Consider the following 144,179-nt stretch of genomic DNA (forward strand, 5'->3'; position numbering starts at 1 on the left):
TTGCAATCTAGGGGTCTAAACTGATTAGGTAAAAAATAATTATTCTGACCCTAAATTCAATATTTATACTTTTTGTGTAATCTTCATTGCAGGGCAGTAAGCTTTGTGCACACCTTTCACATCTTTTCTACACAGCATACTGATCACATTTATTTGCAAGGAAAGAACCACTCATATCACTACCAAGAGTAGCCAAACTAATTTCAGCATTAAGTCAGTATTTAGCAGTCGTTGTCACCAACTAATCACCAGTCATATAGTAACCTACTATTTCACACATAAACATTTGATATACGAATTGCTTTATCAACACGTGACGTGTTGTGTTGCAGAACATGCAGCCCTGTCGTTGATGTGACAGGGTGCAATGGATTCACTCGCCAACTGAGTGGGGCGTGGTGGTACTCTCACGCAAATGTAGTACCCGGATGTAACGATCTTGGGCTGCAGTGGTAACTCAAGGTCTGTCTGTACGGGGACGGCCATGTGTTATACCTGTTTGGTCGCAATGAGCTGCAAGCCATGACATCTTGCTTAGACCTACATTCGGACGTCTGGCAACAGAAGATTGGTAATTTCAAGCAAGCATTCTAACAATGGCGATGTTCGGTGTCGCATCGTCAAGGGGTGAAGTAGTGATTAGACCTTGAAACGCCTTCAAAACGAATGCCAATTTCTGAAAATAATCTGGCTTTTTATTGCCAGACAGTGAATGACGTTGCTGCACAACTTTAACCGGAAGGTGATTTCTGTTGCGTCGTGGAGATGCCTTTCTAATCCTTGTAAGAAATCTGATCAAAATCAACATTTTCAGGAAAATCGGTTTCCCACATGTACAGCTGTGCAAAACCATGTTATCAACATTTTTGTTACATATTTTGACGATTGTTTGAACACAACTGGTAATTAATAGATTTTTAAACAATACAAATCGCCCATGTCTTTCTTCTCTGTGGTAGTACATAATACTAAAGGCAATGTTCATTAAAGGCGGAATTCATCGCTAACAACGGAGGAATTCATCAATAACACCTGTGTATGTATAATTCACATACTTATTTGCATCCTACTACTGGTACCTATTCTTCTTTGGATTTGCTGCTAACTGATGCTAACCTTCTAAACGACGTCAAAACTGTGGTCAGTTCACAATGATCCATGACCATTGTGGAAGTGACCATTTCCCAACCATACTTTCAGCAGCAAATCCATCTGATACTCTGCCTCGTACAAATCGGAATTTCGCAAAGGCAAACTGGTCGATGTTTCAAACTGAAACTGGGGGTATTGTCATCTATAGTTAAACTTTTGAAGATCTAATTACTACTGGGGGGTATTGTCATCTATAGTTAAACTTTTGTAGATCTAATTACTACTGGGGGTATTGTCATCTGTAGTTAAACTTTTGTAGATCTAATTACTACTGGGGGTATTGTCATCTATAGTTAAACTTTTGTAGGTCTAATTACTACTGGGGGGTATTGTCATCTGTAGTTAAACTTTTGTAGATCTAATTACTACTGGGGGTATTGTCATCTATAGTTAAACTTTTGTAGGTCTAATTACTACTGGGGGGTATTGTCATCTGTAGTTAAACTTTTGTAGATCTAACTATTACTGGGGGTATTGTCATCTATAGTTAAACTTTTGAAGATCTAATTACTACTGGGGGGTATTGTCATCTGTAGTTAAACTTTTGTAGATCTAACTATTACTGGGGGTATTGTCATCTGTAGTTGAACTTATGTAGATCTAATTCCTACTGGGGGGTATTGTCATCGATAGTTAAACTTTTGAAGATCTAATTACTACTGGGGGGTATTGTCATCTGTAGTTAAACTTTTGTAGATCTAATTCCTACTGGGGGTATTGTCATCTATAGTTAAACTTTTGTAGATCTAATTCCTACTGGGGGTATTGTCATCTATAGTTAAACTTTTGTAGATCTAATTACTACTGGGGGTATTGTCATCTATAGTTAAACTTTTGTAGATCTAATTACTACTGGGGGTATTGTCATCTGTAGTTGAACTTATGTAGATCTAATTCCTACTGGGGGTATTGTCATCTATAGTTAAACTTTTGTAGGTCTAATTACTACTGGGGGTATTGTCATCTATAGTTAAACTTTTGTAGATCTAATTCCTACTGGGGGTATTGTCATCTATAGTTAAACTTTTGTAGATCTAATTACTACTGGGGGTATTGTCATCTATAGTTAAACTTTTGTAGATCTAATTACTACTGGGGGTATTGTCATCTGTAGTTGAACTTATGTAGATCTAATTCCTACTGGGGGTATTGTCATCTATAGTTAAACTTTTGTAGGTCTAATTACTACTGGGGGTATTGTCATCTATAGTTAAACTTTTGTAGATCTAATTACTACTGGGGGTATTGTCATCTGTAGTTGAACTTATGTAGATCTCATAACTAGTGTTAAATCGCCAGCAGCTGTAGTGTTAATATAAATCCAGCTGGGGTCCATGCAGGTAGCAAAAGCACTGTAAGTCTCTGTGTTACCTTTTTTCTTTATTTTTTGTGTTTTTGTTTGCTTGTTTTTGAGGGGTTTTTTGTTTGTTGTTGCTGTTGTTTTTGGCTTTGGGTTTGTTTGTTTTTTTGTGATATTTTTTATTGTTCCCAGGAGTACATCATTGAGACACCAGTTCACATTTTACAGTTTGGTACGTAGGGTTGTCAGTACACACAAAAGAACATTTTCACATACGGAATTGACCGAGTATAGTGACAAATTTCCTTGTCAGGAATATAGATCCCCACTTTCTGTAATGTATTTGGAGGCTATTTTTTTTATCGCAATGAATTTTCTACACTGAAAATTTCTCTCAAAATAAACACGAACTTTCGAAGTTTTGGAGTGTACTGATTAATCCAACTTGAATGAATACACTTTTTGGCAGTAAGGGTAATGTGGTTTAGTAATCTGTCTGCGTATAATGTTCCAAACCTAACAAGACATTTTGTTATTTTAAGTGTATTTTCAGTATGATCATTCATCCAGGCTTCAAGTTCATTCCAGAATGTTTGTGTTACTCTACATTCCCAATAAACAAATAAACATGACAAATATTCTCATTCAGCTCATTACAAAAACAGCTATAGCCAGTTTTTATATTGTATTGTTCAAAAAGAGCTATTATTTTAACTTTCCATACTAGCTTAAGATCTAATTGTGATATCCCAGTTGTTCTACTGTCCCTTGAAGATAGGTTATATATTATATTTAACTTATATTATATTATACACTTATACATTTCAATGTCAGGTATGGTCTCGTCACGATATAGCTTTAGATGCCGATGTGACGTTAACTATTAACTCGCTCACTCACTAGTTTTAAATTCGAATATGTGATAATCTAGTTATGTTACCGTGCAACGTTGACAGTTTTTTTTTACCATTTACCCTACCATTCATTATTACATGTAAAATTACTTGTTCTCGTTGTTACGGTTAAGAATTTGCCGTGACAAACAATGTAAGAAACCTCCTGTGAACCAGCAAAACAGGACAAAGACAAATTTAAAACATTCAAATATTATTATTAGCAAAGAGAGTAAGTTATACAAGATCACAACTCATTATCACAAAACTGATTTCAAATACAATACAAATGAGAAAATCTAAGGCAATGGGTCACAAAATAAAATATAGCAAACTCACCAAAGTCTTAGCGCGAGAGAGAAACAGTCATGCAGAATCTAACACGACTAGCGGTCTGACAGCAGTTTCACTCTAGCAGTCTCCCGGAAGTATCAAATAGAAAACCAAGGGCAGATAATTTCCGGACAGCTTGCTACCAAAATCTTAAAAATGCTGACCATCTATTATACGAAATGTCACCCATCATAATTATTATTCAAAACACTAAACGTTGTGACCAAATAATAATTATTAATTAATAACAAAATATACAGAAAATACACGTAACATCGTAAAGATATGGCTGGGTGTGAGTGAGTATATGTTTGTGTGTGTGCTTGTACACACATTATTGTGTAAGTATTGTAAATGTTTTAACCAAACTTCTAAGAGAGGTTTACAAGACATATAAATAGCATGCTTAAAGTATTGCGTGACAAACCATAAAACTACAGCGCGCCCTAATAGCATTATATAATTTTCCAAGATAATTTAAAGGTCTAGGAAAGACGGATTTCTCACAGATGCTTGCGTAAAGAGAAACTTCACGAATTAAGTAGGACTAGCACGGATACTCGAATCCTGGTCGGGTACAGCTGGGATTGATTTCTATTCCTGGGAATCGAGTACCCGGTAAGAGATATCTGAAATGACAAAGGCAGATAGTAATTTGTCTTTTTCAGTGTTAACGTAATGCACGTGCTTGCACTTTTCATAGGTTTTGTCCGATTAATGGAGGTTGTGATTAACGACTGTAATCTATCTGCGCAAGAGCAGTTAGTAGGCAAGTTACACTAACAAAAGAGCGACAAGTTCTGTGTTTTAACGAGGAATGTAAGTAATGGCGTTACTGTCTATGTTGTACAGATGTACATCAGTTTCAGTGTCTTTTCACCATCCTTTCAAGTTTCCTATGATAATCTCTGTCAAATCGCTACTCAGTATTCAGAAAGTTGCCGGAAGCGCTGTATTTCTTACATTTTCGAGTACTCGATTCCGATTCGGGTAAGTACATCACATCATATCGTATCATCATCATCATCATCATCATCATCATCATCATCACCGCCATCGTCGTCGTCTACACGTACGATACTTATTTACACACTATACAGTGTATACAACGAATGTTAACAAGTCAGGGTTGGTGTCTGGAACCGTGTTCCCTCAAAGATGCAGCAGCATGACGTTTCACACTTGACACACACATACCACTATCTGTACTGGAATAATGTCCTCTTTTGTACACCCGCAATAAATACAAGTTAAACCTTCTCAGCCTCCGTTCATCATCATTATAGCAGTAGTTTGGCGGTTCTTCGACCCAGATTACACGTGTTGTTCGATCTCACATAGTATCATAACGCTCTTCAACCCGAGACATGCAGCCTCACTATAGTGTCACAGAAACTCTTCAGCCCTGAAAACACGTGGTATAACGTCTCTCATCTCCAACTTGGGCATAACATTCATCCAGTATCAACACGGCATTATAATGGCTCTTCAGCCAAGATTCCACAGGTATTTAACTCCCTCTCAACATGTAATAACAGCTCTCAGTTCTTACCAGGCATAAAAACTGCACACAGTATTATAACCACTCTTCAGCACCAATACACACCACCGTTGATATGCCCTTGTCAAGAAACTATTTACACATACATAGCTGACACCGAGTATTCTCATGGCTCTTCATCCAGCGCGACACACACACCCGAAACAGAGGAAATTATGTTATACACACGTATGTGTAAATGTCACAAATTTATAAACGTTGTAAGTTAGGAAAATCAATTCACGGTAGCTTAACGTGATGCGAGAAAGACGTACTCGGCTTACACTATCAACGTGCACAACTGCCCTGTCCAGAGTTACATACCCTAGCGAAAGCAATTGCGTTCTCATTCATTCTTCAGCCGAAGGAACATAATATTTCTCCAGCCTCACATTCCACTCTAACAGAAGACACAACACATCATATAAACACAGGGCTCGCTGTGCGCTACACCGCCGAGAAAAACAATGAAAGTCAGAGCCCGAGAGAGGTGGAAACTCCGTTTTCTAAACTATCCTTGATGTATCCATATTTAGTTTTCTCACTTCGCCAGCGTCTTGAACATCCGATCTGGAATTCCACAGGTAGATGCATCAGTAGCTCCACCACTACACAGACTGTTCACTCCATATTTCTTAATGTCATCAACAAAAGGACTAAAGCTTTTAAAATATTTCCCTCAGCCTACTATGTGACATAGGCGCATTGACCTTTCTTAGTCTATAGGCACTGGCGTATTTATATATATCTCTGAAGAGAAAACAGTCAGAATTTTAGAATCAATATTGACTCAAAATAAATACCTTTCTACACAACGTACGTATCAGCTTGAGTGGTATTTAATCATTCGGTAGACGTAAGAAATCCCACATAGCTAAGCAAACAAATTGGTAATATTCCCAAATCCATTAGAGAATCACTAAGACATTTTGCAACATATAACTGCTCTAGAACAGACACTGTAACTGGTTCTTACTGTGTCTGCTTTTCGAGCTACCTTTCTCCATGCAACTTCTACAACGTTTTTAACTAAACCATTCTCTGTATGACTAACCAAGCCGTGAGCATGTCTCACGTTATGATAAACATTTAACACAGGCGACACTGAATCACTTTCATGCACAACATACAAAAAATAGATTGCACAATACAAAGAAGGTACTGGCAGCGGATCAGACATGTTATTACTCTTTGCTCACCTTTTCTATGCTGCATAACCCATACTGTACTTCTTTGTTGTGGGAGATATCAAATCAGGCACTTCACATACGAGGTCCCGGGTGTGAAGGAAGGCAACCAATTTCATGTTGATAAACGTCATGAAAAACACCTGTAATAGGATATCAACATTTACGATATTAAGATCAAGCAACAGTGCTAACATGCTGGAGTGCAAATCATGTTCATCAAACAGACCTCGGAAAGAATTCCGCCCGTAACCCCCAGCTTGTTTCCTATGTTTGTGACTAGATAGTATATTTTTAATTGACATATCAAATTCTTAATGATTATTGGGTAAGAATTCCTCTCGTTCCCCTATCCCAAATAATATTTGTAAACTGATCTATACTGGAATTATTAACAAAACCTAACACTAGAGGACTCACATTTTGGATGTTTAGGACTGTGTCTAACAAGAGAACAAACGACGGATCACGCGACCTGTTCGACACTGACAGTTAGTCCCCAATCTCATGTGGTAAAAGCAAGTATCGAGAGACTTTACATCCTCGGGCAGAGAGCATTTATTTCTCTATCCTACACGTGGATGATTTGGAAATATTAAGTCCCGTTGCAAAGCACCTCCTGGCTCCCTGATACATTATATCTAGTGGATAACCTGGCTCCCTGATACATTATATCTAGTGGATAACCTGGCTCCCTGATACATTATATCTAGTGGATAACCTGGCTCCCTGATACATTATATCTAGTGGATAACCTGGCTCCCTGATACATTATATCTAGTGGATAACCTGGCTCCCTGATACAGTATATCTAGTGGATAACCTGGCTCCCTGATACATTATATCTAGTGGATAACCATCGGCAAAAAAGTGGACGCAATCGTGCCCCTTTATGGAAAGGTACGTGGTTCGAGGCCAATAATTTGATTATCCGCAAGATTCTACTGATATTATATTGCTTTGCTAGGACATTTCAGTATACACTGTGTGCGGAGGAAACAATTATTTCATCAGAGGGTAAGGGAACTAGTCGTGAGACAATCTCGGATTATTGCAATTGTTGCCGAGAAGTGTGCAGGTGAATCCGGTGTGTCACAGATAAGAGTTGTAAACTGTACCATCGACATTGACCAGGTAAATTTTGGACTACGAACGTACAATCGAGAACGATTAGTGGAGGGGACGTGAGAGTTCTGCTTAGTTCCCGTAGAGCGCCGTGTTGCACAGACTTGTCTGCCACTATCTGAGGCACACATCGTGAAATTGATGAAAGGGAGGATTATTATATCTGATGTTGGGCGGCATGCCGAGGTGTGTAAAACGTCAGCTTCCATCTACAAATTCCACTCGCACAAACTTCGAGCATCACGTACCCGAGTACATCGGACGATTTTGCATCGAAAAGAATGATGAGTTCAATCAGTCTTCCTATTAGTATCATGGATTTTGCGTGTAGCTCTTCTCAGCACCAATTGCTTGTTTACATCATAGAACTCTGATGAGAAGCTTCGTTCTTCCACTCTACAACTTCCGGCGAGCAAACACGGGTTTTCATTCTGCTGTGGGCATTTAGCCATTTATCCAATAACTCTGGTTATCAAACACACAGGGGGAACAACCCAGTTCACGACTCCTCTCCAGCTAACAGTGAAACAATATACAGTCAAACACCCCGAATTGCTTTAGCGGGAATTAAAAGTAGTCAGTTTAGTATGGTAGTAGGAAACACATCAATGAACCTGTTGTGGTCCCCATTTCTTGTCAACACTCTGAAATACACCTTTACCAATCCCCCAATTGTCATCTTTCACTTATCGACTGAGATAATCAGCCTCTTTATTCCCATTGGGGATCCACTGGATTTGCAAACCTACAGTGTACTCAAAACAAATATCGAATACCTTGTAACGCAATAAATTGCAGATGTCTTTCCATGCTGCCTTTTCAACGACGGTACCTACGTTTTGATTATGAGAGAACCACTTCGCTCGTTCCTGTCTCAAGCCTGGTGCTAAGCTCTTCAAAACGTATTCAGTGTTTGATGCTCACACCAGGCTGAACTATCTACGGTCTTCATCATGTGGCCGATATTTGATATTGTATTTTTACAATTATGTACATATTAGTTTTAACTCATTTAGCAATTTTATGAATGTTTGTATATTAACAGTTTATTGCAATTGCAGAGATATTACTTCACATTTGTATAGTTATTCATAATTGTATAACAATCACTTTGCATTCCAGGTATAATATTCCGTATTTATAGCAATGAATGCTTTACTGTCAACAGGTATAACATTTTGAAACAGACTATACCCAGTATTGTCAGTCAGAAACATATCTATTAATAGCCATGAGGTCAGTGTTATTCTAGTTTCATTAAGGGTGGTTAGGTAGGGTCATTACATTATTATGTGCCCTTAATTGATCCAATCTGATTGGATCATTCAAACTCTTGTCCTCTTTCACTAACCCAAGTGTTCACTCCACTCTCTTTGCCTGCACTGACAAGACATTTATACCGTGCTGGAGTATAACATCCTAGAACATCACCAAAGGTCAGTTTAATCTTTATATCAATTAATTAGTGTGTATACCTTTAAATGCTATATTGTTGATGTTTATGTGTTAATAAAAGCTGTAATCTATGTGTAAATATAAACTGCAACTTGTATGTATTTGTACAAGTTAGTATCGGCGTGTTAGGGTTACAAAGCTTACTAATAATTCAATAATGTTTTAGTGTGTAATATTTAATATGAATTCAAATAAAAGTTATCCATTTCATTGAAGGGTTTTCAGTCTTCCATGAGTAAAGGTTGCACTTTTGGATGGTTGATTGATTGATTTTACATACGAGAGAAAGTATGGTGTGTGTGTTCGCATGTATGTATGAATGTGATAGAAATTTGAACTAGTTATATTATGTCCTAGGCGTTGAAATGGTAGAGTGTATATGTTTAGTTTACGTTATCCTAACTTTAACGTTGATCATTGTTTATACAGATTATACGTGCGATTGACTGGCTTGGCGGCTTGACAGGGCTGTACTATGTACCCTAGTGCCATACACCTGGTAGGAATGTATATTTATGTTGTATTGCGTACTGTATATACTTTATCGGGGCATGTTTACTGTATTTATATGTCTCACTAACTTAATATTCATGGCAATTACGATCGCCCTTGTAGTCTATATGTAATGATAGTATTTCACCTATATGTTGTGATAGCGGATTTTAAAACTCCTGTATATATTATGACTTATGTATTTCTTGAATCATGTGTTGTTTCAGGGTGACGTTATTAGAACGGGAATAAATATTCTCACACCCGTAACCAGTGTCCTGGAGTCTCACTCACAAACCCGGTTACAATCAGACCACCGACCATCTGACACCACCTCGCTCACATCCACTCAATAACCACCATACCCAGTGTTACTCGAGTCTGAATACAATATCTTCCTCATACCTGCTGACTGAATCAAACGTCTTAACACATGGCGCCAAATGTTATATCCAGCTGAAACTGGAACTGGAACATACTACTGTCAACAAGTCTTATTTTACTGCTCCAAGGCCTAGCAGTAATAATATTCATACTCAAAGATCTAGTCACTAACTGAGGAAGGTCATCAAGCACTAATTTCAAAGAAATGATCTGCCCGACAACAGAGGTTACACCCTTCACTGAATTCGAATTCTATGTCTGTACATGACGTATCGTACTGACAAGCATGTCAGTATTCCTGCTAGGCACTCTCAATGACATTGTTGTGGCGTCAATGCTAAAACGTAACCACTCCAAAGATTTTGGACTTCCCCACTTTTGGCACAAAACCAAGAGCAATAATATCATCTTTGACTACAAAACCTATGGTAAGTGTATGCAGATTTGAATCTCCTGATAAAAACATAACAATCCTATAGTCTTGGAATCTTAATGAATGCATATGGTGCCGAAGTCAAACCAAATGGCAAAAACAAAAAATTGTAGAAATGTATCCTTCCTTTACTATCTGGCCAAACAAAGCCAGGGAAACTTGTATGAGATGGACAAATGTCAATGTGGTCATATTCTGAATGTGTATCAAATTTGACCAAATGGTCATTTTGACGTATACACCAAATCCGTTTTCCAGTCCTCATGTAACACTATGGTTGTACAGACTGTGTAGACGGGGAGGCTTGTTTTCTATGGGAGACAAGAATTGGTCAGTGCTGGACAAGAGCTTGCGATGACAAGGGCAAACTGACCAGAAAAAATATGATTGTACGGGTCACCACTAATGACTAGCTAATTGAACAGACAAAGATTTAACTGAGTTGTGATATTTTGGCCAATTGTCCGGAAATGCTTACTGGTCGCCACTTTTTGCTGACTGGTCGCTACGTCAGCAGGCTGTACAGAGAGATCCTGACTGGTTTCCACGTATTGCTGATGTGTTCCTGGGGAGCAGTCCCCATATAAGCAGCACCGTCAATGAAATCAACAAGAGGCAACTTGAGGTCCAGAAGGGCGCTGAACACCGACCAACGGACAACACGTCCAGTCAAGGCTAGCTGAACAGCGAAGTCTGAAGAACAACATTGGTTACACTTGGTCAGCGCCTGAGAAGTGTCTAGCCTGTCTCATAGTATCCACCACATTCTGTTGTTACTGTAGACTGTTTCAGTTATATATACGTCGTAAAAGAACACTGTTGAAACGTTTCATTCATTGTTGTGTTATCGTGCTACACTCACACTTCACACTAGATTTTGAAACATAATTATTCACCTTCGACAGATCGAGAATCCACCGATTTTTGCTTGAGGACTGCACTGATACCGAAGACGGGTTGACAACAGGGAACGTATCACATTCACAAATCATTTTCTTCTTCTTCAGCTCATCAATAGTTTTTGTCACAAAACTTGGATGTTGTATTGCCGACTGGTTATTTGTGGAAAACATATCAGGTCTGGTGTGAAAAAGAAACTTTATACCCTTTTTCAATGACATGTCACAAATTGTGAGGCACCGATAGATTTCCAAAATGGTAAAAAGCGTTTAAGCCGACCCTTGACCAATATCTTCAACATTACTTGTTCATATTCAGCACCGTTTTCAGTAAGGTTATCAGGTTATCCTAGACAGCATTTGAACATTTGTGAAAAGTATACGTATACTTAACTGACAAATTCTGCCTTTGCTCACTGGACCGACTGGCCTGCACTATCTCCGACTGACGTACCCTGAAACTGGAAACATGCTGCGGTACGCTGACCTCGGGTACAAAAAGGCTGGTTAACAAACTGGATATGCGCGGGACGACTAACCGTAGAATTCATGCGAGCTGTTCTGCTTGCATACGGCGCGTATCTTCTAATTGCTGACAGCTCTGCTGTTTGCACTGAAAATAGTGCGATCATCGTCTGAATTGTCAGCGAGTTCATTGGTCACATATTGCCTCACCGTCACCTCACCGTCACCTCACCGTCACCTCACCGTCACCTCACCGTCTTCAGAGGAGTCTGCGATCCTGATGTGTTTGTTCCTCAGTTTCAGTTGTTCACATTCTGATATGATTATGGCCTCTGTCTCTTCCAGCATCTCCTTACGAATAGATGACATCACGTGTTGTAAGCACTGAATAGTCTCTCCATTAATTTTGTACTGAATGTTGTTACCCTCCTTCGACCATGGTCCTTGTCGGCCTTTAGCGTCTTGACGTCAGTTGTGGTTTGCCTGAACTCCTCTCTGAGGGCCATAACTTGGCATCCAAAGCATCAATAAGCTCACGCAGACTTGTCTTCAAGTGTTTCAAAATGGCGTCGATCTTAGCCTCCGTTATAAGCTCGAAAAATCAACCGCAGCTGGGCGTGATGCGAGAATGACGTACTCGGCTAACACTACCTTATGTACCCTTATTGCAACACCACCTATCAGCGAGGAACATGAAGTTAGAAACGGATTCGGGATTCGGGATTCGGGATTCGGGATTCGAATCGGATTCTAGATTTAAATCCTATGTATGTATGTATGTATGTATGTATGTATGTATGTATGTATGTATGTATGTATGTATGTATGTATGTATGTTTGTATGTATGTATGTATGTATGTATGTATGTAGCATGTAGCATGTATGTATGTATCATGTATGTATCATCTAGCATGTATGTATCAAGTATCATGTATGTATCATGTATGTATCATGCATCATGTATGTATCATATAGCATGTACATATCATGTATCATGTATGTATCATCTAGCATGTACGCATCATGTATGATGTATGTATCATGCATGTACCATGTATCTACGTATCTATGCATGTATCATGTATCTACGTACCTATGTATGTATCATGTATCTACGTATCTATGCATCTCGTATCTATGTATGCATCTCTGTATCTACGTATCTGTCTATGTATGCATCTCTGTGTCTACATATCTGTCTATGTATGCATCTCTGTATCTACATATCTGTCTATGTATGCATCTCTGTATCTACGTATCTGTCTATGTATCTATCTATGTACGTATCTATGAATGTATCTATGTAGGTATCTATGAACGTATCTATGTAGGTATCTATGAACGTATCTATGTAGGTATCTATGAACGTATCTATGTAGGTATCTATGAATGTATCTATGTAGGTATCTATGAATGTATCTATGTAGGTATCTATGAATGTATCTATGTAGGTATCTATGAACGTATCTATGTAGGTATCTATGTATCTATCTATGTACGTATCTATGAATGTATCTATGTAGGTATCTATGAACGTATCTATGTAGGTATCTATGAACGTATCTATGTAGGTATCTATGAACGTATCTATGTAGGTATCTATGAATGTATCTATGTAGGTATCTATGAATGTATCTATGTAGGTATCTATGTATCATAAATGCATCTGTGTATCTGTGTATGTCTCTATGTATCTGTGTATCTATCTATGCATCTGTGTATCTATCTATGTATCTGTCTGTTTATGTATGTATCTATCTGTTTATCTGTGTATCTATGTATCTATGTATCTGTATATCTATCTATGTATCTATCAATATTTTATTTACACATTCGGGATTAAACTCTTACAAATATGAACACCCAAACCTACATTTTTCCATATTTCATCCTCAACTTTGGTTTTTCTTCATATTCGGGTTTCGGCATTTGAATCCCGAATCTGAATATTTTGTTCAGATTCGGGATTCAAATGCCGAAACCCGAATATAAAGAAAAGTCAGAGTTGAGGCTGAAATGTGGGAAAATGTAGGTTTGGGTGTTCATGTGTTTAAGAAACCCAGGTTTACTAGCGGCCCCTAGTACTTTAGAAGGGGTGAGATAATGTATATTGACACTGTTGTTCATAACTCCGAATCCGAACAAAATATTCAGATTGGGGATTCGAATGCCCAATCCCGAATCCCGAATCCCGAATCCCGAATCCGTTTCTAACTTCATGTTCCTCTATCAGCGTGCATACCTACCCTGTCCAGAGTTATATACTCTGGAGGTATTATTTTCCTACCCATCCCAACCTTGTAACTAAGGTGATGCCGATTCGTGAGCGCTCACAGCTGAAAGACTTGAAATCGTACAAAGTACATCATAATGCAAACACCTTCGTAGGTAAATGTTTATGTGTATGTCTGTGTTGAACAGCGTTATATGCTTGGGGGTGGGACGTGGGGTGGGGGTGGAATTAGGAAATACGAGTGTGTCGGGAAAACACCTCTTACTTATTATTTCTAATTATTTTTAAACGTCGGAGTCCATATGCTAGGTGGTATTGGCTGATGTGGTCGTCTCCCCACTTTGATCAGTTCACATATTTGTTATTTAAGTAAATGGTTAGAAATATTCTTGATGCCTTAACACCATTTACCTAGAAAAGCTTGTAATATGGCGTTATATATGGATAATACTTACTATGTAAAATTGGCCTCTTACTTTTACTCATGGTTTTGTCAGGCTGTCACAGTGTTGAGAACCGTGTATGCTGTATAGATGTTCTAAAATGCCGTTTAGTTGAAATTATTAAACAAGGATTGAGATCAACACTTGATTATGACATATACGGGCCTTATATAGTCGTCTGACTTTGAAAAAAGTCTATTTCCGTAAATTCATTTGAAAATCTTGTAAACTGCACTTGGCTAAAAACAGATTTCAGGCAACTTCTGTTTTTGGGGGGCCAATATTTAAGTTGCACCATTCCAAGATGATTCTTTTTTCACTCATGATTTCTTCTTTTTCATGTTCCGTCTGACATGTAATGGAAGGTGCGTCAACTTATAAATTGACGAAAACTTCCAAGAAGACAATATCGGAAGTTATTCCTGAATGTGTGACTGATTATATATTTATGGACGTCCGCAAGGTTGTATTGGTTGTGTATTATTTTATACTTTGCCTGTAGGACGGTGGCCGGTAATACTAAGTGAATGACTTTGTTACCAATGGACTTATTGTAGCCACGAATCTATGAGACTCTCATGAAGGTAAATGCAGGGCAGCACCATACAATTGACAACGAATCACACCGCCGACTGACATGATATCACTACGAGTGAGTGAGTTTAGTTTTAATCGAGTCTGAACCAGACACATTGTGTTGGAAAATGGTGTAACGTTGATGCGTCGATGTCAGTCATATGAATATGTGGTCCGATCTCCCGAACCTGCATCAAGAGGATTCGAATCCGCAGTCTGGCGCACAAAGCTCCTCTCTTCACATCCTCTGGGCTGGTTCTTCTACGAACCTGTGTGCAAAGGATGCACAAAGCACTACACACATATTTTCTGTTGATAGTGAGTCCAAAGTGCAGAGTTACATCAGACCTGGCCATTACATCCCTCGAATGTCATGCAAGCTGACTGACTGAGGTAGGTCCAAGTTATTTTGGGCTAAGAATTTGTGAATCTTTGTCTATGGGTAGTGGATTCGAGAAACACACAATAGTTCGTACAGCTGTACAAAATCCCCAGGCCAATTTTTATAGCCTGACAACATTAAGGCTAATACCATGTTTTTAAAAGTCGACATTCAGCATGTTCTCTGATCCACCTCAGTGAAACAATGGAAACAGTACCGATGGATACATCGTATGTGTCTGTTGAAGTTAGTGCTCACTTGATCTATCATAACCGGTACGTACCAAATCTGAGAAAATACACCTAAATCACCATTTTTGTTCTACATCAGAATGATCCAATAGCGAACTTTCGATATGGTAATTAGTGGGCGTCACGCACAACTATGTCATGAGATCGATACGTTGCATAGGGTTTATAGCTGCACATACGTCATGACCATGTGACATCCACCTGGGCGAGACTGTCAGCCACAAAACGATCAAACGTAGCTGAAAAATAGCTTGACTACGTACAAAGTCCCAGTAATCAAACTATGAGCCTAAGAAAGTAAGTATAAGCGTCCGATGATGTGATACTTCTGCCACTTCATGATGTGGGTGGACAGATGGAAGCCCAAAAAACGCAATGCCATTCTTTTCAAACAAAGGTTTACTCATGAATTCGAGAAAATTGTGTTGGTGTTCATATCCTCTCGATATACTCTTGGTGTGTGCTTCTTACCTCTTCGGTTTCTATGTCAATTCTGAGAAAGCGAGAGGCACAGAGAGACAGGGTGTCATCTAAAGTTTTATGCAGCTCAAAACTCTATTGATGAGTTATACGTCTAGCGACATTATGTTTTAATGAGTTGGGACTTCGTTCATTGCTGAACAACAAAGGTTGGTTTTGTAGTAGATAATGTTTGGCTTTGAAAATAGATAACATGTGTATGTTGTGTCTGGTTTGTCGTTTTGTAGGAGACATGGCGACCTGTCAGAAGTTGACAGAACACTTCCTGACATGCACAATATATGTACAGAGGTATTTGACAATCCCTGTACACTTGTGTGTAATCACACCTTCTGTCGGAAATATGTCGTCAACTACACCAAAACCAGACCAAAACCAGACCAGAAGCCATCAGTGCCAAGTCCCTCTTGTGTCCTTTCTGCAGCAAGATGACGAAAGTGTCTGACCCTGAGAGACCAGTGGAGGAGTGGGCGGATGACGTCAAGCCTATCTTTGTCACCCAGGGACTGTTGGGCTCGTTTGGCCCAGGATCTAAAAGTGAGCGTTTGTAGGTTCCATCAACACACGGGTTGTTAATGATGAGATAATACGATACTTGATTGGATAAAATGATGATTAGAGGAATCATGTGTCATGTGGCCTCTGTGATATGTGAACAACTATTGATGTAGTTTGTAGGACTACATGCGCAATGAACTCCAGTTGTGTATGACCAGTAACGGACATGTTGTCAGGGGTGATATGACCTGACCTCTACTTCATTTCGGTCATACATGCTGTGATTTGGAAAACAATATGTTCATCAGTCATGAACACTATTTCATAGGTTGTTGTGAATCTTCAGTTTTTGATGAAACAAGTTTAGAGACATCCTTCATCCTGACCGTATACAGTTTTGAGCGAAGTTATTCGGTCACTACATCGGACATGGAATGTCAGCCCACATGCGAAACTAAAAAAACATTTGACAGGTATCCGTCGAAATAAATACTGCTGAAACAATGTAAGCGTCAGTTATTGATACTGATATTGTTACAAAATGCATGAAATAAATACAACATTGTAAAACAATAGCAAACGACGTGACACGCGGCCTTGACGTGACATTACGCAATAGTATTGTGTCGAAGTCATTGTGTGGTTTTGGTCGGGTAAAAAGGTTTAAATAGATACTTATTACAAATATCTTGGTGTTGTAATTTCATCAAGACTAGTTTGATGTCTTTCAGTGGCACTTAGAAGTTGTTATATATGAGAATTGTTTGGTCAAGGACTTTCGAAACTCTTTCAGTTCAAGCTAGGAAGGCTTTGTCCCAGTTTATAACTTAATCAAACTATATCTGTCACTCCCATTTAGTGTAGTTCAGAAAACATGTGATACCCAAATAGCGCCAATATTATTTTATGGTTCGGGAAAGTGGGGTGTCACTTATAGAGGGGGCAGTAGGTAAGTTCAAAGTTTATTTTTCGAACCGGGTTCGGTTATTTTAAATGCAAATATTTATTCTCGTTTTTTTTATTATTTCCTGTTACTTCAACAACAGATGATGGTCTAGAATTCATTAATATTCGGATGCAATGTACGCCCAGTTTCGACACCCTCCAACAACTATCCAGTTCGAGATTCAGTAATATTGTCTAACACGACTAACAGTCCTAAAGCAAAATGCAGCTATTCGTATGGATGGAAATGATTCGCTAAGTTGTTATGTTGTTTTAATTACCATTTAAGTAACGGTGGACGCGTCTATCGCTTTCTCAGTGCCATGCGTTTTTGGATATGAAACAAAACAATTGTTGCATCACCTTCATAAGTTAACAGATCCCAACCAATATCAAAATGGACGTTCTACACAGCATACGGCCTCCAGAATGAACATGTGCAAACACGGTAGGGCCTTTCAGAACCATAAAGGACGTCTTTGTCTGAAATATGAATAATTCATACTGTCACCTGAAGAGTATTTTGGGAACATGAGTTTTGACTTAAGGTTTTTTAACCAGTGAAAGAAATTAAACTATTTCGAATGTTAATGGAGAGAGACTCCCCAAGTGACAATGGAGACACTCGGCATGTGTACACACGTGTAGTCGCCCTGAAATCTTGACTATAACCTACACTGAAAGCAGAAGTTCATGTGCTGAATACCGGTGTAGTACACTGTGCGTGTTCATTCTCCCCGGAGCGGGGTCTTCACACTCCATTGAGCAGGGATATTTACGCATAACCTCACATCGAGATCGGGCAAATCAGAGTGTAGATACCTCTCCAGTGTGAACCTTTCCACACTTGTGTGTGATATATGCATTATGTCGGAAAGAGCCCGTTAAATCTCTAAGTCATCATCATCATTCGAGTTTGGGTATGGTGTTATCGAATGCCTGACTTTCATGCCGAATCTGTCAGAATATTGTTCGAAATAAAGCGAAAGTGGACTGTTCGAGGTTGAAGTCCACCCTTTCTCTTTCACTGAGAGTCTACACTTCTGTCAGTCTTCGTCCTTATGCTCAATTTGAATACGAATCAGATGCGACTGGTTCAGGTGTGTAAATCAGTAGAAGAGAATTTACTTATCTGACCTTTATTTATTGATATCATGTCCCCGACATTCGTGAAACCCAATGGTACTGCGGGATAGCCGAATGGTTAAAGCGTTTTCTATCCACGCCGAAGACCCGCGTTCGATTACCTACTTCGGTGCGATGCGTTATGTGTATTTCTGGTGTTCCCAGCCGTGATATTGCTGGAATGTTGCTGAAAGCGGGATCCAAACTCACCCACTCACTCACTCACTCACTCACTCACTCACTCACAGGCCTTATATGTGGCGTTATTTGTGTCACTGGTGTCAAATTCTTTGATCAAACAATTCTGTAGTCCCGATTACATGTATTGCCGTTATGTCAACAACCAAGATTTGAGGCAGGACTTGTTGACTGTGGATGACAACTACCTGGAACACAATAGGTACTTCACGTCTCCATCCTCTCTTTCAGCTTACTCCGATGTTTCTTTCAAAGGGTGGTTGCAGATAGTAATGTTGATTACTGATAGTAATGTTGGATACAGACAATAATGTTGGTTACAGACAGTAATGTTGATTACGGAATGTAATGCTGGTTACAGGTAGTAATGCTGGTTACAGGCAGTAATGTTGGTTACAGACAGTAATGCTGGTTACAGACAGTAATGCTGGTTACAGACAGTAATGTTGGTTACAGACAGTAATGCTGGTTACAGACAGTAATGTTGGTTACAGAATGTAATACTGATTACAGACAGTAATGCTGGTTACAGACAGTAATGTTGGTTACAGACAGTAATGTTGATTACAGCATGTAATACTGATTACAGACAGTAATGCTGGTTACAGACAGTAATGTTGGTTATAGACAGTAATGTTGATATGATAATGTCCATGACATTTATGGGTACAGAACTACATTTCAAATCTGCATTTGTTTTTCAGCCTCCAAGACATTCAACGGGTGCATGATCTCTACTGATAGTGTTTTAAACATTTTTTGTTTGATACTTTTTTGTAACAGTGCATTCAAGATCCTCGGAACAACTAAAAATTATATAACCAGCGGGTTGCTTGCGTTTGACTGAATCTACACCATGAACTGCACCTACCCAGTGCCTGGGAAGTCAATTAGATCATTACAGGCTTCTACCAACATCTGCTAATCACTTGTATAAACTCTTCCTTTGTGTTAACAATATACCCAATGTCTGTACATTCACCATTTCATGACATGTTTCCTATTTAATATGTTGTATATACATGCAACACTGGCATTTTGTCGACCTTTTCTCGCCGCGATTAGCTGCAACATTCACTCACCCACTGGCCTCTTGTACAACTTAGTGTATATATACTCATTGATGTAACTTGACTGTATCAGTTCACCTGGTGAGGGGACAAGGAATAGACAAGACATGTTACATACAACAAAAAAGAAGTTGTCATCTATATTATTACACTTAAACAAATATATCGAAAATGCAGAAAGTCTGTGGATGGAGTAGACTGTGGAGGTTGATGCTTTAATTGTGTACTTGTGACACAGGCTGGAACAACAGAGGTCCTTGTCATACGCTGGTATTCCGCCACATACGCCAGTCCGATGCCGTGAGCCAGATTGGGCTTCCAGGTGCACTTGACATGGTATTTTCTGCACACTTTTCAAAACTACATAGCAACGTGTTATGTGGTCCAAGTTCTGCTTCCTTCCCCAGAAACCCATCAACCTTATATTCAATCCTTCTTGTAAGCATGCACTCTGCAGACACTACGACTAAAACGGAGAGCTCGTCCATAACTTTCACCTTTGGTTTACCCACAGACAGGCTTCATGGCAACCATGTTCTCTGCGCATGTCAGGGGCAGTTGGATGACCTTGAGTAGAGCATCACATATTCCTTTACAAGGGTCAATGCAGGCGCCGAATGGAAGGAAGAGGATGTACCAGCCAGCCAGGAAGCCAGCGATGGGCCAGGCGAGGAACCAGAGGATGAGAAGCCATAGAATGGCCCAACAGATACCAGGACACAGTCCACCCCCACCGCTTCCTTCTCCACTACCATAACCACTGCCGTCTCCCTTTCCCATTATTTCGGCTGAAATATACGGCGAATAAAGTTAATATACCACTGCTAATACATTTCATTTAAGATTAAGGCAAACGTTTGGTTCATCGGTTTCACGCTAAAATGATGTCTGAAACAAATAATACTGAACTTTCAACACACGTCCCCGTCCGGATAAAAACTGACAAGCTGTTTATTTAAGCAAGCAACAGAGCAGGACACACCTACCGTATCGCGAACACCATTTGACAGGGATTTCATCTCATCACTGACTGCCTGGAATAATGCCGAGATGACGTAAAGCCCAACGCAACGCATCATAAACACATGCTCACTGCATAGTGGGAATTGCACCCGAGCTTCATTTTGCCAGAGACTCGTCATCCGCAGTTAGGGATGTCATTGGTGGCATGGAACCTTTCTGATGTCTAGAGCCAGTAATCTTTTGGCCCTCCTCACGGGGTGTCAGAAGGGCTTAACGGTACCCAAGCCTGGTTTAGATTGTTTTGATGTAGCTGCTTTTTTGGACATTTATTGTCGATTCAAATGATTTCCAGCGTTGGTAATGCACCGGAAGAAAAATATATCTATGTGTGGAAACGTTATTTCTTCCTTCTGTTTACGTTAGTTGCAGCCTGCAGTTTAGCCTCTTCAAAAACACCACCCAGCTTTCTCTGGAAGCTGGTGGAGTGGAACGCACTTGGTTTATAGCTACATGGCCCCTGGATAGCCGGTTCTACGACAGAGCAGGTCACGTTCACCTTGTGTTATTAGCAATTTTCCGATACAAATCCGGTGAGACACTTAAGTTCCTGAAACAGTACCACTGTTACTTTACCCTCGTTAAACTCATTTCACTCGGAAAACCAAACAAGAGTATGATAAATTGTTAAGTTTCTTAAGTAACTTTTACATTTTTTAGGCAAAATAGTCTTTTTCCCAGTGTTGGTCTGATGTTTGTACTACTTTCCACGTTGAAATGAATCATCAACCGATTTGGAAACTGTAATTCATCGGTATCATTTTGATCCAGGAAGTACTGTGTATCTGTTACATGTATTGTGGCAATGTGCACTTTTGTTCTCGTGTTCCCTTTAGTTAAACAAAGTGTAGTCCACACAGGAAGTGTTGTTGTTTGAGGGTGTATCTGGGCGTCCCTGCTGACATGGAGCCTCGGGAGAGATCATGAGTGAGTGAGCAAGTATTTTTAACGCCGTTCTTAACGGCACGTCAGGGCAATGCGTATGTAGACCCGGAAGTGATGCATGTCTCAAACACCTGCAAAAATCATCAGGGCAAATGAACCCAGGATCAAGGGGATACAAAGGAAACGTCTCTTCATTTAGACAAGCAGCTCCCTTCCCATACCAGTGCCCTCAAAATTCTGCCAATACAGCTTTTTGATTTTCTGCCACACGAGATCCAGCTGCGGTCTCACGACGCCATACTGGTCACGTGTACTGAGGTTACGCGAATCTAGTAATCGCTATGATATAAATGATTAGTATATTAACACTATTTGACTGCTTGACTCAGGGGAGTTTCTAGGACTTCTCTCCTGCTCAACATCGAATCACACCGGACACATGGGACCTCACCTTAGGCAAATGGTTTGTTTAGTATTGCCGCCGTTCAGTCAGCAGAAAATGGGTACCCGGCGGGAGACGTGATAGTGTGTTTGGTGTTTTTGTTCTTTCACAAACCACTGATGTGATCGTAAGTTACTAAGGTAACCTTAGTGCAATATTAAAGAATGGGAGTTACGGTTGTTTCCTGAAAGGGGCCTCTGCGCTATATGTGTAGCTTAATTATAAGAGAATAACTAACCTGTTTTAATTACATTTTTACACATACCACGGTTTTAAGTTCCTAGTCATACATATCTGTGATGTGCCTTGACTTGGACAAATGAACACATTCAGTTTCGCGTCAATACATGAACACAATAATATTCAACAGTGGACAAATAGACGTGTCTGACCCCTCAAGTGTACAGCTAACACTTGTATGAAAGGAAGTATTGAAGTATTGTTGTCATGTGCATGCTTCACTGAACCGACAGTGTACCCGTACCTTCTGCAAGTCATCTCGACAAGCACAAACCCGAGCAGCACAAATCTGCGGCGTTCAACAATGTTCCTTATATTTTCCTTCTTAAAACGTATATCACAGCCAGGCAATAATATATCATCATATTAGATGAAGAATAAAGGCGTTATTTCTAAATTTGGGAGTTACGGCATTAGATTTTAAAACAAATTGCTGGGCAAGTGAAAAACTTAAAATCTGGGTTTACGTAACAACTATAACATTACTGAAATGTTAGACGGTAAATCATAGGTAAAAAACCCCCATAATTATGACCTTAGATACGTCGATATCGAATAAAGATACTGGTGCTGTTTATTTTTGCCGCCATGAACCAAGTGTGTATACTTTCTTTAGCACATAAGTATACTACCCTCTGATAAATAACAATTGTTCTGTGCACCCATTACTCATCTGGATATTGAGTTCTTCCAGAATTGGTCAATAAAGTACACGAGTAAATTTGTTCATGGACTAAGTTCGGGTTGTAGATTTTGCCGTTTAGTTTGCAATGATACGTTATATGTGGTAAGTACGAATATGAAACAGCTGATATAAGTATTAATCTATATCACACGTTATGTCATCATTGCGACACAGTTAACAGAACTGTATGTAACACTGTACAACAACGGTACAACAACGGTAACAACTGCAAAAAGAGAGATGGAGTGGAACTTACAGTACTAGGGCAGATCTTATCAGACTGTCGATGTGCGTCTTCTCTCCGGGAAGTGTCAGTCGCGCTGCAGTCGACAACACTCGCCACAAAGGTATGTGTCTGTGTATATCGCCATAGCACCACCTTTGTTCTGTATTACCCTCCCTTGAACCATTCTCCTTTGTGCACTCTACCCTAACTGTGAATACTAATATATTCTACACAAGGTACGTAAATAATGAAGGGGAGGTAACTGCTGGCGGTAGAAATCCCGATCAAGCAATACTACTATGCAAGTAGGAAAGTGAATGAATTTGAAGGATTTTACGTCGCATCAAAGCCTGAAAACTTTTTTAGTTGTATTGCGTATTGTTATGATTAGGAGGTAATACCTGTGTCATAGACGCTGTAAACGTCAGGAAAGTAAGATGATCAAGGAATTAGACCAGGTTCTCAAGGCAGGTGGAGCTAACTGCCGTCATAAGCTACCTGCGGACCCCATAAGATCCGGGTTAGAATTGATCTTCAGTTACCCTTACTTCTTGTAAGAGGCGAGTAACGGGATCGGGTGGTCAGGCTAGCTGACTTGGTTGACACATGTCATGGTATCCCAATTGCACAGATCTATCCTTCTGATGTTGATCACCGGATTGTTTGGTCCAGACTCGATAATTTTAATGACCGCTGCCACATACCTGAGATATTGCTGAGAGCGGAGTTTCTCAAAATACAAAGGAACAAACTTGTTATTGAAGTCAGGTGGAATATCGCTGTAAGTGTGAAGGCTGGACGTGTTTGTTAGTTATCTCCCTTTATGTGGAAAGATGGTAAGATTGAGTGAGTTTAGTTTCACGCCACACTCAGCAATATTCCAGATATATGGCGGCGGGCTGTAAATAATTGAGTCTGGACCAGACAATCCTGATTAACAACGTAAGTGTGCGACTGGGAAGTGATGGGATACTGAAGGCCAGTATTCTAATCCGGACTTTCACGGGTAAGATGGTATTAGAAAGCCTTGATACTTGATCTGATAGTGGGTCTGGTCACCTTTTCATAAAGCGAGTGTCTTGTGATCTTAACCCAGGACTGGTCGTGCTCGTTCGTTTGATAACTACTACGTTTGCCCTGACTGGTAAGTTCGTGAATCTTTGACTTTCTCATTGTCAGATACGAACATGAAAACGGGCCACCCACACACTCTCCCTACAGTTTCAACCCGTGATTGATGAAATATTTAGCTTGTGTCATTACAAAACAAATTACACAACAGCGTGGACACTGTAAAGTGTTTAAATAATGTTTTTCCAGATCTTTGATCCAACTTGAAAAAAATATACTCAGTAATATATACAGTATATATACATCATGGGCAATATCTGCTTGCCGTTTACTCCATGATGGGGCAGCGATGACAAGCGGACTCCCTCCGAGGGAAGCCATACAGGCTGAGATTCATTCCCTGTCGAACTCTGTTTGTGGGTGGAAATCCGTTGTCGTGGACATTTCCGAAGAAGGTTTAAAACACATTTCAAAGTGACCTTGTCATTCAACTGAGTTTTTAAAAGCGAGGCAATGAATCCACAAGCTTAAGGTCCATCAAGCTGAACGCACGTATATTTTAATAATTGTCTTGTGTAATTGTTTTGAGAAGTAAGGCACATCCCAGTCGTGGAGTCAGGCAATAAACATGAACATGCAGACGTAAGGTCCCAGCTACAGCTGAGATGCATCCATCAAAGGATGAAGAATCTCGCTTGTCGGTGGAAAGGAAGGCTCATATTGCATGATGAAGGATCTCGCTTGTCGGTGGAAAGGAAGTCTCATATTGCAAGGGCAAGGGAAAGCCTGCTACAGCAGTAAATAGTCGATGGTTTACTTGTTTAATGAAAAATATCACCAACTTGGAAATATGAGAGAGTGAGCATGATTTTACGCCGCTTTAGAAATATTCACACTCAGTACATATTAGGGAATCAAATCTGGGTCTTCTTCGAAACGATAGACGTTACACCAGAACATTTGAAGTTGAGCATTATTGAAAGCACACATTATATATGGACGATGTTTCATTCAGTTACTCTTCTTGTACTTGACTCCACCTATATTTAGTTATGTGACCCCTCCAGAACTCTTTTCAGACGGTTTTTACCCCTGTGTCCGTAGCTGGTCAGAAAGACGCCGGTTCTAGTCTGGTATCTTGGAGGAACAATCCGTTTTTCAGTTTAGTTTTGTTTTTTGTTTCCAGTAACTGAAGGCGATGCCCAGAAATCTCTCTTTCCATATATGGCTATATACGTCATTCTATGCTTCATTCCGTCTAGTAAGCATGCACTCTGCAGACACTACGACTTAAGGTGGTGAGTTCGCCCATACCCTTGACCTTGACCTTACCCACAGACAGGCTTCATGGCAATCATATTCTCTGCGCATGTCAGAGGGAGTTGGATGACCTTGAGTAGAGCTTCACACACTCCTTTACAAGGGTCAATGCAGGCACTGAATGGGAGGAAGAGGATGTACCAGCCAGCCAGGAAGCCAGCGATGGGCCAGGCAGCAAACCAGAGGATGAGAAGCCAGAGGAAACCCCACAAAAGACCTGGACACAGTCCCCCTCTGCCGCTTCCATCACCGCTCCCATCTCCGCTGCCGTCTCCCTTTCCCATGGCTTAATCTGAAATATAAGAATATGTTTAGAACATACATCTTTAAAACCCATTTAGCTATAAAGAATACGATTCAGCTTTCTCAAATGTCTCAAGTATGTAATGCTGAGGTTGCCTCAGGACAGATTTTGACCAAGAGTTTTAGGTCAATTCATCCTGAGAATATTATTAATTAATTAAAAACTATCGCGTTTGGGCATTTTGATGACTACATTTTGACCAAGAACACAGCCATACAAATGTTTTGATTGCCTGACATGCTGACTCCCGAGTAAAACAAGTTCCTGTAAAATACAACGGGTGCAGGTCTTGAAGCAGCCCGTACAGATTCCAGAAACATCATTTCTATTGAAGACAGACATGACCGTGGTTCATAGTTAGAAGCACAACTAAGGTTTATTGTCGGGGTGACATGGGACACACAGGTGCTCGAACTGATTACACATCATGGAAGCGATGGTATGCCGCGCAGTATTTAAAGGTTGCTTATGTGTAAATTCTATACAAACCAAGTCGATTCACCAACAACATCATTCTCATACTAATATTTGTATTTTGTTTTTTTTAAAATGATAGTTCACGGGATTAACATCTTCCGGAATAATAAATTATCGAAGGAAATGTGTTTTAGTAACGCATGGACTCACAATTACATGGAGGTATCTAGTCCGGAATATAGGATGTCTTGACTAACAGTATCTGGATGGAAAGGATCTGCTGTCTAAGACTAGGGTAGCTACACTACAGACGGCAGCGATGACAATGCTACTTTGCCAATGAGTGCTCAAGGAAACTCACCACTGGGTACGACGAGCACTACCCTTGTCAGTTAAAGAAGGTGGTGTTTACTTAGTCATTGGAAATCAGAGTGTTTATGACACATGTCTATGTCGTGAAATGAACAGTGTAACACTGTGACGTGTATTTCACAGCAAACATAGGGGAGGCAGTCTATCGGGTAACTGGCCGTCAGCGTCTAGTTGTAGTTGTAAAACACCAGTGTGAGTGTGAGTGTCCTTATATTGATTCTTTATCAGTCCAAGTCCTCAGTTACATGTCATGAATCCTCTTATCTCTGTCCTCTGTCCACAGTCTTCTGTGTCCTGTCCTCAATCCTCAGTCTTTTGTGTCCTGTGCTCTGTCCTCAGTCTTTTGTGTCATGTCCTCTGTCCTCTGTTTTCTGATCTCTGGCTCGACTCTCTTTCATTGGTGCTCACTCCTCACCCTCAGTCCTGTGTGTCCTGGCCTCGGTCCTCGATCCCCGTTCACAATCCCTTATCCCCATTTATCTCTCTTCAAGTCCCTGTGATCCTCACTATGTGGCGTAAAATTACAGCTCACTCACTCAAGTCCCTGGTGTCTCTCTTCTGTGCTGTCCTCGGTCCTGGTATACAGTGCACTGTCCTCAGTTCTTTGTATTTGAGTCTTCGTCCTCAGTCCGTGCACACATTATGTTAGGATATGCTAGTAATAAATACGAATGCTATGCAACTCACTGTGCTTCAGATTTGACCTCATTTCAAACCGCTGGAATATTGTCAAGGCGGAGTAACACTAAATCCACTCACTCCGGTTTGACCTCAGGGTGAAGTCCACTTTGAGACGGTCACATCACATGTTTTCAGCACAGACCATAATTCAAAACTATCTCTCCCATACATATATTGCCAGCTCCTGCACTCAGCTTCTATCTCGATGTCCCTGGTGTCCAATCGACCACTTGATTGGCCGGCTTGTTTACCTGATGCCCACTCGACCACTTGATTGGCCGGTTTGATCACCTGGTGCCCACTCGACCACTTGATTGGCCGGTTTGTTTACCTGATGCCCACTCGACCACTTGATTGACCGGTTTGTTTACCTGGTGCCCACTCGACCACTTGATTGGCCCGTTTGTTTACCTGGTGCCCACTCGACCACTTGATTGGCCCGTTTGTTTACCTGGTAAACACTCGATCACTTGATTGGCCCGTTTGTTTACAGGCAGTCGTTGCTACAGACCTGTTGTGGCGGGTCATTCAAGACTTTCTTCCATATAAAATTTTGGGCACATTTTGTGAATGGCGGCAGCTGCCGATAGCTGCCCTTTCTGCAAACGCCCGGTGTCATAACTGAAAGTCAGTGATCCGTTCATATAATGTTCACAACTACGTCTGGAAGTTAACAGTGAGTGAGTATGGTTTTACGCCGCTTTGACACTATTTCAGCCACATCACAGTGAGACACCAGAAAATTGCTTCACACATATGTCCCCACGAGGGGAATCGAACCCAGGTCTTCGGCGTGACGAACGAACGCTTTAACCACTAGACTACCTATAACAACCAGTCAAGGATAGTCAGGACTGAGTGTTCTCTTGCAAAGACATTCTATACTTAATCAGGCCAAATGGACATACGTTTTTCTCAGTAATTCCTTGTAATTTACAGCACTGACGTTGTAATGAGAATTCAACATACAGAAATAGTCAGTGTACAGTGTAACCCTTGGCAACGGGTAAATAAAGTACAACAATGGCATACATATTGATCTTTCTCTTTCAGTGTGAGGTTGAAGACAAACTGTCATTAATATTGGTCGTAATTAGTCTCTCTGCACCATCTCCTTGAAGCGGTTTGCTAACATTTCCAGTATATCGTTATCTAGAGAAAGTATTTTTGAAATCCATAAAGGCTCAAATGAAATCAATTTCTAGCATTGTATTTGATACTGCTGTTAGTGGTGTTTTCTGGGTGGTTGATCAGCCCATTGCCTTGTTACAGGACATAGTTACCGGTGTTATTGTCAGGCACAAGAGTGCACAGAGCGTCGTCAACCTGAACATGGCGGGCCAGTGCTGAGAGAGCGTTTATGAGATCACACACATGAAACACTTCTACCTCTCATATACCGTGTCGTATTGAGGGCGTGTACATATTAGAACCATTGTGTCTGCAGAAACAGGGAAACATAAGAAACATCGTGTCTACAATGAAATCTTCATAAACTGATCATGGAAATCACATGTGCAGTCACAAATAAGGTGAGGTTCGACAACGTTGCTCGCGTCGATGTTATTCGCTGTAAAGTAACTGGGACGCCCTTCACGGCGGAGCACATACTGCCTCACTCATTCAAACACATTCCAAACGTGTCGAAAAAGCACAGGTATTCCAACAAAAGTTGAAACATCGGATGTGTGGATGTGTTTACTAGCTTGATTGCGAATATCTATGGGTTCAGTTCCTTCACAAACACCAATGAACAAATGGCAGAGATAATCCTTAATCATAGTAGGATTATACGGATTATTTGTTTAAATACAGCTGATTTCACATACAAAGTATTTAACACCGACACAAACTTACATAACTCAAGTACAGATACAATTTATACTTGCGTATGATGACAAAGTTGGAGGGGCGGTCTGGTAGCCGAATGGTTAAAGCGTCCGTTTGTGACGCTGAAGAACCAGGTTCGACTGTGTAAAGCCCATGTCTGGTGTCCCCGCCGTCATATTGCTGGAGTAGTGCTAAAAGCGGCGCAAAACCATAGTCACTCGCTCACTCATAAACTTATGTCTAAATATTTTCTGCAGTAGCTAATTCGACCTATACATCCCCTCTGGCGTCTAAGGATTAACGTTGCGTGCCTGCGTGTGTCTGTATGTGTGTGTTTTTGTGTGCTTGTGTGTGTGTGTGTGTGCGCGCGCGCGCGCGCGTACATCTTTCATTATTGACATCTTACGTGGTGCACGTCCCCTCTGACATATAAGTATTAACGGCGTTTCAATATACATAATCTCCATCGATTTATTGGCCCCTAAGTGTATTTGACCAATATCTCTGTCGCTAGGCGGGAACTGAGTCCGACTGATAACAGTATCAATATTTATGTCCATTCAACAGGCCCTGCTTCTGCTCGTTTCGCATGGCATCGACTTCACAGACGGACGAGCAGAGTGTTGTCGTTCAGGCACGATGATTAACAATAATTCCTATTTCATTCTCTTAATCAATATTTAGGTGTTAATCAATTCTGTCACAAAACATTTTCACGAGCCCTTACAACAGTTCAGTTGAAAGCTCTTTCGTTTAACAATGAACGTGTTTTATAGTTTTTGTGCCAGGTTCAAAATTAATAATAATTTTGGATATTTCATTATATAATGACGATTTGGTACTCTAGATTTGTTTACCTTGAAACACAAAACAGGCAGCTTTTAAATAGTTTAAATGTTGATATTAATTCACCGCTTTACACAAATTGCCGCTAAATTATTTTGTCTGCCTTGTGTAGCGACTGTGTAACAACATAAAACGTTAAAAGCGCAAGACTACCACATGAAATATGTACTACGTGACCCTGTTTAAATTCAAACTATGTTTAACTGCCGGAATATGTTCATACAAACGAAATTGTTCGTTAAAATAGAAAAAAATAATCTAGTTTTCGGTATGCTTCGGGCCACATTTAACAGAACCTGTAACATACAGGCGTTGATGCGAAAACGTAAACGGAACATGTGCTATGATACAATCGATATCCATCGATCACTTTCTGTACTCCACTGCAACACTATTACAGGTTGATGGTAGATGAAAACAGGAATTAAAATATCTTACCGTGTCGAGGAATATTGAGACAGGAGTGCCGTCGTTCACTCTCCTAGAGTGTAAGTGACGCTACAAGTGAACTCCTCGGCTCCTGTTGTGTGTTTCTGTGTTCATCGTCATGGAGTCGATCTGTTCTCTAACATCAAACATTGATTCAACGCCATTCATCACTGCAAGCTCCTCCCCTCCGTCCTGAAGCTGTTGTGCACGCCGTCCGTAATACGGCTTAACATTGACACATACGAAGGTAGGTAACTGCTCACTGGACTGAATCACGCCTCTGGCCTGTCATTGGTTAGCTGGCACCACGTGGTTTTTCGGTGGAAATATAGACCCAGATATTGAAGCGTCTTGTTAGAGACCTATCTCACACCTCGACCTCGACACCTGAAGGTCATTGCTCATTTAATATGGATATGCATCGCTTTGTCGCTACTTTCGCCCGGTGGCCAGACACTTGGAGCAAAAGTGGGATTGAAGGGCCATTACTGCATATCTTCGACTTGTGTCGGTGGAAAGGTACCTCATGGACCGATACCTATGACATGTTATATCATATATCAAGTGACGTACTTCAGGGGTGAGAGTTGGGGACATTTGACATTCTTAGAGCGGCTGAGCGCCAATAAAAACATCTGTTCATTTAATGTCGGAAAAGAACACAACTTGTTGTAAGGTGAAGGGTGCGGTTATTGATATGTGGAGGGTTATATCTGCTTTTATGCTCATTCCATCTTACGCAACCTTCAGGGGTAAGCAGTGTATGGTAACCTACGCTCTGTGTGTCTGTGTCTGTCTTTGTTGTTGTTGCTGTAGCTGTTCTATATTTCACGATACCTGCAGAATCTAATGCCCTGTTCCAATGTAAAGTCTATGTCCTCTCCTGGCAGTACTTGTGGGACGTGGTGTAAAGTCTATGTCCTCTCCTGGCGGTACTTGAGTAAAGACGATGTCCTCTCCTGACGGTACTTGTGGGACATGGTGTAAAGTCTATGGCCTCTCCTGGCGGTACTTGTGGGACGTGGTCTAAAGTCTATGTCCTCTTCTGGCGGTACTTGAGTAAAGACGATGTCCTCTCCTGACGGTACTTGTGGGACATGGTGTAAAGTCTATGGCCTCTCCTGGCGGTACTTGTGGAACATGGTGTAAACGGGCACGATGCCCTGTTCTACCGATCCTTATAGAGATACTGTAAAGCCAATGTAATATCTTGTAGAACATATGGTGTATTCAATGTCCAGCCCTGTCGGCACTTGTAGAACATAGTTTATAGTCCGGGCCCAGCTGTTCTTTGAACATTCAGATTACGTCTTATCATAAAATCAACACATGTTTTATTGCTGGCTTGCCATAAAAATGGAGTGGCCGGACGTCCAACCAGTAAGACGGCATGCCGCACCGCCCTGACGACTGGCCCAGCTATATAGCATGGGGTGAGCGGATCGTGTTTCGCTAAAACGATCACAGTCGGCAGGTAAAACATAACACTTGCCAATCCGCGAGATCGCCCATGGGGAAGATTCATAAAGATTCACTAAAGAATTGGATTAAAATTTCGAATCATAAGAGTTATATAAAACACCAGAGAAAATATACAGAATAAAACAGCGTTACATTATGTCCTATGGAATAGCACTGTTATTCATCTGATGGAATAACAAACAGAATGACATTCAATGCATACTTTGATATCAGACGGACTGGAATATACACCGGGTTAATGGCTCATGAAATAATATTTAGAATTAAGGAGATAAACATACGCTTTCGGTTTCAAATCAGATTTAGAGCTATTATAATTTCGCTATATACCTCTGATTTTCCAACACAGTACGTTTATCTCCATTCTACTATACCGCGTTATTCAGATTTTAACACATACATAATGCTTTGGAAATTTATTTATTATTAACGTGATTATATACTGCTGAATGACTTTGATTAACCAATCACAATCCAGTATTTACTGACGTCATGGTAGAATGACATATGTCCCATTATATACCATGCTTAATTGCATAATATCCTGCAGAGTAACATCCGAACTGACTTATATATATAATATCCAATGACCAAATATGCATGATTTCTAATTTGTAAATGCAACAACATGCAGAATACCACTGTGAAATATATCACGGATAATGAATTGTATGTATTGATAATCAATGTCCATTTTTCTTAAACGTTTTGAGTTCCATGTGAACATGTGAATTTCTGCATTTGGACACAATCGATGTTTTTTTCCAAATGAACAAGTTGTAATTTCAACAAAATCAGTAAACGTATTATTGTGTGTCTGGAGTTCGGGCCCGCTTGTTCACACGTCACCGAGGGCGATGGAGTGGCCTTATGGTTAAAGGGTCTGCTCGTCACGCTGAAGGTCCGGGTTCGATTCCGCACATGGTTAAATGTCCATACCTAGGGGGACTCACCGCAAGGGGTACTGCTGCTCCGAGGAGTCAGGCAACAGATGCAAATTTTAGAGGAGGGCTGACGCTGGAGAATGTCAGATTTACCCAGTCTGCTCAGACCTGGTGCCATCACTGACTTTCAGTGAACCATTCACAGAATTTTCACAGCAGAGTCTCATTCACAAAGCCATCGCAGCGATACGACTGCCGTTCCTTCTAAAACAGAGATTTATGACGGGATCCTGTTTGCTGAATGGGGTCCTGTTTGGTTCTTTGTGGCCAGTGGAATTTGTATCACTGGCATATCTAGACAAAATATAATATTCTCTGAAGTTGACACTCTATATGAGAGGACAGTACGAGACATCTGTCTTCTGTCAGGTGTGTGTATACTGAACATCTACAAACATCAAGGCTCCCTAATCCCCTGAAAGAAATGAGAGAGAAACTGCAGCAATTGTAGAGTTACTGTTACAGTTATATAACGCCCAGCCCCAGTAATTCTTTCGTTCCACAGGGTTCGCGCCATTTAAACAGTGTGGCCGTGGGTCTGTTAGTGTAACGTTGTTCCACCTTAGTGCAACACTGTTCCGCCTTAGTGCAACACTGTTCCTCCTTAGTGCAACACTGTTCCGTTAGCTGCATATTCACATCTATCAAGGTGGCAAAGTTACAGTGATAGCCGGGCTATTCAAGGGGCGGTGGGGAAGCCTAGTGGTCAAAGCGTATTGGCTCGTGAAAACCCGGATTTGATTCCCCACATGGGTAAAATGTTGTGAATCAGATTTCTGGTGTCGCTATTACTGGAGTGTTGCTTAAAGCGGCGTTAAACCATACTCACTCACTGTTATACAAACTTTCGCTTCCAACACATAAGCTTTGGGTTAAATTTATTCCATTGGGTAAACGTCTTAATCCATTATCTGGGGAACTGATGTTGCAGATACGTTGCTAATGGCGGTGAGAAGGTATATTCATTAGCACATGTCAGCGAGATGGATTAAGCTGCATTTTTATGCGATTCCACAGTTACACTGACGAAGCTATTTCGGAAACAGCATTTAGTCTTCTTTTCTGTGCCAAAGAATAAATAAATACTAACCTGTACGGACAAGACATAGAATAACAGTCGTCAGACAGTAATAGAAAACTAGGGTAAACGAACATTATCACTTATGGAAAGTTAGAATGGACATTGTCGCATTCTCGCCCTTACATAAACAAGACTACAGTACAAGTATTGACCAGATGTGACAACACATTTTAACACAATCGGAGGATATTTACCAATACTCAGCATTCATCAAATACTTTACTTGAAAGACACGAGTTTATTGACGAGCTGATTAAATAAATCTATCCTTTAAAATTCCCAACAGATATGTATGTCCTCCTCAACCCCCGGGTCACAGACAACCAGCCTAAACTGCCAAGGCTGAGGGCGACATTTTACATTGTAACAGCAATATGGAAATACATATGGCGGACGCCAAAGTGAAAGTTACATTCATCCATTCATCGAGGTGGTAAGAGGCAGACGACATTTTATAACGAAAACTTCAGATTTGACGCTCCCTTGAATGACATCGCCTACACACATGATGTTACGTGACTTCCTCATACACAACAGACCGTCACATTTCAACCTCACTGAAGTGACTAAAATGGCGTTAGACCGCACGTTAGCACACAAATGTCATGTAATATCTTTCACCTTCCATATTTTATTCAAAACCTGTGACAAACGTGAAACATTTTTCTACAACGTGTTCGACTTTAATTGCATTGTCGCAGGCTATTAACATATGTAAATTAGGTCAACATATGCAAATTAGGTTACATGATTGTATAATCCCATGATCCATATGACCTCATCGCCCTAGAGTTTCGACAAAAGCGCCATTCATGTAATCCCGAAGCAACCTACAACGAACGTTAACGGGTTAAAATCCATAATTAGCACCCAAAAGGCGCCACAGATTTTTGTACATAAGTTTGTGAATGTTGCTTTGACGACCACAGCGGTCTTGAACCTGACGCCGAGGACAGCTCCTCGTCGTGTTAGTCACAGGTTTGTCTGGACCAAGTATGAGAACTTTCAGTCCACCTTCATATAGGTAAACTTTTGCTGCTTGCGGTGATAAAAAATAATAAAGACAAAAAAAATGCTTGTGACGCCTGGAGTCTGGGAGTAAGTGAGTGAGTTCAGTTTTACGCCGCACTCCGCAGTATTCCAGCTGTATGGCGTTGGTCATTAAATAAGCGAGTCTGGACCAGACAATCCAGTGATCAGCATCATGAGCATCGATCTACGCGATTGGGAACCGCTGTAATGTGCCAACCAAGTCAGCTAGCCTGGCCACCCGTTGGCGTTAGTCGCCCCTTTCGACAAGCGTGGGTTACTGAAGATCAATCCTTACCCGGATTTTCATGGGTCCAGAAGTTTGGGACATTTTCATCATTGTCACTCATGATCTTCTGAATGAACACAGCTTCTATAATACAGGGTTGTCTTTGTTAGTCAATGTGATGTCTGTGCATGTTTGAGTAAAAGTCAGATTATGCTTGCAATGACAAATGAAGTTTTTGAAAATCATAATTGCTCATCACGTGTGGTGTGGACAAACACACCCCAGCCCCACGCTGTTATCTTTGTGCGGGGGGCTTTACTGCGCTTTACTGTTCATAAATGACTAAATGCTAATCCGCTTTTTGTCGTTCCTGATTTCTGTATACCCCAGGTAACTGTAACAACATAAGTATGTATATTTACGCTTTGTGCTGACTCAGCATTCAGCTAACAAAGCGAGACTTGGCTCTGAAACGTAGTGTAAAAAGTAAAAAAGAAGTTGGTATCTGTTAAACATGTCACATGTTAATGACAAATACCTAAAGACAAATATACCAGTGAGCAAAAGACAATGTACCTTAAGTAAGCGAAATTATATCCCAGAGGATTAGTTGTATCGGGGTCAATCCTTGTAGTTAAGGAGACATGTATACCCGCACATGGTTTATTTTCTGAAAATACAATCTGATATAAAAAATGAAATGGAAATATATTCTCGCAATATATAAGAACTGATACGCATCTTAGACTTCCATGTTTGAATAAACATAAATAATTTGGCGGAATTTTGAGAGGACAAGGGGAGGACGTGCACGTATATACATTTAAAAATGCTAAGACCATGACCCTCTTATTTATTCAAATCTGCATTGAACCAAGACAGTTTTCAAGGGAGTATCCGGCCTCAGATTACAGATTACTTTATACAAAGGTATGATCGGATAAATCGGACTTAATAAACGTTCTTTCAAGCCTTTTTGTAATAAAATTAATTTAAAACACATGCTATGTATAGTTCTTTTTGTCGGTTTGGCGTCAGAGCAAGTCTGTTGATTCAGTTGAGTGACTATGTAACTACATACAGCTAGGCTGCTCCTGTATGATTCTGCACAATCAATGAGCATGACGATAAGTACTGGCAATCAGCTATTGACAACAAACACCTAACCTGTAATCCGGTTACAGGGGAGTGAGTACAGCTAGCAGAACCAATTAGGTACCAAGTAGTGGCATGTAACAATAGGGGACTAGAGGACGGGGACGAGAGGGACGGGGATTAGAGGGACGGGGTCTAGAGGACGAGGACTAGAGGGACGGGGTCTAGAGGACGGGGACTAGAGGGACGGGGTCTAGAGGACGGGGACTAGAGGACGGGGACTAGAGGGACGGGGACTAGAGGGACGGGGACTAGAGGACGGGGACTAGAGGGACGGGGACTAGAGGGACGGGGACTAGGGGACGGGGTCTAGAGGACGGGGACTAGAGGGCGGGCTCTAGAGGACGGGGACTAGAGGGACGGGGACTAGGGGGACGGGGACTAGGGGAATGATGCAGTGTAGACATTTCAGGACCTAGTTTGAGTCGAAAATATTGTACGAATTATTTCATTTGCTTAGTTTTGGAACTGTACAGCTTGGTGAAATGCTAGTCGAGTACATTACAGAAAGAAGAAGGTTAAGCGCATCCATTTGATAATGTGCAGGCATTGCTAGACACCTCCCGTACAGACACACAGCCTTTCCAACTAAACGCGTGGGACAAAGAGGTAATTCACCGTGTGATTGTTAGCATTCCGCCGTTGACCGAAGAGACCGACAGACAAAATACTTGGCCCAGCGTGACAAATAATCAATCAATGTTCATTTCGCAAAACAACATCAACGGTGGTGCAAGAGACATGTATGCATACATTACATAAAGAGACACTATATTTGACTACGGTCCAAATGTTGGAAGCAGATGCTGTCAAAGTGTGCATTGTAGACTGCGATTAGAATGTAGTGATCTGAACTGTTCTATATTTAATGGCACATCTTGTTCTTGAGGTGTATTTTGTGAAGATAATGTACATTATTTATTTCTGTGTCCAAATTGTGACAATTTAAGAAATGACATGGATTTTTATAGAAATGGATACAATCTGAAGTCGGTCCTATATGAAAATATTCAAGCATGAGAAAATTTAGAAATTGTTAAATCTGTTCAGTGTTTTATTGAAAAATCTAGTCGACTTAAGTTTTAAGAAGCAATGTGCCGGAAGACAATGTAATACATAACTTTAACCCTACTGTAAATGACTTTTTTCACTGATCATTTTCAATGTCACATAATTATTTACTGTTGAAATGTCATGCGTATGTATGCAGTCAATGCTGTCTTGTTCTCACGGCATTCAGATAAACCAATGGTTTGTTTGCCAATTCTTTAGTTATTCATAATGAATGAAATTTGTTTAAATCATTTAATTTAAACAGATTTCAGGGAATGACTTTTATGTTTCCTAATTACCATAGAAACGATAGTGACCTAGTAAGCAGGAGTTTGTTTCGTGTCCTGAGTCTACCATTATCCTCCACTGCCCATCTGTCTGCCTCGGCTCCCTTCTTGGCACATCCTCAGATGCAGCACTCACCCCACTGCCCACGTCCTCTACCCCTCCCAAAATACTGACTCTGCCACCCCAACCCATTATTCCCCCTCGCTGGCTGCAGCCTTTGCCATTATCTGCCCACTCCTGTCTACATCTCCCAGGGCATACGCACACTAATTCTGCCCATCGTCCCACGAAGCTCTCATCCTCCCTATCACAACATGTCTGTTCACACCTCTCGGTAATAAATAGGAAATCTGACTGTGTTCTTCTATCATTCATACATCATTCTGTTAACGATGGACCTGCCCTCAACTTCATCAGTGAGTACCTATCGCCCTCAGCCTCGATGTTTTAGTCATAACGAAATACATACAAACAAAAACCACACCTGTATGGTAGAAATATTCTTTGTGTATACTCCACCAGGACTATGAAAGAGAGTGAGAGATTATACTACCCACTGTATCGATAAGAATTGTTCTATAGACCACTTGGTACGGGTATGTGCCTCTACATCTAAACGACTATCTGTGCAGTAAATGTGCAAAATATACCTTTTCTGTTAATAAACTGCTCCATTTCACCCATTAGGTGCAACATCAGTATGTTCCCAGACAACCCGTGAAACGCCCCCGGCAGGACGAAGTCGCCACGACCCATCAAACATCAAGGGTTACCTCCCCACCACCGACCAAGCGGCCCCGCTTGGTGACAGACAGTCAGGGGCGCCGTAGCTACCAGCGTTATCCAAAGCCTCCGTATACATATCTGGGCATGATCGTTGTGGCCATTGAGACGTCACCCACGAAGCAGTTGACGTTGTCCGGCGTGCAGGATGCACTGTGCTCTATGTTTCCGTTTTTCAATGGTTCCTATATAGGATGGCGAGACTCAGTTCGACACTTCCTGTCTAGTTCGCCATGTTTTATCAAGCTGAGTCGTAAGCAGACTAAGAATGGGTCCAAAGGTTGCCTCTGGACAGTTGATCTTTCTTTGGTTCCAAAAGACGCATTCAAAAGACTCAAGGTTCCGCCTCACAAGGAGAAGCAGTGGGCGTCGACTCTCACGGAGCAGCTTCGCATACCAGCCATCACCCACCAGAACAAAACGCCGCAAACAGGGGAGACTACTCCTGACGTAGCATCACCGGCTAGTCTCCGCTACACAGAGGCTCAGTACACCCGTTACCTGAGACATCAGACACAAGATCATGCAAAGGTCCCACTGAACCAGTATCCATCCTTTGCCTCGCTGTTGTTCCACGCCACCACATCCGGGAACTACACAGACGCCGCCGTCAACCTCCACCAGCTGTGTCCGGAACCTGACTATGGTAGCCCTGTTCGAGCTGAGAGAGAATGGACAACGAAGCCTACCACACCAACCCTGAACACCCAACCAAGTCTTGAGTCGTCTCTTTCGCTCCCAGAATACAATGCATCGACACGGGGACCAGTCAGTGAAGACGACCTCCCCGACCCGTGTCTTCATCTAGATTACAACAGACCCGCCACAACTGGTTACACCTTGAAATCTCCACTTCCGACCACCCATCGTGAGCCACATTCTCAAGGCAACAGAACATTACAGCTAGAACCAGCGAATGAAGCTGCCGCCTTCCTGCAACATTTCGTCAACAGCCTCGTCGAGTCCAAAGATGGCCAGAAGGACATAACCCAAAGCACCACCTCCCTACAACAATATTCGACTAGGCCGGCGCAGATCACCACCAAAACACCCACAGAGAGCTGCTCAAATCAAACTCTAAGCTCTACCCTTTGGGAGCAAGACATGTCTCTGCATCAGATGACTTCTGATGTGTCAAGTGACGGTCGCTTGCATCCACCAGCCAGTGCTGATATCACCTTCCATTGTTCCCCTCTCTCCGGTGACATATCCGTCGTTGAAGATGCTGCAACAGACAATGATATATCCATTCTCTCCTTCCATGACATACAGCGGCTTCTGACATGAAGGCATCAACGTGGATAGCAGTGTGTGATGTACTTGTATGCGATATCTTCACCTTCATGACAGCCGGATTGTGTGTGTGACCATTGTTGTTTTGTTTGTGCTGTTAGTAAAATGTTTCCGAAACAGTGATTCCAATACCATGACTTTGTTGTTTTATTTATACCCTACCAGGAGCCAGGGACATGACAGATCGAATACTTGACCTCATAATACTTGACCTCATATGCCACAATCAAGGGAAGGGCGGGGTTACTATAATAGTATTCTAAGGTTGGAGATGGAATTGGTCTTCAGTAATCCTGGTCTGGGCCTACTGCAGGATGGACATTTTCCACAGTAACACTGACAATTATGCAAGCCTGGGAGCTATATACAAAAGATCACAACATACCCATTGTCGTGTTTGGGTAGTGGTAAGAGAATCTACTTCCTGCTTTATATACCTCAACGGTAACTGGAGAATGCCATGACAGCACCGCGTGAACTAGTACATCGTGTCATATCACTAGCTGATAATGAAAATGTAGTGCTGAATTCATAAAACGTCATATTACAGAATACAGGCATACCCAGTGTCTGACTCTGTATAGCAGCATGTCAATTGTTTGACGGCGGTCGTTGTTAACGTGGGATCATTATGAATGTCGCTAACTGCACAGCATGTAAACAACAAAAGATTTATCATGATGCAGGTTCGTTTATTACGAGCATTACGGCATGATATATGCCATTGTTAAACTAAGGAACCAGGCGGCTCATTGTAGACGAAGAATCAATAGGTGAATCAATATACGTTATCACGATTCGTCATGTCTGTAGTTTTAATTCGATCTTTCCATGGTTTATGAAATATACTATGATGAATTTACTCAGACGCCGACCCAGTCTCTTTATCATATTCTGAACAAATATTACGTTCAACCAACATATCGATTTTGTACACGGGGACGTTAAATATGATTAAGGTGATTTTCACAGCTATTGGATATACGCACTAGTACTCACGGCCATTAGCATATCAAAAGTCCGTCCAGTGTGAGCAGATGTTGGTTAAAGGTTGTATAACATGGTCTACCTCCAGGTAACGTCAACATTCTTCAACAATACGACCACCGGTACAGACATTCCCCATGGTTATTTAGTATGATCATCTACGCGTCCCGCGAAGCCCAGGGTTTGAAATGGTTTTCATAACCCCTGCCTTCCTTAAGAGGCACCTAACAGGACGTGTTGCTATATTTAGGAATGTAGCCAACAACAAACCTGTCTGTTACGCGTCTAACTAATGTCTTCTACAAAGGGACGTGTTATATCCTGGATATGTTGGACAAACTGCAACCTACCATAGAATTATTGGTTGGCTTGCCGTTTCACGTCGCAATATTCCAGCTATATAGTGGTGTAAATAATCAGAGCCAGACAATCAAGTGATCAACATCATGAGCATCGATCTAAGCAATGGGGATACGATGACCTGTGTCAACCAAGTCAGCTAGCTTGGCCACCCGATCTCTTTAGTATCCTATTACGACAAGCATGGGTTGCTGAAGATCAATTCTAACAAGGATCTTCACGGGTCAGTAAGAATGAATTCACATGTCGCACACACGTAGGACTGCAATCGGGTGACGTGGCGAACACCGCAACTGCTAACTCACTAGTATATACCAGTATTGCACTGCACTGATAATATATAAAGTTATGTAACCGTACGATCAGTGAGTGAGTAAGCTTAGTTTTACTCCACACTCGGCAATATTCCAGCTATGTGGCGGCGGTCTGTAAATAATGGACCAGACAATCCAGTGATCAATACCTACGATCTACGCAGTCGTAGATACGATGACATGTGTCAACCAAGTCAGCGATCCTGACCACCCGGTCGCCTCTTAAGACAAGTATGGGTTACTGAAGACAAGACACTACCCGGACCTTCACGGGTATCCGTACAATGAACCCAAGTTACAGCTGATTTACAACATTTTCCCATCAATAAATATCGACCGAGGATTAAGGTTTATAAATACCGATTACTATTCCTATCCGATTACCTTTCTTCAGTGGCCCCGCGGTGCATTAAACATGAGCACTCTTTGTGAGTTAGCCGGTTATGTCATAGCTTGTTGACAAAACAACATGCCGCGTTGTTAGGCGTCCACATTGGAATGCAGTCACCCCATAGAATGGTCTGATTGTGACGCGCTGGCAGAGCCCGACTCCCCTGAGGGTTGCTTTTGCACAAGTTCTTTCCCGCCATATGAATCTACTGCGACCTCGCATATCGTATTGTTTTATCTCATACCGACACAACAAGAGGTGCTACTTTTAAGAAAGACCAACTTCGTGGTTTTACACGTGATCTGTCACGACGTTCTTGGAGGTTTCACGTGTGAATTGTAAGGCCTGCTCATGTTTGAATAATTTGTAAAACATGATATATTAGAGATATTGCGTTCGCAAAGTTGTCGCAAAAGTTGTCGCAAAACCTGCTTTGAAGTTTTATAACGAAATTGTAAGATCCATGTTTTACTGTAGGTTTCTATAAACACTCTCTTCAACATGATTCTCATGTTGATTCCTGATTGGGAAAATGTCACGTTGATTGCATGGTGGTAACAGAACATACAATCTCACGTATGCTGTTTGAAATTTGCCGGCAGGTGTTTAGATGATGTTTCATACGCTTGTATCCAATGTCCTTTGTACAGACTGTATTGTTTAACTATACGTTACCCGAATGTTTTCCCATTCTTTCTGGTATTTCTTGGTTTTAGACGGTTCATATGTAGGATACCGCACGGCCTCTAGGTTCTTGTGACCCGTGAAGATCCGGGTTAGAACTGATCCTAAGTAACCCACGCTTGTCTTAAGAGGCGATCAAACTGATCGGACTGTCAGGTTCGCTAGTTTGGTTAACGCATGTCATTGTATCCCACCTGCCGTAGATCGATGGTCGTGCCGTTGATGCCTGGGCAATCACCGAATTGTCTGGTCCAGATCGATTATTTACAGACCGCCGCCAAATAGCTGCACTATCGTTGATTGCGGCGTAAAACAACCTCACTCAGTTACTCGCTTCTTGTTGAAAACTGTAAAAGTGTTCAAAGGTACCACGGCTTGCACGTTTGCCACGTGGAACTCTTGTACAGTGCTGACAAACCCAGGCACGTGCATTCGAACCCACAATCTCAGGATCCTGGCGCTCAAAGGGGCTCAACTCTGCGCAGTTGCGACTTGTCGCACTTTAAACGACAGTGATGCCGGTACCCTCCGAACGTATAAACACCCATGGCTCATACGATGGTTGAAAACAGAACATGTTGACTGGCCATATATTAGAAGCCTACGATACCCATTTTCATCATACTTTTTAAATTACAAACTGGGCGGCTTAAGTGATATTCTGTCTCACAGTCCCTGAACCACATTATTTCGCTACATGGCAAGTCCTCCCTGCAATACTAAAGCCCTAAAGGAAGTAAATATACATTTCCCCAGATTCAGACTGAATCTCTGGTCTCCCCGTCGCCCCTTTATAATTCACACAAGCTTACCCTCAGTTGTTAGCGTGCGCACGTGAGTGCATGCCTGTGTATATATGTAATATATTCATGGACTGGCTAAGGTTCAGTCTCTCTCTCTCTCTTTCTCTCTCTCTCTCTCTCTCTCTCTCTCTCTCTCTCTCTCTCTCTCTGTGAGTGTGTGTGTGTGTGTGTGTGTGTACATACACACACATGAGGGGCAGGAGACACATAAGTGGGTTTCCACACATTGTCACCATGTGTTGAATCGAACCCGAGTCTTCGTTGTGTACAGTGAAGCCTTAACCAGTGGGTTACCCCACGGCCTCATATACAGAAGAAGTAAAGCGTACTCTTAACTTACAATTATACTGACATACATAAGCAACCCGAAGCTAACAACCTGAAGATAATTCAGTTTGAATATTTTCCTTTGCTCATTGAGTGTTTAACCAGTTCTATGTATTCTCACAACCCTGCGTGTCAACGGTGGCTGGTTGGTTTGTAGTGACGCTAGTGTGTTACATGGCGAACTGGATTTGAAAGGGCGCGGGTGTTTGGCGTTGGCAGATTAGAATATCTGGAATGTCATTCATTCAAAAATATTCTCGAACTCCAGACCACCCAGACCACTTGAGGCGCTGCACGATCTGTCCCCAACGCCACGGTACTGTCCACGACTGCAATAAACCCATTATCGTAAAGATTCACACACTGAATTTCGAAACAGATTACAAACTATTAATAGGCTTTCTATTTTCTAAAACGTGTTTTGTTCACGTCAATGGACATAATGTTTTCTGGAAGGATGTCGGCTAGACAACACTGTTATCTGTCCTAAATATCACCAAGTTAAGTAATAATACAAAAGACAAAACGATTTTACGCGTTATTTAATGAATTACCGGGATATAGCTCCAATGAAAACTTGGTTTCGCACAGACGAGACACAGATTGTTATGAGGGATCAGCAATGTAGAATTAATATCACACATTGTTCATGTTTTGCATGTATAAGTTATTGGGACCATTAGAGTGGGACGATTATCACAGCTCTTTGTGAAACAATGAAAGGTTACAATGGTCAATGTTTTGGTCGCTCTGTGAAACGAGACCGAAACATGATGTAATCAAAGCTTAACAAATAATAAGACACTACATGATGATGATGTAGTCGCTTGGCCATTTAACTTTATCGCCCAACAAAATTGACAAACGAAATGAAGTTGTCATCTATAAAGGCCTTCAATATTGTGCTTCCTAACTTGCCACTCAAAGAAGTTAAAATTAACTCAAGTTATCCACGAAAATGGTGTCTTCGTTGTCAAACCGGCATGTTATCACAAGATTCTTCCGAAATTTTTACTGATTTTATAGACGCTTCGGTAACCTCATAAACAATACAGAATACAGAAACCTCATAAACAATACAGATGCCAGGAGACATGACGTTTAACGTAAGTGTGTGTGTGTGTGTGTGTGTGTGTGTGTGTGTGTGTGTGTGTGTGTGTGTGTGTGTGTGTGTGTGTGTGTCTGTCTGTCTGTCTGTCTGTGTGTCTGTGTGGGGTTGGGGGCTTGGTAGAGAATATGTTGGAAGGTAGAAGGGGTTTATCATTTCAGGCTACTGGGATGTCAGTCTCAGTTTTTAAAATGAAAACTCCCCGACGCAATATATTTATTAAGGCATCTTGCAGCAATTTGATGCCAGAAGGGCGTTTAATGGTATGATGCGACCGGTGATGGACCCCCGACCCTCTGTCGGCGGAGACCCTATTTACACAGCCAGGTTTGCAGTTTTCCGTGTGACAAAGGAAGGAAGGCAATCGTCCGTCTTCGATTATCTGTGTATTCATGACTTCAAACTTGTCCAAGGGATTTGTATGTCTTAGAACTTTAAGAAAACATAAAAACACAATTTCTTTGTAAACGATTTATTTGTAAATATGTCATGTAAAATGACCAAATATTACTTTTGAAATATTTTGATTCTTTACAACATCTAGTCAACACAACCACAAGCAATCTTAAAGCGCTACAAACATCTCTCAAACACTACCTCTGTCGGATCTCATCTTTCTAACAACACCCCTTGCGGACATCACATAACATCAAACATTCACCACCGACGCCAAACACAGAGCAGAACAGAAAGAGAGCTAGGTGTCACAGTGACAGGAATGCAGTTCAGAGAAATCTTTTCTGCAAAAACACTGAAATAATGGGATACGAACCTTGAATGATAAGAACTAACACAACTTTAACCGGTTGCTGTAGCTACCAGAATAACTAGTCTCTTACTGATCAGTTTATATAGCTTTCTATATTTTTTACTATTCTCACAATTAAGAGAATATTTACTTTGTTACATTTAGTCTTCCTTTCATGCAAACAATGGCGACCCAACAGAGCGAATAGAAACCTCGTCTAGGTTGAACATCCAGTAACGATGCGCCATTGTTACAGAATAACTGTGAAAGACTGGGTTCAAGACCATTGTATCTTACACCCAACTTAAAAAGGGTTCTGTTTTACCATGCGGCCACAGGGCAATGAAAATGCTGGGTTGAGGGAATTGCGATCACCTTAGTGCTATGACACTCGTAAGACAATGTTGGACTGAGGGAATTACGATGTGTTTAGCGCTACTAAAGTGGTAAGACAATGGCGGTTAAGGCAATTACGATCACCACAGCGTTACGACCACTTCATGGAACGGGTTGTGTTACCGATCATAATGGAGACTGGTTATTCTCTGCCATTGACGATTTATATTTTAGCACAGCGACCGGGTAGAGCACATACATGCACATAATGGACATTCATCTTACTTGCATTCTGCGTATCGCTAAAAAATCAAACCTGAGCCCCCTTTCACAAAACTCTCGTAAGCCTAAGATCCCATAACTTTTCTCGTAGCATTTGTACCTCCTATGTTAAGGTACAAGAGGTACCAGGAAAGTTATGAGATCTTAGGCTTCCGGGTGTTTTGTGACACGAGGTCATGATGTCAAGTCAACTGGATGACGGACTGGATTGTATTTCAGAGGCAACCAACCAGTGAGATGTGACAACTAGCTGCGTCAGCTATAGGGATGCATAACCAACCACATAAATTATACATTTACATCTTAACAGTGAGTTCGCCATTAAATTCTTCCAGCGTCATGTACGAAATCCATGGTAAGTATACCAGGCGAAACTAAAAAATAACCATAAAACTGAAAGAAAATAAACTGTTAAGATAATCACTAAAGATGATGATGGAACCATTCTTTAACAAGACATGTTTTTTTCATTACATTTTGTGAGAGTCCCTCTTCGTCAAATCCTACAAATACTGTTGCAGTGACACCGTTTTTGTTGCCATGACAACATATTAAAATGCGGGACGTGAAAAGCAGGACGAACAATGAGACAATAACATGGTATGTTTTCACATACATAACAAAGTACCCTTGAAATTATCAACGACGATGAAAGAAGCACATCAACAATAATACCAATAAAAGTTTCGTTCACCTGAAACGCACAAAGGCTGATCCACGGATTTGCAATTACAACATAAATTAAAAGTCATAAATAAACATATCGCAAACACAGTTTTAAGTACTTTGTGTGGAAGATATACAGAACGGCTATTTTGTTTTCCCGGCCCAAGTTTATTTCGTCTCCTTAACTAAACAATGCAGGTCTGACGTGATGCTAGGTCAAGGTCAAAGGTCGACCAAGGCGAATTGTAAGAGAGTTGTTTTAAAACCAGTCAGAATTATGTCAGGTGGTCAAGGAATTCTCATGACAGAAATACATATATTTCCAAGGTAACAATACCATCCTGAAGCAGATTATTGTTTGTTCGATGACATTGCTTACATATACTGAATCGCAAAAGAAACGCAAATTTGGAGAAGAAAATGAAATCTCATAAAAGTAAGCGGTCATGTTTATCTAACAACTCGACAAAAAGCCAGAATTGTGTTTCTTTTGCTGTTCAGTATATCTATGCATACAGATCACAGTAGGGTTCAGCCCTTCTTCACGTCTGTCTCACTGACACATTCACATCTGATAATAATTCGGTCTTGTTTGTGCTCTCACTCACTCTCGAGGCCACCTTACTTTAAGTCTGATGGCTTCTGACATACATAGAAGGCATTTTACACAAATGATTGTCCTTGACCCACAGCGTCAGATTTTATCTTTGACCTTCACCTCACTGTTAGGTCACATGCACACTTCCGTAAATCGTTCGCCTTCATTTGCTGTGAAATATGGCTTTGACCTTCCACCTATTGCCGAGTCACACAAACACTCATGGTGATCTTAATCCGTCCCCAGTTTATTAAGTAATGTACTGTTTGTAACAAACTTACACATCTACACATCAATCGCAGCACTGAGGTCTTTCATATGCAAATCAGCATAAATCAGCATTAAATATCAGCATAAATGAAGATGTCGCAATGATTATACATTATCTGTGGAATTATATTTCCATGAATGTGACAGCACCTTGATGCAACATTGTAGGCTTCACAACAGCCATGGCGCCCGGGGAGTTGTGTCTGCCATAGCCAGGCGAATTTTGTTTGCCGTAGCGGTCGAACACAGAACTGTTTTTGGCCACCTTCCTGAGCTGGTCGGTGTAAGCCTCGTTGCGTTCACCATGCGTGTGGTGTGGTGTGTGGGCAGGTTTTGGAGGGGGCTCGGACGCGGGGGTGTGGTAAGTGGAGTATTGAGACACAGGAGTTGAGTGGTAGTGGGTGTTGTTGTGGCTGTGGTAGGGGGCGACCGAGGCCTGGGCCGGAGACGGATGGTCACTGTATCTACTGCTCCTGTCAGGACGACTTGGGGGAGGTGCCTGAGGGTCCTCATACAGACCTAGATTCTTCCTCCGGGAGACAGGCGTGGACATGGACACCGGCTTACCCTGAAGCTCTGATGAGCGACCCATCGGGGTCTGCCAGGCGCTGTCATGCAGCTGCCGAGACAATCCTCCCTCTTCTCCAGGCTTCTTCTCAAACCTTTCGATGAGTGATGTTATGGACGGTGCGTGAGTGGGACCTCTGTGGTCACGTGGATCAGCACGTTTGTCTGATGCCACATGCGTAGGATGGTGCGGGTCAGCTTGCTGGTGAGCGTGGTCATGGAGCTGCCTCTCGGGGAGGTTACCAGCACTGACACTCCTCCTCGAGTCCTTGTGAGATCGGCTGGGTCGGGGAGGGTCAGGGGTCATTTGTTTCTGCATGTTCTGGGTAGTGCCGTACCCCGGGGACACATACATCTCACTCTTTTTCTGCAGGATGTGACGATAATCATCAGATGTAGTCGACTCCTGATGATGGTGCGACGTCACAACCGGTTCAGCTTGACCTCTGACTCCAGGACCGTCAAACCGTGGGTCAAGTTTTGTCTGATTCTCATAGTTAGGAATCAGCTTGGCCTTGTATACAGGCACAGCAGTAGCTTTCACCCACTTGGAATCAACGTTACTCAGATGTCCCACAGGCGCGTCACTGGTGTCCCCAGCACCTACAGGGGCCTGATCGTCGTGCGCCCGAGTATACGCGTCAGAAATACTGATGTTGCTCCCCAGAGCGATGGGTGCTCTGTCCCTGGTTCTACTGGAGGAGCCGCTCTGTGGGGACACCTTTGCAGTGTTCTTGTTATTGTTCTCGTCACTAGCACCGGCGTTGTCACAGAAGACAGACACAGGATGCACGTGCTTTTGCCCTGACCCATGTCTGTCACGCGCTGCACGGGCAACCTCATACTTGGAAGGAGACTGGTCCCTACTCCGAATACTACTGAAAGTCGATTGGACAGACTGATGTCCAGAGTGAGTAGACGTCCTTGACACTGGGGACTCGTAGTTGAAGTTCTGATAGTCCCGGTTTAGTTTTTCCTGAAACGCTTGTATTGGATCGGTCGGTGCCTGGCCGGAGTGGCCTCTAGGTTCCTTGTCCCTCTTCTCTATATCATGCCTCCTCTTCTCCTCATCCCTCCGCGCTCTCCTCTCCCTATGCTTCTTCTCCGTGGATTCCGGATCCGACTGGACCCATCTGTCACGTGACACGTCCCGCTCCCTCCTGACACCCTCGTTCTCGGGGGATTTCTTAGCACTATTATTGTTTGAAAATTTCTGCACCACGGTATTTCGTAACTTTCCAAAAGGATTTCCGGAAGTTGCAGATTTAGGCTGTTGGCCTTGAGTACTGCTGTGAGCCGCACTTTGCACCTGTTCGTCATCACTGCGTTGGTCTCTTTTTAACCACGATTTCAGTGAAAATGGTCCATTTTTCTTATGCTCCTGGGCTTGTGTTCCAGGAGTTAAAGTTGCACTTGGAACACTTCTCACATTGTTCATCCTTGCCTTATTCAGAGATTCATAAGCCTGTTCCTGATTCTCATAATTGGCAACATAACGAGGTTGATTCTCATAGTTAGCACTACGGTCCGCAGGAACAGGCTTTACAAGCTGCTCCACAGTTTCAGGACTTGTCTTGTTGATGGCGAGCGGCTTGTGGACATTAGGGGGCGTTGACGTCATGGGCTTGGGGGAGGGGGAGTGACTCCGCTGCTGCTGGGACGTGTATCTCGCCACCTCTCTGTTGTCTTCACCCTCGCGGGGCGGCGGGGGTCGATCGGGCTTCATCTCCTGGGTATACTTCCCCACAGACTCGATCCAGTTGTTGATGTGTTTCAGCTGTTGAGCGCGGTTAGCCTTCATGTCTTTATCGTCGTTCAACACCGACAGATGCTTCAACATCTTGGACTTGACGCTACTGAATCCCTGGCCTGAGGACGATGACTGCAAAAGAAAACGGAGATGAATAAGTGGATGCTGCTGATAATAAGAGAGAGTGAGTATGGTTTCAGACCGTTTAGCACTATTCCAGCAATATCACGGCGGTCGACACCAGACATGGACCTCAATCTCCGTACCCTCGTGGACAATCCAACCCGAATCTTAAGGTGACGAGTGGTCGTTTCATCCATTACGCTACCACACCACCTGCTTTTTAAATCAGTGAAAGAATTTTCTCAGCTGTGTATGTCGGAATGTAAATAGCATGACACTACCTCCATAAAGAACCGATTGAATATCTGGAATACAAACTGACAAAAAGTTTAGAACGTTCCATGGTTTTGGGAATACAATTAGTAAAAATAAATTTCATTCCTATCAACATCACGACGGTTTCCACAAGAGCCTGAATAGGTCATGTATCCTATCGCCCTCTATGGACCAGGCTATGTTTATCCTGTATGTAAGTAGGTAACCAGCAATCTGTTCCCTGACTCTCCTGTCGTACCCTAGAGATGTGCCACTTACCAACTGACTCTTGGATCTGAACTCCAGTTCAAACTTGTTCCTGGCCAGGTTTCTGTGGGCCAGCTTCCAGTAGTACTTGCAGTCGTGAAGGAAAGTTGCCCAGATCTGGAAAAACTCGTGCGGTGTGCACTGAAACAGCAACAAGATGGTGTAGCCGGAATATCCTGTGCTCTTAAATGTGCAGTAATTCTGATACGGTGATTTTTTATATTTATTTGGAAATGATAACCATGACGTTTCTCGTACCTTTCTGTTGTCATGGAGGAAGTATGCAGTGGTCTTCAAGAATCTGTTCCTGCTGTCCTCAAGCACTCGCTCCTGCTCGAACACCACCTCCAGGGCTGGAACATGAAAGTGCACTAGAGAGACTAGCCAGACACTCAATTCATTGGCCATCATTTACCACTAGTTGCACGTTTCATACCACGGTGTGTCTTCAGTAGTCCAGGGTCTACACCATGCTGCTCAGAGTTGTCTCCCTTACATTCACAGATCGTTTTGGGTTTTAACCAACATTCTCTGATTATGACTTTCGGTTTACCATTTGGAAAACAGTGTTCAGCAAACTGGTACATCACCATCGATCGGTTTCACTTCTCAGCAAATTTCGAGTTTTTGATACATCACCCTGAAAGAGCCTATTGCTTAGCTTTTAGGACTAAAGGTGAAAATTTAGGTATGTAGGTATTTGTATCCTGTGTTACACACTACCTACCACATGTGGCGAAGTTATCGGTGTTGACTCGCAGTGTCTGGGTCAGGTTGCTGCTCTCTCTCTTGGACAAAGACTCGATCTGGAAGAGAGTGAAATGTTGTCGAAGTTGTCCGATGCTGCTTGTGTTGTCCTTCATTATATATCAGTATATATCATTATATATCATTATATATCATTCATTATACAACGTAAGTGACATGCAAAGCCATACAAGTGTCAACCAATTACAATAGGAGATCAACAGCATGAGACGCATATTCTGCAGAGTAGTGTCCCTTGAGCGAGTTAGACATCTCGACCTGATCGTATTCCCAGCATGACCACTATAAGGTCCTAGCGTAAGTCAAAGATGTCTCAAAACAGTGATACGACCGCAAAGTATGTGATACCTGCATCTTTTCGGGATTCACTCCCACATCAAGATGACACAACCTGACACAACAGAAATGATGTCTAAGGCGCAATGAAACACATTATTACAGAATCAAACATCTCGGATGTGGTACAACTGCCTGTAACGTGCTCACTCACCCTCTCTCTGATGGTGTTCACCTCCCCTCGCAGGTCGCCCAGCACCCGGTGCATGTCATCAAACGACACCTGCAACATCGTCAACATAAAACATCATAAACGGTGACAGGTAACATCTGTAATCTTGAAACTATGGGTTACAGATGGTTACCTTGCGACTACAACAAGTGATGAACAATAAAGTATATCTGATGTGAGTAAGTGAGGGGTATTGATTTACGCCGCACCAGCAATATTTTCCCAACTGTGCCATATCGGGTTGCCAAGGTTACCTGTGCTGCGTGTCTCATGTTGGAAGGTTCGGGTAACCTGAACCGGGTGGGACATCCAAGGTCAAGGTCGTTCTCATAGTGTTGAACATACGTCTTCATGACGAACTCCAGTAGATTGCCGCGCCGCGTCTGAACAGCCCATGCAGTTAGAACAGGCATATTTAAGGTGGCAGTTATTGCAAGTAAGATAGTATCCTTCATCAGGGATTGCTTTAAACTCCAAATCCTACAACATTATCGGATCTGTAACTAACACCTTTTAGGAAGCTTTTTCAAATCAAATAATTTTTGAACCCATATGGTAGCCTCCCGTGAGCCAGTCATCAGGGATCGATGATTTTTGTGATAATGAAACTATTATTTTTGTGTGCCTGATTTTCAAAACAAAATGTGCCAGCACGTCCCATACTTCAAATAAATACCCTGATTTGAAGCAGTAATCGAAGTATACAAAGATATTGTCTATGAACACATATTGCAAACCCTCAAGAGAATGTGAAATGGTCGGCCCCTTGTGTGAGGCCACGGTTTACAAAAAGGCGAGCACTGGGCCCACGCAGTTCTACCCTGTCGCTGGAGTCCTTCAGTTTGGTCAGGATGTCCAGTGTAAACCCATCTGCCTGGCCTCGCTCCAAACTGCCGCCGTTCAGGTAGTTGCCGACAGCCAGCAGCGTCTCCAGGAGGTTCTTCAGGGCAACGCTGTACGAGAGAGGGTCAACAAAAAATGTTTAAACCGTCTATGTACGTCGGCTATTGTTGTTGTCATACATTATACATTATACATTATACATTATACATTATACATCATCCTTCCTAACACATATAGTCTGATTTCATGACACCTCATTATTGATCATGCTGAGTGCCAACAGTACTTGTACCTGCTTGTAATCTCATCGCACGCAGTGTTCAGCTCTCTCAGTTGTTGATCTGAAACAGAAAGAAATCTGGGTCACAATCTGTTTCATTGTCTACAGAATACAGAAGCACATTCGGAACACCTTGAGAGACTACAAGAGTTCTTGGCTCTAACACAGCGCCTCCCCTCTTTCTCTTGGCATCAAGCAGACACGTGATGATGACGTAACTGAAATAGTGATGACGTAACTCAAATACTGGGGCCTTGCTCCACAAACCGATCGTAGCGCAACGACTGCCGTAAGTCTATGTTAGAGCTTGAGAGCACAGGCGCCCAGCGCGGGTCAACTTAGTTTATCGATTTTTCGGACCCACGGTGCTTGAGAGCTACCACCGCTTTGTGGATGGGGCCCCTAGACTCATCACTCATTGACGACCTCCTCTGAAGTTGGTTTTATTCCCAGGACGTACCTGGTACCGCTAGACATTAACAGGTAGAATATCACTGCCGAGAGGCTTCAAGAAACCTTTTTCGATCTTATCAGACATAATACATGAGGCTATTCACTACATACCAATCTCGAATAAGTTGACCTGTAGTCTGTGTTTGAATCTCAGGAAGTCGATCCGCTCACGGAAGTGGTCCACCTTGGACAGCTCAAACACCAGGTACTCAGGGCAGTCGAGGTTACCTGGGGGTACATTACAGGTGTCAGCGAACACACAGAGGAGACAAATGGGTGTTGTATGTGTAGTTTATTTACCTATCTAGGTAAGATGTCATTTTCTGTCAAAGCTTACTCGTAAACTGTAACATTTGACAATAAGTATCCAGAGCTATGCGTAGTCAGTTCATATACCGGTACTCCACGATGCGATAACATTCACTTAGCTTGTTCCTAGCTTTACTTGTAAAATTATATCTACATGGAACAGGGGTCGTCATCAACGAGATTACACTGACACACTTCTAAACATGCTACATCTCAGTGTCTAGGACATATCTATTTAACGACAACACCACTGTGACTTACTCGCTCCCTTGCGCTTGATGTGGTGGAGGATCTTGTCCAGCTCGCGAGGCGTGTGAATTAACTCCAGCAGATCGGCCACCCTGAAGGAAACCAAATGAAGCACTCGTAAAATACTGCTGAAAATGTCGTCATGGTACTGGAGAACTTGTTGTGTGGGTGAGTGAGTGACTTCGGTTCAACACACAGCAGTACATACCACATGCCAGGTTAGGACGAGAACCCAAAATAACGTCAATCAGGTCATTTGAAGGAGTAAGAGTATGATACAGATAAACCTAGAAACAATTTTGTTCAACTAAGATTCGAACTTCGATAAAGGTATGTGGCCATTACAAGTCTACAGAGAAGAGTTGGGGGAGGGGCAAGCTGTGCTTCTGTATAATGTATAACACATCACTTGTCACAGACAACCAATTGGCCGTTCTTTGAAATAAATGAAATATACTTTTTTAATCAGCATAACATTTCCTCCCCTAGACTTGGTCAAGTTTGCTCTAGACTTGCCTTTGCTTTCACTACTAAACAGGTCTAAAATATACGTTCTACAGGCAGAGCGAAGCCATATGTTGGTGTGTGAGGGCTGTTTTGAATGCTTGTAGATATATTTTAGAATAGACTTAGAGACTGATTTACCCGTCTTTGTGAAGCGATGACAGGTCAAGGGATGACATCGCCTGTATGACGTCATTGAGAGTGTGACGTAGTTTCTTCATCTCTAACGTCACGCGCTGGGATTTATCGCTATCGAATATACCCACAGGCTGAAATACGAATTAAGTATTTCATATGTTTGTAATATGAGATTTTAACTACACGAATTATAAAATATATTTCAGGAACGAAATTGCTTTCCAAACGCGACTGTTACTACACCACATAAGACACGTATTTTCGTTTCGTTTTTAACTCAATGATATTTCAACCTGGATTTCGACCCTCATCAACGCACCTGCTGCTTAGGGCGACCTCGCCGGAAGTAGATGTCATCGTACAGAGTGACATCATCAGATGATGACGGGTCGCCGGTCTTGGAAAATAATCTGACAAAAGATAGAAGGGTTCTCTATATATTAAAAAAATGAAACATGACAAAGTCAATGTTTTGCGACATCATGTATTTCATGGCATTAAAGGGGTTTTTTTTATGGCATTTCGTTGAAGGTTACAATACATTATCGTTCGTGTAAACAAATTAGGAATTCAAGGAAGTGCTTTACATTACATGCAAATATGTCGATGTGAATGCTATACATGATAAGATGCTGACTTTCATGGCAGCAATGACGTCGTTCAAGTGGATTACATCAGAACCTTCCTGAGAACAGGTCACATCCTATACGTTAGTATGAATTCGTGTTTACAATAAAATCTCACTAAACAGGACCTGGATAGTTGGGACATCCGTCTTACTGGACAGTTGGTGTGGGAAGGTCTGTACATATTCCTCAAATTGGTTAAAACGGATCATTTGATCTGGAAAGTGCCACCCGGAGTACAGGGTGTCCTGTTTTCGCTTTTGTTAACAGTATGGGTGCTAAATACCTCTCTATGTCCTCTGTATCTAACTTGGGTTCCATCATGCTGTGCCACACCGTGCCTGACTCGGACCCTGCAGACAGACAATTGACAATATGAGACAAGTCCTACGTTGATTACCAGAAGTTGTGATATCGTTGAAGTACCATTTTGCCTTGAAAGAGTAACCAGCGCATGGTATCTGCAGGACAGTCTTTATAAGATATAAACAAGAACAAGAATTTATGAAATGGATGTTGTGAAAAGGAACAAGGATTCAGAAGGACAACTGGCAGAGGAACTTGGAATAGATAATAACTCCATAACAGATTATAACACTAAACAACAACATTTTGTAGATGTCTATCCGTCATTTAGAATAACAGAATCCCAACTGAAGAAGCGTAGAATTGCCAAAGAATAGGGGAGATTTCACACATTATAGTGTCAGTGTCTTATGGAGACTAAAGTAGGACCAAAGGACCTGTGAAGATCCGGGTCAGAGTTGGTCTTCAGCAACCTATGCTTGTCGTAAGAGGCGACTTACGGGATCGGGTGGTCAGGTTCATGGACATGGGTGAAACATGTCATCAGTTGTGCTGATCGATGCCCATGCTGTTGATCACTGGTCCAGACTCGATTATTTACAGACCACCGCCGTAGGGCTGGAATATTGCTGAGTGCGGCGTATAACTAACCTCACTCACTCGCTCACTCTACAACGCTCCAGGCCCCTTGGCATTGCGTATATTTAAGTCCAATTAGCGATAAAGCTGGAATGTAGCTGAGTGTGGAGTCAAACAAGTAACAAACAAACCCAACACAAGGACAAAAAGTGTAATTACGGTTTTAGCAGGGAAGAGACAGAAAGTTGCGAGATACTCACCAACATCTGTCAGTATGATGCGGTGCCAGTGAAGTGGCTTCATCTTAACTTGAGGATGGATGATGGGTTTGTTCGGATAAACTTTGTTACCCCGACTAGGCCTTGGTGGTAGGGGAGGGGGGATCTCCCCATCTTGCAACAAAGCCACGGCCTGTTTCCTCTCCTCCTCCAACTTCGTTCCTGCAACATCAACAACAGTTCACGGTACAAACAGAGCCGCCATAACATGTACAACAACAGCACAGATCACCCCAGCTGCCACACCACTAACCACCAGGTGCAAGTGCTACTGTGGGAATTTTTTTTTATTGAATATCGCAAAAAGTTATCAGAGTGATGAAACATTTTCGCAAAGGAATCGCCCTATTCCACTAAAAAATCAAACTAACATAAACTTTCCCATGAAAACCCAAGCAATAGATGTGCCGTATTGTCAAGTTTCTGTCATTCCAACATGTTGATTACTGACAGTGTCGTCTGCACCATGCGCGGCTGCCGTCCCAGATGTTGCAAGGGGTCAGGCAAGGACGCCAGCTGCTGTCCCTACTCTTTCATAATATGCACTACATGTGCCAACAAACAAACATATCATCCCTGTACATTGTCCATGGACAAAATGCTACGTATAATCTTTTCATGATTTCCCAATACCATTCATATCGATTACCCAGAACACGTGTCAGGGTATACATGAATATATTGACGTTCAAAAATACACGATAAAGCAGCGCGTGGGAATAATAAAAAATATGATTGGCAAGTATGAAATATATATTCATCTCATTAGCACAAGTAAATAGCCCACGCAGGATCGAAAACTAATTAATGAGGGAGAGTACAGTAGGTTGTTATGAATACCGGAAGGCTGTGTAATAAAAACAGTATTGACAATTAACTATAGGTATGTGAAGATATATTTTGCTTTTTGACTTATTTTGAGTAGAATGTATACAGACAGTTTTTACACCAATACCGTATAAGAATAATTCGCCCCTCGAAATCTACATACCAGGTTGCAAGTTCATCGTGTTGTGTATAATTAGATCTGATGCAAGTCAGATACTGACCTTAGGCTTGGGGCGATTCCTTAAAATATATCCCTTGTGCTGAGTCTGCAATATGTCGATTAAAACCGCATAACGACACAGCTACAAACACCGAAAGCCTGTACAGCGAGCGATATGACTCAACCTTCACTACACACGAGGTTACCGGTAAGGACACCAAATATTCATCATTACCAGCGTATACCTTAACGACGAGACAAAGCGATGAGCTGCCACCACCCCCTCCCATCTCCCCCTGGGAAGGTATCTGGGTGAGGACCTGACCCTGTCAGGGGTTGGGAGCGTGATGAATGGGAGGAGATAGGGAATCCAGCATCTCTGATAAACACCGTTTCCCCACGTAACATGACCGTCCCCTTGTGTGGTGTACACATCGCCGTACCTTCATGTCACTGCTGGAGATGACTGTTCCACTAACTCGGAATTACGTACAATACATTTTACTGCGCTTTTTATGGGCCCGTGTAGCCCTTAGACATTCGTAGCTTGTGACAGTAGGGATGTGGGACACTGGTCAAACCCCGCGTGTCTATTTGGGCATCTGGACCACTCTGTCTTGACAATTAATGTTGTGTCAGAACCTTTGACTTCACTCGGCTAAACATTTCGCTCCTGCACTCCTTGTCAGGGCACAAAGCACGACATGTACACCTGACTACGCTACCACCGGCAACCAGAATGTCGGGGGTCGATTCAGTCCTTGTACAACCGGCAATACAGTGGGGACTACGCTTGTAAACTTTATTGTTCAACGAACCTGTTCAGCGGAGAGCAGATAAATCAGCTGTATCAGCTGAATGTCCTGTCTAATTGAGGCGTGGGGCAACTGTAAGGATAGTTAACTATGCAGCATCCAACTCCCGATGCTTTAACCCACAAAACCCAGAGACTCTCTCGTTGCTTACTGTAACTAGTAAACAAATACAGTACTTCTCAAACAACAACAGACAGTGAAGTATTTCTCTCCATGCATGTGTCACGCTACCCTAGAACGGCCTATTGGTGTACTACTAACAAACTGATTCAGTACATGGCTAATCTATCTGCAGTTTCAGCAGCCGTATCTGGGATCACCATCTCCCAACAGTCAACGATTCACAAGCACAACCACCCCAAATACATTCAGCCTGATATAGGCTTACGTGAGGATTTCCAAATACTAACTTCCATTAATTACGGGGCCAACTCCCACTCAAACATTAATCGAAATCAGCTATATGAGTTTGTCAATCACCCAACTCAGCCTCAGCTCAAGCGACAGTCTCACATCAAAGACCTCCCATACGCACAAAATAAGAAACAATCCACAGCTAAACAATCCGAACTCAGCATTAAGCTCGTGGATCACAAGGGTGGTCCTAAGTCTCCTTTGGGACACTGGCGTAATCTCAGCGTTATGATAATGGCGGTATACAACACGGGGGCAGGTAAAAGTAACACCCGACTGCAATCTGGCCGCGCACGTAGACAAGCGTTCCCCGCATAGATCAGTTGAAGGTATTTCCTGTGAGGGGGACGACAAAGGTGTCACTTTCATGAAGACATTAGGCTTGAATTTCGCGAGACAGTAATGGGTGTACAGCCGGGGAAAATATGGTAATAAGGATTCTATCTTAGGATATGTTGTCTCAGGTCCTGCCTGTTTGAAGGGTCATAAAATTTAAAAAGGAAATTCAATATTGTTTCAGGGGTATATGAGAGCCACGAAAGTATTGTCCTAATATAACGACATAACGTTTCCATTTGTCTTGACTGTCAATTAGATATATCATCGGAAGTCTGTACGTCAGTGGGTCATAAAGACAAAATTGCCACATAAATATAAATAGTACACGTTTATCATTTACTAATACCCAACCGCAGAAACGGAACAGAAAGTCATGGCAGGGGAACATCTCAAAATCAATTCCGGGAGTCCTGTCGGTACCTCGTCTGTGTTAGTGTCATAGTCAAGACTTAAAGGGATGACAAGTAGGGGCACAGTTGCCTGTTGAAAGCCAGCCCGAGACCAGTAACCTTGTTCAATGACGTTCGCTACCTTGTTGACACAGTTTTGCCAAGTTTCAGGGATTCCTTAACCAAAACCTCTACTCACGTAATCTAAAAGTTGTGTTTGATCTGGCAGCATCTCATTTGACAATATCCCATATCATTTCAATGGGGTTTAGGTCACAGTGATAGAATGGATGTCCCAGAATATCGTGACCCTTACTTTTTGTGCAACTATCAACCTTGTAGAAAGGTTCACCTTTGTGGGGTTTTATGATCTAATATAGCTGAGGCTCCGTTGCCTTTGAAGGCCGTGAGATCTGAAATTTGTCGAGCCATGATATCATATCACCTTTTCGACTGTTCGATGTTTGGGCTTTACTGTCTGGTTCTGCAAGCTGTGGTATGGGGCATTGTCCATTACGATAAAAGACTTCTCAGGCAAAGGTACCAACTTGTTTTTAACCCAGTCGAGGGAAACCGCACCATCATCTCGGAATGGTAGTCTCTGCTATCTGTGGACTTTGCCCTGAATACCAAGTCGTAGCCTAGGAGAAAGCCGTTGCTAGAGCAACCAGCATGGAGCATGACTAGTCTCTAGTCTCCATCAGCCCCATAGGGTACCCACTGATTGCTGGCAATGTGCGAGCCCCTTCCTCGCGGTTCTTCTGTTTTACCCTGAGAAAATTATTTCTCAAGCGAACGATGTCAAGGCATTCACAGAGTACTGACCTATTCTCCCCCGACAATTTCTTATAACAATACCCGAAGGAGTGTAAGAGTCACCAGAGTGTGTACTTTGATACTCTGAGGTTGCGTTCTTGATGTAAATGCTTTATTTAAATTTTCATGTATTTGTTTTCTGAATAGAGCTTAATGATAGACTGTCTTACAAAGTTCTTTCGAAAGTTGCCCAAATGTTTTAATTTGTGTGATTTTGACACGACCCCTACATGCTTCGCATCACCCTCACAATCTTTGTGTTCCAGAACTCCTAAAGCTTTTGATGTCCGCTTACGGAATTTATTAATGGCAAAAATGCTTTGCCCCTTTCGGCTTTAAGACACACTTAAATCATCAACTGTTTCACGTCAGCATTCAACTTTTCATCAGGCATGTGTATCCTGTGCAAGACGAGATGGTGGCTGTTCCGTTTCTGCGGTTTCGCCCCGCCGCGATAGATAACAACTTTTTGCGTTTTCAATGATGATAGTTTCTCAAACAACCTTTTTGGTGGAGTCCGGAAAATGTTCAAATATAAGAAAGCGGTTGAGTACTAGTAAATGATAAACATGTTTTGTGCAATGATAAAATTTGCAGTTCATCTATCCGTTTCTAACTCAAACGGACTGTATAAGGTGTATAAATAGGAGAATTTATATAACTGACGTAAAGCTTTCTTCACAAACACTTTATAAACGCCTGGTATTCAGTTAGTGACATTCAACGATGGGTGGTAACTCTGACTGGATCCGAAGAATGGGACAAAGGTACTCCTTGCTCCACCATGACTCGCCATGATAACGGACTAAATTTAGGACTGGGTGGATATGTCCAAACACCTGGACATGTCCTTTGGCACTAGTTCACACAGGCGATTAGCAGATTCTGTCAAGACCTGCCGTAGTACAGTGAATGTACACTGCTTATTGGTCATATACATTACACATACCATACAGATTAGGACACCTCCGTGAAACTAGGGTTAAAAATCACATAGTTCACGTACAGTTAGTGGTGTCATATATATATATATATATATATATATTGATGGACCTGGACTTGCCCAGTAGGGCAACACCTTCAAAACAGATTTGGACTTAACGATGACGTTTAGCAAGATTGGCCTGGATGTTCCCACAGGATTAGAACCTCCATATATCGAACATCTACCTGTCTCACATAGAGAATTTTGATTCGGTCGGGTCAGTTCAATAATAAATACCAATGTCAGACTTACCGATGATGTTGAGCAAGCTAGCTTTGGCAGGTAGGATTCCATAGGGCGACGACTTGGTGCTTGAGTTCTCTAGCATCTCGGCAATGGATCTCAACTCGTGCATCTTTGCCATCAGCTTGTTGATCCTCTCCTCGTACGTCCGTAGGATATGCTGATGCTCTTTCTTCATCCTCTTCATCTCCTCAATCAGTTGCTTCTCATTGTCTGAGTAAGAGTAGCTGGGCTCCACCCAACGTCTCTGAGACTCGCCACTCTCCACGGTGCCACCCGAAGATGTGTGGCTATTTATAGTACCGGGGATTCCCGGGGTCATTTCATAGTCTATTGCCGCCATTTCTGTTTTCTCCGGAATCCGTTCTTCCGGAATAGCGGAGTGCTCTCTAGTCGATGCCATTGAGTGAATGAACTTGCAGGCGTTCCTATCTCGCAGTTTAAAGTATGTCTGGGTATCAACTGAACTATCTGTAGAACACGTGCTCTCTCTCTTTACCCCTGTATCCCAGGTACTGGGAGGATATCGCTGAATCTCGTGTTTCTTTCCGTGACTAGCTTCGGGGAAGTCTCGTTCAAGTTCCCGAATGAAGTTATTGAAAGACGTCACGATGTTATAATTATCAACTCTGTGTAGCACTTTATATTTAACGTCTTCGATAAGTTTATAGTCCAACCTATCACGGGGTTCTTTTTGAACAACACTGTATCCTGGCGTCTGATTGGCCGGATAAGATGACGTCATTATAGAAGCATGTTGTCGCTTGATGACCTCATCATCTTGCCACATGAACAACTGAGGAGAATCCTCGAACGTCCTCGCTCCAAAGATGCTTCTGATGAGACCCTCCTTAAACAAGCGTTTGGAGAACTTGACGGCCACAGCCCTGGTCCTGAAGCGCCTGGGGTAGTGTTCCAGAAGCGTGGACACTAACACACACCCCTTAAACACGTTCCGGTCTTTGCCCACTCGGGGCCGACCCCAGTCCATCTGAAACAGACATAACAAAATCAGCAAAAGTTAAACAGTGGAATCTAAATCTTACAGTGGCAGATTGTCATGACACAAGACCGATTTCCAGGCTTGTATAATTTAACTGACAGTGAGTGACTTTTAGCGATACTCCAGCAATATAAAGGCGGAGACACCAGATAAGGTGTCCACGAGGCTGCCCACTGCCCCTGCATTTTCACACTAGCTAACGTCACTAATTCTTTGGATCTCGTCCATAGTTCAGAAAATATAGTCACAGATGGGGGCCTATACAACTATTACAACAGCCGTACCTCGTGAACAAAATACGAACAGAAATACAAGCTCCATGACAGTGCCGAATCCTAAAGTACGCGATATTTGGACAACAACAGCTGCTCAACTAGTCCGAGCCATAGACCTTCACATGCTTGTATCTTTGTGACTAATACCATCACTTAAACTCCCTGCACTGGTGCTTAACAACCTGGTATGTACACTTAGTATAATCCTTCAGGTACACTGAGCTGGGTAGATATGCACGTACATATATATCTCGTGAGTGAATGTATGTCACAGTGATGGCTGTCAGAAACAGCTCACTTGTACCTACACGTTCGTAGACGGTCGAATCAATGAAAGATCCTATACAGTATAGGATTTCTTTAATTGCTTCAGATCGGTCGATCCGCTGAAAATTACGTCGAAGGTTTCATTGTAGGTCAATCCAGGCGTGGTTTAATGACAGGATCAGCTCTGGTTGAATGACTAGTTTTAAGAAGCTGGAAAAGCCCTTGAAGACACCATGCAGTTGCTTTGGATGCGAGTGGATAGAGTGCTGGTCTTTCTTGGGTACGTCCTGAGGAAGAGGACATTGATCGGGAGAGAGTGTACTGGCACACTGCTGCTTTATAACAGTGTGTGTAGATGTGGAAATAGATCTTGAGTGTGTTGTCGACGTGTGTAAGAAGGCAAGCAGGCTTGATAGCCCCTGATGAAGATGCTGCGAACGCGTTTCGTTTAATGCAGTGTTCATAGACTTATCTGTCGCCTTTGATACTACGGAGGCATAAAAAAGGTTCTAATGAGGCATCAGGAACGTCAAAATCAGGAATCACAAAGGTCAAAGTTGCGATTTCAGATAGACGAGGTGAAATGGAAGTTAGGCCTCGGTTACGAACGACCCACATGCTGCCTAAACGTTGTCATCCTCCAGCCTATATGCTGCCTACACGCCGTCTTCATGCAGCCTACATTACAGCACTACTGGATTGCTGACCAGTGAGGGCGGGGACCATTAGGAATGTGTACCAAGGTCAAACGGGTAGCAAGCGGACACACTAACCACACAACTATCACACGTACCACAAGCAAATACCTCGTTGCATAACTATCTTCATGTGTTATTTTCATGACCAAGAGCCTTATTGCAACTATGTCGATGTCGTCTTGAGTACGTGTCTGTCAGGATTGCCATAGCCGAGATCAGATACCAAACGTATAATTTCCGCTATTGTGTTCGGGTTATTAACTATGATTCGTTCCCTTCAATGCACGATAATGGAAAGCAAATAATCGCATATACAAATCCATGTGTGCCGCAGAGCATGTGGCTCCCTGGAGAACACTAAATGCGTTGTGTGATGCATATCAAGCATATCCCACCCCACAGCGCCTGGGTTAGGGTCATAACGTGAAATCTGATCTAACTCTCGATCATTCAGTCACCACTGCTTACAATGGGCGGATTATCAGGATGATTGACGCTGAAGCGACACCTAGCGGTCGGGTTCTAAACTCACGATCAGACCATGACAGGTGTCTTGCATTGAGGAATTAGGCACGCCTATTTTTGTGTAGGTCGTTGTTAACATGTTTTTTGCTTTCACGTCATTACGAAACATGTCATAAAAATGTTTGTGCGTTTGAAGCAGTCTAAGATTAGGTTCGTTGTGAAAATATGTTAAAACCCATTCTCGCTGAGAGAAACAATGATTTTAGCAACAAAACCATAAGTTTCGCGTTATTACGCTATGAATAACATAACACTTGTGACAGTCTAGCTTCAGGGCCTGGTTACGTCTCTGGTCTGTCAGCACCATGTCCGACGTCCGGGTGGATATAGCAAGCCTTGCAAACCCCTACGCCCACCCCCTTCCTTCATATCTAGATCCGCCTATGTCCGTGATCCGTGAACACAAGAGTGGCAAACAAAGGCAAATATCATGTCAGACTAAACATAGGACTAAGCATCAGACTAAACACCAGACTAAACTATACTATGCTTTTGAGTGAGTGAGGTGGTATTCCATAGCGTGGCACCATTACGTGGGAGTACAGCCCGGCATGATACAGGTCCCAGATATCTTCCACAAGGTGCAAGAAAAACCTTCACAAAAGCTGAAATAACAGGGATCGCGTCTAAAACTGTATTATGGCGAATGTTATATGAACACAGAAGTAGCGTATAGATCGAGAAATACGCAAACATATCATTACAGAATCTGAATGGATCTTAGATCACATATGCTCAAATATAATGTCCCTGTAGTAAACTGAGATAACCCGAACCAAACACAACGCCCCAAGATCACGACCGGCCGTGCTTGTTTCTGATGGCACACACGAGACGTGGATGACATTCCGCCAGAACAAAGGTATTTTTAACAAGGAAAGATAAAATGTTTATTCACACGGTCCTTGTGAGATGAGGAATGCACTACCCGATAGTAAGGGAAACACGCGACACAGAGGTCGATGACACAGCCATTGATGGAGCAAAATGAGCGGGAAACTGATATGAGTCCATGAAAAATGCTTACTGTAAATTTTCAAGTTCGACGAGTAAACTGCCTCTGTGACTGTTACGTTGAGGGCACATATCGGCGAAGAGGAACATATAGTCTACGAAATATTTTATTGCCCAATGCATTTCCCCTCACAAATGATGTATCGTAGAACTAGTCAGATTATTTTTCTCAATAAATACATATTTCTGGTCATGACTTGTATATGGAATTTCAAACTAAGGAGGTCTCGACATCCTATTAAAGTTCTTGGTTTGGATGACCCTAACTTGATTAGATGAAGGCTGTGTGATATAATTTAGATGTAGTGGTGTATGTTCCATAAACTGTCCGCCCTGGTATTCATTTCATGTATGTTGAAGTAGTGAGCGTCAACCATCTTCCTACATCAAGTCGATATACCGTCATATAACGTAGGTGCCGTTCAAGGAAACGTGTAAACCTCGCACGGCCTGTTGTAAGCTAATAGTGCTTAACACCAACGTAGACACAACGTCAGCACATCCACGGCGGTCTGCAAATAAGTCTGGATCCGGAAAACCAATGGTTGAAAGTACGAGCAGCGTGCGGGTGCAACGTCCACGTCTTCGATAATACTAGAGGGTCTTAACGCTACGACGCATGCGTGTGGAACTTACGGCCATTTAGCTTAGCAACAAAATGGTCTTGACGAGCTGGATACTTGTGACCTTTGTTGAAATGAGAGTAGATTTCTCTACGGGTTCCTATAATCCTGAAAATATCGTTCATCGCGACCTAGTTTCTCCAATGTGCATATAACATTCAAGTGATATTGTGATAACTCAGGTAATCATTTATCAGAATGTTACAGAGGATAAGGATGGGTACAGTCGACCACCCAAATTCCTGACTGTAATTGACAGCTGCTGACATACATCCCTCTGGACATAAACTAGCGTGCTAATTGGACTTATGTACACGCAACGTCAAGAGGCCTGGAGCAAGACGTAGATATCAATTGTGGCACTGTTGATGTTTCGAAGACGACCAGCTTTCATCATCCGTCTGCTTTAATTACACCACTTATATCCAGTCAGCGCAGACACAGTCTTTAATGTATTGCCTGAACGTCTGATATTTAGTTCTTTATGACGTCGGAAGACATTGATGTGCACACGTTAAAATGGCTGTATTCATCCGTAATGGGCCGTGTCGGGTAGCAATTACAGCGTGTTAGCGTCATATTTGACCTACATTGTCACGTAAAGATGGCCTTGCGTCGAGTCACAGCCTGTATTCACTGTATCCGTGCACCATCGATAAGCTTTGCTTTGAAATTACAGTACTCGACAAAGTATTGTGTGCGCGCGACCATACCATGACAGTGGGTGAATGATGCAGCTCAGTTCACGCTGATAAGGAAACAGCGGGGTGATATCAACCAGTTAGACAGCCCTCACGTGATATCTTAACACTTCAAAGACGACAGCAGACGACAATTTACTCAACGCAGACGCCACAAAGAAGCGAAGGAATGTTGACGGCAAATCTGACGAGAGAGGGACAACAGGATTACAGGAACTGAACGGTGCAGGTCTAAGAATCTGACGACATATAGATGCGAAGGAATGTATGCGATAGTCTGGGAATGGGTTTGGGTGGGAGAAACATGGTGATAAGATAAGAGTGGTTGGAGATCTACGCAATCACGTGTCAGGCCGGGGTAGCCAACCTCCAGGGTTATGTCGAGAGAGATGCTGGAGATAATAACTGACACCAATTAATTCCTAAATAGATGATGTCCGCAGCTATGCATGTCAGATAGTTGATTCCTATGAATGATGGAAGGTAAGAACTTTGACCACCAAGACGGGGATGGGGTAATTAGACATAGCTGGAGCAGATATCCAAACAACGTCAGACACAGCTAGAGGAGACATACATATAACGTCAGACACAGCTAAAGTAGGCACCCATATAACGTCAGACACAGCTAGAGGAGACACTCATGTAACGTCAGACACAGCTAAAGTAGACACCCATAGAACGTCCGACACAGCTAAAGTAGACACACATATAACGTCAGACACAGCTAAAGAAGACGCCCATATAACGTCAGACACAGCTAAAGTAGACACACATATAACGTCCGACACAGCTAAAGAAGACGCCCATATAACGTCAGACACAGCTAAAGTAGACACACATATAACGTCAGACACAGCTAAAGCAGCCACTCATATAACGTCAGACACAGCTATAGTAGACACCCATAGAACGTCAGACACAGCTAAAGTAGACACTCATATAACGTCAGACACAGCTAAAGAAGACGTCGATATAACGTCAGACACAGCTAAAGTAGACACACATATAACGTCAGACACAGCTAAAGTAGACGCTCATATAACGTCAGACACAGCTAAAGTAGACACTCATGTAACGTCAGGCACAGCTAAAGAAGACACACATATAACGTCAGACAGCTATAGTGGACACTCATGTAACGTCAGACACAGCTATAGTAGACACCCATAGAACGTCAGACACAGCTAAAGTAGACACTCATATAACGTCAGACACAGCTAAAGAAGACGCCGATATAACGTCAGACACAGCTAAAGTAGCCACACATATAACGTCAGACACAGCTAAAGTAGACACTCATATAACGTCAGAGACAGCTAAAGTAGACACTCATATAACGTCAGACACAGCTAAAGTAGACACTCATGTAACGTCAGACACAGCTATAGTAGACACTCATGTAACGTCAGACACAGCTAAAGAAGACACACATATAACGTCAGACACAGCTATAGTAGACACTCATTTAACGTCAGACACAGCTAAAGAAGACACACATATAGACTCAGAAAGAGCAAAGGAAGACGCCGACATAACGTCAGAAACAGCTAAGACTAGACACCCATATTAAGTCAGAAGCAGCTAAGGAAGACACCCATATAGAGTCAGAAAGAGCTTAAGTAGACATTCATATAACGTCAGAAATGGCTAAAGTGGACACCCACATAACGTCAGACACAGTTAGAGAAGACACTCATATAACGTCAGACACAGCTACAGAAGACAGCCCTGTATGATCACACACAGCTAAAGTAGACGCCCTGTAACGTGACTGACAAACAGATCGCGTAGCAATGCAACTGACTGATTTGCCTATGAAAAACGTCTAAGAGAGGAATTGCAAGTTGTACAAATCCTTTTTGTGCTTGGAGGATTTCACACATTCATTTATCAACAATATTCTTACGCCTTTTACAGGTGTGCAAATTAAACTGGGATTTTCACTTTTGTGAAATATGTGTGCCCTTTAAAGGGAGGACTGAATCCATAAGTACCCGTCCACACAACAACACCTCGCCATTATATAGGTGGACATACACAAACACATTGATTGTCAGTTGTGATGGGCTGCATCCGTCTAACAACAACCCCATCAAGACTCAGATGGAGTGTTACAGGGAACAAAACCATCTAGCAAACAACGTAATTATCTTAGTCCAGTCCTCCGACAACAAAGGCTCAATTAGCACCTGACAGTAATTAGCTAAAGTGACACACAAGTCACCACCTGGGGTGTCATTGCGAGGCGAGAAATACAGCCGGGCGTTTTGCACGTGCGAGGAAAGGGGAGACAATATATCTGGAAACCGTTTTATCGACGTTCTGTGCAAAATAATATTTGACGTGCATGACCACAAAAAAAACATTAGAATATTTCTGACACTGAATATAATTAGGGCCAATCTCCTTTTGTAAACAAATATACCACTCAAAAATGTCAAGAACAACTTCATTCTTTCAGTCTGTGACGGCACGACATATCAGGTGAAATGAACGTATCAGCGACTTAGCTGACCACACTGACCACCCAGTTCTTTCACATAACAGTAGTTTACCTACCAATGACTCCTTAACGAGACTTAACTTCTGGACCACTGTTTGGCTAAACCATACTTAACATACGAAAGAATCAAGTGGTTCTTTACTCTTTCCTTTAGTTACTAGTATTTATGTTCGCGCAGATTTATTATTCACTGGAATTACTACGAAATACATATACATACATAAGTAGACCACAGTAAGACGCCATACACATGTACAAATCTACACATCTTACATTAAGAAATAATGCTTCACATTATCGTTTCACAGCTAACCGTATGAATGGAACAGCAAGTAACACGAACGATAGGAAACACAAACAAACGATATTTTGGTCCTGCACTATCCAATATAATAAAAATAACAGTAAATTCTGATTCTGTAATTACAAATGAATTATCAAATAACGCAGGTGTTTTGGGAAAAGAAAGGAGCACCTGTCAACATCCAGGAGAGTGGAAACAAGAACACTTCAGACACAGTTGCTTGAAAGGGCTATGATTGTGGCGATGGTCAAGTGAGAAACCCTACACCTCCAGACGCCCACCGACCATACCTCCAGGACACGTATTTTGTTTGGATATGGAAAATATTTAAAAAAACGTTTATGGAACTAATTGATGTGACCCTCCCCGGACAGAATGAGGCGTGTTCATAAATCTTTATTAAAAGGTCGTTGACAGCTTGAATCCATCTTGATAAATAGTTCATGGACCGAACCAGCACATGTGGACGATATGAACGTATCAGCTGAAGGGTTAAAGCTTAACATCCGTCACGTGCAATGGTCATGTAAATCCGTAGTTCCTCTTACACTGACCACAATGGTCACTACAGCTAATTGATGACCATTTATTGGTGAAATACTACGGGTCGGCGGCTGCGGTCAATTGAGATGGACGTCTAGTGTGAAATATGAACATTTCGACGATATCAACATTTGTCTTAATTATCGGAAAAGTCAGGTTGATTGATCGCTGTTCGAGGGCAATTTCCTTTGTACCGCTTGTCACCAAAAGGCTATCATTTAGAGTTTTGTCATTACATTGCCGAAATCCTAGTTATTCTGCAACATTCTTTGGTACATTTAGATTCAAAATTTAGTCCAAATTAATATTGCAGTTCACAGGAAAAGAATTAGAAAGTTCTCGTTGTCCCTAACATAGAACTACTTCAGCTTCATGATAATTGACTAAGTCACTGAATATGATTTTAAGCCGCTTACAAAAGTATTCCCGCATTAAAATAACAGGGGCTTCAAGAAGTGGGCATTATAAGAACTCACTGCCAAGCTATACTTATCACAATAATATTCCACCCGACTAAACCCCGAGAGCATGTTGGCTATACATCACCTACACAAGACTCATCATCCCTGAGTTTACAAGGAAATGGGAAGCACGTTTTCCCCATCTGAGACTATACCATACCCTTTTACGTCTTGGAGTCTGAGTCTAGTACAGATCCCCCCTTTGGTTACGTAACCACTTACAGGGAATGTGGCACTACTCTCGTGTAACTAACCGTCAGACATCATGTACACATGTCTCACGCAGACTTCAAGGCATATCACCCCCTGGGTTTAATTTCCTGCCCACAGTCTGTGTGATTTATTGCAGAGCGAGCCGGTTCCCGATCCAGCTGCCCGCTAAGTGACCATCAACACCCCAACCCACCGGCCACCTCTCAACTCATCATGTCTCGTCATACGAGAGTCCCGCTCATCTTCAGGACAGATGATGATTCCTGGAAGTGTTGTGTTCACACGCGTCGGTGATGACACCCTTGCGAATTCCTCGGACCAATTGGAACAGAATTTTTTTTCGTCAAATGGAAATGGTCTGTGAACTGTACAGACATTAATCACTGTTTATTTGCCCTGTCGTACGGTTTAACATTTCAGTACCTTGCATGTCATAAAACTAATGAGCAATTTACGATAAATCGGATAATATATTTCATGTATTTTCGGGCAGGGGGATTTGTCCAAATAAAATCTCCAGCAATTTCCAGGTAGTTGCAATTATCCCCCAAACTTGTCCCCACACAGGTAATCAGCCCCTAACCTGACATACAAACATTATCAACCCTGCAGCCCCTCATACTGACGTAATCACCAACAACCTGCCCCCACCTAAACACACACACACTGATATAATCACACCCTAACCTGACCCCCACACACAGCCATCCCTACCCCGCACAGCTGTAATCACCCCCTAGACTGACACCTCCCTATCCCCAGTATCTTCTCCCAGATGGCAGACAACTATTTGTATCCAATGTCCACAATACTGCCTTTCATTAGTGAACCTGACCGCAAAGGTTGGCCTGACCCCAGAAATACAGATCACTCGCCTTTGTAAGCGAGCAACTGTGTCCAGCCTCAGACAAACCCTCATTGACAACACGCGTCAAGGAGCATGTTGGTGCAGTCTGCGACTGACGTTGGAGATTATGCAACAATTTGAACAGCGTTAAGCCAGTACAACGTCGTTACTGCCACCTCTGAGAAATTACAAGACTGATTTAGAGCAACAAGGACACAAATAACTTTCACAACATCAAATAAACATCATCAGATAATTGTTAAAGTTTGGCACGTGCAATTCAATAACAAATTATACGAAGTGATCTCTGCGTGTGATCCGGATCAGAAATTATCTTAATATGATGCTATAAACCACTTTTCAGGACGTATTCCAACCACTGGAGTGTGATTTACACCAGGCTGTTAAGTGCATTCCGCTCTCATTACCTGCTCAAGTAACAAGGAGCTACCACCACACACTGTTACGTCATTAAGTTAGGAGAGGGTGGTTAAGTAGATGAGGTGCTGGCTGATGAATAGACAGAAGTTTGAAAAATGGTAAATTGATTTACGATGGTATTTACAACTTGTTCTTTAATAACAGCTCTCAGGGTAGTAGTTCAACCGGTATTCACCGTAACTGAGACACTCGCGTCGAAGTGAATTGTTATTACACAGTAGGTGTATTTGTGAGTGTGTTAACGTTCCATCAATGAACTGTTAACGCGTTGCATCTTCAGATTAAACAACACTCTCCATACAAACAGTGACAGTTCGTGGAAGTTTACGGCATTGCCCTCCTGGGCCTATCTACAAATGACAATGACTTTATGACAGTACGAACCTGTTCCCTGTCGACCCATGCTGATGTCGCACCAAGCACGGCGTTGTTCCTTCGAGAACAGGATTTTATATACACAGCCGTCCGTGAATCTCCTGGCCGGGCTAGTACAAGCTGATAGTCAGGATACACCTGTACTGATGTTTCTGTCTCTGCAGCACGCACTTGTCCGTCCTGACAGACTGACCCTCCCTCTTCCACTGACTGTTGGCAGCCCACCTCAATATCTCCCTTAATGCAGTTATTGTGCTTGACCACTAACCGTGACCCCTGACCTCTGACCTGGAAGGCGGTGAATGGCGGGGAGACTTGAATAACACACGGGAAATGGGTTGCGGTGGGTTCTGGGAACACTGACTGTGATAGATAGGAACACTAAGCCTACAGACAGGGAGATAATGTCGACAGTCACATTTTGTAATATCTGACATGAAACCTAGACCTCCTTGTGATTGAAAGAATTTCGGAGGATAAGTGACAGCATGAGGAATAGGACTGAACTTACACGGTAGAAAGTGTACACAGTTCCAGATGTTGGGTGTGCAGACAGAATCGTTGCTGACCAGCGTTGATATCATACTCAATCACGCAAACGGTTGAACAATATTAGTTCGTGTGAAACTGGTTCATTAGGTTCCACAAAACCGTGTGCCTGTTGATGGAGGCTTCCTAGGAAGTGTTCTGCTTCCCTTTTCAGGTGCAATAATTAATATCCGCCTTCAATTAATATGCAAGATGTGCATGTACTCTTGTTTCAAACAGCACGATGCTTTTTTTTATCAAAGAGTCACATAGTAATGTTAAACAATTTCTTCTTAAGCTTGACAAAGATATCAATTCCTCAAAACCAAAGAAGTGTTTTTCTTACAAAACGCAATTTACGAATATATATTTCTCAAAGCTAAAGAACTGCATCTGAAAATTCATTCCACAGGTAAAACAGATTCCTTCATTTCAATATCCTTCAGTTTATTTGAAATATGTAGTTCAGTCATGTTTAGGCTGATCCTTGGATTTATTTTTAAAATGCGGTTACCCTTTACAAATGCAATCAAACGAAGCGTATCGTTGTACAAAGGGGAACAACTGCTACTAGACCAAACCAAGAAGCAGTCAATTAAGATTGTCGCTGAAAGCTCGAGTCACTATTGGTGTAGTGAAACAGCCCGGGGGCTCCTATGGGTTCTAACAGCTCCTTTGGTCATCTCGACAAGGGATTACTGTCCGGACACTGGGGTAGATGGGATTACACATGGAATTATCCTCTAACAGAACCCGTCCGTTGGAGATAACACTAAAGATGTATGTCCAACTAATCACACACTTTGTTATCGGATGTCCACATAAACGTTGTAATTAAATCTTCACAGTTTTGTCAGCTTGTGAAAGAGCTTGCTTTTAGGATCTAGTTAATTTCACGCTGAAGGCATAAACTAACAAAGGCTTATTTCAGCAAGACAACATAATACAATCAGACATACATAATGTGGTCCAAATGAATGACGTTGATGGATTAAATTAACCATTAAACCAGGGAAAGTATTTGATAAAGAGCTGTGACTTATCTGTGATTATGGGGGCACTACAACAACGGCATACCGTAACATTATTTGGTTATTGGTTTAAGTGCGTTGAGATTATTTTTGCGTTCTCGTCGCTCAAAATCGTATTTTACAGCCAGTTAGTTACCAGGGTAAATTCCAATTTGAACCCAGATCCAACCCTTGAAAAAACATTCATTCAGTCAAAAACAACAGCTACGTCCCTTTAACAAACGTGTTATCGTCTTTTTTGTCTGCAAAATAGAACAATATTTCATGGATAACAACATCTTTAATTGCGGAAGTGGGACATTTCGATACAGAGGAGTGCTTGACAACGGTACAAGAATCTGTATCTGTATGTCGCACTCACACAATTGAAGAAGCTGTTATCCATAAAATATTGTTCTGTTTTGTACGTCTCAACTTCTGCAGTGCCACTCAAACAAGGTGTTGTTTATTTTTTCTGCCGTTTCACAAGTCGGCTTCGACTGTCGCAAGTCTATGTTTAGCTCTCTACAGGAACACTAGCGGTAAAAATAACGTTTCAAACTTTCATCGAAACAATCACGATGCATTATTTTTCACAAATACACCTAGCTAGATAGAAGACCCGAACCCGTAGAAACCTTTATTTAGGGCACTAGCTTTACAAAAAGGGCAGGGACTAAAGGACAGGAACAGGTTTCAGGGACCGTTGTTCAGGTTTCCAGTATTGACCCTCAACAGAACAATCCTGTACGGAACGACACCAAGTAGTGCATATTGCGATAGGTCACAGTGAGCAGGTGAGCGTTAATACTGCTTTGGTGGTAGTTGAATAATACTTCTGCACATCAACTAAACGTCGAAGAAAAGCCCGAATACAAAGAGAGCGACTCTTCCTAACAACGGCGTAAAATCATATTAACTCCTGGAGACACGTGACGCTTTCAAGCAGTGTGGATCACGTGTGAGAAACAGTCCGCGCCACTTTTAAACTGCTAGGGCATGGGTAAGAAAAAGTCTAGCATAAACATGGCAGGAACGGCAGAAACGGTACAGCTTTTCACATCTTACACATGCGGGGAATCGAACCCTAGGGAACCACCTAACCGCTAAGCTACCTCATGAACATTGAGTGTCAAATGTGATACCTCAAAGTTATTATTACACGGTTCTGTTCATCAATTATTTCCAAATAAACGCCGAGCACGCAACTGACCCCCAACTGAAATATCCAACCATTGAGTTATTATTTAATCAATACAGATATATTAGCAGTGAATCAAAACGTCGATGTCAAGCATATGTTACATTTTTATCAATACATTGTTAAACCAGGAAAGTTATTAAAATGTCATCAATCGATTTTCCCTGGTCAAAAATTGAAAAGACCCTTTATATGATGACCGGGCTTCGTCTAACGAATATTCATTTTCAAGTTTATGGTCGTCAAGTGTGGGTACCGGCAGCCCGAAATGATCACGCGAACGATGTGCTGCAAAATAACTCAAAATTGAGAATAAACTATTTAAAGGCAATGAATACCCTGAACCAACCAATGTCTCGTGTTTGTTTTCACAGGAAAACCTTGTTTATGAACCGACCATTATGCTGTTGCATGAACTGCTTGGTAACTTAGAGGGAAGTACGTACAGCGATGTGAGGAACGGTACAGATCCTGGTGGTATCTACCACTGACAAGCATGTTATGACAGATGACATTGAAGGAAAATAGCAAAGTTGCCATAAATATCAATCAAACAGTTGATGGCAATCAGACCAGAATGCAGCATTTAACATCTGAGAAGAGGTGGTCTGTGTTTTCTCGACATTGTCACGCTACACATTTCCAATCTGATCATATCGACAGCGGGTGTACATGTATATATTCGTATTGTAAAAAGTTTGATAAAAAATGTCAAATTTTACAGACTATTCCTTATTTGGAGTTTTATTTTGCAATCCATTTAAACACTAATGATAGGCAGCGTATCCTGACACATTGATGACAGACCTTCCTCTCACGTTGACGATAAAGAAAAGTTGCCCACTATACTGTCTCGACATACTTCTCGACATACTATCTCGACATACTTCTATTTTCTGTTTATAGCAGAATGTATTACAAAGTAATCACATTAACACGTTTGTTAGGAGTCTGTCTACAAAGCACTTTATAAAATCTGATAAAAACATATCAGCATATATCTACCGAGGGTCTTTCTGTTGGCATTAAGACCGGCATATCAAGGGAATATCTCGAAAACTAATCCCGTATAACCAGATATCGGAAATATCACGACGGCAGAGTACAAACGATCGCGTTTCATGGCGACGTCGTCGTTAACGTCGGTTCAGGTTTTTTCTAACACAACTGTATATGTTCAGGAGACGCCCACAGTACTAAAATCTCATTTATTTAAACTCTACATTTCCGAGCTGTCCCTGAAACCTATTACTTCCTCTTCTGTCCGTCTGTTTCAGATCGAGTTGCCTTGGCCGAAACAACGGATCTCACGCAAGTGTCTGAATGATGTAAACTAACTCCAGAGAGTCATGGGTGTGTTAATAAAGAATCCAATCCGAGTCCCTCCCTACATAATGTGGCTCATCTAGCGGGCATTGATCGCAGCCAGACAGCAGCTGGGACAGCGACATCTTCATCTTACAGAATCATCTTGCATTGTGAAGAGTAACAGTGCGCCATCTTGTGTGTGTTTATCTCCTGAACTCTATTGATTTCAAGATCGGATAATGAGCAGCCGTACAGTTGTAACAAGCTCTGATTGAGACGTAAATATGACTTTAATGAGACGAATCTCCAGCCTGAGGCAGTTGAACAGTATGGGATCAGGTTTTCAGATTAATATTTCCATGAAAGAAAATTACGTGCACATCAAACTTCGTTGGATCCCTTTTATCCCTACAGCTGATTAGTGTATGAACAGTTAAAACATAAAATCATTCGACAGTCCAAACTACTTTACCATACGATGTCATACATACTCAACAAGACTAAGGACCAGCCCAATTTTCAGTATTAAAACATACAATAGTCCATAGCATGATGCCTCATAATACTTGGGTGGTGCTTAACTTAATGAGTTGAGCATACATTAACAGTGACAATGTATCACTCAGAGCGAGTCACTTAAAGGAACCAACAAGGCTATCTTCATAACAGTGAGTGAGTGGGTGGGTGGGTGGGTGGGTGGGTGGGTGAGTGAGTGAGTGAGTGAGTGAGTGAGTGAGTGAGTGAGTGAGTGAGTGAGTGAGTGAGTGAGTGAGTGAGTGAGTGAGTGAGTGAGTGAGTGAGTGAGTGAGTGAGTGAGTGAGTGAGTGAGTGAGTGCACCTTGAATCATAATCAAGTCTGATCTGGGATCTAAGCGAGGAGCTATGCAAACGTCTTTGATTTGTGAACGCAACTCTGCGTGGATTAAATGACCACTGTATATATATATACATAATACAAAACATCAGCGTCATTCCAGTCATGCTACTTTATGTTGTTCGTGCTCACTGTTTGGGTGTGAGAAACACTCATGTGTATAGTGAGCTTGTCATGAGAGTTGCTTTCGGCGACCATTGAGGCATTAGTAAGTAGGATCTCACATGTGCCATTATTACATAGAAATTAAACCTCTGACAGTGTGGCCTGAAATTCCCTGACCTGAGACTATCCCACCTCGGGGAAAGCTTTTCCCAACCTGTGGGCTAATCCTTTCTCCCTCAACTGACAGGATTATCTCCCCTTGAAGTGCAGTTAATGGTCGATCCGCTTTGTTGTATGCAGGGCTGGACATGCCAATCTAATTAAATAGCAGATTTGATCGAAGATATTTTGTGATTTCATTACAGCCGAGTTCTCCGAATGTTGGAAATGTGTTTGTCCCAACAAAAGTCGTGGTAAGTCGCATTAATTCCGCAACAATGCTGCCTCACGTGCACCCTCACAGAAGGAATGAAATATGCATGAGATATTAAGTACTGATTAATAACAAATACACTTCCCATTCATCAACCATTTGTAAGCTGGTTTTGTACCTGATAACTTGTAAGTTTAGGTTTGAAAATGTGGGTATGTATGTGATGTACAGATAGAATCAGAGATCAATGCACGAACACTACACGAACATTACGCGCACTTTACACAAACAATACGGAATCACTACGCGAACTTCACACAAAATAATTCGGGAACGATGCACGAGAGGAACGCAAACAGTATATGAACAGCCCATTTACGTCACGTCTTAAGTGAACATTTTTTCGCCTTTGAAAACATGGAAGACCTACCGTAGCGTAAGTGTGATCGGAACATTCACTAAATGAAGGGCTCCAGACCGAAGGTCGCATGTCGTCGTCAATGTCTTCGCTGAGATCCCCTATCTTTGCCAACGCAGCGAGGTAGTCGTCGTCGTCCTGGGTCTCAACGTACTCCATGACGTCCATGCTGCAGAGTTGGGACGCCAGTGTGGTGTGATATTCTCCACAAGAGTCGCAAATTACTTGAAGGAATATGTCCAACGATGGTTGGCTGTTCTGGCAGAACAGTACCAAACACAAGAACACCGGGTGACGCTATCCGACGTTACACGCTGAACACATGGTCTACAGCACATGTCCTGACAACCATGCTCCGTGTTTGGAATCCCGCTTGTACTCCTACATCAGCCCTTGACGAAACACCTTGTAGCAAGTGAACTATCAGATGCAGGTGCTGTGATGGTAGAACAATCCTGCATGTAATATTTACCACCATTAACTGACAATGTAACTCCGCCCAAACACTCGGTTACCACGAAATGTCGAAACAGCGAGTGCTCATGCAAGAGGTGCGTCTCCAAAGTCAGTGAAATCTGAGATTCGTACTAGAAGTGAAGTTCGTAGATAAGCTGTCATCCAGCACAACCTCATGAACAGTCCTCAACAAGTTTGTACCTAACAATGCACGATCGATGATGCACCTACCTACCTACCTCGCTAATACTACTACTGTTCCCAAGGCAATCAGATGGAAAATATCATTACGTCAGATCGATAATCTTACTTATAAACGGCTAATTCAGCAAAATCCATCTAAGGAGATTTATGGAACTGCTAATCCTTGGGACTGGTTCAAGTCCAATGAAGCGTGACCGTCAATAAAGCGACAGATCACTAGCCAGACTTAAACTCTGTTGGTACATCCCTCCTTCTCCGATCACCAGACAATCCGTTACATTTCGTTTGTGACAGATGCAACGAGGCGGAAACGACACCTTACAACCGCCAGGCAGAATCTTATCTGGGCTGAACTCGATCTACAAACACTTCATATATGTTCCATTAATCAGACTTCAATCAATGAAAGGTCGCAATCACTGACAGGAGGAAGTCCATTATACTATAAAAACGCTTTCCTGGCTAAGTCGATGTCCTCTTGAAGTCTTCTTGTGAATCGTATACACATAAATTAATGACGTGTACAGCACATCCGCAGTTCAGCTGAGAACACGAACTAGGAACAAATGTCATATGAAGGAGTAAAATCGAATAAAACGTCACATAATTGTCACATTGTTCCTTCACATCACTTTCACCAATCACGTGAGTATTTTACACAGCTTCTTCTCCCATTAGGATCCTCTTCTCCAAACTATATTGTCTTGTTACGCGCTGATAAAAAAGGATTAAAATGAAGGAAAAAAATGGACTCCTTTCCCCTTTCTCCCCTTGCGATCTGTGCCCTGTATGTTTCCACCGGCGTCTCAGCTCAACAGCAGCCACTGTATGGTTTACACAGGATGTGGAACTAAAACAAAAAACCTGCTGTTCCAATTAGCACATGGTGACATCCAGCTATCGATCCCCGAACTGTGTGGCCAGTCTCGGCTCAGTCCGTATGTCCTTCCGTGGACACGAACACTGCACCAGGCAGAACGACCGAAATCCTAGTAATGATGAGTACTATCGTAATATGACCTAAATCCAATAGGACTTGAGATCAATAGGACCTATATAGCGTATCAACAACCATGCACCATGTTGAGGGTGGTGGAGTATCGACTCGGTACCAACGTCCTAGATGTGAAACAGGTGTGACGAAGAACAAACACACCGCTAATCGCCGCCACCTTTGATCGTGAAACGTTCAAAGTAATTAAACATAACATCCACATTAATTGCCTAATTGCACTTACAGGCCTCGGGATGTATATTGTTTAATGTTTGTTTAAGCTACTTTTTATGCAATAATGTCCTTCAATAATGTATCGGCGTCGTTTAATGCAATTAATAATGGAACGCGCGTCTGCCACATAAAGAACCTGTAAACCTATGGTGTATTGGTATTCGATATCTGTTGTATAGGTGTGAACCCAGCTGGGAGGTATTTGACGCCAGGTGACTTCAGATCTTGTAACTGATCTGTCATTGTAATACCGTTGATTCCCTAACGACTGATTGACTATTAACGGTAAAGTACGCCATGACAATAGGATCTACAGAAAATAAGTCTTTTGTTTATTTGTTTTTTAGGGCCGAACTCGGCAATTTTCCAACTAGATAAGTATAGGGTGAAAAATAACCGATTCTGACGTAAACAATGCAGTGAATGACCTATGCAACTGCAGTTTGCGGGGTTTTTTTTTGTAAAGTTCTATAATAATTCAGCTTTAAACAATTATTATATTTGTATAATTAGAATATGCCTAAACTCACTTCAGAATACGATAAAAATAAAATGAAAAACACCATTATACTGATTCACCTGTTTTGTTCAGCACAAACACATGCTTGCTAATAGCTTTCTCAAATGTTCAAAAGAATCGATTAATCGTTGACATAAAATGAAATAAAGAAAACAACAAAAACCCCATAAACTGCTGTTTTACGATACCGTTGTATCCATATATATTCCCAATTCACTATAAACCACAGAGTGCTACATCCTTTGTACTCTGTAGAAAGACCGTAGATGCTGTTTTGTTCGTGGATTACCATGGAAACAAGGAAATCGTCAGGATTTATTCGATAACAGGTTGTAAACCGCAGAATCAAACGTACCTTCTACGTTCATAACAGGACAAATTGTGGTTAATTGTCAACAGTAGGAGGCGACGTGGGGTGCAACATCAGGAGCATCGCTTGTGCTAATGGATGGGTGGCACCGCATGTGCTAATGGATGGGGCACATCAGGTGTTAATGGATGGGACACAGCACGTGCAACTGCAAGCAGATGGGTCACTGTCTAATCCTTTATAGTTTTCACAGGGTATGCCATAATCAATATTGTCCAAGATTTAGATATAACTATAACATCCGTCCATAGGTTCAAGACTGAACACCATTGCAGAGTACCACTAAAACCATATGCACGTTGATATAAAGACAAGCATCTACCTTGATAAATAAAACTGCATGTGGAGAATACGGGGAATCATGGAATATCAATAAGACATTATTAAATGAATGTGTATTGTCTACTGCCCCTGCCGACATATATACATCTGTGTGTATACCACGCAAGCATCAAAACAATGTAAGTTAGTTGTGCCGCTTCTAACAATATTACAGCAGCTTGGAAACAGTCAGAAATGGACAGCACACATAATGCCCATGAGGGAAATGTTGATGATTTCTACACCCCGTCCCAAATATGCATAAGTAAAGTTCAAAATGTTTGACCAAGTACCTTTTATATAACAATATGTAATGATGCGTGTTATTCTTTACATACACGCCCTTGTCTGTGTATTTAATAACATCTTCTTCTCAAGGTTGATGAAGGTTCCCCTCGGAAGGTAAACTCTACGAACATTTAATCTAGAGCTTCAGTAAACACCCCACAAAGCTTGTCCAGTTTGGATACACTGAGGGTATTCCATGTATTATCTGTTAGAGAGCACGTAACACATTAAAACAATCACCTGTCACCTTGATTAAACAATGAATAATTACGTTCCAGCCGATCCGAGCTACACGAACCCTCACAGTACGTGGGAACGTCCATACATCAGGTAACTGGGCCTTCACCTTAATTACCACTGGCCATCATCTCCTTGACCCGTGCTGGCCAAACACTGGAGGTCATGAGAGGTGTTATTTCGACCACCATCTGCGCTCGAGTGTCATGTTAGTGTCCTCAATGGTCAATACTCCCAGACCGGTTCAGGTCCTTGTACTCATAACTAGTTGACCAGGAAGTACCACCATGTTTGCAGGCATGACAAGAAGGTACTATTTCCCAATCGAAACCACTGCCATCGTAAAGTCGACAGTAAGAACGTGATCAACGTGATATATCAATATGTATAATGCTTTTGTAGAGGCACAGCCGCCTCTAAGATGGCGGTAAACCAGCAGTAAGTCAAGTGAGATTTTCTATGCTCATACCTAGCCAGCTAGTTGTCTAGTACTCTCATCTTTACAAACATTATATTGGTATACTCAACGTAAATAAAACACAACGACGTGGTTTCAGTGGTAACAACATCAGCAAAATTCAGAAACCATAATATACCCATGTGATATATAATACTGGGAAACAGACTGTATCCATCCATGTTTCATAAAATAGAAAGCAAACAAGAAAAGAGCATGTTTATGGCGACATGTCAGTTGGGTTTTAGGGAAACATCACCATGGTTACACTAATGGATATACGTCTTATTTTCTGTCAAGGCTCACGTGTTAACAGACTCATCATATATATTCAGTGTGTTCTCAGTGTAACGGTGAAGAGATGACGAGGTCCCAGAAGGTCTACTGGAGGTCACTTCTAATCCGTAGCGATTCTGTACAAGGTGTGGGCATGTTGACATGGGTCTTTCTGACCGGACACAATAAATACTAGTACATTACACAACTGGCCCATCACTCACTGACCCACGACAAACACTGGGCAAATCCTACCTGGACGATACCATATGGAACTGAAACTCTCCTTGACATCATATATAGCAGCATCGAGACAGGCGGGTCAAATACTTGAACATGTATCATTATTAATGTAATCCTCATTTTCACCACCATCATCACCCCATCACCACCATCACCACCCCATCACCACCATCATCACCCCTTCACCACCATCATCACCACCATCATCACCCCATCACCACCCCATCACCACCATCATCACCCCATCACCATCATCACCCCATCACCACCATCATCACCCCATCACCACCATCATCACCCCATCACCACCATCATAATTGAGATCGCAGTTGCCGCCGTCACCATCACCCAGTGAAATGACTTTTCACGGAGTGAAGCCGAAGGTCATAAATAGCAGTCATTGTTGTATAAAGTCCAGCAGTCCATTCTTGGAATGTGCAGAACTGGAAACGATTAAATGTTTAAATTGAGCTCTTTGTGCACACGATGTCGGTTTGGGCAGGGTGTATGTGCTATTAAACAGCATTTCTGCAATAACACGGACACAAGATTTGACCTTCACATAATGAACCATTTGGAGAACGTTCGGTGTGACGAGTGAACGTTTGAACTACTCGACTACCCAACAGTACCAAACAAACAAAAATGCAAGTCTCCAAAGAAAATATAATGTTTGGGAAGGAAGATAGAGTTTCTTTGATATGTTTAAAGACATTAGAATAATCTAAATACTATTCTGTCAGAACAACTCCAAAAGGAGAACACCCACGACAATGACGTTCAACAGCCACGTGATCACAACAGCAGGTTGCGACGGAGACCGACAAATGGCCTTTTGAGGCAGGATTTAAAAACTGAGATTGATCGTCGCGGTTATTGACAAACAAACAGATTGTTTGTGTGGGGGACTTTATTGCGGAATAATTCTTCAGCAAACACAGGGATTCCCTGGCCAAACATGCCTCTGCTTCCCAACAGCTCCATCAAAGGCGAACACTGGGGTTGGATTACGAGACGGTCATATTCATATGGAATACATGTAAATATACCGTGTTTTCTCTCTGTGTTTTGCATGAGATTATCACATTATATGGCATCATTTACTGCATTAACACCAGCATGTTTCATGTCAGTGTTCATGACAAAACCTTCGTGACAAAGCTGTGGATACGATAGAGGAATCATGGCAAGTGCTCGCGTGTTGGATAGAACAGATTCCTTGATTACCCGTTAACGGCATTCAGCACTTCCACGTGAATCACGTACATTAATTTCTTATTCATACCTTTAACTGCCGACTGTAGGACTGGTCTGAATGATAAAAGACCATTAATAAGGCGTTATTTTCAGTTGTGAAAATAAAACGACGCAATGTTATTGTGTCATTATTACAAGTACTTAGATCAACATCCGAATGTTAAACGAATCGTGTATATAAATCAGACGACTCACTAATATGGATAAAATCACTGCTGAGAACGGGCTATCTATTATCATGGGAGCTGGTAGAGAGAGCTGATACAAAGTAAAAAAAAATAATAAAACATACTTTTAAACAAAATATAACACAGATGTTTCGCCTTACAAGCTGGATACCGCTTACCGTTTATGACCCACGGTTATATTACCTTACTTGGTGTAGTGTAGAGTAATGTGATGCTGTTATAGAGGCGTAACGTCGTCCTCAACGATACATCGAGCTACCGTACCTCGAGGTGGATCACGTGTCATCAAAAGGCTAGCATATGTCACAAAAGGTGAAAACACTCCTGACCCAGGAAAACACACGTAAATACGAACCTATCTAAAGCGACTACTGTCCGAATGGACAAACGAATTGAGTCCGGTTTAGAAAGATGTCAGTAAACTTGACATGACAAAATTAAAAGAAATATTGCACATGCTAAACTGAATTCGGGGCTGGAAATGTGATCCAGTCCACTTTTCCCGGAAATCCAGATTAGTCAGCGTCCGTATTGGACAGTCGATATTGTAATTAACTGAGGGCGCACATAGTGAACACTAGTGTTACCCTTTTATCCGTCCAGCCTATCTGTCCGCCCAAACACAGACCCTAGATCGTGACTCTTCACAACTATACATGCACTTGACCCCGATACACGGTCGGGATGTAGTTTGGTGAGCGCCGGTACATGTTGGTTTTACTAATTACAGGTGCGCGGGACAGTTGAAGAGAATGCCGTGCACGGAGCCAATGACGTCTTACGTCTAGCAACGCTGTCGATGTAGATGCATGCAAGGTTACATAGGTAATTACGTCCTGTATAGACACGTGGTGGTCGGGACATATTCTGGATTCTTCCTTATCCAAAGTTTTTCAAGATCAAACTAAACGTGGGCACTTCGTTACAAGAGCGTCGGCCTTACCTGAAGAATGTCCTCTAAGATCGGGCACTTGGCTACTATGTCTGTGACCTGATGACTGCGAGTAGGAAGGGCATCAGATTAACGGAAAATCAGTGTATACTCCCTTTCGTTGTATTGGGGTCCAGTTGAATGGAAAGAGATTCGTTGCTTGCAGGGATTCGAGTAAGAATTGTTCTTCAGTAACCTATGGTTGTCGTAAGAGAAGACTGTAAGAGGGTCTGGTGGTCAGACTCTCTGACTTAAGGGATGTTTGCCACCGTGTCCCATTTGGTCAGATCAATCCCCATGATGTTAATAACTGGATTGTCTGCTCCACTCTTATTTTACACCACGACTTGTACATACATACCTGGAGTATTGCTTAGTGCGGCGATAAACATCAAATGAAAAATTAAATTATGTCTTGCATGTAATAATCCCGAGAACTTCACGGAAGTGGGAGGGGTTCGGCATTAATTATTTAAAAACAAAAAAAGAAACAAACATGTTAGAATTTTCTTATGCATTAAAATACATCATGCATTGGCATTCAGCCAGCACATCTAAATCTCAGTGAACCCATATATGAACATTTCACGGACTAAACCACCTACCATGACTTGGAAATCACACCACACACACGACTCCTCGATGTAGGGCATGATGACGTTTAAGTTGTCACCGACACCGTCTAATTTAGGAAGCTTCCCCCCTCCCAGCAGATCGCCCCTCGCGCCACTGTGGGAGCTGAGCTCTCTAGGGTCACGACACTGCGAACCGTGGATTGTCACTTGCAGGTAAATCAGCTATTACGCAACAGTACCACTTCACATGTCCTGAAACACTGACGGTTCAAACCAGACTGGTGGCCGCACGGACTCGCTACGACACAAGCCCAGTCTAACCGATCCCTTCATCCCTGAGCACACATACAAATATTGGTTACAGTCACATGGCTCGGCTAAATATCTGTCAGCTCGGTTCAATCACATCTCATGTCTGACTTTTTGTCCCAGCTCCATGCCTAATCCGTTGTAGCGTTGAGGTTAAGGACATTGTGGGCCGGTAACTGGTACACCATCAGATACTGACTGAGATGCAGCCTCGGTAACAACGTCTCCATCTTAGGAGACGCTGAACTGTAGATACCAGTGTGTCTAAAATGCTATACTGGAAGTTCCATGACACGTCACGTGAGTTAGTTATGATGTTCCGTGACAGCCGCGTTAGAATTTGTCCTCATGAACCAGGTTGTCGTAAGAGTCTGCTCATAGGGTGGTCAAGTTTGGGTGACGATGTCATTGTATTCACTGCAGCTCATGATGTCAACCATTGTCCTGTCACGATCCACCCGTTCACTATAGAGTTGCTATGCTGTCATTAGCGGGTGATACGGGGTGATTCAGTATTATGTGAGAATGGTCAATCTCGGAGTAAGTGAGTGAGCATGGTTTTACGCCGCTCTGAGCAATATTCCAGCAATATCATGGCGGAGGACGCCAGAGATGGGATCCACACATTGTAGCCATGTGGGGAATTGAACCCCGGAGTTCGAAGTGACAAGCAAGCTAGTCCACCGCCACAGGTCAATCTCGGAAACTGTCATGAAACTGTGAAATAAGATGGTCATCACCTCATGTCTTCCTATACTGTTACAACATAGTTGTCGTCACCGATTCGTCACCTCGTGTCTTCCTGTACTGTTACAACATAGTTGTCGTCACCAATTCGTCACCTCATGTCTTCCTAAACTGTTACAACATAGTTGTCGTCACCGACTCGTCACCTTGTGTCTTCCTATACTCGTCACCTCGTGTCTTCCTATACTGTTACAACATAGTTGTCGTCACCGACTCGTCACCTCATGTCTTCCTATACTCGTCACCTCGTGTCTTCCTATACTGTTACAACATAGTTGTCGTCACCGATTCGTCACCTCGTGTCTTCCTATACTGTTACAACATAGTTGTCGTCACCGACTCGTCACCTCATGTCTTCCTATACTGTTACAACATAGTTGTCGTCACCGACTCGTCACCTCGTGTCTTCCTATACTGTTACAACATAGTTGTCGTCACCAATTCGTCACCTCATGTCTTCCTAAACTGCTACAACATAGTTGTCGTCACCGACTCGTCACCTTGTGTCTTCCTATACTCGTCACCTCGTGTCTTCCTATACTGTTACAACATAGTTGTCGTCACCGACTCGTCACCTCATGTCTTCCTATACTCGTCACCTCATGTCTTCCTAAACTGTTACAACATAGTTGTCGTCACCGACTCGTCACCTTGTGTCTTCCTATACTCGTCACCTCGTGTCTTCCTATACTGTTACAACATAGTTGTCGTCACCGACTCGTCACCTCATGTCTTCCTATACTCGTCACCTCGTGTCTTCCTATACTGTTACAACATAGTTGCCGTCACCGACTCGTCACCTCATGTCTTCCTATACTGTTACAACATAGTTGTCGTCACCGACTCGTCACCTCGTGTCTTCCTATACTGTTACAACATAGTTGTCGTCACCAATTCGTCACCTCATGTCTTCCTAAACTGTTACAACATAGTTGTCGTCACCGACTCGTCACCTCATGTCTTCCTATACTCGTCACCTCATGTCTTCCTATACTGTTACAACATAGTTGTCGTCACCGACTCGTCACCTCGTGTCTTCCTATACTGTTACAACATAGCTGTCTTCCTATACTGTTACATTATAGTTGTCGTCACCGACTCGTCACCTCGTGTCTTCCTATACTGTTATCACATAACTGTCGTAATTGACTCGTCACCCCGTGTCTTCCTACACTGCTACAACATAACTGTCGTCACCAGCTCGCCATCCTGTTTTCATATACCTTATAACATGGCTGTAATCACCTGCTCATCACCCCGGACCTGACATACACTGCAGGATTGCAACAATGAAACCTGCCGGTCTGCCCTGCAGTGACGGCTGCAACATTGAAAACATTACAACGGGGCATGGCGGCATGACAAAATAATTGGCTTTCAGCGCAATGCAACTAAAATACACGAGGAAAATTTACTTGTAACGGTTAGACATGTATCTCCAATTGAAATACCAGTTAACAGACAGGTGCTAAATGAGGGGTATGTGATGAAAAGCCGAGGGGATGAGAGGGCGACAGTGAGGGTGGAAGAATAGCGACTTCGTCACGACTCTAATTAGTCTAATACTTTGTGATTACTGTGGGCAGCGACTTCCACATCGCAGGTTACTTGACGTTACACAGAAACAGCACTGGGACGCGGACGTGAACCTACGTCGGTCTGAAACGAAAATCTTCAGGCATCGTGTTGTTATGGCGACGGGGATTAGGAAGAAAGTATACCGGGTTTAATTTCGTCCCTGTACTCAAACGTCTTAATCCATGTCGCTGTAACTGCACCAAGTGATGATGGCGGTATGCCGACACAGCGCATTCCGTTGCTCCAAACACACACAGCACACAACACGCAACAAAGGCAACGCTATCCTATGTAAACTGTCGTCAAATATTGAATTGAGATTGTAGCCACGCGTGCGGGTTAACTCTCGGTGTTCGTTACTTTAGTCCGTTTGGCGACATCGTCGACGACGAGCTGACGTATAAAAATTGGCGCCAATATATACATCGGCTTTATGAAAAACATCCGGACAGAGCCTGGAAATATTACAGTTAAAACCAATTCAAATCACCGCTCCTCTTCCAACAAACACTCTTTGATTCAGCAAATCAGAGACAATGACATGGAATTCAAATACTGAAAATACACAAATGGATACAACAACACAGGACGCCTATAATCCTATTTAAGTAATACAAAACATAAAGTCCAATAAAACACTTTAAAACTCAAATATGACGTGTCACTTCAATGACACAAAGGCAAATGATTAAAGATAATCCCCATTCATTAGTGATTTAATGAATGGACTTAGTAACCTTTTGTATTCTTAACTTCGGCTTAGAATTCATTACTCGAAATTATGTAATCAAAGAGGAAATTCCCAAATCTTGAATCCGTGAGAAAGGACCGGGTCAGCATACGCATTACACGAACTCAAAAATTCATCGGAAGGAAACACACATCGATCTATCAGCTCATCCACTAATTATGATTACAGTGTTAGCAGTCCGATACAGGTAATCAACTTCAAAGGAACCGACGTCAGGTAACACACTCGAGCCAGGCGCCGCTAGTCCGCTCCAAGACAGTGAACCTAGATTGTGAAGTGTCCATGGTGTAGACCGAATTCTGGTGGCTCTGTGCTGCACTGGCCAGTGCTCCAAAATGATAGCAAGGTAGTTATATGCCACGATGGCGGTCCCGATATATTATAGTTTTGACGGTAATTTTCAGGTACCACGTGTACCGGTACATCATTGTATCCACCTTATACCCAGGTTAGCCGTCAATTACGGAACCAGGGAACGAATTTTCCTGCACAGTAAAGCCAACAAATCACTCCAGTTATCTTCGAGGATTCTTGTTTACAATCACTAGAAGCTCGTAGTTGAAACTTAAAATTATTCAAAATATGTCGACAGTTTCCATTCTATGCGATGTAATCGCATTTAACGTAGAGGGGAGGTGGGTAGTTAAGTGTGAAGGATTTTCTCTAACCATTTAAGACATTCGTTCATTGTTTACAACATTGATGTCATTTTATGACGCTTTGTGGTAGTCGCCATATCAGTCACTGTATTGGTCTGATCACACTCGAATACTTCCAGGCCGCAAGGTGGCTGAGTGGGTTAGAGTGCTGTCTTTGTGTGCCGGCGATAAGATACCTGACTGAGACTGTGCGTTCGAATCCCGGGTGGGACTCAACAAATATAGCATTCTTGACGAATTTCTAAATGGAATTCTGTATTCATTCAACACAGCTGCCAGCAGAGCATTCAACACAACTGCCAGCAGAACATTCAACATAACTGCCAGCAGGGCATTCAACATAACTGCCAGTGGGGCATTCAACACAACTGCCAGCAGGACATTCAACACAACTGCCAGGGGGGCATTCAACACAAGTGCCAGCAGAACATACAATACAACCGCCAGCAGAGCATTCAACACAAGTGCCAGCAGGACATTCAACACAACAGCCAGCAGAGCATTCAACACAGGTGCCAGCAGAACATACAATACAACTGCCAGCAGAGCATTCAACACAAGTGCCAGCAGAACATACAATACAACCGCCAGCAGAGCATTCAACACAAGTGCCAGCAGAACATACAATACAACCGCCAGCAGAGCATTCAACACAAGTGCCAACAGAACATACAATACAACCGCCAGCAGAGCATTCAACACAACTGCCAGCAGAACATACAATACAACTGCCAGCAGGGCATTCAACACAACTGCCAGTCAAACATCCCACAGTATTTCAGCATCAACATTCAACATAATCGTGAGCAACAGAAACGTCATCACGTGCAACTGAATCTTCAGCAAAATTGTGTCAGTTATCAACAATTAGCATCAATTAACAAAAATGAAACGGTCATCACGAACATAATCCGAACAAAATACTGCCCACCACCCTCCGCTGTAACTAATAATTACGTCGTGCACAGGGTGACTAAATATACATGGTTATGATCGCTGTGACCTTTCACTAAATCGGACTGAAGACAGACTCGCTCTGAACAAATATGCTGAGTAATCAATCTGTGTGAGCCTGTCTCAACCAAGAGGTACAGCCTGCACACCCTATCACAATCGTGAGGCGTGAATGTGCTGTATCTTGAGATTAACGTGTTTAATAGAGAAGTAACCAGCTACCATATCGCCAGCTGTCAACCATTTACATCAGTATTGTCGTCGAGTTAACCATTGGTATCAAACAGTAGTATTGTATATCCATATTGGGGGCAGAACGGGGAGATTCTCAGGCCCATATCATGTCAAATGATTCAAGCATATCTGCACTACATACTCATCTTAACCGTAGCTTTGGGTTGGCAGCGATTGTTCCCAGGTTGCAGAGCTCGATGTGTTCTCTCGCTCTGTTGTTAGACAAAATTTACAATCTCATTAATTTTCATCTCTTGGAAGTTGTAATCACTTGAGTGAAAGAAAGTGAGAAAACTAGGCACGAAGGATATTGCTGATTAAAGACAAATGTTTGTTTGCCGGAAGCTACCCCTGTGATTGGGCGTCGGGGTGAAACCCGACGTAATCTAACCTAATTAGTAAGTGTTGGGATGTGTTTGCCAGGGCTTTACTAAGAGGCGGCATGCAGGCCTGTTTACACGGCATACTAGAAATGTGATGGTTACAATCTTGTAGGATTATAATGTGTTGCTTAAAGACGTGCAGGATTTCTGCAGATCATCCCTAGCGAACTCGACAGTGGGTCCGGGGACAGTGAGACCAAAGGATGCCCGAATGACTTCGTTATATCTGTTGTTTTAACATGTGAAACAAACATATATGGCGTTATATTTCTGCAATATATTCATAACAGTTGCACAAGTCATGAAAAGGACTCGAGAATAGACTTTCAGCAAACAATTATATTTTTGGGGGGCGCATTTACTTTACACGATTGTTTATTCAGTATCAAACGCCTCCCGTCCAGAGAACATGTGTACATCGTGTCTGTATCGTCAAACCGACAAACAGTTAGGGGTGTCATGATAGGTTCGATTCTCTATACATGTTCTCTGGAATATACCTTTAATACTGTCATAAAGACGATGTGGTAGCCAGGAGTTTAAAGGGTTACCTCGTTACGTTGAAAATTCGGGTTCGTGTCCCATGGTGGATTCGCACTGATATTGCTGGATTGATGTTGAAGCTAGAGAGATAGCAGCACTTACGAGACGCATTCCAAGCAATGGAGAGAAAAGCATATTCTAAAACTTCACGTGTCTACCAGCCACTGAAGGTATTTCAGGAATATCCTTGTCAGTGTGAAAGAAACTAGAGGTTGAGATGGCTTGAGTGCATGAATAATAGGCGCGCGTGCTTGCGTGTGTGTGCGCGTTTCGGTGTGAGTGCGACTGTGTGTACAGGTTTAAACCCAGCTGACCCAGACGCCCAGTCCTTGTTTAGATCTTGTAAAGCCATGCACAGCAATGATAACAACCAGCTTCTGGTGTGATGCGGTTTGGGGCTTGACCAACCGACTATACCCTCTCTCCGGGACAGTGGCGTGGTTAATCTGCTGATTCATAGATACAAGGAAAACAGGGAGACACAACGAAAGTATATCACCGAGCACGACAATCGTTAATCGGTGATAAATCACCTCAATCACGTCAAGCGCTCAGATCGCTTATTGAATAGGTCCTTAGACGTCAGTTCAAGCTGCCAGGAAGCTGATATTCAAACAAATCATTTGTGGATGTCAAGAGCGACATAAACATTCTGACCACTGCCAGAAATGAATTCATCTGTCCATACAAAGAAACACAAACATTATCATTCACGAAGGATCGGGCATTCGGACGTTCATATCAATATTTGCGATTAAAGCAATACTATACAATATTCAGTTCAGTCGGAGCATGAGCATAAAATGTCTCCGCGTTGCCTGCTACTAGTTTTATGAGGCTTTGTTGATAGTACTTGGCTTCACTAGCTACTGTGGCTGGAGATGTTCCGCCTGGCCTACCAGGATGAACACTGAGGCACACACTCGGGCCTCGCCATGCGGAACTCGGGCTTGGACATTAACAACGTAAAGACATATACTTAAGTCTCTGCGATCACACGCAGGCAGGTGCTGCATCGATGGTGGGTCGTGTGATGATTGAACGAGGCATAAAGCAGGTCATGTGTAACATAAACATCGTCAGTGTGTACTGATGTTTGTGTTTGATTGCTGGTTTTGATTTTGTTTATCCGGATCGGAATATCCGTGGGATGTCGGAGGTGTGTCTCTCCGCTTACACGTACATTTTGTCTCTCAAGATAGCCGTACATCCCGTGTCTCTCCAAATATCCGGTACACTCTGTGTCTCCGAATACCCGTACACCCCGATCCTCCTGAATATCCGTAACTCCTTTGTTTCCCAGAATACGCCCTGTGTCTCCTCGAATACCCGGTACACCCTGTGTCTCCCAGAATACCCTTCACTCGGTGTCTCCCCAGAAAGCCGGTACACTCTGTCACTCTCCAAATACCCGGTACACCTTGTGTGTCTCCAGATACCCGCGATACACCATGTATCTCCCAGAATACCCTTCACTCGGTGTCTCTCCAGATGCCCGGTACACCCTGTCTCCCCAGATACCCGGTACACCCTATGTCCCTCCAGATACCCTGTACAACCTGTGTTTCTCAGAATACCCTACACTCTCTGTTTCCCCAGATACCATGTACACTCTGTGTCTCTCCTGACACCGTGTTTCACGTCCTTGTATCCATTTGAAAGATGTGTCTTTATACCCGCATACCCGGTTCCCTCGAGTGCAGTAGTGTGTAACTAGTAACCGTAGACAAGTACAAGATAATTACAGTACATCCCGTGCAATCTAATCAGTTGGCTTATTGCGACAGTGATGTCTTCTCCAAGCAGTGCGTCCCGATTGTCCCTGACAGTGTAGAAATAAACACGCATTGACAGCTCAGCGTCGTATTGTGGAGACTCTCTGAACACATGTGAGTATGGTTTTACGCTGCAAAATTCTAGCAATATCAAGGTGGTTGACACCAAATATGGGCTACACACATTGTGGGAAATAAATCCCAGGTCTTAGGCGTGACGAGCGAACGCATCAACCACTAGGCTAACCTAAAGCTTCGCACTGGGGATGTCCACAGAGAGAAAGATGAATCGCTAACAAGAACTGTGATATCCAAAGTGATGAGATGACAATCCTCTCCGGATACAAAGAATTACAGGGCGTAATTATTGGGCATTCGAGACTCAATGGAGTAGAACACTGGACGTAAATAGGATTGTATTTGTACGCACATGCAGCATTGTAAACCCCTGCCTGTCCTCTCCCCCCACTAAAAACAACGTTTTACACATTATGTCATATTCTGTAATGCACCTTATAGTCGCACCCTTTCCTCAATGCTTTTGATATTTGTGTTAAGTAGTGTTTTGGATTCAATGTCCAGCTGCAGATTCAAAGTGAAGAGGAAGATGGCATAGAGACACCATCAGTGAATATCTGGTGCTGGAATAAGATTGAAACATAACACATCATTCAGCCCCGTAGCATTGGTAACGTTTACATATTTTCCATCGTAATTACAAGTGTGTATTGTGGTATAGCGACGACCCCGGATATAACGATATCCACGTAACGCCGACAGGAAATACTTGTCAATGGCGGAACTTCAATTTTTCACAATGACGGAACTTCAGCGTCACTTTTGATCTCGCTTTAATTAATACAAGGTAAGCACAGATAAGTATCCACTTGAACCCTGTATAGACACTGGGAGGCGTATCTTGTCGAGACCACCCCGTATACAAATGAATATGAGAAAATACCTCTCCCTCGTCCAAACAATGTCCCTGGTCATCCGATATCTGCACTAAAGCCTCTCTCACTTTCTGAGAAAATATACAAGCGAACTATTTCATGTAAAACTAGAAATAGGTTACTCTCATCAGTCAGGAGAGAACAGTAATTACACGCCTCGAGAGTAGCAGGATGATGAAGATGAGAGCTGTTAAGACAGAATATGTCTCTTCTCTGTCTCATTAAGTCGTCGTGTCGCAGGAGACGAAGTGCCATAAGATTGATGACTGTGTGGCGTTGCCTCTTCTCCCACCGACTGGCCTAGCTCGACAGCCGGCGTTCCAAGCAACACCGACGTATGCTGTAGAAACCAACACCCGCGTATTCTGTAGAATACCCGCATTGAGAAGGCGATCGCGATGATGATAAATGTTCATTTGAACATCTTTGTCAGATTCTGACTGTCATTTACAGCTGTCCCTCGCCGTGTCAAAATGACCACGTGTTTTGAATTGCTGAGACGTGGACCTACTTCGGATGTGACGAAATTGTCGTGGAATGATGTGTTATCACGTAGACGTAGTCATTTGCGTCACTGTCACATGCTAGTCACATAATATCGCATGCTAGTCAAACATATCAAAACCTGGAAACATTCACAATGTCTTTCCCCAAGCTGCGATGACAAACGATATCTTCCACGTCAAATCAGGAAGTAACGAAGGCCGGAATATCGGATGTTAAGATATGTCCCAGGATGTGATCACTTCATATTAAATGCGACCGAAACGGTGCATAGTGTCATTTATATCCATGTTTGTTTAGAGCTGATGGATTTTTAAGAAGAAAGTAAGAATAAAGCGTTCATCTACCAGCGTCTTTATCCATCTACTATCATTTAATCGACACTAGCACACGTATTCATCAGTTTCCACAATAACATTCTATGAATTGTGCACATTGTTTTGTACTTCCTACTCAGTGGATATCTTATTGGATAGGAGACAAACACGTAACACGACTGTTACGTTCGCTTCCTGGTATTTCAACAGATGATTGCACTTCTGTAAGCCGGCATGCTACACAAATAGAACAAGTTGTAAGGTAAACTGTACAGCTTACAGTATAAATATGTATGTAGACCAATCGATACACGCACATATATTGAATAAAAAGGAGATATATTAAGCACACGTCTTAATCAATTGCACGTATTAAATACCTATTAGTCGTTTAAGAGTTTATGGTATTCTCCACACGCATAATGTGAATATATAGCGTGGCATAATCCGAATGATCGTACACTTGTATAACGAGATGCTCAGGCGTGTTTCCGTACATGTATATACCGGTATGCTAACAATGTCACAGGCTACCCGAGTGATGGGTATCCCCAAACAATGTCACATGACCGTAACACCTGCGTCCTCTATAGTCATTTCTTTGAAGTCAATGTAGTAAGAACGATCGTGTCATGTCGCAAGTCTGTGATCGGTCCTGTAATAACTCATTTATATGTAAGGAAATAACTAAAGTGATATCGGATTATAAAGTAAACGTAAAGTGAAACTATAAATCAGTACCACCAGTTCTGAGAGTCGATGACAATACGATACCTCACGCACGTGTAGGGAATTTTCACGTGCATCAAACACGGTATAGAAAAAGTGACTGTGCTTACCTTCCTGTTGACAAAACTTCCAACTCCTAACCGACGTATTAAAGGAATGGAGAGATTGTTCCTGGGCCTAGGAAGCTGACCCTTTAGTCTATTGGCTCTACCCCAGGGTATCATGTGTCCTCCGGGTAAAATGTTCCCCCCGGGTGTGGCCTGCATCGTCCAGTCCTGTAGATTTCTGACCCCCGAAACAGACACCGTCTCCACTCCCATCTAGCTTTGCAAGCTGACTCAAGACATACTCAACGAAGTTGGAACAGCTGGTGTCGACATTCTGAACACAGATCTACAGCCTCGCCGCATCTGACAGCCTCTGACATCTCGGAATCAACAGGTAAAGCAGTTTACTTCTCAGGCGAGCTGACATTCATTCAGAATTGTCAACATCACGACTTACACAGCGAAGTGACTGCAGGATCGCATGAATGAAAGTATTGATGTCCTCAGCAGAGCGCTCAAGCCTGGAGCTCTCCGAGTTTGTGTTTTAGGAAGACAATTGTACAGGGTGTGTCAGGAAAAGATTAAAGGTTTAGTTCGGGTTCGAGAGAGGAAACTCTCCACAAGAGTGTCTCGTCTGCTTCACAGGCGGGACGGATGCTACAACGTGCAGTGATTCGACTGAGATAAGCACTAGTTTGAGTTGGCACGCGCCTCGACACACCTCGTTTGTCGTCTGCTCCTCGCGTGGGGCAAGATCAACGTCCAAGATCGATACTGACCATTTGATTGCAGTTCATTGGCTCGACATTTACCTCGCTGTAATGGGTAAACAAAGTAAGACGCAACGTCAAAACAATCAAACCGCTAAACCAACCGAGCGGAGAGATTTCAAACGCGACGGAGTATCAGATGGGTAAGGTCACACTGTGAATCTAGGCGTAAACACAGCACTGTTCTGTACATTCACAGCCAGCTCTGGGATATAGGTAATCCCACTAGGACATACCTGAATCTCAATGATGCTAGCTCATCTCCTCTCACATCATCATGGTTGACATACACGAGTAACATCTAGGCCAGGTGGCAGAGTTTGAAAATTATCACCGTTGGAGGACAGATTCATTTGAAAAGCAAGCGCTGTTCAGGAATTACCAGCAGATACTTGTCCTCTCCCAGTGTGTCAAAAATCTTAAGGAATAAATCTGGACTTATACATGCGGTCATGTACTACTAAACGCATTTGTGGACTAATCGGTTATTTTCATATTGCCACAATTATTTTGTATGCCATTTACATCGGTTACACAAGAATATGGAACATGGATGGTCCTTAGACAGGACTACATACAGAGAATCCAGCCTGTAACCATCCCAGACTAATTGTCCGTTAAAACTGGATTAACGAATCTGTCATGTGAATATGGCGGTGAGTGTGTGTCTCTGATTCTTCCACACGTTTTCAAGTATTTGAATACGGGGTATCAGAACACTAGATGAATTTGTCCTGAGGGTACAAAATGTTGGTTTTCAAAGTTACACGTTTATAGAAAGAAGAAAGTGTCCAACATTCAAACCAAGTGAATCCTGATCAATGTGCAGGTGTTTACCACCGATTGAGCACACAGTCTGGTACACGGGATCTATGTCAATTAGCATATCATATGTATGTAAAGCTTATTTACATCATACGTGGAGTATCCTTTATCATAGCTTTTCGCGAGATAACACGCACGTCATCGAAACGAGAAAGTGAGTATGGTTTTACGCAACGGGAACCACCAGAAATGGGCTTCACATACTGTACAGTGGAGGAGCGGGGCGGGGGGGGGGGGGGGGGGGGGTCGAACCCGGGTCAGCCGTGTGCCGAATGGACAATTTAACCATTTGGCTACCCACTGACCCTCATCATCCAAATAAATGACAATATGACTTGTGAGCAATTTGAGCAGGTCTCCACCGCTATTATCGGGGTCTGAAATAGAGAGGTTTCACTTCATCCTGTTTCTATCGGGGGCCTTGATGACGTTGTGTTGAATTCATACGATACATCACTGATGTTACCAGATCTGCAGTTATCTCCGGACAGACGGTTCTGGTGACCCGCCAAAGCCAGTCGAGATCTACTGGAGGCTACATGCGTGTCACCTACACTGATAAAGAAGGCTGTGCTCGTACACTGTACGATGAACGAGTGTACTTACGCTGGTTGGGGAGACAATAATGATGGACTAGCGTGTCCCTGTGCACAATGGATGATAGCCTGGACTGGCACGGTATCGTCATTGAGACGTGTTAGTACTTGGGTATCTACAGAAACAGCGTTAGCCAGAGATAGGCTACCGTCGTACACACAGATATACCTTCATTTAACAGACAGGGCAGTGGTATATTGACTGCAGACGTGTACACTGAACGGGGATCCTGTTTACATGAGTGAGTATGGTGTTTGGTCACTTTTTGAAATATTCCAGTAACATCATGGAACACCAGTAACGGGCTTTATACATTATACCCATTTAGGGAATCGAACCGGCTCTTCGATGTGACGTGAGAACGTTTTTACCACTAGGCTACCGCAATATGGAAGCGTCAGCAGTGGGATTCAACTATCAGATTAGAAATGCCCTTTAGAGGGGCACAACAGCATTGTTAGAAGGGATGGCACGTCAGGAGCCGTGTCCATTATTTGGTCGGGTGGCCCAGATTGGACCACTGGTCAGTACTCTGTGAAAGGGCACATGCCTCTGTGTGTCACTGTCCTGTAGACGGGCCCTTGGTTCTATATCCGGTATTGGTGCCCGATATTGGGTTGATGTCTTCCACATGAGGATTCAATGAAACATTCTGAGGACAATAAACTCCTCTTGCTGTAAGTTTTTAGTCGACCCTCACATGGCAAATTACGGATAATGCGAACTAAGATTGATGGTCCTTTTAATTATATAGTTTACTTTCAATGTAAACTGCCCTATATATAGTTTCACATTCCACACACACAGCGATACTGACATATGCTAGACCAGATAGCCTTACGTAGATCTTTACTCGACATTATTAGGACACAAGACTATTTGTGAAACTATATTGTCCCATATTGGACATACATGACCAAATACCATTCTTCCAGCACAAAAGACGAGAACCGCCTTGTAATCATCCCCTATTTGTGATCCTGGAGTGGTCATTACTCTGTCTGATACAACACAAATCTCCTTGTGCCACTGACTCGTCAGGTCGTCCAGATTCTCAGGTCTGTTTACCTATCGTCAACCCTTATACAACAACGCACGTCGACCTTGTGGTTCTAGCCAGTCAGGGGCTCTGAGAAGCAACCCCTGTCAGTATTACACGGGAGGGGTTTTAAGGTCGCTTTCAATCCCAAGTACAGGAAGTACATTGTCCGACAGCAATAATAGACCGCTCCACTATCTCAGTCAGTATGAGTACAGGGCCCTGTTAACAGACATGGAATCGGTGCCCAGAATGGACCAATATGACACTAGGAGGATACATGTCTTAGTAATCGAGATATCTCCATTGTATATAGAGCTCTTTCGAGAGCAGGTACTCGTGTCATCTCGTTGTTCAGGTGATGTATTGGGTGATTGCCCAGCCTGGCTGTTGGGCCTACTAAACAGCACTGAACAGGTTTAATACTAATTTAAGTCCACATATGGCTCACGGTTGTGTATCATTTTCAGCTATGGATCGGCTGACAGCTGTAGCTACCCGTCTGGTGTTCCGCACCCGGCTGTCACCTAACAGTACACCGAGTCACCATGTGCCCGGTGACATAACTCAATAATCTCACGACGCATTACAGTAATAACAGACCGCTGTCCACCTGTAGCGTTAGTGTATTGATTACAGGTGAGCCACAGTTGAAAGCTACATTACTGTCTACTCTACGAGATGTGACCCGGGTGTAAATTATGAGATTACAAAGATGGAGGCACGTTTAGCCTACCTTGTCGTCTGCTTGTATCCGCTCCACCCGCTGTCGTCTGCTACGCTCGCTGCCTACACGCGATTGTCGCGCGATATTTAGGTCAGGTTATAAGCGATATAGTAGCTGAAGGGTCATATCCGTGGCACGAGATCTGTGAATACACTGAGTTGTTGTCCTTAAAAGCACACAGTGTTTGTATTATATTTATCAAAACTGGCTTTCCCTGTTCGCACGGAGCGCGGGAGGACAGAGGTCAGTAAGCGCTACAGGCGCAACAGGACTTGATTGGACAATAGACTTGGAAACACAGAGTTTGAACTTTACCTCGAACTGTTACCAATCTCGAAGTTCCCTATCTTCACCTGTATATGTAAACCTGTATTACCTCATTTGTGACGAGCCCCCCGAAGCATCCTGCCTGATCTCAGGACTCTGTGCGTCTTCAGTAAGAATAATGAGAACCGGAGGAGACAATGTCTGACGTGACTTAACTGGGCCCTGCTCTTCATATGAAGGACTGATCTGTCAAGTCAACGCCGTTATATATAGTCTGTGATACAGATGGCTACAGTCCCGCGTAAATCTGTAATTTGTTATTCTCCATACATTGTACGTTTTAATGTGCTAACTGTCGAAATGTAAACCAAGGGGAGCATGCATGTCCTGTCCGACATTTTGAATTTGAGTTTTATCGCTCTAGTTTTTGACTCCATGTTTGGTCGGTATTAAGTGACAAGGCATATGTGAAGGAAATGTAGATATCCTAAATCGATGCTATATAATTACACACTGTTAACTGAACTTGGTCGGGGACAGCTAGTGTGGACAAGGCGAGGTCGTGTCATGTGATGACTATAAATGTCACCATAATGTCAGTTCAGAATGAGTAAACGTCAGTCAGTGATAGACACTGAATACTGTTTTACGCTCCTTTTACAAATATACCAGGCAATTCATGCTGGGTGACTACAGGGCGGTTACAAATATACCAGGCAATTCACGCTGGGTGACTACAAGGCGGTTACAAATATACCAGGCAATTCACGCTGGGTGACTACAAGGCGGTTACAAAATGGAAATTTTGGAAATGGAAAAATGGAATTCTGTGTACGTGGGGAATCGAACCTTTTCTTCATATGACTCGCGGAGGTCCGGGGTAGAATAGACCTTCAGTAACCTGTGCTTGCCTTAAAATGCATCTCTTCTACTTATAAGAGGCGACTAATGGGATTGGGTAGTCAGGCTCGCTGATTCGGTTGATACATGTCATCGGTTCTCAGTTGCGCAGATAGATACAGACCGTTGACCCAGCAGTTAACAGAAACATTGTCGTATCTATGTGTGGGTCTATACTATTAGTTTCAGTCCTCAAGTTCAACATTCCCTCCAGATCTTGTCTGGGACTAGATCATGATCTGAGAGTAACAAACATCAACCAAGCTAGCCATGTTGGAATCATGTCTGTGTGTCCTGTCTGATAACACCGAACACAGAGAATGTGTTTACCTGTACACGTGAATCTGGCGTACATGACGTTGCGACGTAACGTTGTCAGACGCCCATGTCGGGGCAGTTAGTGGGGATTAACATTCTGCCACGAGCTACTACAAGACACACATCTCTTTGACTCCCAGCACGAATCAACAAAATATTCCGCGTTCATTCGACTGCCGTAAACAAATACCCAAATAAATACAATGTGTTTACTACAAACAGTTTGACAGAAAATACAAAGAATGTCAACATAAGTAGGCAAGTCGGTGAGTGAGTACGTAAATATTGTTGTATGACGCACCAGCCGTATCCAGGTTGAGCATTGACGTTGACCAGTCAAATGATGGACGAAAGCATAGGGCGGACTCGGAGTGGACGTGAGCGCTACCATCAAACAATGACAGTTCCATAAACCGCTTATTCAATAACAACGTTGAATCCTCGACACCGGACCTGTGACGTGTATTATGACACCGTTGACACCAGAGACAGTTTGTAGATTCATGATTATGTATACATGGCACAACAAGAGGATTATGTGTGGGTTGTGTTACAGCGGGATAGAGGCTGTAAGACTCAACTCGAAATTTCTTTTCTCTTTTGTTGCTTTTCATTTTGTTATTAATGTAATATTTTTGTATATATTAGAAAATTTACATTTGGATTATTACACTGACCTCGCTGGTGCATGACATTATTTCACTGTGGGAATACTACGAACAACAAACACCCAGAGGATTCGGTGTGAGTGAGTATTGTTTTATGCCTTCTTTTAGCTATTTCCCAGAAATATTACAGCCTGACACATTGTACCCTTGCCGGGAAAAGAACCCGGTTCTTCGTCGTGAGGAGCAAGCGCTTTAACCACTACGCTATCCGCTCAGTATGACGGTTGTTTTACGCCACAGAAACATTCGGGTTATACCACGGCTACCTGAGGTAAATAAACTTTAACCAATGGTTGATAGTGTGAGCAACAATCAAAGCTGTGATAGCATGACCAATATAGCATGGTAAGATGACATCTCAGACAGTTATGTGACAACATGATTGTATACTTAGTTTGTTATTAACGCCCTATGTAGCCATTTTCCAGGGGTCTGCAGTTTACGGTTTTGAGCCAGAAATTCAAGTGACTGACGTCATGAGCATCGATCTACCCGATTAGGATACGATAACATGCATCAAACAAGTCAGCGAGCATGACCACCGTCTCGTGGACAAGAATGGTTTGCTGTAGACCAATTGTAACCCGAGTCTTCGCGGAGAGACAAATACGGGTAGACTAATTCTATCCCGGATCTTCGCGGAGAGACAAATACGGGTTGCCGTTGACCAATTCTAACCCGGATCTTCGCGGAGAGACAAATACGGGTAGACCAATTCTAACCCGGATCTTCGCGGAGAGACAAATACGGGTTGCTGTAGACCAATTCTCACCCGGCACAGATCATTTCTAACCCTGATGTTCACCTGCCGTTTGAACGAGAACAGGTATAATAATCAAAGGCCCTGGGGTTTGTTTGTCATATCTAAATCAACATTTTCCAAAACACTGTAATTTTACTAATGTTCTACTTACATATTGCTAGTCTGTGAAGCCGGCAGTCTGGAGCAAGTCTTCTGTTTCCGACACTTTACAAACAGGCCCGTTACTTGACACGTGAATTTAACTGTAATATGTGCCCCGAAACATCTCATTACTCAAACCGATCGAGCGTTAGTCTCACGTGATCTCAAGTAATATACAGGTGGGTAACAATCAGCTCTGAGGTGTGTTACTTTCAGCGTCCGGAGTTACAGGTAACGAGTGTATAATATACTCGTACAAGATTAGAATTACATGTAAGTAGTAGATTACTGTGTCATAGGATATCCTTTCACGAGTATCACGTGACCAGGAGCTGACACTGATGTGGTGTTACGAATGGAGTTATGAATATGATTGATATGTACCCTTCGTGCTTCAACAGTAGTGACTGCTTGAAGCCATTTTGTTTTATATAACATTCCCTGACTGGCATGTGTCAACGCTAATCAGCTGATGGGGGTGGAGGCGACATTACTTACCCTATTACAGGGATCATGTACCATTGAATCAAGTACTAATCAAATATGATAAGCATAATTCTTGATAATGGGTTTATTTTTCCTGGATCCTGTTGTTGACGATAGATCCTCAGGGAGGATTTACATCGTAAAGGTAGCCTGCAGTTTAAAGCGTGTAGGAATTCGAACCGGGATTTTCGGCTTGACGAGCGAACGCTTTAACCGCTAGGCCACCCAATGGGTAGCAACGGTAGTGTACCCATACATAGACTAACGATTAGCCTCTGAGTGTATAGTTTTGATTGTATCAAGTGGATCCATGTAAATTGAAAAGGGGTCCAAGGGAGACCAGATCGAGATAGCCATGAAGAAATCAAAACCCACTTCATTTAAGGCTTTAGTATAGACTGTAGGAAAATAGCTTGGCTCGGGGACTGTGAGACAGATCAGCCCATACACAACACAACTTGTAGAGAACAGTGACATGTGACCTGTGACACGTGATCCGTCTATACACAAATACAACCCGGTCTACAGACAATACAATTCTCGGAGCAAATCCAACCCGATCCTATTTTCCAAGATTGCATATCTAATACGCCCCAATAAAAACTGGATATTCAACCCCAACCAGCAAATGTCTGTAGAAGAATGCCGGCGGATGCTGTGAGTGTTGATACCGAAGATGTTAGATAACCACCTTTTAAGAGCGTTCCCACGCACTCGTATCACAAACATACCCCATACCCCCGTAACCCAATGTCAGGACACGATGTTTTTAACTCACTTATACATCGTAAAGAGACAACAACCTGCTGTATGGAATTTTGGGCATATGAAGAGTGCAACATAACTGCCTGTTGACAGCGGGTATGTTATTTCAGCAGGGGATTGAATAAACTAGTTGTGTACCAAGATTAGGGACTGTGTTTGAAACGGGAAAATAATTTACTCGATTTGATTCAAAAATTTATCAATTATTATTTTTTCACGCCGAGGGTCACGCTAGAGGACTTTATCCTTCAACGTTGGGTGTGGAATCAGTAAACACAAGGAAACATGTTCACCTATTGCTTGTACAGTCTGAAAATCCATGTTGGCATGTTTGCAGCACCCCAACACACACACATATACACACACTTATCTCTCTATTTCTCTCTTCACCCTTCTCTCTATCTCTCTCCCTCTCTCTATCACTCCCCTCCCTCTCCCTCCATCGCTCTCTCTATTTGTCTCCCCTCGCGCTCTATCCCTTCTCCCTCTACCTATCTATCTCCGGTCTCCCTCTCCGCTCCGTGGCGCCGCCCTCCCACACACACACACCTCAGATCTCTCCCTATGGAGAACGCTAAATGTTAACTGCACATCTGTTTTCACCACATTCTGATATATATCTCGGAGGAGACACAACATCGGGCTTCAGATGAGCCAAGCAGCTGTAAAACATAGCATCCTCATCTAAGACGTGTTCACATCTCAGTAACTTCACCAGTCACATCTCGGTGTTGAATATTACCTCTCATCAATAAAGTATTCAGGAATACGCCCACCCGTTGCCATGTTGTGGGGTGCAGGATGTGCGGAATGTCTTTAACTAGCTTGTTTCGCTCAGAGCGTGTGTAGCAACATGTGAAATCACTGTGAACAGCGCAGTACAGGTAATGATGACACATAGGTAGAACGGGTGGAGAACGTATTATACAGAACTCTCAAGCAGGATCTATTCTCCAGTAATATAATTCATTTGACAAAAGAAACCGAGTCAATGACTTGTGTCTGACATTCATGCTCCCTTGATGAAGTAGTTTCCACGTCAAATCTGGATTACCCACTACATGGCGGAGCATTGTCGGTACATATATAACACGATCGGGCTCGTCATTACAGGAGCGTAGCTGTACACTATTTCAACGGAGAGTCCGGGTGTGTATGAAAGTGAAAAAAAAACTGCCCATAACCCTTAGAAATGTAAAATAAAGTAGGGTTAATCACACCATGTTAAGTGCATGTGATGAACAGAACAGAAGTTCATATTCTGTACAAGTCACCTGAAATGATACACAGAACATACAGTGAACTTTACTGAACATCTACAGAACCCCCAAAGTTTCCAACAGACTTAATCTCATGAACGTAAGCGTTGATGTTACGTTGATGTTACGTCTACTATTCAAAAACGTGACAAAAGAAAAGAGCTGCGTATCTTTTGCGGTTCACTACACATGTATATTATTTTGCAAAACTGTACTAATTTTAGTATAATTGGATTATAATCACAATTCATAAAATGAGCAAATTCGGCTCATTGTATTTGAGCAGTAGTAACTGGGGTAGACAGGTTTGACGTTGAGAAAAGAATGACGGACAGACAAGTGGAAAGTGGAACTTGTCACAGACATCTAAGTTACATAATGTACAGATTATGTTTTCGCATTATACGTTTCCTCAGCGCCCAGTTTTAATTGGAAGTCTGCGATTAGTTGTCAGCTGTGATTCAATACCAAGTAGCAATATTACGACGTATTCGCGAGAAGTGGACGGATCCCGCACCAACGGTGACACCCGTCACAAACACATGCAACGGCACGTCAAATGGTCATCTCAAAAGCTCGCAAATAGGGAACTGCAGCAGACATTTGCTTTCTTATTTGTGCGAAAATAATTGGAATGTCTTCCGCAAATCTTCCATGACATTTATTAATGTTTTACTGAGGCCTCGAAGACCGTAAAAATGACCAAATAACTTTTGAATTAGGCTCGTAGTCTCTGAGATCTTCATAGAAAGGGCACACTCGACTTTGTCTACAACGTTGTGAATGAGTGGAATGCGTTGGCTTTTACGCCGCTTTTAGCAACATTCCTGCAACATAACGTCGGGGGACACCAGAAACGGGCCTCATGCATTGTATCCATGCGGGAATCGAATCCGAGTCGTCGGCGTGACGAGGGAGCGCTTTAACCGCTAGGCCACCTCACCGCACCGCCCCCCACCGCTGTGGAACATACCAGACAATGGAGTATGCCGGAGAGACCCGTCAAATCTCCGATTATCCGCGGTATTATGACTCAGTTATATTATTTATCTTAATAATATCTTAATAATTACCTTCTGTTCATACAACTTTAATTGTCGTTTGATTTAATTATTCAGTTGATTGTTCTTCTTTTGTGGGTTATCATGTCATGAAAAGGAGAAATAATCAACCATATAATATATCGTGAAATTTGGTTACGTTGAAATTCACGTGCGACCGTTTATCTCTGCCTTGACAACGGTATCATTTACCCGGAGTAAGTTTAAGAAAAAGAGACCGCTTGGCTTTTACCTACTGCACAATATATAGATTAGAATATAGAAACTATTTAGATTAGAATATAGAACCTTCCAGGTATCGTTCAGTATCGACATATGATATTGCATGATGCTAGCCCATTCTATTTCAAATACCGTACATATCAAACGTTGTAAGACTCCTTCAATTTGGAATTGAATAGACTAGATTAAAGAGAGGAATGTAGGGACTGATATACATGTAACATTCCCTATTTGTGATACGTATCCGTGAATGGTCCCAAACACCTGTTCAGTTTCGTTACAAACCACTACAAGGTTTTAGAAACGTATACCTGCTTTCAGTATTATAATGACAAAGGTCAAAGTGACCTGATAGACACTGCGGTGCGAACGATGAAATATTTATAATACGGCAATGTTAACTTTCTCACGCTGACATCTGGGCGTCAGAATTATTTCGTTTAATTCAGAGCATGTTTTTAAACCAGCCTATTCCAAACCCTAACAATACACTGTACAATACACGGATATTTGCTACACATGAAATATGTAAATTCTACATCAAACATGTTCGGAGGGATATGAGAGCATTAATCTACACATTTATGAATATTTAAATATGACATCGTAATAAAAAGATTTCAGATGTTAAACTACCCGTCAAGAACCAAACGCTGTCTTGTACAGGGAGAAAAAAGAAAGAAAAATATTTCACAGCTTTAGAAAAAACATCAACATACCTTTGAAATCGAATCCTGCATAATTTCCAGTTAAAAGCCGTGACAGGCTAGTCCGTGTATAAGCCGACGACCAAATGGAGAAATCGTTAGAGCACGATATAAGCTGAGAGAGATAAAGCCGTCTCTGTAACGTGATCAACAACTAGATACCATCTCCCCGTTGCCCATATGTCGTGGTGATCCCAATGATGATTGAGGCTAGGTAGAATGCTTATTACATCTGGTGATCAACTATTTCTGGTCTGGTGTGTATTGCCTTAATATATGAGGTCAGAAAGAAAGTTAGAAAAAACATGTTGTATTCCCCGGCAATTTGGGAAGATATACAAACTAAACACTCGCAACTCCCTAATGCCTACCTGGATGTAGGTTCTGCGTGGCGAGAAACATATATCATGTGATGGTTTTATACAGACAACTACGAAACGTGGCGTGTCGCTTCGTAAAAGAGAACGCTGAGGAAAGAAAGAGGGGTATATTTTCGTAGTTAAAGATGTAATTTAAGGCTTGAGTTACGTGTCTTGTTTGTTAATGGCGGAGGGTACACTACAGCATGGTGGTGTTGAAAGCATAATCCAGTAAGTTGTATGTTATTGCTTTGATTGTAACACCAGGGTTTTTATGCTAACACAGAGTAAGTATTTGACTCTACCTGCACCGTAAAAGTTAACATGATAGTGCTCAGATAGAGATGTTTCTTCTCCAAACAATACTTGTTGCCATAAGACGTTGTTGGGTTTAATGACAACTGTTAATAACATTAACGTCTGATTACTTTCCTTGGTACCATAATATCCGTTTCTTGATGGCATGATAACCTAGATTAATGTCACAATAACGTTACTTGATGTCATAATAACCTTTTCCAGATGCTATAAAACGTACAGTGTAGTCTGATGTCACAACAACGTAGCCTGATGTCATAATAACCTTTTCCAGATGCTATAAAACGTACAGTGTAGTCTGATGTCACAACAACGCAGGCTGATGTCATAATAACCTTTTCCAGATGCTATAAAACGTACAGTGTAGTCTGATGTCACAACAACGTTGCTTAATGTCATAATAACCTTTTCCAGATGCTATAAAACGTACAGTGTAGTCTGATGTCACAACAACGTAGCCTGATGTCATAATAACCTTTTCCAGATGCTATAAAACGTACAGTGTAGTCTGATGTCACAACAACGTAGGCTGATGTTATAATAACCTTTTCAAGATGCTATAATAACGTTCTTTGGTGTCATAATAACCGTTGCTAGATGTCAAAATATGAGTTCCTAATATCGTGATCAGGTAAATTGATGAATGGCCACTCCCAATATTGTAACTGACTGCATTAACCAATTGATTCCATTATGTTTGTGAATACGTTCACGGCTGCTGTAAGCCATCAACGCAAGAGAGCAACCAGTGTTGGTTATAATGGCGAAACCTATTTATTTTGGCTTAAATGATATGTGTGTGAGTTTAGTTTTACACCGCCTTTAGTAATATTCCAGCAATATCTCGACGGGGACACCAGAAGCTACATCTCAGCTACCTTAGCCTCTTCTCCCAGTAGATACAGCATGGACCTCTAGCTGTTACCCTGTACCTGTACACACCTGGAGCTGAATAAGGTCGTGCCTGTATCTACCGTTTATCTGATTTTGTATAGATCATTGTAGCTTTTCGATTAATGAATTAATTAATCTACACCTGTAGCTGAATCAGCTTGAGCCTGGGGCCTTCAAATACTGTTATATCATGCAGTAAATGCACCTTATTACAGTCACAGGTCTGTCTGAGCCGAGCTGTTACCTGTAGAACAACGTACATGTCCTAATTACATGGTAATTACTGACAACAGGTAGACCCGGTGACAGCTGGGGCAGGTGAACTGGAATCTGCCATAGCACAAACAGAAAACACGACCATACAAAACTGACATCTCCATCATAACTGCCAGTCGCCATGGCAACACAAATATTTAATTCATAATCGCTTTCTTAAGTTAAAGGTATAACATTTGTTTTGAGACAAATCAGTTGATCAAGCTGGCTTAAGCTAAAACATATTTTTTATTTTAAAAAAGCATTATTTTTGGTGCTAACATTTTAGTTTTGTACATTATTTATCCCATTTCCTTTATCATTATTAATAAGTCTTTGTCTCAGAGTCGTGGCTTCTAGATCCCGATCAATCACAAGGTCGGTAAGGGATATATCGACTACATATTGTATTCCATTCATTATTCACGGATCAGGTAATGTTTCCTTTGTTCTGCTCGGTTTACCTGGCAGGACTCGTGCTCCATGACATCAACTAGTCCCGCAGCAAATGGTTATGAGAGAGAGCTGAACTGCACGGCGCGACTTAATGGGTACCAATATGTGTAGTCTGGAGTCAGTTACATGTCCCGTTATTCTGTAAGATGGATAATCTTGATACGTCATATAATAACAGGTTTAACTGCAGCCTTTTCTCCTAGACGCAGTTAGTGATTTTGACAGAAAACATATTGGCTACTTTATTCCTTGAAACGAGATACAAATGTATGGGTAGAGGGAAGGATCTTTGAGGCATTGCACATATGATGCAGTTTACTTCAGAACCAGTAATATCTAATAATAGAAATGCAATCAAAGTGCATAGCATAACATTTATTCCGAAATATATATAATGTATATTCTAGTAAAGAATGAAAATGGATTGCCACATCGAGAATACACCAACTATTATTTCAGCTGATGTGTAATGTACACGAGTGAGTGTAGTTTTACGCCGCTTTGAGCAATATTCAAGCAACATCACAGAGACATCCGAAATGGATTTCATACATTGTACCCATGTGGGGAATCGAATCTGGGTCTTCGACCTGACGAGTGAACGCATTACCCACTAGGCTACCCCCACCGCCCCGCAATACAGAAGAGGAGTGAATACAGAGAATTGAAAATAAACTGACTGATTCAACGTCTGGGGTTGAATTTAAATATAGAGTCGGGATTGTGGGGAGGCGTTCCATCAAAGCAGAGATCACCCTTTCTATACTCGAGTTGCTATTAACCCAAAACCGCGGGTCACTTACCATGAAAGCAGACAATTACCACTATCACACCATCATGCTAGCTGGTGCCCCGTTGACCTAATCCACGAACGCCCATTTCACACTCTGTAAGTGTTGCTCAACCAATTAAAACAACCACAGGTAGATTCGGGAAGATCAGAACACTTGTTAAACACCGATTTCGAGCCATTTAAAACATTCATCGCCGTCCCCTTCAGGCGAAAATACAATGGGGCAACAATCCCGTTCTGACGTGATGTTACGCAGTCGACTGGTCATTGAAAGATCAAGAGTGACCGTCAAGTATTGTTGCTGTCAACAATATTATCTGTATAATTAACTCCTGGTCAGTTTACTTGATCCGTCGCTATTGCCCTGGGATGGGCTTGATCCGGACGACATCGCCTGGGGTCGGAGTCACCACTGTGTGTGTTCCCGCTGACTTCATGAGACAAAGCGTGATAATTTAGGTTTTGCTTATCCCCTTGAAAACAGTCTGTACACCCGAGCAGAGATGACCCCACGTTTTATAGACACACAAACCCAAATTTTACAATCGCGTCGGATGTCCAGAAATATTTTTTCGGCTACCGCTTTCCTAGAAATATATAATTGCATCCCTCACAGAGGTAGCCGAAACAGCCGGCCTCTATGCGATAACTGGAAATCCTAGCTAATGAAGACGTTTTCTCTCAATATGTTTTGTACCAAGAAGAAAATCAACGGTACCAGAATTTGCATGGAAACGTCACACTCATGAAATAAAGAATTAGTGTGTAGTGTTTGTACACATGCTTAAAAGTTTAACTGCCAAACACTGCTTTGTCGTATGTCAAATATGAAGTAATGGGACTCGCTCACCCACCTCTCGCAGCAACAACAGCAACGCCAGCAACTTCCAGCAACACAGTACAGTTCATGGTCAGATCACACATACAGAGGCATCACCGAGTCAGCTTTACACAATCTACAACAACGTGTTTCCCACTTCCTAAGACTTGAATTCAACTTCCACCTGACATGACCGAGAAACCCTGTGTTCCCCTAGTCAACAAGTTATGGAATTGAGACGAGTGAAACCTAAGAATGCGTAACAATTAGATTGTTGGAAATGGGCTGTGTGATGGTTTGTACTCATGCATTGTTACCCAAGGGTCCAATATTAGCGCCAAGCACGACTCAGGCCGTTCTGTTATTGATGCAACACACGCAAACTGACACCGGTGTGTGCTCAACACGACCCTGAACAAACTTCGGGAACATCAGGTCATGTCGCGCAAACACAACCGTGAGAAATGGCTGTCTTGTCCCATACGGTGGTAATAAAGGGAAAGGGAAGAAACGTTTGTTTGTTGTTTATTTTCTTGAAACCGGTAAAATGTGACTCAACAGACTATTTGTAATTATTACCGTTTTCATCATCTCGCTGACATGTTTGATTGCCTGGCAGTTTCAGAAGTGTCTCAAATACTTGGGACAATGCTCACATGCCAATAAAGGACGTTGGTTGTTTGAGCAAGATAATGGAGGTAACATGGAACAATAACGCGCTATGCCAAACTCAATAAATCCTGTAGTTGATATATAGTGGTACTGATGGTAGTGGCAAGATCCATGGGCTACTGCGTTAGCATCCACTCTAAACCAATATCTACTGATTACAATGATAAAACTGCACCAAGAGAGTCCTTCCGACTGCAAATATTTATCTGAGTTTTTTCTCTTTAATTCAAACGCTTTATTGGAATACGATGCTGGTCCAATATCTTCATCATCATTGCGTTTTTAATCTCAGTGACCTGCAACAGTCTTGGTGACGCAGTCTTGTCAATATAGTCAACATTTATTTATCAATATTCTCAACCCCGTTCCATTGTTGCTCAGATTCGAGACGAAGACGATTGGTTCTTCTTGAGCACCAACATCTAATTTCTTCAGTTCCTGGACTTTACTATTCAGCTATGTTTCCTGTCATTGATTACAACCCGGGACGAACGCGGCTCTCCATTGTCTTCACGAGGACAACAGAACGTGCGCGTGCTGCTGTCGATATTGACATTTTGGGGACAACTTGGAGGGCAATTACAACAACGTGTTGCCAGCGTCAGAGAAGGAAAGCTTCCTGGAAGAGTTTTTTTCTGAACTTGTAGATGTTGTAGATAGGCCGGTCACGTGCTAGCTGGAGATAACGGACAATGTCCAGTCAATGATTTGGTAGATTATAGAATTAGCATTTCTAGGATAAAGGCGTCGTGTTCCTCGCGGGAGGGCAAACAAGTGACAGCGAAGTAATTACCGTTATTTCTGAACCGTAACGGGATATTTCTGTCACCTGTAGTAAACCAGCTCATATTGATGTTTATATCTGTGATCATCACATCAAATTGCCGTCCCAGCAACCATTAGTGTCTGTCTACCTGTGACTGTTTATTGCAATCGACATCCATGCATGTCGGGGATAATGACACGTGCTGACACAACCGCCTCTTGTCAGATGGGTTTGGGCAATACAACGGGCGTATGTTATCTATAAACAATAATTTAAAGTTTAAACAACACGTGCAACATTTCTATCTCGCACGTGCATGTATAAAGTACGCAAGCAATATTTCTGACCTGCACACACTACATGTCTAGCTGACAGACGCGTTGTTGCTGTCACCATTATTTATGACGTGTTGGCACCAATAGTGACGCGATGACGTCTTTTGCTTGGCAGGCAATTCAACACCTCTCTGCAAGTTGATCTACAGACTCAGATTACTGGCTTCGGTCGGTAATTCATAGGCAATCATTTTCTATAGTATGTTTACAATAAGCTGGGAACTGATGACTTCCTTAACAAAAGCTACGCTTTACTCCCAATAACGTCATCGAACACCTCCACTGACATATTCCTCAAACAATCGGCAGGACTCTATGATCATGTTAATGACACCACGGACACCTGGTGGTTTAGCTAACATTTGAAAGGAGTCGGTCATAGTCATGTCATAACGCGGTATGTCACAAAGACGTGTTGTCTAACAAAGAGGCGATCGTGGGCCTACAAGAGAGGTGGGAACCTGGACGCAGGGCGTTGAATACATCTCAGTACATACCTCCTCTCGCAGTCATCGTCTTGTGTTGTGTGATACCCGGGTATGGGACACAGCTCATATACATCCGGCCTGCACCGTAATGACAGTGCCATTGCGTAGTTCTACCCGTGCTTAGTGGAAGGCTTTAGTTGTGGACGGTCGAGATTGTATCACCTGTAATTACTGGCTGTGAACTACCCGAAGTCAGACTCCGCGGAAGGAACGCCACAATGAGTTTTAAGTATGCCACGTTGACAAAAGGGTCGAATTCTGTCTCTTGAAAGCATTCGGAGCGTTTATTTCTTAAATGCTTTTGAGCAGTCTTTCGTTAACTGCAGATAATTGTTGAGTTCGACAAAGATATTCAGCTAAGTCAGTGTTGTCTCAGACAGAGCTTTATGAAGGAAGTTTCGAGTCTCGTTCAGGCCTCCCGTGTTGTATTTTATCATCACGGAGATACAGTCCATAGAGTACATTCATCCTCATCTTTTACGGTGCTGATGCAGCAGGGTGTCCAGGTACCGTACCCTCAAAACCCACGCTACCCCTCGCATCACCTGCACATTCCCCGACAAACCACATCCCAAGCACACAAGTGCTGAATGGCTTCCAGCATTATACTAGCATATTCTACTTTTCTTTCTGAAAACTCTCTGCTCTGTGGAATGTTATCACCTGCCCATGTCCTCCGTGCACCCAACAACCTACCCGACCAGATTCCCAGACGCTAAAAATGTCCTTATACCCCCAGGACGATCCACAAAGCCCCCGTAAAGTTACGACCAGTCGTAACCCTATAGACACACCAATGTCGTAGCGATACAAAGTCTTTGTGGGTCGGTATCCTGATCTTTAATCTTCATACCCTCCCGGTTCTAGACCCCCACTTTTATCTTTCTACAACGTCAGGATTCTACACCAAACTCCAAAAGCCCGTGCTATCAACGATTTATCCCTCATCATTTGCACCAACGCTCTACTCCCTCCGTACCCCACCCACACAAAACCCTTACCCTCACCCAAGAATACGCTACCCCTTATCCCTCAGACTGTACCCTGAACACCCTACCAACACAAAACCGTTGTCTATAAACACTCTATCCTCGAACTCTACATGTACCCTACCCACTCAAAATCCTTATCCATAAACACTCTACCCCTCAAACCTTAAATGTACCCCCCTCAAATTCCTTACCCTGACCACACTTAACCCAAAGCACTCAACCTACCATGCTAAATGCACAGATTGAACACCCTGCCCACTCAAAATCCCCACCCTCATCATCGTTAATGCACACAATGAAGACCCTATTCTGAGCATCCTTTCTCATCTGCACGCTTTCCCCATCAACGTCTTTATACCTATACATACGCTATACCTGTTATACCTATACATACGCTATACCTGTTATACCTATACATACGCTATACCTGTTATACATATACATACGCTATACCTGTTATACCTATACATACCCTATACCTGTTATACCTATATATATGCTATACCTGTTATACCTATAGATACGCTATACCTGTTATACATATACATACGCTATACCTGTTATACATATACATACGCTATACCTGTTATACCTATATATACGCTATACCTGTTATACATATACATACGCTATACCTGTTATACCTATACATACGCTATACCTGTTATACCTATACATACGCTATACCTGTTATACCTATACATACGCTATACCTGTTATACATATACATACGCTATACCTGTTATACCTATACATACGCTATACCTGTTATACCTATACATACGCTATACCTGTTATACCTATACATACGCTATACCTGTTATACCTATATATACGCTATACCTGTTATACCTATACATACGCTATACCTGTTATACCTATACATACGCTATACCTGTTATACCTATATATACGCTATACCTGTTATACCTATATATACGCTATACCTGTTATACCTATATATACGCTATACCTGTTATACCTATACATACGCTATACCTGTTATACCTATATATACGCTATACCTGTTATACCTATACATACGCTATACCTGTTATACCTATATATACGTTATACCTGTTATACCTATATGTATGTTATACCTGTTATACCTATATGTATGTTATACCTGTTGCACCTAATACCTTTACCCTCAACGTCCTTTACCATCATACCATGTTCCCATACCCTCTGTCGCCAATTCGATTGGAAATCCTATTTCCAATGTCTGTCCGATCAGATTACGTTACAAGTTCGGAAGAAGATAAGTATATGAGTAAAGATAAACGCTTTCAACACATCTCACCAGCCATAGAGTTTTTCGGAAACCTTTCTATAGTGTCCAACTGATACCCAAGAATGAACAAATGAGGGGTCACACAGTAGTCGAAGCTAGGGGAGGGGCGGGGCTTTCCCCCTGCCACGCTTGATTTCACCCAGGTATGTAAAAATCCACGAAGGAATGTTTTGTCCTGTTCATATACCATTTAGACACCTGGCACAGGTCAGACGGAAAATTCACTGACAAAACTACATCGTATATAATGACATTCAAATTTCTCAATCTATAATTATCAATCAACTGAGATTAAAATAAACGAAGCGAAGACGTGTGTTCGAGTCACACTAGTCTCTGGGAGAAGCCAAAACATGACTCAAGATAACAGCTACAAAAACGAACTGGGATACACAATGTATGTGTTCTCGTATTATTACAGATTACTTTGGCTCACAGTTTGTGCTGTAATATACATGCAGTTGTTACGAAGTATGTTTAATTGATTTACAAGCGTCGTGCCGTTTAAAATAGGTCAAAATGTATCATGTTTCGTAAATCCTAAAAATACGCCACGCCATTAAGACATTCGCGTCGGCACATCCCCATCTATGCCTGTTCATAAAGCCCCCAGGTCAGTATTGGGGGATATGTTCTCTTGGGACTAAATGAAAATACATGTATGTATGCTGGCTTCGAGGCAAAGAGAAGTAAACAAGACGCGTTAATCTGTTCTTATATGTTGCAGATATATCATATTACTCGTATTTGAAGCTACTTTTCCTATTTGATGTTTATGCAGAGTTCTTCTCCTACATGACGCCGGACAATATATTATCGAGTTTGAACCAGACAATCCTGTGACTGACACCATGAACACCCACGTACACACTTAGAATAAGATGGAATTGCAGTCACCGATCCGACAACCGGAAGTCTTTCGACAGGTATGGAAAGGTGAAGGTTACCTTTTCATATTGTGGGGAATGTGTCTGTGTGTAAATACCCTGACTGAAGAAAATATTATTCTACACAATCCTTTGTTGGTAATTTTATCGCTGATTAAAAAAATCATTTACTGATATTTATCGTCAGACAGAGTAGATGTTCAACAAAATCACACCGTAACCAGTGGTCGAACACGAGCACCTGCTATACATCCAGCAAGGTCATGATAGTAAGGTAATGGCAGATATTCAACTGGCATGCTAAATTATTTTTACAAGTATTGTATGTTGTTCCCCGTACATTCCCACAGGGATGACGACAACAACGACGGCGACAACGGCGACTATGATGATGATGATGACGATGATGATGATGAGGAGGAGGAGGAGGAGGAGGACGTGAATGTGCTTGATCAGTTAGCGATTTCATCAATGAAATGACTGTGTAGGAGCTGTCGTACTCCACATATCAAATACCACGTGCGAGGTGGCCATGTCTATAGTAATGTATACCTGTCTAATTAACAGAAACATGTCACCTGTCACAACCATAACCTGACGGAGCAGCTACAATATACATTATACTGCCAACACCAAACCACAGGTGAAAGAAACTGCACGTGATTTTAATCATTGAAAATATAAACAGAAAAAGTCCAAGTGTTTCAATCATTGTCAACGGGTGAGCTAGGACACAATGGGTCTTAAGTTCCGCCCACTTTCTCCAGTTGAACTGGAGCCCATAAATCCAATTTTATAACTCAATATGTTTCTCAACTGTCAAAAGTTCACACATACCTCCCAGCATATACACTCGGAGATAAGCCCATTGATGTGAGGACGAGCTATGTCTGACAGTCGCCGTATAGCACAGTATACCCACGTGCTTGGATCGCTTTGGTGTTGGATTTGTGAAGTCTAATGTATGGAATCTCACGTTAAGATAAGAACTCTACCTATAGTCATACAACTACGACAGTAATATGTAAACACAGGTCTACTAAATCCGTGCGAGGTGTACAGGTAGCATAAAGCGTGCGTATAGATCTGTGGACATAATTGACTGTATCTTACCTGGAGAAAGCAGATGCCATGTTGGTATTCGTGTTCCGTATGTTGTTGATAATTCCTGATTCTCTGTGTAGGTAGTCTGTACCTGTGCTGTCTACCTGTTGTCTCACCTGTGTGGACTTGCCGGCCACTCAGACCTCTCTCACCTGGATTACCTGTCAGGCAAGCGACGTTCCAGCCAACCCACCACAGTTCACAGATCCCCCTCGCGGGCCGTCCGTCACATGATCAGGAAGAGCGGTAGTAAAACAGTTAGCCCTAACACCCCACAGTCCGGGCTAAGGGTGGGCTACACAGACACTCAGCGTAACGCAGGTACCCACAGAAACAGCTAACACCAAACAACACAGTAGGGGATATTCACAACGCTTGTTGTGTACAAGCAACAATCAGTTCCGAAGATTACCCAGGAATGGCTGACGTATTTTTTTCAGAAGTCAGTTGGTCAGTTTGAGCGAACTCTCACCAGAGTGTTAAACCCGTGTGTATCGCATCAGCGTTAGAATGAGGGTTTCATTCCTGGGAGACCTTCCCCGTCACTTTCAGGCCCAACCCCAACTGACGACCGACGTAGAAAGACCCCCGGGCTAGAAGTTCGTTCACTACTTTGGTATTTTACAGACTCCAGGTCACAAGACCTCGGTCCTCGGTCACCCTATAATAGTACAATGAAAATATTCAGTTTAGATACAACCTACGCAAAATTATCTGAGAAAATTATATCGTTCCGCCACTTAATCCTTGTAATACAACGCATGTGTGTTCATATGTTCTTAATTTTACGTTGTGGAATGTAAGCCGACATTGTCGTCATGAAGCATCGCTACACCCCGACAAAGACCCGGGTCACCTCAAATCTGCTCTTTGTTGTAGCTATAAGAAGCTGGAGATAGACTTGTTCCAAGACTGTAATAAATGTTAAGTTCGTGGATGGATACTAATACTATTATTTAGGAAGGCAAGTCTAGGCAAGCGGAGGAAGTCAGACTGTTAGAGGGAGACAAAGTGTTCTTTTTATTAACGTTTATTAGAAATAATCATTTGAACTATCATTTATTACCTTGTTGACTTTAGCAAGTCGCAAGTCTACGGCATGGTCTTCGCTGTACCCAAGCCGTTATGTTATCGCATATTTTTGTATGTACGTCGGTCAGAGATCGAGGTAATATTACACATTGGCTGTAGTACACTGTATACGGTTCACAAAAAGCCTGTCTTACCTCCTACAGCGCTACAAAAGGAGTTCGCGCCCACGGAATAGTGGAGATTTCAATATCTCGATAGAATCACTCCGACTTATCGATCGACAAGGATCATACTCCTGACTGATCGATAATAGCGGCACGCTTGAGGGATTCGTTTAATTGATTTGAAAAAATAGTTTTAACTCTTCCCCCTGCATTCCGGAGATAGCGCGTTTAGCACAAAACTTCAAGGGATATAGAGCATGGCAAAGTGTCTCGAGGCAGTTTGAGGTCATAAAGGTTTAGTCAGCCGTAGTCCGATTAACGAAGATATGCGGTGAGGTGAACAGCATCCCGTTGTGTCGAAGCTTTAAAACGTTGATGGGAACATACCGCCCTCAACTTAAGTTCTTGGGATTATTAAAAAATAAAGCAAACTCATCGAAATAAGCAGTGAATGTGTGTTGTGTACAGATAAGCTTGTGATACGGCCCCTGGAGTAGATGAATGGGGAGCGAGCGTGAGAACATCCCCCTGTGCCAAGGTAAGTAAGTATATAGACTTTACAGGCGTCTGTTTGGCGATGCTACAGAAACATGTTACGAAACAACCGCTACAATAGTGGAGAACCTCCGTGCACCGTAGTAAACTTACCGCACGTCCCCGGTTAATTGAAAATTTGCGATATTTTCTCGTGGAGATCTGGGATGGAATTGGCCTTCTGCAGCCCCGGCTCAGCCCGGAGACGACTGATCAGGTGGTCAGCAACAGAATCACTGGATTGTCTGAATTCGACTTTTTCACAGATACTCGTTCACGTGGACGAAATTACAAATACCAAATGTCCATTATAGAGCTCGGCGTTATTAAACAACAACACACAAATTTGTCTGTATGTCGCAAGTCGTAAATAGGAAATACCTTTTAAGGTGTATGTGCAAAATTTAAGAATTTATCCAATAAGTTTCGGCCTTAGCTTTGAACTCCGTTGAAAGAATGTCAGTGAGAAGACCAGCATATCACGGGGATTGGTTGTACCTGCCTGATATTCAAGGTCATAATGGTCAGAGGTTAAAAGGTAGGAATGTTACTGAACAGTGTACGTTTGTAATTAACGATCAGTGGATAACGTGGGTTGGAGAGCAGGAATGTGTGTTATTGGGGAGTTCGTGATAACTCCATATATAAAGCTACATGAATGTGTGTGAGAGAGGGAAACCCTACCCAGATACTTTGTACTGACTCCGAACCAACCAGTCCTTGTTCTGTCTCCTTAGTGCCGAGCACTAGGCAGGGCAACAACAAGTACCACGATTAAACATATTTTGTTTCGACTTTCGCTTTCAGAGCGGACCCTCTATGTTCTAAACCACGAAACTCTCCTGTTGTCAGAATGTAGAATATAGTACGCTCTTTGGTCGATTTTTATCAGGTAACACGTTTGAACCTTGTTGTGAATACACCCACATTGTATGGTGCTACTTGGTTGTTTAACACCCACCATGGTGCCATCTACAACGGAAGACTGTCTGTCACCGGAGATGTCTATCACTGTTAGTGTTTGTACATTTCAGGTGGTACATACTCTCCAGTGTTGACACTCGTACACTAGAGCCTGACTACTCCTCAAGGTAAATACTTTTGTCCATTTAATGCTTCATAATATACGTCTTGGTCAAATATTTGCAGCTTCGTTTGTCTACCTGTCTCAACAATATCCACTTGCTGTGTTTGTAGGTGAAGCCCCAGCAAGTCTATCGGGTCGTTGTGGAGGAGAAACACAAGCTGCTGGGATTGTCACAGTGTGGAGACAAGGAAGCTGGACGCCGGGGGCATAGATAGGGCGTGTGAGAGGGTGTCTGTAGGCTGTGGGGTGTACAGCTGATGGTGTGTGTCTGCGAGCGCGTCTGTGTGTGTGTCTGTGTGTGTGTGTGTGTGTGTCTGCGTGTGTGTGGTGCGTGTCTGTGTCTGTGTCTCTGTGTGTGGATATGTGTCTGTGTGTATATGTCAGTGTGTGTCTGTGTGTGAGTGTGGCTATGAATGTATGTCTGAGTGTCCCTTTTGAATATCAGTATTTATGTCTGAGTTGTTTATGTGTGTAGGAGTGTGGCCATGTGGCCTTGTCTGTGAGTATATGTCTGTGTGTGAGAGTGCGGCTATGTGTATATCAGTATACATCCCTGTGTATATATCTGAATGTGTGAGTGTGGCTATGTGTATATCGGTATATGTCTGTGTGTACATGTCTCTGTGTGTGATATCTGTATACATGTTTGTGTGTATGTCTGACTGTGTATCTGTGCGTGTATGTCTGAGTGTGCCTGTGTGTGTAAGTATCTGAATGTATCTGTGTGTCACTGTGTGTGAGCTTTTGTTATAAAACATTTGCGGTGGTGAATTTAAGGAGATATATTTCGTTGCTCAGCATGTGGGGAGCATTAAAATATTTCATGACAACATTTTACCTATCAGTGTATGGGTAGATCTATGCACAAGCAATGTTGAGCTGTATAAACAGACACTGACATATCATGAGAGGGTTATAGGGCACTGGGAATGCTTGAAACAGGCGTGTGCATTTTCTCCTTTGTGAGAAGTGAAGTTAAATTTCCCAGTGTGACACACAATATCGGACTGAGTCGCCACGATTGAATGCGCAAGATAAGTAGTATAGTCCTGCGAGGAGTGTATCTACACCAGTCAATATTAACAAATTGCACACATGAAGCATGTTGACGTGGGTGGCGAGACATGAGTATGTCTTTATGAAGGGTCAAACTTATATGAGGGGGTAGGTTGGGAGGGGGTGAGGGGTAGGAAGGGAAGGGGTGACGCAGGGCAGAAGGAGTCAGACAGAAGCCGACACGACTATGCTCATTCGAGACACGTACTTTTTTAAGCTCACATCTAAAAAAATGTTTATTTTTTTATCTTTTTGCAAAATAAAGAAATATATCAAAATACTGATATTTGCTACGTAATGTTTTACATAAAATCACCTGTAGTGATTGAACACATGACGTCAGTCTACCACGAGGAAATTACCGCACAAAAGAAAGTATGTAATTTATAATTCATTGACAAATTGCTTACAAACGATAAACGATCCAAATATATCAGGTAGATTCGCAATAACACCATCCACGCGCTGGATTTTACCTGCCGATTTCTGACTCACCTGTCAGCCTGACGATATACCACTGGATGAGGTACTACGGTAGATCTGAGTATATAGGTTGTACTGAACACGTAAAAAGACATCTGTCCTCCAGATGGACATGCGATATTTGACCTGGCTGAAACTAGCGTGTCGTATTACAAAGAATATTTTATCCACGTTCCATCTTTATCTCCACGGCCTAGATACTATGAAATCTTAAAAGGGACATTGTCGCTTTGTCGCCCTCTCAAACAAAAGCAAACAGAGGCCAAATTAACCAAAGCGCGACTGTGCGACAAGGCCACATTACGGCAATTTGTTGCATTGTCGCTATGTCCCATAGTCGCTATGTCGTATTGTCGCTATGTCGTATTGTCGCTATGTCGCATTGTCGTTATGTCGTTATGTCGTTATGTCGTTATGTCGCATTGTCGCTATGTCGCATTGTCGCATTGTCGCTATGTCGCTATGTCGCCTTGTCCCCTTTTGAATAATAGTTTTCTATTCATCCAAAGGGCGATATAGCTTCAGTTGTCAAGGTAAAAATATGTCGCGTCCACCCATATAATATGCCACAACGCGCATTTTTAATTTTACCTCTTTTTGGTTACTTTTACCTCTTTTTGTGACTGTTTTTCAGAGGGCGATAATGCGACAATGTCTCTTCTAGGATTCCATATTATACTGCCTAACAAATGTCTGCTACCATTCCGGATATACATAGAACGTTTCTATACACTGGGTATATATTTAGATTGTGTACTTTACTAGATATGTAAATTATAGTGCCATTACATGTATATATAATTTGCATTTATATATACTGGATATAAAAATTAGCAGTCGTGTTTAGTGGATATAATAATTTTTATGCGTATATGGAGGCGTCACATAATCTTCTGTACGTACTGCATGTCTAATCAGCGTATATAATGGATGTAGAATTAGTGTGAGTATATAATTAATATAGAATTAGTGTGTATATAACGGATGTATAATTCGTGTGTACACGTATATACTGGATATGAAATGCTTGTTTATATATTCTTAATGAATAATATGCATGTATGCATGCATGTGTGTATGTGCATTGTGTGTATAAATACTAGATATATAATGTGTTTATGTATAGTATGTATACTAGGCATACTCTCCATGAGACAGACTCACTTACAGCACTCACTATATGCTATGTATATGGTTACACTGAAGATGAATGTCTCCTCTAACTTGGAGCAACCAACTGCAAACCTAGATCACATTAAGTGCTCTAGGATCAAAATGCAATGTGCAAATATGGCGCAAGTGAACAGGTGCGGTTTGGAGTAATGTGTTGTTAAGAATTCGCCAGATTTCACTGAGTTTCATCATTTAGTGAACTCATGACAATAATCCTTTCGACGTTACGAATTTGCTTTGTAGCATAATCAGTTCAGATATAAACAGTTGCTTTAAACAGTATGGAATATTTTGTACACGATAGTTCAGATCAGGGTGTTATTTTCGATCACCATTATATGACAGCAAGTACCGCCGTCGACCTGGTCGCTCCATAGTCTTGATAATCTATTCTATTATTTCTGTATCCCTTAATGTTCTTCATTGAAAACAATAAATGCTCTTCAACAAACAGCGTCTTCAGCGTTACTTAACTCATTAATGAACTATTTCTCCAGTGGGTACTCTTCAGCAACATGGCTGTTCCCACTTTCATGGTAGGGATGTGGAGGCACCACCTATATGCACTGAATCACTAATCAATGTGTCTCATAACTGGGAGTTCTCACAAATGGGAGGACTCCATCTCAAAGATAGTTAGTATCCGCACTCTAGTATATCTCAAAGATAGTTAGTATCCGCACTCTAGTATATCTCAAAGATAGTTAGAGTACACATTGTAGCATATCTCAAAGCATACTGCTTTTTAAGATTCTCGCGATTTCACTTTTTGTAGCATCATATAGCCCGTGGTATGTCTACGATATTGTCACCCTTAAATGTTTTGTCATGTGTAGTGAAATTCCTGTGACTCAACGAAAGCAACAGCTACATGCAAACAAAACTGTCAGAGTCGGATTTCACGGTGAGCAGGAATCACCGAGACTCGAACAATGGGTATATTGTGAAAGGCGCATAAACGCATATTGATGCAATTCCGCGTTGCCCCCCTGGAAGACTGACAGACCACGTCAGCCCGTCACTCAGTCAGATGAATAAATGGCGTTGTGCTGTTTAGTCCGATTCATAACTATATGCTCTCAAACTGAGCAAACACAAATATCAGTTACAACCCTCTTATACATTATTCACACAAGTGAGATTCCGCGAATGTTTTATAGAAATCTGACAAGCCGTGCTCGATAGGGGCATTAATAATACATCCCAATAACGGCAGGACTGCACGCGAGATTTGCACAAATGATTATGTCGTTAAGATGCCCAGTAGATAAGGCAGACAATAGTAACGATAGGGTGTGTTCTTTGGAAATATCTAAACCTCCCCGCTGTCGATATGATCACAGCGCCTATTGGCGGAGGGGTCATGCTCGCCAGGTGCAATCATCCCTGCACCGCAGCCGTAGTGTGATACGCTGACACTGTGCAACAAAAGGGGCATGGGAGTACACTCGTTGTTACGTAACTGTGGCGAGTGGGGAGGGAGGGGTCATGTCTTAGAGAAGGTCTGGAAATGAGGAAATGTGTTACACAAATACAAGAGTCTTCATGGTTTTGGAGTGAACAAGAGAAAGGTTAATATTGCTGTTCACAATGAGATGATACGTACAACGATAGATTACCTGCTTTAACCTGATTGGTCTCGGAATAAGTACCAAACTTGACAATCAAATCAGCTATACTGGGCCCCATTTCACAAAACACTCTTAAGCCTAAGATCTGGTAAGTTTTCTCGTAGCCATTGTACCTCCAATAGTGTAATACAGGACCTACTGATGCTACGAGAAAAGTTACGAGATCTTAGGCTTACGAGAGTTTTGTGAAACGGGGCCCTGGCATATAAAGAAATTGCACAGTTTGTGTTTTAGAACAACAAAACATCACTTTAAATACTCTAAAACATGTTTTGGTTGTGACTGAAAAGTAATAACACGTTGGCAAAAAAAATGTAAAACATTCGTTTGCGCGGAGTAGCATACTAGCCATGACTAGGCTGAATCGCCTGTGTATGTTAATCAGCAGCGGAATGGGAACGAGTCTTTGGGGCTGGTGTGACTTCGAACAGCCATTTCGGTGTTTACGAACGTCCCGCTGTGCATCGCTGACCATCATCAGACTAGAGATGAATATACAGAAGTTGATCATCCATAACGTTTTACCATCTCCATACCACCAACTTCAGGGATGCCGCTCAAACAAATCAGCACGAGACTGATGAGATGCATGAGCGAGACTGGCCAAATACCTAATAGACCCAGAACTAATAGACCGCCAGTGACTTTCTCGCTACCACATTTGGCTGTAACCTCACTAGACTATACCCACATTGAGATGTAATCTCACTAAACTAGACCCACATAGAACTGTAACCTTACCAGACTGTAACCAGACTGAACTGTAACCTCACTGGGCTGTAACCAGATTGAACTGTAACCTTACACGAATGTATCCCCATTTAACTGTAACCTTACTAGACTGTACCCCTCTGAACTGTAACCACACTAGGCTGTAACTACACTAGACAGTAGCCACACTGAACTGTAGCCACACTGAAGTGTAGCCAGACAGGACTGTAACCACAATAGACTGTAACCATAAGTACAGAGCGATCATGGTGCTACAGTTGTGAAAGTGGGAAACTGAGGGTCGCCTGGTGTGACCTGCGTGACGTATTATCACCGTAAATCAATGGCCGACTGGTTTCTTCTACTGACAGCCGCTAGTTCAGATCTGACTCGTGGTCTGTTTGTCAGGTTGTGAACTTCTCGCTATTCACTTAATACACGCAATATTTCTGTGTTCGGGTATAGATAAGATAAGCCCCAATCTATCTATCGAGCTTACTAGCTGGTTGTACCATATGGCTGATAGTGTATGTCTATTGTACACCTCTCGCTCTGATGGAACCGGTACGGGTGCTGTAGTCATGTTCTGTTGACTGTGCCCGTGAGACTACTGACCACGACACTGTTATCACTTGGCGCTGACAAAGAACCCATTGTTTACATTGGCTAAATCCAGACGGCAAACAGGTAATCGCACGGACTGACAAATATACGGATACGCGAATCATGGTTTTACAGTAGCACACCTTGTTATGGGTAAATTGTTTCACAATGGAATCGTCCGGAATGCACAGTGTCAAGATTAACAGAGTCTCAACTGAGTAGTAGAGTTTTGTGAAGGGTGAAATCATATAGTCCATTTACATGTACTATGAAATACTGAATGTCAGGAAATGTTAGTATTGTCTTAACATACCACGTGAAACTTTTGCAAACATTTGTTAGATCTATTAATTTTTAATATGTTCCCTCCCCACGTAATAAGATACCTCTCCCTTTTCCCTACAGGGGGTAACCCAACCCAGCCGCGCTGGGGTAACCTTACACAACTGAGCTGGGGTAACCTAACCCAGCTAAGCTAAGATCAGTGACGATTACTTGGCACTTTTCAAGACATGTTTCACTTATGTTTAAATAAAGAGGTATAGACATTGTGTTTGCATAATATCAACATGGATGTGAATATGGATGATTTTGCAGAACAGTGATGTTGACATGAAGGTTACCTACCTACAGCACGGGTTTTACTTCTAGAAATTATCACAAGTTTCAATCAAAGACCACAACTGAAACTGACATCCACTGTATGTAAACTGTTTCGGGCGACTGTTCGTACAACGGTAACCGACCTCAAACCCGTCCCTTCATCTCGACGGGAGACAAAGATAAACGTTTTCCCTTCACGAGTCAGTTGTCAGGTAAGCGGGCAGGTAATTTGAACAGATATTTACCTGTGCGCGGCGGCATCTTTTTGATCTGCGTGATTACAGGTAGCAGCCTTCTGTCAGCCTTCATCTGTAGGTATAAAGCCCTCAAATAGACAACATCTTCTCGCTTACCAGAGTCCTGACTGACACGATACATCAACAGTTATCTGACTAGATGCAGTCAGTCTCTGCAGTGCTTGCTTTCAGCTGTTGTAGTTTGACCTGAATTATTTATTGATATAATTCAATGCTCATTATTTTAGTGTTCGCTCTGATGATGTTTGCGGGCTAGCGTGTAAAATACGAAATACAGGACGAGTGTTGTATGGAATCACCCACACATAAATAATGTGTACATGTAAAAATGAATGTAGTATTGTATTACTTACAATTTATCATGTGGTATATACATTGTGTTGAAACAACACTCCATATGGCTGGGATATTGCTGAGTGAGGCTCTAAACAACAAACAAACAAACAAACAAACCATTGTGTTACATGATGATACTGTGTATATAATCAGGTGTGGGCGAAATACAACGTTCTGTGTGACACAATAAAAATGAATATGGCAAATATTAAAATTAAAAAGGATACATCAAAATGCTTTAAAGTATTTTACATAAAAACGCAAGAGACGAGTCAGTATGTTTCTATATTCGGAACTTGCAAATTGTTGTCAAAGACAAATATAAACATATTAAATGTTCCCAGGATCGTTTGAGGATGTGTTTATTAAAAGTTAATATGTTTTAAACTTTTTATGAAAGCAGACAATACGGCGAGGGTTTGTAAATACAAAATCCGAACCAGATAATGCAGTGATTCATGTCACTTGTATCGATATTTGCAGCTAGGATACAATGGTCACTGGTCACTGGTCACGGGTCACTGGTCCCTGCGCTTGACCTCCCGATCCGTTTGTCTTCTCTTCCGACACGTTTGGGTTAGCCTAGTCTGTTGTTATACGCCACACTCTGCAATATTCCATTTATATGACAGCGGTCTGTAAATAACCGTGTCTGGATCAGACAATCCAGTGATCAACTGCATGAGCACGAGTCTACGCAGCTGGGATACATGTGTCAACATAGTCAGCGAGCCTGAGGCTGTTTTCAGAATTATGCTATATCTTGCAAGGGTATTAATGTGTACAAATAACACAGTAAAGGAACAATCAGCACGATCACGTCTAGATTCTGTTTTAAGCGGCGCTCTTAATGTGCGCTCCGTATCTACCTTTAAAAGCCAGCCATGGAGTCAGTGAGTTTACAATAGCAATATTCCTGCAGTGTGAGGGCTGGGGACACCAGAAATGGACTTCACACACTGTACCAATGTGGGTATTCGAACCCGGGTGTTCGACGTGACAAACGAACACTTGAACCACTAGGCTACCCCACCGCCCGCTATCAACCATTCAGGCAATTACAGTTACAGGTTCTCAACTATGCGTGGAATGCAACGCGTGCAAACCCATACGCTCAGACGCTTCATGGGATCTGTAATCAAATATTGAATACCAAGTACCTCCTTTCTAATCAATTAGATTCAATGCTAGTGAGGTTTTAATCGCATCCTAGCGTGAAGCGTAACTCTGGTGTCTCGTTTTCAACGTCCTTGAGGTATTAATTGGGTCTATTCCATGATAAAAAACACACACTGAGACATCAAGGTGCATACAGCGTTGCACATAACGTGAATTGCAGCATGACGAGGCAGGTGAATAGCGTATTTTGTATCGTGCAGGTGTACTGTGTTTGACGATTGTGCGTAACGCTTGAAATTAATATTGATATTGACAATCGAAGCTTTTGAAATCACTTAAATGATTTAATCAGTGAAATTAGCTGAAATGTTTTCGTGAGATTCATTATCAATTGTTTATTAGAAACCCAAGAGGAATCAGTGCGATTCGTTTCACCCAGTGGATCACACAAACTGTGTGATGGTTCAGTTTGCTTGTGTACGTGCTATTCTCAGCGAGATAGCCTTGTAGGTGAAGCGTTCTCTCGTGAGGTCAAACACATTTCTGGTTGCGCTGTCGTGGTATTTTTGGGAATATTATCCAACGGCGCAAAATCTTATTCGCTCACTACCAGATAATTATGACAGTATGCCTCCGCCGAGCCCGTGTCGAGAAGGAATTTCAGCATTCTACTGTAACAAATAAGAGGGCGACATACTTAGGTCTGGAGGTCAGACATGCTGAGTGATGGCTCTTCCTCTCACCATGACAACTAGGGGCGTCACTCACGATATCGACCACTGCTTTTTCAAGCATTCGCTCGAAAGTGTAGCCTGCTTTGGATGTAGTGTTGGTTGCTGACCGACGTTGAACGACAAATCAAATATACCGAAGGAAATAAATAAGGTAGCAGACCACAACGTTGTATAGTTACTGTAATGCAAATCAGCAAGTATGGTTTTACGCCGCTTTTGGGAGTATTCCAGCAATATCACGGAGGCAAATATGAAACGGGCCTGACGCGTTCCCCATGTGGGGAATCGATTCCGAACATTCGGTGTATCGAGCGATCGCTTTAACCACGGGGCTAGCCCACCGATCCGACTGAAATGCTAAATGGCATGTGTATGAGGATTGCTGATTAAACTGTAAGTCGAACCATTTAATACATTCGGGGTATGTACGAGATGTCTAAACGGCCGCCCCGTTACGTCCGTTCAAGTACTTCTTTCCGTTGCTAAATTAGGAATGAATGAGTAGAAACAGAGACATCAACAGGGATGTAAAATGTAGAGCAGTTTAGCGCGGGTTTTTAGAAGTGCTCGTAAAATATTTAACAGCCCAAGTACTTTAGAGAAGTACTAAAAAAAGTATAATCACATCGACGTGAACTGAAGTTGTAGATGTGAAGTCATAGCAGAACAGAGTGAGCGAGGAAGTCGAGTTTTATTGCTGAGAAACAGCAGCAGTAGTAGTAGCAGTAGTAGTCGTCGTCGTAGTAGTAGTAGCAGCAGCATAAGTAGTAGTAGAGTAGCAGCAGAAGCAGCAGTAGCAGTAGCAGTAGCAGTAGCAGTAGCAGTAGCAGCAGTACTCGCCCACAACAAAGTCACTGAGTCTATGTCTGTGGTGGGAGCTGCTTTCACGGCATCCGAAATGCAGTCTGTGGCGCAGGGCATCAACCCCTCTCCGACATCGATTGACCCCCTTTCCCCGTGTCCCTCCAGCATCACGCAGGTACATGGGAGAGATTGTCACGTGTCCAACAACCCCTCCCCCCCCCCCCTCCACCATCCACCCACAGTCCACCTACACACACCGTCTGTAACATAACAACAACGACGGTCAGTCCATCAGTCCGCCTCGCTTACAGTGTGGACACAGGTCAGCCATCTCGTGGACCCGTGCATGGGAGAAGAGGCGCAGGCCACCGGGCACCTGTCAGGAACGCTTGTTATTCCAATACTGCACCGTCTTCCTGTGTGAAACCTGGGCAAAGTGTGCTGGGGGATATTAAACTTCAGATTTTATGCATTGTTTGACTGAAACAATCAATATCCGGAACACAAACAAGCGCCATTCAAATGCAGCCAACGAGGTCTTTTTCTTAGCGCTGCTTAATCCGTAATTGAGGATTACAGTAAAATGCTTGTTTAGAGTCATTGTGTACTGATATTTTGATAGTTATGATACTGTGCAGATAGGAAATTTCACATGGCGTAGTTAGGTCACGTGTCATACGAGCTCTCCAGTCGCCGGATATCTCTCGATGTTTTCCTTCATTTTATCTAGTGCTGCATACAGTACTATTTACTCACTTTAAAACGACTGATAGGTTATTAAAACGTATTTTGCAGTGATTATTAAACGTGTTGCTGTGTTTTATGTTCGATGATAACGTAGGTTTGTGAATGCTTCAGGTATTCTCGCCATCTTTAACATGTTCAGTTCTTAATCCACACTTGACTATGTCACGAAGTTCACAGCAATACATGTCACACTTTACCCCCAGCTACATATGCATTCTACTCCGACTCTCTCCGCTTTCAACCCTCCACACTCAGAATACTGCAAAATCAGCAGAAACTGTACACGAGAAAGTTTCAACTAAATCATAGATATTTTTATACTTTTATCGGGCCTGTGTCGGTATTATCAAATGAAATAACCCCAGCTAATGTTGAGCCAGGGCAGAGCATATCCCCAATCAGGTCACATTTGTGACATCATTTCACTGTCTGCACGCTTCGCTGCTTTTCAGGAATGGAGCAACCAATTTCAAATTAAAGACTTCATTTGTCATTTTGACATTTAATTTTGATAACAGAAATATCCATATACTTTGAATGTAATTTAAGTAAGGTATTAGCCTCTTGACTCTCCATTCCTTACAATTAATGTGTCTCGACCCCTCCGGGAAATCGGCTCCATCTTGTTTAAGGACTGGAGAGTTACTCGGACATTACCCTCCAGAGATTGAAATGTACAGCATCGACTGGATTTAACCAGACCTGTCAAGCTTGACAACAGCGCGTTAGTGGCCAGTTGTAAACACCACTGTACCAAACTCCGTAGAGGGGCACGTACGGCACATGGACGAGTTGACGAGGGGCAAATGTGTCAACACTCGGAATGCAAATGTAGAGGAGACACTCTTCTGTCACGTTTACCATGTGAAGGGGAAGACACATGTAAAAGTCTCCGCGCTGAGTGTTTTCAGTTCTTGTACAAATTCGCCACTACACTAGAGTTTAATGTTGTTAACGAGGCACTCGGCAATATTCCAGCACTGTAAATAATGGAATAAAACGTGGACAATACAGTGATTGACATCATGAGCACCGTACACACAACTGGAAGATAACAACATGCGTCACGACCACCCGATCTCCGATTCCAGCATGGGTTGACCAGTTCTAACCCGAATCTCACAACTGGTTTTAATCTTAACACCGAGGGCTCAACAACTGAATACACAATATGATTGGTTCCGAATGTGACTGTCCCGCTTTTTAGACGATTGTTTAGCATATACCCGACTGTGGCCAAGAATCTGTGATGACTACACTGGTTTCAAATACATAACTTGTAAATATATGTTTTGCAGCTACAAAGAGAATGATTCATTCTCTGCTTCACAAATTCTACTTATAAGCAAAACTAAGTATCTTGTATCAGATGAAAGAGGTAATTGTTATTTAATGAATGCGTTGCGGGAAGAATCAATCCGCTCAAGCCGGGAATCAAGACTAATTCAGCAGAATGAGGACTCTAAGCCAGAAAGAGTTCCCTCCCTTTACTCAGTCACCACCACCTCAAAATGCCATGGTCCTGTTGATCGTATCACTCATTCTTCAATCCATATTATACGAAAACAATATGAAATCGGTGAAACCCGTCGCTGTTTTATACCGCTGTTGAAAGTACGAATCTGTGCTAGGGAAAACCTACCAAGACTAGAAAAGCAAAACCGACGTAGCAGGTTTCGATGGATATGCAAGGGCAATGTACCCCGGATGTTACATCGTTAACCCTTGCTATCAGGTAGGGTGCACCCCGGATGTTACATCGTTAACCCTTGCTATCAGGTCGGATGTACCTCGTATGTTACATCGTTAACCCTTGCTATCAGGTAGGGTGTACCCCGGATGTTACATCGTTAACCCTTGCTATCAGGTCGGGTGTACCCCGGATGTTACATCGTTAACCCTTGCTATCAGGTCGGGTGTACCCCGGATGTTACATCGTTAACCCTTGCTATCAGGTCGGGTGTACCTCGTATGTTACATCGTTAACCCTTGCTATCAAGCTGGGTGTAGGTGGTATGTAACGTGTACGTTGTGATACTGAGCTCATTTCAATACGAGGGGACGCATGACACAAAGGTTTGAGGCAAGCTGCTATGAACCGCTCAATGAACTCCACTGAACGAAACAGTTAGCAGTTTAAGTGGATGCACAGATTTGGTAAGGTTTAATCCTCAACAACAGAACGTGTTCCCAATGCTCATAATCCACTTAGGTGCAGACTGGACTCTGTAACCTGAATGCAGTGTAGCCTGGTTATAACACCAATCTGGTTATATACAGCCAAGATGGCCAGAAAGGATTTCCCACAATTTCCATCCCCTGGCGCCTCAAATTTTCACTGAACACTGCTCCAGTTACTTGTCTGTGACATCCACACTCACTCACTAACTCACATACTGGCACCATTAGGTATTTGTGTCTCAGGAAATCAAGGGTAAAAACGTGTTTATTATAAAGAAAAAATAAACAAATATTTACAGCATATTTACAACAAAATCATAATAAACCCGAGAAATTACGTAAAGTCATTCAGATGAACAGTTTCGGATATGACGTGGTCAACGTATCACAGTCTACAGTCAGTCACAGCTTGTGGCCAATAGCTGCACATGCGGCATAATACAACACTCACAAGAACATGTCGTTGATTTCAAAATCGACGTACATATGAAATTCACACAGTCACACTAGAGTGAACCCTGAACACCGATATCAAGTTTGTCCGTCACAGCTAGTTACACATAGGATGATAGACATACTCAGTGGCCCGAAGAGCTATGGCGACTCCATCTTCTGTCCCAATTCTCGGTACAGTTTGTCCCTTCATACGTCACATAATTGTCCACTGTGAAGTTTTGATAGTTTCGCTATGTTTCATATTGTGGAGCACCCATACTCATCATCTACGACTCTTCTGAAAGTCTTTCACGAGTCGTGACATTTCCTGCACCGATTCCAACAATCCTTCTCCATTAGGTGCGCATGCGCCGTGTATGTACCATTTCCGGTTTTTGAGGTCACTCATGTCAAGTTCATCGACAATCTCAGAGGGCTTTAGGGCACCTGTGTCCAGAAACACAAACACATGCATATACAAGACAAAGTATATACTAGTACATGTACTTCAGTTCCACAAACTAGAATAATGAAATGGTTAATACATGAATAAAATATACTCCTTCTCCTTCGTGCTGAATCAAGTCACCTGGCAGTTTAAAAATGACCTTTCGTTTGAAACTCCAGAGAACATGGTCTTTGAAAACACGAAGTGATATAATCAATGCTGGCTATTATATGCTAGCGGCCCTAGGGTGACCATGTTGTGAAGGTGTTAGCTCTCCACAGATGACCTTGGTTTGGACCTCCAAACACCACGGGCCCCGAACTATACAGAATGCTAGCGCATGGCAGGAATGTGACATACCTATACAAACGCCTTGGTATCAGTTCTCCCTAACAGTGCCACTTTTTATAGTATCAACCACTAGTCTTGCCGGTCGTAACTCACATGGACCTTTCTGACGCACTCACCTGGCAGGTCCTGCTTGTTGGCAATCACCACCACCGGCACCCCCTCCATCTCCGGCGAACTGCAGATCCCATGGAGTTCCGACCTGGCTTCCTTCATGCGCAGACGATCTGCGCTGTCCACCACGTAGATCAGACCTAGACAGCATTTAAGAACTTCCTTCTACACATTTGCCGTAAATGGGTGTGTAAATGCGCGAATCCTTCCCAACAGCAATAAAAACTTCACAGGCTTCTTACGTGATGTACACGAGAAACGTAATGTATACAATAATACGATGTCAGTGACATCGTTCAAACATTGATACCTATTAACATACACACCTATTCCATTGTCAGACAATCCGGTTCAGAGGCTAGTAAATGGCGCGGTAAGTTTTCGGAAAATGCAAAAAAAAATTATCTGTTTGGCTAACCAATCAAAAGAGATGGTATTATTCATGACATATTTTAACTCAGCCGAGCTGTCATATTTAAATCTAGATAGGGAAAGGCGTTATTTAGTTCGTGTTCCTAACCTAAACCGTAGGTCTTGATACAAGTATTGTCTTACGGCGTTGTTTAACAGCCATGTCGTGGTCGCGTGTGTTGGCCAACCGCGGCATTAAGGTCAATGTCGATCCACCCAGTCCGGGTATGACGACACACCAGAACAGCCAGGCTGCAGCTGAGGGCCCAGCAACAGGCTGTCTCCCGTCAAGACTCACTCAGCCATTTTCAGATATCTACCTCACTTTGTCGGCCATAACCCCAGCCTGTGTGGTCCTACTGTGCGCCCTGTATTGTTCTGTGTTAAAGAGTATGACTCCCATTTTAATGTATAACGGGGGTGGTGAGATAACCCAGTGGTTAAAGGGTTGTCTTGTCACGCCGAAGACTTCGGTTCGATTCCCCACATGGGTACAGTGTTGATCTGCCTTATGTTTTGAGGTAGTAGTATTGACCTACCCTGTGTGTTGAGGTAGTAGTGTTTCCACAGCTGTCGGATCTTTTCCTGACCACCCACGTCCCACACCGTGAACGTCACACCCTTCACCGGGCTGACGGTCTCCACGTTGAAGCCGATGGTGGGGATGGTGCACACGCTTTCGTTCAGCTTCATTTTGTAGAGGATCGTTGTCTTACCTGGAACAACGACACCAGATCAGTAAAACACGGAAAACAAACAGTCCTTTCAATTCTAAACCGAGGACCGCATATACTAACCTCGCACAAATATGATGTTTTTCTTATTCAATGTAGGTTAAAGGGTCACGATGGCCTAATGTTTAAGCGTTTGATTTTTACGATTCAGACACAGGTTTGAATTCTCACATGGTTCGTATGACTGAAACTCGATCAGTCTTTGTGACATTGCTGGAGCATTGCCATGTCGGCGTAAAACTATACTCACTCTAATCTCGGCCTCCGGAACGGCATGCGGTTCAAATTTCAAACGTATACACTGAATGAGTGTTTGCTCCTGATTACCATAACGAACACATAGTCGAACATCGTGACAAGTGGAGAGATATCATTTATGTGATGAGTCTTTCGCCTTCCTGTCGAGGCGATGTAACTGGTTTTATATCAATGTTATTGTGAACCTTTAGTAATTATTTATATGCCACACCTCACATTTCGCCACATCAATGTTTATTCTAAAATCTAAAGCTGATTTAGATAATCAAGGAACGTTTCATACTGATTGTGCGAGTAAAACATAAGGAAAAAGGCCTACTATTATTACATATGTCTTATCATTCGCGAATTACATCCGGATTACAATCTTCGTCAACCGATATAGTTAAAATTGCTGTAAAAAGCTAGCAGGATCCGGGCGGGAGACTCAACTCGATGATACGTCAGATAAATGGGATGTTGATCAATGCGTAAATTAACAGACATAAACTCAAACAAACATCTCTGATCTGCCTACCTGCCGCATCCAACCCAAGCATCAGAATACGCGATGGCTCCGATGAAAACTCGCTGTAGATCTGCATAAGCCTTGACAGTAACAAACCCATTGTGATGTCACAAAACTTCGCTTCAACACGATAACGACTCGAAATGTGACCTGTTCTACAGAAACAGTAACTTAGTAAAGCTGTATTCCGATTTTACTTTTCTACTCTGAAATATCACCAGTTATTATTCTCTGTGCTGTATGTCTGCCTGACTGTCGTTGATATGAATATAAACACCACTGTCAGCCTTATATACTTAAGCTAGGCGACGAAATATACAACACGCAACATTGCCTTGTCAATTTCAGGCCACGTGGAGTTCTATAAATAGCTCATCACTGCGATGTGGATCGCGACAGGCTGGAGAAAATGACGTCACGCGACTATCACCACAACAAAGTGATCACGTGACTTTGACACAAAACAGTGTCATGAGTTTGCGAACTCGCTCAGGTAATACAAACACATATATTGTACATGTCAAAGCAAGCTAGTATTCAAGAACAGTCATCTAACCAACGAGCTCAAAAGAACCTCTTATGATTCTCTTTAATGTGACATGTCTCTGAGGACCAGCGAGCATTTTAACCGAGGATGCTTTGACAACAATGTTTGCAATGTGCTTTACGGAGATATAATGTTTATTTCGACCGATGGGTCTGAAAACGGGGTAAATTTACGAATTCCTGGCCGTTAGGTTTGATGTCGCATGGGCTTAAATTGACGAAATCCATCTTATTAAATATCATATATTTCGTCATTTTGAATTTAATTTGAAATTATTTAGTTTCAGCAAAATTATTGGGTCTCAGTGAAATGTATGTCATACAGTGTGCACCACAGCGAATCTTTATGCGTTATGTTAATCAAATTGCTCCATTTCTCACACATGTTCAGGTGGCAACAATTTTTACTCGGATTTCCTCCTTTTCACTTCATCTTCTTCTGTGGTGCTGGGAGAATGGAGAATTTTGTATTGTTGCCATTCGAAATAATCATAATCATTCTTTTGTTTAGACGACAAACATTGTTAAGCATGCGCATGTCTCTTGACGTATGTTTTCATGTTATGAACTAGTAAACGAGTTTTAAAAACATAAAATGAGAAAACTGAACAAGTCCAGTATGAGATGCATCGTTTATAACGATCGTCGATGACCTATACCCACGTGCACGTACGCGCGTGGACAAAATTGGGGCTACTGATAAAGTGCATGATGACAGTCGCATCAGCAAGATATCTTAATTTCTAATGAGAGCATAGCTGAAGGACGGCATTTATATGCTAGATATTTTGACTGTTGGGAATTGTTATTTTCCTTGTACGTGTACATTTTTATTTGATTTGTGTCGCATTTCCGTCTCGCTCGTGAATATCCAGGTTAGTATCGGTCTTGTGGGAGGCGAACGGGGGACGTGTAGTCAGCCTAGCTGACTTGGTAGACAGATGACATCATATGTCTCGACGCCCATGCTGCTGATCACAGGACTGTCTGCTCCAATCTCAGTTACCTACAGATGGCTGCCGTATAGCTGGAATAGTGTTGAGAGCGGCGTAAAACAACAAACCATCAAAGCAATTCGGTTTCGATATTGACCTGTACCTATTTTTGTCACGAAATGTTTAACAACAAAATAACACTGGGAGTCACAACGTGGTAAATTAAGAAACTGTGACTTGACTCGTGTCAACACTGGAACAGCGCTTAATAATGGCTGTGATACAGGCAGTGAAAACATGTTTTGATTATTATACAGGTGAAAGAGTCCTTTGTGTTATTTAACTTGCTAAAGAACCTATGTGTAGTATACATGTTTGACTTGTATTGAACTAGTATTGCATTATAATTATGCCATTGAGAGGCACTCGACTTTGTCAAAAATCGTTTTGAAAATGTATAAGAAAATTTGTTCCCTTTCTGAGCACTGTATCAAACATCATGTAACAAATCGGCCCAAGATTGCAGGAGTTTAAGATTGCGATGCCTGTAGTGTGATAACGTTCACCCCAGAGGTGATTTGGTTTGATTTTCGAGTTTGAGGACGTATTAAAGTTGATAAAATGGGTGTTCTGTCGTGGAAATCAGGCAGGATGTGTGGGGAAATGTATAGTTGAGAGGTACGTGTGCATAGTTTTGAATGTCACCGAATTCTTAGCGTACATTTCAGCCTGAAATCGGAACGAGTCGATGTCGGCACGAGAATCCAATATGGCAGCTGCTGCTCCTTTACTCTATTAATATATACGACGAGCGTGTAGATCTGTGGTCTATGTTTAACCTACAGTGCGATATCGGGTTCGTGTGCATTCATGTACGACTATGTACATACCACACAACAGTAATACAAACAGGAGTGAGTGAGTTTAGTTTTACGCCTCCTTTAGCAATAACGCCCGAACACTTTAATGACCAGACTACCCCAGCGCCCCTATTTTACAGTATGCCTCTGTCTATTGCTAGTTTTTTCTTGTATCCTCCGCCTTGATATTGCTGGAATATTGCCAAAAACGTAAAACAAAACTCACTCACTAACTTGAGAGTTGTTGTTGGGTAACGCCGCACTCAGCAATATTCCAGCCATATGGCGGCAGCCTGTAAATAATCGAGTCTGGACCAGGCAGTCAAGTGATCAACAGCATTAGCATCGATAAACGCAACTAGGATACGATGCCATGTGTAAACCAAGTCAGCTGACCTGACATTCGAGTTGTACGTGAAACATGGGTTGTAGGAGAGTAATTCTAATCCGGATCTCTACGAGTCCAAACTCAACAGAGCCGCACAGAGTAATATCTGTATTCTTTGAGACTCGGTGCAGGGGTGCGCAGTTCCCATTATGTCCTGAATGTTTTGGGTTTTTTTAGATATAATCAATGAAACTCCGGTAAGAATAAAGTGCACCCCCGCCCAACCCCCTTTTTTGCTCAATAGTGTGCAAACACAAACACGCACGTTTCTCCAAAACCTGTATCCGCCCCTGATATAAAAATGAGCAGTGGGTAAGGCAAAGAAGATATCCACTTCTCATCAACAGTTACCCAACTAGGAAGGCCATACTATGATCATCACATACATAGTCTTATTGTGACTTCAGATGTAGTGTGTGATATATGAGACTATAGCCAGCTTCCCTTTAAAAAATAAAAGCCTAGAAAATTCTGCAAAATTCCAGAGTCACTGAAATGCCTAGGGGATTGTAGCAGAAGTCTAAATATAGCAGATCACTGCATGCCCGTCACTGACTATGGGTACAAAGTAACAATTGAAACGATGTTGTACAACGTACAATACTACCCCTAAAGTAATACGGATAAAGGTTAGCTGCTGACCGTATATACATACGATATTAGATCGTACGTGCCATTTAAAGTTTGAAAGGTATAAACTCGACCATTGACGAGTGGCGGTTGCAGTATCCAATTTCTCAGTTACCGAGTGGGTGGTGGAGTGAACAGCGTTTTACGCCGCATAGCATTGAGGGTCTTGCGAAGGCTGGCCTTATCATCGGCTGTGTTGATACGCCCAAGTGTGAGACTGTGAACAGCATTTTACGCCGCATAGCATTGAGGGTCTTGCGAAGGCTGGTCTTATCATCGGCTGTGTTGATACGCCCAAGTGTGAGACTGTCAACTGCGATGTTACAAGAAGGGACAAAATCTATCTAATCAGATCTTAGGATGATATTTATTCCGACTATAGGACTTTCATGATTCTTACATATTGTTCAGCCGGCAGGCTGTAAAGTAGTTCCTGTTTAGGGCCGAGTATTTCACACAAAAAGATGTTTGTTTTCCTTATCGTTAGGTAATTCAAGTATGTTATCACTAGTACAAACTGAAAAATTATTGAATCAATGCAATTTTTAAAATTTTGAACAACCTTTAAAAAGACCAAAACTGTTGACTCTGATGAACAAGCCCATACTGTAGAGGGTACGTATTTTAGGAAAGTATAGTTAAGATTACATCTCTTTGAAATAAGATTTTCATAAAATCTGAGTTTAAGTAGTTAAACTTTACCGTGCACTATATAATCACAATATCGAACTGCAGCTACTTCCTTATACATTGCGTGCATGAATAATTATTCAGTCTGATGACATTTCTAAACAGGCAGTCACATGAACATATAACAGACAGTGTTGTGTGAGATCATGCTGAGATCCACGTTTGCACGCGTGCCCATCATTATCTTTGTTCTACAACATTGAAAATGAAAACATGAAAAATACAGAAAGAAAGAAACGTTGAACAATGTTTGGGAACAAACAAACAAAAAAAACCTCGCATAGGAAGGCAATCACTCCTGTCGTGACCAGAGGGTGTGTTACATAACGACTGAAGTCTTTGTCCTGATGGCTCATCCTTCTGATTTTAGGATTATGTTCTTCCACATGGCTAGCAACTGTCATATTGCCGCCATATATCAGCAATCACGACACCATTCCGAACGTAGTCGAACTGTTATTTGAAATCTTTACATGAACGAGCCGTGGAGTCACATCGTCCATGCATTTGTACACAAATGTTTATGCGTTGTCCCGCAGTCGGTCACCCATGAGCTTCTCCACATTATTACAGTTAATTATGTGGTTGTTTCTGTCTTTTTAACTTTCATGTCCTGCATTTAAATGTCATGAAACAATCTTCATTGTCAAGTCATTGTCACATCAGTCCAAACAGGTTTCAACATAAGTCTTCAGTTGGTCATCCCTGAGGTTCAGGACACTATCACAGATACATGTTTCTGGCTATTTCCATCCCTAAAGGTTCACCGCCTCTGGCTCTGTTTGAAATCTTTCACCAGTCTGGACATTTCCTCCAATCCTTCGAAAACACCCTCCCCGGTCGTTGCGCATGTCCCCTGGATGTACCACTTCCTGTTCGTCATCTTCTGAAGGTGAAGGGCGTCTACAACTTCCGATAACTTGGCGGCAGCTTTAGAAAAGAAAATTTAGATAGTAGCGAGAAGAAGACCTGGTGTATGTCAGTATGTTTGTTAAATGTTTGCTTACTACTTTTAAAATATACAAGACTAGAGTCTGGATGCTGAAGAATAAACTCGTAGTTATCATTGCATCAAGGTAAATTCTACTGAAGTGCGTAAGCGCAAAGTGCGTTGTTTGTTTTTAAATAAATAAATAATCTGGTTAAAATATTTAGAAAAATTATCAATATTAATGTGATCAGAAAGTACTTTCAGCCATGTGGCTAGTACCATATGTCTAGTGCAAGGATGGACCTCTGAACGATTTGAATTTGCTAATGAGATTAATCATGACAATCCGTAATAATCCTCATCGCTACCAGTATAAACATGATTATCAGCAGCAGCAGCAGCAGCACTACCGTCATCTTCAGCACTACCACAAATCACATTACCCAGTTACACTATGACCGATGTTAGAAAGTTCCTGCGCCTGAAACTATGTACGTTGCTAATACATGGACATAAACCATCTCTGTCTGTGACGTAGATGTCCTTACCTGGCAAGTCTTGCTTGTTAGCCAGGATGACCACAGGGACGGATCTCATCTCGTCGCTGTCGATGACGTTCATCAGTTCTTCCCGTGACTCGACAAACCTCTCCCTGTCGTTGGTGTCAACCACGTAGAAGATACCTGTAATATACACGATGGTATTCAGTTTATGCGAGGGTGAAAGGAAAGAGAAACCCTACAGGTGTTAATATTTCCATGTTGATAAGAGTCGAACCCAGGTCAAAGAAAGGCGTTATTCATATGACTGTCCACCTTTCCGATACCTATAGACGCTATTCATATGACTGTTCAATCTGGCGATACCTCGGCGCTATTCAGATAACTATTCATCTTACCTAGACTGGAAAATATAGTTGTGCAAGGGAGTTCTAAGATGGGAAAAGATTAGATCAGCGGTCTTGTGTATTTTAGCAGCATAATATCAAGTATCACACAAAAATGAACGTCATAAACAAAAACAGGACAGTTTAGGAGACGTGAAAATAAACTGACCACTGCAGTTTTGGAAGTAGTATTTCCACAGGGGTCTGATCTTGTCCTGACCTCTCACGTCCCACATGGTGAAGCTGACCCCCTTGCAGGGGCTGACGGTCTCCACGTTGAAGCCGATGGTGGAGACTACCTCATTTAGCTTCAGCTTGTACAGGATCGTCGTCTTCCCTACAGCATGTACACCATGGTTCTCGCATTCACTGTCGCTATGGTATATTTTCTAGTCTTGGTTCTTTAGGCATGAACAAAAAATCTCTTTTCAATTTTGCCTATACAAAAATTAGTAAATATCCATGTAAGTAACATTCTTTTCAGATCAAATCACAGTTAATACTGAAATATGTATATTTGTAACAACTCACAACATTCACATACTCATATATGTTCAAATAAATAATGTTAAATGTCGAAGTGTATCATGCAAAATGTCAATGATATATCATATAGATCTATTTGACAATAACTATTTGTGAAAGAAAGTAATGCGCAAAACATGATTGAAATATCAAATTTATCCTGTAAGATTAGAATGAAACATATTTATTTATTTAATTAACAAGTTGTACAAAGGGAAACTGGAAATAAATCATCAACATACCGGCAGCATCGAGTCCAACCATCAGAATTCTAGCTGGGTCTCTGGAAAACCGAGAGAACAGACCTGTAAAGTCAGCAAGTTTATCCAGGATAACACCTCCTTTGTGTTTTCTATTCTCTTGTTGTAATGACCAGTGCTACCTAAAGCTTGACCCTGTTTGATATTCACAAACTACTACCGATCTTATATACATATCACATACAGGAAGCCAGAAGGCTTATTCAACACAAACTTGCCATGTCAATATCTGGCCACGTGGAGTTTTATTAATAGCTCGCGACGGCGATGTGGATAACGACAGGTTGGAAAAAATGACGTCAAGCGGATTCACGGCAAGAAGCTGACCACGTGACTGGCGTATACAGTACTACACACAAAACTTTGCTCTGATGTCGCTCTCAGTTAGGGAAGCACTCGAAATGAGTGGTGTAATATTCTCTTAAACAATGTTAGGAATTATGAAATCGAAATGCTAAAACCAGGGAAATGATTGAGAAATCCATACGCTTGCGACGATACCAACAACAGTTTACCGTCCCGGACCGTCAGTGTTAGCGAGAGGACGGCATAGTAGGAATCCAGGTGCACGCGAACATTAAAGCGCATTTGATGTTCAAAAGATTAACTGAAATTTTCCCAATTCCACACTTGCTTTTTTGTCATTTCTCAAACTAAATTAATATTTGTTGACAACAATACGCTCTGTAACATAAAAGCTGACTATGAACTACATGACGTAACGCAGTCAAATGAGTGATCAGTAGAAAACTGCGTCACCGAGCTCGTGACGTCACGCATTATTGCGC

At 42.2% G+C, this 144,179-nt stretch overlaps 3 protein-coding genes across 5 annotated transcripts in view; all 3 read right to left on the bottom strand.

The window, feature by feature from the left end:
* Positions 1-45,395: 45,395 nt before the first annotated feature.
* On the bottom strand, positions 45,396-118,379 carry LOC137258526 (uncharacterized). Of its 3 annotated transcripts, none has more exons than XM_067796231.1 (16): positions 118,239-118,379; positions 61,641-62,622; positions 56,625-56,804; positions 55,766-55,832; positions 55,173-55,263; positions 54,857-54,984; positions 54,224-54,303; positions 53,765-53,881; positions 53,213-53,261; positions 52,898-53,030; positions 52,332-52,460; positions 52,060-52,128; positions 51,529-51,607; positions 51,060-51,154; positions 50,814-50,942; positions 45,396-50,288 (listed from the first exon to the last, which is right to left on the bottom strand). In XM_067796231.1, the coding sequence occupies exons 2-16, from the start codon at positions 62,620-62,622 to the stop codon at positions 47,964-47,966; spliced, it is 4,653 nt and encodes a 1,550-aa protein (XP_067652332.1). In that variant the 5' UTR covers positions 118,239-118,379; the 3' UTR covers positions 45,396-47,963. The 3 variants fall into 3 exon arrangements, with proteins under 3 accessions (XP_067652332.1, XP_067652333.1, XP_067652331.1); XM_067796232.1 differs by lacking the exon at positions 118,239-118,379 and adding an exon at positions 100,613-100,677; XM_067796230.1 differs by lacking the exon at positions 118,239-118,379 and adding an exon at positions 100,246-100,286.
* A 15,808-nt stretch (positions 118,380-134,187) lies between these two features.
* LOC137257854 (ADP-ribosylation factor 6-like) lies at positions 134,188-136,866 on the bottom strand. The gene is made up of 4 exons (XM_067795337.1): positions 136,750-136,866; positions 135,780-135,956; positions 134,835-134,969; positions 134,188-134,366 (listed from the first exon to the last, which is right to left on the bottom strand). Exons 1-4 carry the CDS (start codon positions 136,838-136,840, stop codon positions 134,203-134,205), a joined length of 567 nt encoding a protein of 188 aa, XP_067651438.1. The 5' UTR covers positions 136,841-136,866; the 3' UTR covers positions 134,188-134,202.
* A 4,686-nt stretch (positions 136,867-141,552) lies between these two features.
* LOC137258652 (uncharacterized) overlaps positions 141,553-144,179 on the bottom strand; it is a 5,298-nt gene continuing 2,671 nt past the window's right edge. Inside the window, exons 3-4 of the mRNA XM_067796348.1 lie at positions 142,269-142,403; positions 141,553-141,719 (exon numbers count right to left, since the gene is read on the bottom strand). Of these exons, the coding sequence (XP_067652449.1) occupies positions 141,553-141,719; positions 142,269-142,403 (302 nt within the window). The remainder of the gene's footprint in view (positions 141,720-142,268; positions 142,404-144,179) is intronic.

The sequence above is a fragment of the Haliotis asinina genome, chromosome 12, assembly GCF_037392515.1.
Source record: "Haliotis asinina isolate JCU_RB_2024 chromosome 12, JCU_Hal_asi_v2, whole genome shotgun sequence".
In the NCBI taxonomy this organism is placed as follows: Eukaryota; Metazoa; Mollusca; class Gastropoda; order Lepetellida; family Haliotidae; genus Haliotis; species Haliotis asinina.

Bases quoted from the DNA above. Each gene is read 5' to 3' on its own strand.
- LOC137258526 (XM_067796231.1), bottom strand. From the start codon at position 62,622: ATGGACTGGGGTCGGCCCCGAGTGGGCAAAGACCGGAACGTGTTTAAG. The intron at 55,264-55,765 runs GTATTTAGCACC...ATCTTTTGTCAG, and splicing joins GATACAGAGGACATAGAGAG to ATTATTTTCCAAGACCGGCG. The intron at 54,985-55,172 runs GTGCGTTGATGA...TTCGTATTTCAG, and splicing joins GAGGTCGCCCTAAGCAGCAG to CCTGTGGGTATATTCGATAG.
- LOC137257854 (XM_067795337.1), bottom strand. From the start codon at position 136,840: ATGGGTTTGTTACTGTCAAGGCTTATGCAGATCTACAGCGAGTTTTCA. The intron at 135,957-136,749 runs GTAGGCAGATCA...TCGTTGTTCCAG, and splicing joins GCTTGGGTTGGATGCGGCAG to GTAAGACAACGATCCTCTAC. The intron at 134,970-135,779 runs GTAGGTCAATAC...AATGCTGTCTAG, and splicing joins CTACTACCTCAACACACAGG to GTCTGATCTACGTGGTGGAC.